The 134236-nt window shown below is 59.8% G+C and overlaps 8 protein-coding genes across 20 annotated transcripts; 5 read left to right on the top strand and 3 right to left on the bottom strand.

The window, feature by feature from the left end:
- The first annotated feature begins 1640 nt into the window (after positions 1 to 1640).
- LOC101875702 (TSC22 domain family protein 3) lies at positions 1641 to 16524 on the top strand. Of its 2 annotated transcripts, none has more exons than XM_005143601.3 (3): positions 1641 to 2029; positions 14726 to 14777; positions 15320 to 16524. In XM_005143601.3, the coding sequence occupies exons 1-3, from the start codon at positions 1707 to 1709 to the stop codon at positions 15563 to 15565; spliced, it is 621 nt and encodes a 206-aa protein (XP_005143658.2). In that variant the 5' UTR covers positions 1641 to 1706; the 3' UTR covers positions 15566 to 16524. The 2 variants fall into 2 exon arrangements, with proteins under 2 accessions (XP_005143658.2, XP_012983075.2); XM_013127621.3 differs by lacking the exon at positions 1641 to 2029 and adding an exon at positions 14383 to 14533.
- A 35844-nt stretch (positions 16525 to 52368) lies between these two features.
- Positions 52369 to 59246, top strand: FAAH2 (fatty acid amide hydrolase 2). The gene is made up of 11 exons (XM_034064219.1): positions 52369 to 52551; positions 52652 to 52734; positions 52916 to 53049; positions 53260 to 53469; positions 53877 to 53996; positions 54338 to 54473; positions 55299 to 55416; positions 55751 to 55870; positions 56787 to 56898; positions 57403 to 57597; positions 58265 to 59246. Exons 1-11 carry the CDS (start codon positions 52369 to 52371, stop codon positions 58438 to 58440), a joined length of 1587 nt encoding a protein of 528 aa, XP_033920110.1. The 3' UTR covers positions 58441 to 59246.
- A 2693-nt stretch (positions 59247 to 61939) lies between these two features.
- Positions 61940 to 66723, top strand: LOC106023328 (uncharacterized). Its single transcript, XM_034063809.1, has 7 exons — positions 61940 to 62021; positions 62156 to 62276; positions 62823 to 62998; positions 63993 to 64171; positions 64266 to 64419; positions 64799 to 64923; positions 65227 to 66723. The coding sequence occupies exons 1-7, from the start codon at positions 61940 to 61942 to the stop codon at positions 65995 to 65997; spliced, it is 1608 nt and encodes a 535-aa protein (XP_033919700.1). The 3' UTR covers positions 65998 to 66723.
- A 6507-nt stretch (positions 66724 to 73230) lies between these two features.
- On the bottom strand, positions 73231 to 80792 carry LOC101871323 (chloride intracellular channel protein 2). The gene is made up of 6 exons (XM_005143578.3): positions 80564 to 80792; positions 76376 to 76485; positions 75867 to 75992; positions 75414 to 75520; positions 74906 to 75087; positions 73231 to 74750 (listed from the first exon to the last, which is right to left on the bottom strand). The coding sequence occupies exons 1-6, from the start codon at positions 80618 to 80620 to the stop codon at positions 74589 to 74591; spliced, it is 744 nt and encodes a 247-aa protein (XP_005143635.1). The 5' UTR covers positions 80621 to 80792; the 3' UTR covers positions 73231 to 74588.
- A 1922-nt stretch (positions 80793 to 82714) lies between these two features.
- On the top strand, positions 82715 to 89639 carry LOC101871493 (protein eva-1 homolog C-like). Of its 2 annotated transcripts, XM_005143579.3 has the most exons (8): positions 82715 to 82823; positions 85174 to 85373; positions 86675 to 86798; positions 86961 to 87113; positions 87268 to 87411; positions 87536 to 87607; positions 87961 to 88050; positions 88604 to 89639. In XM_005143579.3, exons 1-8 carry the CDS (start codon positions 82742 to 82744, stop codon positions 88987 to 88989), a joined length of 1251 nt encoding a protein of 416 aa, XP_005143636.2. In that variant the 5' UTR covers positions 82715 to 82741; the 3' UTR covers positions 88990 to 89639. The 2 variants fall into 2 exon arrangements, with proteins under 2 accessions (XP_005143636.2, XP_030900052.2); XM_031044192.2 differs by lacking the exon at positions 87961 to 88050.
- Positions 89640 to 92370: 2731 nt separating this feature from the next.
- Positions 92371 to 96942, top strand: CCNB3 (cyclin B3). Of its 2 annotated transcripts, none has more exons than XM_005143603.3 (12): positions 92371 to 92396; positions 93086 to 93189; positions 93269 to 93352; positions 93509 to 93627; positions 94118 to 94199; positions 94534 to 94632; positions 94768 to 94860; positions 95111 to 95248; positions 95700 to 95855; positions 96117 to 96266; positions 96457 to 96587; positions 96725 to 96942. In XM_005143603.3, the coding sequence occupies exons 2-12, from the start codon at positions 93097 to 93099 to the stop codon at positions 96795 to 96797; spliced, it is 1218 nt and encodes a 405-aa protein (XP_005143660.2). In that variant the 5' UTR covers positions 92371 to 92396; positions 93086 to 93096; the 3' UTR covers positions 96798 to 96942. The 2 variants fall into 2 exon arrangements, with proteins under 2 accessions (XP_005143660.2, XP_030900047.2); XM_031044187.2 differs by having other exon boundaries at positions 94118 to 94223.
- Positions 96943 to 97139: 197 nt separating this feature from the next.
- Positions 97140 to 117905, bottom strand: DGKK (diacylglycerol kinase kappa). 4 transcript variants are annotated; one of them, XM_034063829.1, is made up of 30 exons: positions 117797 to 117905; positions 116602 to 116846; positions 107494 to 107604; positions 107306 to 107386; positions 107038 to 107142; positions 106724 to 106856; positions 106503 to 106609; positions 106004 to 106129; positions 105776 to 105878; positions 103753 to 103915; positions 103554 to 103662; positions 103257 to 103396; positions 103066 to 103144; positions 102502 to 102593; positions 102200 to 102299; positions 101684 to 101924; positions 101331 to 101429; positions 101121 to 101220; positions 100633 to 100740; positions 100322 to 100418; positions 100148 to 100255; positions 99853 to 99966; positions 99563 to 99697; positions 99297 to 99463; positions 99037 to 99154; positions 98865 to 98951; positions 98639 to 98755; positions 98461 to 98566; positions 97855 to 97985; positions 97140 to 97541 (listed from the first exon to the last, which is right to left on the bottom strand). In XM_034063829.1, the coding sequence occupies exons 2-30, from the start codon at positions 116797 to 116799 to the stop codon at positions 97467 to 97469; spliced, it is 3450 nt and encodes a 1149-aa protein (XP_033919720.1). In that variant the 5' UTR covers positions 116800 to 116846; positions 117797 to 117905; the 3' UTR covers positions 97140 to 97466. The 4 variants fall into 4 exon arrangements, 2 of the variants coding, with proteins under 2 accessions (XP_033919720.1, XP_033919721.1); XM_034063830.1 differs by having other exon boundaries at positions 97855 to 97982; XR_004549690.1 differs by lacking the exon at positions 97140 to 97541 and having other exon boundaries at positions 97893 to 97985; positions 98213 to 98566.
- Positions 117906 to 119822: 1917 nt separating this feature from the next.
- On the bottom strand, positions 119823 to 131977 carry SHROOM4 (shroom family member 4). 7 transcript variants are annotated; one of them, XM_034063816.1, is made up of 11 exons: positions 131773 to 131977; positions 128404 to 128555; positions 127937 to 128020; positions 127129 to 127260; positions 124631 to 126608; positions 124060 to 124121; positions 123076 to 123669; positions 122407 to 122829; positions 122148 to 122331; positions 121503 to 121775; positions 119823 to 121426 (listed from the first exon to the last, which is right to left on the bottom strand). In XM_034063816.1, exons 1-11 carry the CDS (start codon positions 131896 to 131898, stop codon positions 121157 to 121159), a joined length of 4278 nt encoding a protein of 1425 aa, XP_033919707.1. In that variant the 5' UTR covers positions 131899 to 131977; the 3' UTR covers positions 119823 to 121156. The 7 variants fall into 7 exon arrangements, with proteins under 7 accessions (XP_033919707.1, XP_033919708.1, XP_033919709.1 ...); XM_034063817.1 differs by having other exon boundaries at positions 124631 to 126605; XM_034063818.1 differs by having other exon boundaries at positions 124631 to 126563.
- Between the last annotated feature and the right edge of the window lie 2259 nt (positions 131978 to 134236).

The following is a 134236-nucleotide window of genomic DNA, read 5'->3' as shown; positions in this document are numbered from 1 at the left end:
ACACAGCCAACCCAGGAGCCGCGGGCCCGGGCACGGCGGGGGCACCGGGAAGGGGCGCGGGGCGGCGGGAGGGGACCAGTCCGTGGCGACTTGTCCTTCCCACCGTAGCCACGGGATGGCAGCAGCCTCCCGCGGCTCTCCCGGGCACCCGCCCCACATCCCGCCCCACAGGGCTCACTGTAGGGCACGGCCCAGGCGGGACCCCCGGCCCAACTGCCGGGGACGGGTTCCAGCCGGGGGAGGGGGAGGAAGAAACCCCAGTGCCCTCCTGCTCCCGTGGGCCTGGCAGCAGTGGGGATAGCCACCCCCCCCCCCCCCCCACCAGCAGCATCAGAAGGGTCACCCAGGGACCCTCCATCAGCAGCATCAGAGGGGTCACCCAGAGACCTTCCCTCCCGAGGGGCTCGGTAGAAGGGGTGAGGAAACAACTCGGAATCAGCCCTCAGCACCCAGCGGAGCCGCAGGGAGAGGGGACATCCCTGTGGGCAGCCACTCCTTCAGGAATTTGCCCCGTCCCAGCCCCATCCCAGCAATGCCAGTCACCCCCTGGACCCTGCTGGTGCCACACGCCTGGCAGGACCGGTTCCCATCCCACCCCCAGGGCTGCTTAAGGGGAAGGAGAAGCGCTGTCTAAGGTCACTTTTACAGCTGTTTATCTGTGGCAGACGCTGTCTCGTGCCTTCCTTGGTTACTAACGCACTGGAAAGTGCTTCATCTTCATGTGATGCAAATGCATCTTCCTCCTTCTTGCCAAATAGGGAACAGAAATGTTTACTGAACACTTCTGCCTTCAGCAGCTTGAGCACCCTGCTCACACCTCACGTGAGCGCCGGGTCCTGCTGTCCTGGTGCTTCTGTTGTTTTTGTCCTGCAGATTCGGAGCTGGCTTTTCTCTTCTTGGCAATTCTGTGCACTTCAGACCCACTGCTGTCCACTCATTGCACAGCTCACTGGTGGGAGGGATGTTCCCAGCGGGATGCAGGAGTGCCAGGGAGCCACATTCCCCCCCCTCTGCAGAAATTCCCTTTCTCCCTTGTGTACCCCGAGCATCATGCAGCCAAATCCAAACATCTCCCCGTGCTTGGTCACGTTCCACCTCTGCCTTTTCCAGCTCTGGGTCAGGCAGCTCCCGGCAGTGCTCCCGGGACACCCCAGGCGCTTCCACCGTCCTGGGGTGGAAAGGAGGAAGAAAGGAGGAAGAAGAGCCTTCCTCTTTTCCCTCTTTTCCACCTCTGCTCCAGAATAGCTCAGGCTCTCGATGCCCACGCAGAAGCCCCGGGGGGGATGCCGCGGATGGGCTCCAGCCCCCCCGAGTCCTTCACTATCTTCCCAAGGCTGCACGGAGCGGGGCTGGGGGTCTCTGTCACCCCCTGCACCCTCCGCCACCCCCTCCCGGGCCACCCCTCTCGGTCCCCAAGCCCGATCCCCAGCTGCCGCTCCGTGCTGCCGGGGGCACCAGGAGCACCGGGGACCCCACTCGTGGGGCAGCGGTGCTGTCGGGGCAGGACCGCTGAGTGCGGCGGGTCCTGGGGGGCGGGAACCGGGCGGGGCGGGACGGGAGGCGGGGCCGGGACGGGCGGCGGAGCCGAGCCGGGCCGGGCCGTGTGGCGCTCGGTAGCCGGGCGCGTCCTGCCGCCCCGCGCCCTCCGGGAGCAGCCCCGGCTGCGCTGCCGTGGCTCGGCTCGGCTCGGCTCGGGGGGACCCGGGATGTCCTCGTCGCCCGCGGAGGAGTGCCGGTCGCCCGTGGGGCTGGACTGCTGCAGCTGCTGCCTGGACCTGGCCAACCGCAGTGGGCTGGAGGAGGCGGCCGGCGGCGAGAACAACAACCTGGGCAGCCCCACGGTCAGCAGCTTCCGGCAGCTGCAGGAGCAGCTGGTCCGCAAGAACCTCAACACCGACAAGCTGAGCTCCATCATGCGCCAGGACTCGCTGGAGCCCGTCGTGCGGGACCCCTGCTACCTCCTCAACCAGGGCATCTGCAACAGGAACATCGACCAGACCCTCCTCTCCATCCTGCTGCTCTTCCACAGGTGAGTGTCACCGTGTCACCGATGGGCTGCCCCTGTAGCCGGACCAGGGCCGGCATCGTGAGGGGAGGAAAGCGGCTGGCAGGGTCAGGGAGACCCCTGTGACCTGACCCTGGGGCTGGAGGATGGCAGCGTTGGGGGATTCTAGGGTGGGAGGAGCATGAGTGGGCGCGTGGGGTGGGGGGGGGGGGGTGAGGGGGGCAGCCCATCTGCCGTGGGTGGTGCCAGTGTCCGGGTGTGGGTCCGGGTGATTCTGCCCCGTGACAGCAGCGGTGTCATCTCTCGGTGCCCTGCTCTGTCTCAGTCACAGCAGTGACAACAGCCTCCTGCTGCACATCTTGATTCCTGCACTCTGTGTTCATCCCCCTGGCTACATCTTGTCCGCACAGACGTTGACTGCAGGGTCATGGACAGTGTCCAGTGTCAAACAAGAGCTGTCCTCTTGGTCTTGCGAGGAGAGGGGCAGCTTGTTCCTTGGGCAGCAGCTATGCTGCCTCGAAAGCCACCTTTAGAGTTAGTGAGAAACTGGGTAGAGAGCCCGAGAGCCCTGCTGTCAGGTCCTGCTTTTTCAGCAGTTTCCCTGTCTCTGGAGTACATTGAGTGAAGACATGTCTGGCCCGGGTGCTATTACCCATCCCTGTAAAGTGACTCTGCCCTGGACGGAGCAGATCCTACTTAGGTCAGAGCAGGCTCCTGTGGGACAGGACTGTGAGTGTTCAGGCAATGGGACATACTTGAGACTGGCCTCATCCAGCCCAGGAAGCTGGGCTTTACCCTGGCAGGGCTGGGAAGGCAGGAGCACAGGGTCCCTCCCTGCTCCCCTGACCCAGCACTTCGGGTACAGGAGATTGAACGGGGGTCCCAGGGGCTGCCACCTTCCAGGGTCCCTGCCCTGAGGAGGGGACTTCAGGGGCAGGGGAACACAGAGCTGTCTCAGGTGCTGCACTGGCACCTTGGGCTCTGCAGTGGGGCTGGCCCTGGTGCTCAGCACCCTGGAGGGCTGGTTGGACAATGGGAAGCAGTGAGATGGAGGCCCAGGGCTTGACACCTCTGCCTTGGATTGCTGAGCTGGACCTGGGGGGCTGCAGGGAGCTGCAGTGTGGCAGCACCAGCACCATGGAGCTTCTTGAGGTGGGACACATTCTGTCTCTCAGGGCTGAGGAGATGTGTGGCCACCAGTGTGTATGTGCCTGGCTGAGCAGGCAGCGGCTCTGGGCCTCATTCCTCACGGTACGGCCACATGCAAGTGGGTGCATGGCAGCACCCACATGTCTGCTGACACCCACCACCCTCCCCGCGTGCACATGCACTCACAGGTGTGTTCCTGGGCTGTGCATGCGTGTGTGAGCACCCACATGGAGCAGTGATGGGCTCACATGGGGCCACCCCATGCATGCCCCCCACTGCGGCTCCTCGGAGATGCTGCTCCATTTGCATAACTCGAGCTGCAGTTCAGGTGGGAAAGGAGGAGCCGGGACACTCGCCAAGGCCCTGAACCCACCCAGCGGGGAGGGAAGTGGAGCCTGAGGTTTGCCGTTGCTGCGGGAGCCTGCGGGTGTTTGGTATCGGGGTGGGGAGGGGAAGTGAGACTCTGTCCCCAGCACGCGCTGGTCTGGGAGCCAGTGCCCAGGCTGCTTGCTGAGAAGGTGGTGGCAGTGCCACAGGGTGATGTGGCCACCGCTCATGGGTTGCTGCTTTGGAACTCGCCCCTGCTGGAGCAGGACCCCCAATGCTCCCGGCAAGCATTGGGCTGCTTGCTGAGGTCAGGAGCATGCAGAGGTGCCAGGGATCAGGGTTTCTCCCCTCAGTGCTCCTCACTGCCATGCCCAAGCCCATCCTCCATACCCCAGTGTGTGCTGTGTCCAGAGATGCTTCGGGCATTCCCTGTTACAACAGGCTGTGCAACAGCATGGTTCATAGCAATGGTGTCCCTCTGTCACACCCACGGTGCGGAGCCTGCTGGCATGACCAGTGCCCTCATTGCAGTGGCACAGCTCTGACAGGGGTGCCCACACCTCCGTGTGCTGTTGTTTTGCTCCAGCCTGAACTTTCTCCGCCTGGGGAGCGAGCCAAGACACCCAAGAGGTGATAGCATACAAACAGAGGATTGTGGGTGCCAGAGGAACACCCCGATAACAGACCTGATAAGGGTACCCTTGCTACTGGCACTGGGGAACCCAAGCAGATTTGTGCCCCTTGTTACAGCTGGTGTGCTCCAACACCGGCACAGGAGAAGGTCGTGTGGGTGCACACACTCATGCATGGCACAGGGGGACCAAGCAGCTGCATCTGGAGTCTGAGTCTGGCTCTGAGGCTGCTGAAGACAGTTCAGCCCATGCTGCACGCAGCCCTTGGCTCTGTAGCTCAGGGTCAGACCTGTGCTGAGACCTTGGATGACCTACACTGAGTATTTCCAGCCTGGCTCTGTGATTTTCCCCTGGACAGGTGGTCTCCACTGGGCTCTCCATGCTCTTTGCTCAGGGATGCTGTGAGGGATGCACAAGGTAGGGATGCTCCAGAGCAATTCCTGATGCTTCTTCAAGAAGCCCTTTTGCTCACGGAGTGCCTGGGAGGGACCCTGCTCAGAAAGGGCTTCTCCCCTCTGTGCCCTCACATGGGCATCATGAACTGCTCTCCAGGGTGACCTCAGCAGTGCAAAGGGGCCAAGCTTGTGTGGAAATACCAGGTGCAAGGAGGGCGGCTACCACTGTGGTGGGCTGGGCAATGCATCTCCTCCCTGCAAACACCAGTGTCGTGGGCAGGAAGGTCTGCCACAGGGTTACTCTGAGGTTGCTCATCTGCGACCCAGACATGAGCCCACCTGAGCATGGGATGGGGAGAGCAGCCCCATGGCACTTTCCTGTGGCCGGGGGGCTGAGGGGAGCCAGTGGCATGGGACTGGGTCGAGGGTCTGTGCTGCAGGGGGAGCAGCATCCTCCCAGTGCGTGCTGGTGTGTGATTCAGGCATGGCCCCACCTGGGTCTGGGGTGGGGACAGGAGATATGCACCAACCTGCTTGCCCACATGGTCCAGCCCGTGCCAGCTCTCCTGCCCAGCCCCTCCTGAGTAAAACGGAGCAGCAGCCTGGCTAGCCTATGCCTCTGGGCACCAAGGGGACATCGCTACCCAGCCTGACCCTCTACGGGCACTGTAGGACCTGCTGCTCCCCCAGACAGGGTGGACAATAGCCTGTCCCTTGGTCTGTGCCATCAAAGGGGCTGCAGGCCACCTTCCCCAGGTCCTGGGCAAGCCAAGGGCATCGCAGGCAGGCAGGGGAGCACTGTGCTGCATTGGGAGGCTGGGGAAGGATAAATCAGGGCAGGAGAAGCTGAGCAACATGAGGTCCCACCACAAGGTCAGGTTGGCAGTCAGAGCCACCCAGGCAGTGGTGACAGGGTGGCATTTGTGGCATGGCACCATCTGTTCCCGTTGGTGGGGTGTCACTTTGCAGCAGCGATGCAGGAGCCAGAGCCAGGCTGGAAAGGCCATGGCGGGGCAGAGGCCAGGAGCACATTCCTGCCTACCGAGTGGGCTGGAGCAACAAGGAGCCATTGACGGGAGTGGGGTTGCAGGAGCGCGTGAGCGTGAGAGAGCTGGGGGAGAGAGCCCAGGGCTGGAGGGGGCTGCGAGCGATGCCATCCCATCCGCTCAGCACCATGGCACCTGTGCTCTGCTCTGCTCTTGTGGGACTGGACTACACGAGGCCTGACCCGTTTCCCTGTGTGGTTTGCTGAGCCCTGTGAACGCCAAGATGCTGGAGCTTTGGCTCAAGCAGCAGGAATAGCTGGTGCTCCAGGGAGTAGCTGACCTTGGCATGCCCAGAGCCCCCTACAGCCTGCAGCACACGGCAGCTGCTCTGCTGTGCCCACATGGTCTCCATCAGGGGATCCTGCCACCCCAGGCCTCCTCCCTGTGGCTCAGCAGGCTGTGTGGTGATGTCCTCGCAGGGCTGCTGCTGGAAAAGCCCAGCAGCACTGGGCTGGGCTGCAGCAGCCTGTGCTCAGCAGGGCTGGCAGCAGTATGCACCGCACCATGCACTGTGCATCATGCACCATGCACCGTGCCTGACCCTGCCTGCTCCTGTGAGACCAGCTCCCTCCAGCACAGAGATTCCCCAGTGTGGCCTGGTGCGCAGGAGAGCCACGCTCAGCCCCCCCAGCTCCACAGGATGAAGTCATTTGCCCCTGGCCACACACAAGGTTATGGCCCAGGGGGCCTGGCAGAGCTGAGCTGGAGTCTACTGATGCCAACAGCAGCTGCACAGAAACCTGTCCTCAGCCTCCTGCGAGTGCTTAGGCACTGCCAGGACATGTCTGCAGCTCCAAGCAGACAGGGTGTAGGTGTCCCAAGGACAGCCAGGGGTGGGAAATGCTGGCCAGGGTTTATTTCAAGCTTTGAACTTTCGGTGTGGAAGAAGTTGGAGCTGGAGTGGGCTGCAGGGGTCCAGCATCATAGAACCATAGAACCGTCTCAGTCAGAAGGGATCTTAAAGATCATCACGTTCCAGTCCCCTGCCACAGGCAGGGACTCAGCTGACACATGGCCTGATGGTGCTGAGGCCGGTGCTGCTGAGCTCAGCTGTGAGCTGGCCCATGGGAAAGCCTTTTACAGTCTGGGTTGCATCTCAGCTCCCACTGAGCACACGGCACAAGCATGGGTGCTGTGGGCAGTGCCTCTGAGGGCACCCCATGCCTCTGGTGTGCTCCTTGCCAGGACACGAGGACACCTTCCCAGCCACCTCCCAGCACAGAGAGGGTTAAACCTGACCTGTGTTTAGGTGGAACACCATGACCAGGGTGGGACGGAGGGTTCAGGGCACACATCAACACAGCCAGGGGATGTGTGTGCATGGGTGCAGGGGCAGACCCTGCCATTGGGAAGTGACTGAGACCCCATTTGAAGCGGGCAAAGGGTGCTCTGAGGTGTTTGCTGTGGGGCAAGGGCTGGAGAAGCGTTCAAGTCTGCATCCTGTCCCAAAGCCATGCTTTACCCATGAGCTCTGAGTTATATTTATCCAGGTGCCACGCATTGCTGGCTTCAGGACAGGAGTTTGTCATCCTGTCTGTGTGCTTGGAGTTATATATATATATGTGAATATGTTTGAGGGGCTCCTGCTGCAGAACAACTCTGGGGGCAGAGCAGAAGCCCTGGGGATCTCCCTGACCCCCAACCCCAGGTGGGGTCCAGCCCTTCTGCTTGGATGGGCAGGACAGGACATTCCCACGACCTTGAGTGAAACAATCCCAGTGATTCCCCATGGTGTGGAGCAGGACTGCTCTGGCTGCTTCGGAGGCAGGGAACAGGCTCAGGTTGTCCCCAGGGGTTAGCACAAGCCAAGGGCAGCCAAGGCCAGGTACCCGAGGCACAGCAGCACCGCAGGTACCTTCCCACCAGCAGCTTGTTGTCTTTCATGTTGTTATTGTTCTGAAATGCCAGAGAGGTAACGCAGCGTCCCGGTTCCAAGTGCCCAGCATTCCTCGTAAAGGCCAGCATGGAGTTAACACCGGCTGTGAGGAGCTGTCCCTGCCTGACCTCCCTGCGGCTGTCCCCGGTGCAGCGTAGCTTCAGGCTTGCTCCTTACCCTACCGCCTTGTGTCTGCCCACAGGGGACAGTGAAGGATCTGGGGGTTCCCTTGGACATGGATTAATCTGGGCTGGAAGAGGCCCCATGTGCTGCTGTCGCAGCTCCCTGTCTCCGTCCTTTCGCTGTACAAGGAGCTGCCTTCCCATCAGCGAGCTGCAGGGCAGGAGCTGCTGGTGCCGAGGCTGCCGAACACGCACACCCATCTCCAACGTGGTCTGGGATTTATCTCAGCAGACGCCAGAGGCCCGGCCTTGGGGTTCCTCAGCCAGGCTGGGATCTTCAGAAAAGCTGGTGCTGCACCAGCGAGGGGCTTGTGGGGCAGAGCCGGGGCTGTGCACCCTGCACACCGCATGCTGCAGGGTTCTGCGGCACCGCCATGCTGCGGGGGTCCCTTCAGCATCACAGCCACCTGTGCTCTGAACCCAGTTCCCTGAAACTGGACCAGGGAAAGTCAGGACCTGTGAATGATCCCGCTGAGACTGCTCAAGATGATACAGCACAGGGCAAAACGAGGACGGGTCTGAAGTTCACAGCCTGGGCTGTCAGGATCCCTGCAGGGCAGGGCATGGCCAGCCGAGGGAGGTGATAGCATGGGGTTCATCTATGGGGCTCCACCCCACAGGGTGTGAGAGGCAGCTTTGCTGACAGATTTGTGCTGCAAGTTGTGCTGAAGTCTCAACCCACAGGTCCCCCTGCAGCCACGAGCCCCTGACTGTGCCAGCCATGGTGCGAGTGGCTGTGCCATGGGATTTGCTGGGCTGTGCCTTAGTGACACGGTGTGGCTGTGGGACCCTGCACTGGCAGCACCAGGGTGGTTTGCTTAAGCTGGGCAGGCAGCAGCCTGGGGCTGGTGTCACCAACAGGAGAGGTGGGAGGCTGGGGTGTGTGGTCCAGTGGTGGAAATAGCCAGATCAGCCCTTTTTCCTTTTCCCTCCCAACCCAGCACACCAGGGAAGCCGAGCCCTTGGTGTCTTCCTACATACAGCATCACAGGGAGGGCCATGCCAGAGTCAGAGCATGTCTGCCCTCCCCTCCCCGTGCTGCTGCTGGGGGCAGCTCACACTGACAGAGTGGGGCCACAGGAGGAAGAAGAGGGGCTGGTGACAAAGCTGTGGAGAGAGCAAAGCTGAAGTTCTCAGCGGGCCGGGGGTGCGCTTGCGCGCCAGAAAACCAGAACTGGGAGTACAGCCAAGCACCTTTATCAGAGGAAGCAGCCCAGCAGCTGGACACGGAGCGTGCCAGGGCTCTGTCCTCCCGCCCCGCGCCTCCAGCCCCGCAGGTCGGAGGAGCCCCTGTGACTCCCTGCCCTGCCCTGCTGCCCGCGGGAGCTTGTCCTGCCCCGGTGTGGTGAGGATCATCAGGGTGTCCCATCTGCCCGGCCCCCTGCAAACCCTCCCCAGGCTTCCCCAGGGTGGCAAAGGTCGTGGCTGCCTCATGCATCCCTCCCTGTTGCTTTGTTGTCCCCCAGGACAGGGTCTGGCGAGGCCGGCAGCACTGGCTCTGCAGGCAGGAGCTTGTGTGCCTGTCCGGGCACTTACAGATGCACGCAGAGGAGTTCCCCTCTGCTCTGGAGCACCATGTGCCCTGCCTTGATGGATTTATGAGCCCTCCAAGGTTCCGGTGGGCATGAACCAGGCCCCTGTGTCCCAGGGCTCCTGGTTGCATGGGAGCCCCCAGGAAGGCAGGCCGAGCACAGTTTGGGATGCTGGACAGGGGTTGCCAAGGTGACACAGCTCCCTGTTTGCCTGTGTGCAGCCCAGGCATCACCTCTCCCTGCCCAGCACCAGGATAGTGCTGCAGGGCAAGGCTGGGACTGCCAGAGCTACACAGACCTCAACCCTTCCCACTGTGGGCTCCAGGCCCCTGCCATCACCCATGTCTGCAGCCACCCCTCCTGCAGGTCCTGCAGGGCTTAGCTGGCTCTAGCACTGGCATCCCATCCTCTCGGCCCGCACAGCCACAGCTGCAGGCCTTCAGGCTGTGAAGGAAAAGTTTTCTTAGCTGAGTGTTTGCAAGCAGTGGCTTTTTCCTCTCCCCCTCTGCTGTGACCCTGTGAGCTGCAGAGCTGGCTCTGTGGAGCAGCCTGGGCAGCTTTGGCTCCACGCCTTCCCTGTACTGCTCTCCAGCATCTCTGGGGCCAGCAATAAACATTTCCCACGCCTTGGACCCTCTGAAGGGCCTTCCTCCCATTGAGCTGAGTCCTTGGGAGCCAGCAAGCCAGGAACCCTCCACGGAGCAGTGAGAATAGCCAGGAGCAGGGGGAGAGGCTGAGGGGCCAGCACAGCTCCTGCAGCCGCTGTTCCAGCTCCTACTAGCATGGAGGGAGCAAAGGCATCCTTTAGCGTGTGGCTCCGCAGTCCCTGGTGCAGGTTCAGTTCACAGCACTCAGCACCTCATCCCTGGGGCTGTGGGGATGTGCCCCTGACCCACAGCACAGGGCTGGTGTGGGGTGCCAGGGGATGAGAGATGATCCCATCATCCTGCTCCCTGTCATCCTGTGCTCTAGCCGGGCTCAGCTGTGCCCCCCAAGTCCTGTTGCAAGAGAGGCATTATTGCTAAACATCATGTGGCCATCGGGGCTCAATCACCTGGGCTGGGGAACAGCTTGTGTGTGGCTGAGGTGTTGGTACAGCAGCTTTGGGGTATGCTGCAGGGCCATTGCTGGGGTGACACTAGTTGTTCACCAGTGTCAGCACCTCTCCAGCTGCTCAATGACAGCCACAGGGTTTTGCCCCCAGAGTGCAACAATTGGTGTCAAAATTACACCCTGTCACGGCTGCTCTTATTGTTCCCAAAATAACCATAGGCATGAGACTGATGAACCTCCCATAGCTGAACGTGCGAGGCAAGAGCTGCTGTGCTGCTGGGCCAAGGCTGGAGCTCTCACCACTGGCCCCTCCGGCTAAGCCCACTTCAAGGTACCCATCACCACAGCCTCTGGTGTCGTAGGGAGCAAATCCATGCCCCCTGTGCTTTAGGAAGATTGAGGGAGGGTATTGCTTACCCTGCTCTGCTGCTGCCAGACCTGGAAGAGCAGGAGTGCGATGGTGGGAGAGGAAGTGGTTACCAGCATCCCCACTGGAGTGGGGCCAGCAGCCCAGCAGAGACGGCTGCTGTGGCCACAGGGGGCTGGGAAAGGGCCCCTCCCACCACTAAGCACCCAGCTGGAGCCGCTACAGGGCTCTGCTGCTGTGGGAGGCGTTTGGACAGCCCACAGGGCTCCAAGCACATCCCTGAGGCATGCTGAGCAACAAAGCAGCATCCAGCAGAGAGCTGAGAGCGGCTGCTGCCACTCTGGGGCTGCAGTGGGGCTGCCCCATGGCCTTGGAGTGCACAAGGGCAGAGCTGAGGTGCTCCCGCAGAGCAGCACTGAGACCACATGTGCACACACAGGTGTGCTTGGCTGTCAGTCTGACATGTGGGGGGGATATCTGCAGTGCATGTGCAGCATGCACCAGTGTGCATGCAGGAGGGGGGCTTCTAGGGTGCATGCATGCACAAGGGCATGTGAGTGCAGGCAGGGGATGCATCTGTGTGTGGGGAGCATGCCCATATGGGCTAGAGAACACACATGTGCATGGTGTGGGTGTGCCTGTGTTTGCAGGGTGTGCACGTGTATGTGCATGTGCATGCAGGACCTGCCTCTGTGTGTGTGTACTGGTTGCAAGATGTGCTCGTGCTCGTGGGCACCCAGTGGCACACCCAGGGGTGTCTGCAGCAGAAGCCATGTCCCCAGAGTGGGTGCCAGGACGAGGGGTTGCAGGGGGTGGTCCGGGATCCTGCAGAGGCTGTGCCAGCATGGAGGCAGCCCCGTGCCCAGCATGCCTGCTCCTGCCTGGGGACTCCCTGTTAATCAAGTGCTGGGAAGGGAAGGAAACGTGGAGCCCCCTGTAGAGCATCTCTACAAAGTGCCCCTCTGCTGGGATCTCATGCAGAAGGGCAGCATCCTTCCCAGCCTCAATGCCAGGGAGCCTGCAGCCCCAGCAGCGATGGCCGTGGCCAGGGCTGTGCAGGACTGGGAAACACCCCAGGAGAGCAGCGGAGAGGCAGCCACTTACTCCTGTTTATTTTTGCAATAGTCCCAGATCCCTGGGAAAAGTATTGGAGCTGGCATTGCTGAAGTGGCTTCCTCCTGGAGAGCTGAGCTCTTGCTCCAGCAGCCGTGGAAATCACCAGCTTCTCTCCAGCCCTCAGTGCTTGAGCACTGTGTCAGGCAGGGCCTGGGACCCCAGACCCATGGGACGAGAGCCACAAGCCAGGCACCAGTCTGTCCACCCTGGAGTCCCTGGTCACTGGCACTAAGAGGAGTTTTCCTTTGAGAAAAGGGCTGGACCAGGACTGGGAATGCAATAATACAGCTGCTGGGGAAACTGAGGCACAGCTGCCAGAGCTAGGGGCAAACTGGGGTCTGGCCACCTCTGTGCAAGAGGCAGAAAGTGGCGCAACTGGTGATGTGCCAAGTGTGGGAGAGAAAATGCGTCTCCTTTTACCTCCTGCCCTCTGCACAGTGAGACAGGCATCTTCCCTGAGCCCCAACAGGCAACTGAGCCACCGAACCCCCCGAGGGTGGGTGGCCTGGGCTCATCCTGGCCATGGGGACAGTGCTATGCCCCATGTCACGGGGGCTGTCACCCTGGCCACCACCCACCAGCCTGGGTTTGGCACACAGAGAGTGGCTTTATGTGCCCGTGGAGGGGGCGGCCCCTGCTCCCTGCTCGGACCCACGGCTCGGGGTGGCACGTCGAGCCCTGAAAGAGCCAATTGAGCACGGCTGAGGTCATGCACCCGTGTTTACCCCGTGCCCGTGGCCGCGGGATGCGGCCGGCACCCGTCCGTCCCTGCCACCAGCAGCACGGCCGCATCGCTGCCGGAGAGCAGAGGGGCCAGAGCCGCGTAGCAGGGCCCGGCATGGCCTTCCAGCCGCCGTACTCCCCGAGCCTCTTCAGGAGGAGGGACTGGTGAGTGTGGCCTGGTCGCGGGCAGGGGGGAACACGTGCCAGCCCTGGGACTAGGGGCAAAAACCTGCTCTCTGCCATGCATGGGCCAGGCTGGTGCTGGCACAGGGGATGTGCATCACCCCCTGCAGAGGGATGAGTGAGTCCCACGCTTCTCCTCCCTGGGGAGATACATCCATCCCACGGGCAGTGTCCTCACCAGAGAGGAGAAGATGCTTTCTCACATCCCCACATCAAACCAGTGTGTCTTGAGGCACCCACACATGCCCAGCTTGTGGTTCATGGGGAGCAGTGTCCCACCCAGGGTGCCTGTGGCCTTCAATGCTTAGGACACTGCAGTCTTCATCCTGCCATGAGAAGCTGGGGTATGATTGCTGGAGAGTGAGCTGGAGGTGATGTGCTCTAAGCAGCAGCCATGCTGTGCTGTGCCTCAGTTTCCTTCTCTGAGGCTGAAATACTGCTCAGCCTCCCTTAGCCCTTTCCCTGAGGAAGGGGCCTGGCAGCACCCTCCATGTTGGTGCTCCTCAGGCCTCTCCCTGTCCTGTACCCACCAGCCAAGTGCTGGCACCATCAGCACCCCCTGGATCAGGGGGTTTGGGGTCCTCTGCAGCATCTCTGGGGCGCATGTGCACTAGTGCTTCCCCGCATGCTGCGCTGTGGTGTGGGCTCTCTTGGAGGGTCTGGTTCAGCATCAGCCCCTGCACTGGACAAGCCCCGCAGGGTCGGGGGCAGCAAGTGACCCACCAAGTGCTGTGCAAAGTCCTGATGGGTCCGGATCTGGCTCCAGGTCCAGGTCCATAGTGCAGAGATAAGCCCCGAAGCTGGCGGCCGGCCAGGGGGGGCATCGCCCATGGTTGGCAGCACCTCCCGGGTCCCCTTTTGCTGCCGGGGGTGTTTTTGGACACCTGCTCTCTCCCTGTGTGCAGAGGCACTGGCGCGAGGCCGGCGTGATGCGGGGGGAGCACCCGCTTGTGGGCACACGCGTGTGCAACGCGCACGGCCGCCGCTCGGCTGCGCTGCCGGCCCTGGCCCCGACTCCGGCCCCCCTGCCGCGGGGGTTACGCAAGGGCGGGCGGAGTCGCGCTTGTTTTGCACCTCGGGTTTGTTTTGTACCCGGGTTGTTTTGTACCCGTTTGTTTTGCGCCATGGGCTGTGGTTCGCTCACGGGTTTCTTTTGCGCGCCCCTGTTGTTTTCCCGCTCCCGGTTTCGGTTTGCACGCCCGCTGCTGTCCGTTTCCCTCCTGTCCTACCCCCACCCCCCCCGTGCTGCGGTGTGGGATCTGCGGGCCCCGCACCCCACATTCAAAGTGTGTTTCCTTCGCATCCCAGTCCCGTCAGCAGACACCCCCCTCACGGGTGAACTGCCATCCCGTTTACTTGGGGGGTGCAGGAAGGCGGTGCTGAGGCGTGCAGGGATAGATGCCGTGGGGTGCCAGTACTCTGCTCGCAGCAAACAAGGCGAGCACGGACGGGAGAACACAGTGGGGAGGGTTGGGGGGGCAGGGGGGTTCTGCACTGAGAGGCTGCCGTGCTGCTCTGGGGTGCAACTGGGTGGCACAGAGGTGCGGTAGCGGGGTGCATGGTGCAGTACCAGGGTGTAGGGGTGCAGTACCGGGATGCGGGATGCAGTAATGAGTGTTGGGGTGCTGTACTAGGATACAGGGTGCAGTAATGGGGCTCAGGGTGCGGCACCGGGCGGAGCCGAACGCGGCGCTGTGGGGAGCTGGGCGGGCCCGGTCGCTCTGGCACCGCCCGACGGGGCGGACCCGGGGGATATAAGCTGGGCGACGGGGGAGAGCCGCAGTGCGTCTGCCGTCGACACTTCGGTTGCTACTCCTTCTCAGCCATGAGCACCGGCATGTACCAGTCCCCCATGGAGGTGGCTGTCTATCAGCTCCACAACTTCTCCATCTCCTTTTTCTCTTCCCTCCTCGGGGGAGACGTGATCTCTGTGAAGCTAGACAACAGGTAGGGGTAGCCCCGGTACCGGCCGTAGTATCGGTATCCCTCCCGCCGGAGATCGGGTGAATGGGGAGGGGAGGTGTCCACATGCATTGATTCCCCAATGAGGAAGAAGCTCCGGTGCGGTGAAGGCTGACGTGGGGGTGTCCCGGGAAGGTGGTTATTTGCTGCTAACGCTGTCCCTCTGCTCTCTTCCAGCGCCTCCGGAGCCAGCGTGGTGGCCATCGACAACAAGATCGAGCAAGCAATGGTGAGCAGCAGTGTCCATCCTCCGCGCCTCCCCCGGGCACTTTTTTCCAGGGGGACCCTCACTCCCCGGGTGGGTGCTGGGGGCTCTGTCCGAAGGCGTTCCCTGCTCTGCGGGTAGATTCTCTTTCCAGAGGAGGGTCTCTGCTCTCCAGCTGCTTGCTGGGCAGAGCAGCTCCTTTGTCTGCCCTCGCGGCTGCTCAGCTTATTGGCTCCGGTACCGCCGCAGTGCGCAGGGAGCCAGGGAGCCCTAGGCAGGACCCTCTGGACTGTGGGGGTAACTGAGCGGGGTTGCATTGGTGATAGGGAACTGCAGCCTGTCCGGCCCCTCGAGGGTGCATCCTGAGGCAGTGAGACTTGGGAGACAGGGGACCTGAGGCATGCTGTGAATGCTGGCCGGGGGGGTTACACCAGGGTGCTGAGGGGAGGGACAGCCTTTGGGAAAAGCCTTTGCGGCCCTTGGCTAGTGGCAGGATGTGCGCAAGCCCCAGGGCGTAACCATCAGGAGATCAGTGGATGATCATTCCCTCCAACGGCCGTTTGCAGGATCTGGTTAAAAATCACCTGATGTATGCAGTGCGGGAGGAAGTGGAGGTCCTGAAAGAGCAAATCAAGGAACTGCTGGAGAAGAACTCCCAGCTGGAGCGTGAAAACAGCCTCCTGAAGACCCTGGCTAGCCCCGAGCAGCTGGAGAAGTTCCAGTCCCGGCTCCCCACCGAGGTCCTGTGCCCTGAGGATCAGAGCCCCGGGGTGGCTGCCCCGGCCCAGCACTCAGGGGGCTCTGCGGTGTAAGGTGGCTCTGTCCTCGGGGTGGGCAGAGCCACAGAACTCTTTCTACTTAATCTCCTGCCAAATTGTTTCCACCTTCATCTCACACGAAGGACTGCCAGACCCCGGCGCGGAACCGTGCCCCCCGGGTGACCCTGGCCAGCCATTGGAGCCAGCAGCACAGCCCGCACCAGGATGCTCCTCTGTGGGGAGACCCAACCACCCACCGTGTGCCAGGGCACATTCATGGAAACCTGGGCATCGCAACACCCCGGCAGTGCCAGGTGGCTTCTGGCAGCTGAATGGGAATGCAGGCTTGGAAGGAGCGTGTGCCGCATCCGTGCCTCTGCACCGTGCAGTGGGTGCTTCTCTCTGGCAAAGCCCGATGTTGGAGGAAGACCTTATTTAGCGAGCAATGCAGGCGTGTCCCACCAGCCACCCCGAAGTGTGCTGGAACCCCAACCTGCCTCTGAACACTGCCAATGGTGGCAGCTGCAGTGTAGTGCATGGCTGTACACACATCAGTGTGGGGATTACAAGGAGAAAAGCTTGGTTGATTAGTTTGGGCATCTTTTGTAGCTGTATCTCTGTATAAAGACGTGCATGAGTGGTGCCCACAAGGCTGTGGGGTGCCTCGGGCCAGCCATGCACACCTCTGCAGCTGGGGCGTTCCAGGCAGGACTGGAGCCATGAGCAGCTGTAATGGGGGGGGGCATCGCTGTGGGTGGCACAAAGGAGGGGATAGATTCACCCTCCCTGGCATCCACTGTTTTGGAGCCATGCAGCAGCGCTGAGAAGATGCAGACTGTGGAGCAGAGCCACGACAGGGGCTGCACTGCAGCCCGCTGGGTTGGTGGGAGCCAGCCTCTGCTCCCCACCTTCCCTGGCCAGCTCTCTGGGAAGTGACGGGACGTCTTGACGTCAGAAGTTGTAACACAGTTGTGTAAAACTAGGTAGAAATGGCAATAAACTTTACATTTTTATACAAATGTGTGCCCTAAGCTGTGTGTCTGTGCCCAGGAACGGGATGGTGTGGGTCAGCAGGGCATAGGGCTGGGGCTTGCTGGGATGGGACTGGTGAGGACACTGCTGCAAACCTGCTGAGGGATCAGTCTCCCCTGGACAGCTCTGCTTCAGCCAAGCTGGGTTTTTGGTGATGTGAGCAGGAGCTCCCTTCAGGGGGCTAGGTATTCAGGAGGGAGGGGAGCCCTGAACCTAGAGGTCCTTGTTCTTTTGTTCATGGCTGTGAGCAGGGAGGAGGCTGCTCCCTGTGTACCTTTGCACACCCAGCTCTGCACCTCCTCTGGGTGTTTTTAGTTCTGCTGCTTTATTGATCTGTTCATGAAACACGGTGTGAGGGTCAGAGGATGTGTCAGCTGGATAGAGCAGAGCTGAATGGGGGCTGAGGGTGCTGCCCCTAGGGTACAGCCAGCCTTGGAGTCAACCCCAGGGGGCAGGTAGAAGAGGGGGGAAAAAGGGACCCCCTCCATCTCTGGGGTGGTGTGTGGGTAATGGTGTCTGGGTGAGGGCTTAAGGCTGCTGGGTGCCAGGAGGTCTGTGAGCAGAGCACTGCTCTGGCAGGATGTTTCAGGCTGCAGTATCTTGAGGTTTCATACTCCTGGATGTGATTCCTCGGGCAGCTGGAGACACCCCCAGTGCAGTGAAGGGGCTGGCAGTGCCCCAGGCCTGAGGTAGCTGATGTATATTGCTCTGCTGGCAGTGCTGCTGCCCTGTGTTACTGCTGCTGCTTCAGAGTATGTCAGTTCCCTGCCCTGATGTGGGTGGCTCAGCCCCAGCCCAGAGTGAGTCAGGGCAGCGCTGGGTGGTTGGAGCCCTGGAAACAGCATGTAAACAGCAAAATACAACCCACAATGCTCGAAACCGTTACAGTGTCTCTCCCCTCCCTGTCCTGCCTGTCCCAGTGCTGGGAGAGAGCTGTGGCCTTGCACTGGCAGCTTGTGTCTTGGGTGCAAATTCTGTGTGTGGTTGCTTTCCCTGCTGCATTCTTGTGTGTGCAATCAGGTTCAGGGACCCCCATACCATGTAGATGCGCATCCCTTGAACATGCAGGCACTGCAGCAAGCTGCAGGGCACCCCCAGTGCTGCCAGTCTCAGGGTGGGAAAGCCCATCCAGGAGGGGCTGCTCCCCAGGGCAGGGGGGTGCTAGCTGTGTTTGCACTGCCTGTTTCACTGCAGGGGATGTTTGGGGTGCTACTGGGCTCCCAGCTCTTGGGGAGTTGTTGTCTGCCCATCCTTCTGCACCTCTCCACTGGGGAAGGTCTGGGCTGCAGTGATGGGCTCTGTGCCCTATCTGGCCTTGCTGCACCTCAAACCCAGCTGCATTTGAGAGGTGCAGTGGTGGCATTTGGAGCCTGGAGCCCTGGTTGCTGTGTCTCCTCATCCTCTGTTCCCTCCCAATGGCTCTGGGGTGCCCCACAGCCCTAGCATGCCTTGTGAAGGGGGCACAAGTGATGGCACCCAGCAGACCCTGCTCATCAGACCCAACCATCCCAAACTGCTTGCCCTGGCCCAGCCTCCCTCCACAGCCTGCCCCTGGCATGGTGTGACACTGTGCCAGCCAATGACACCAGAAATGCCACCCTGCTGTGGGCAGAGCTACTGCCAAGCTGCAAGGCTGAGCCCAGCCCCAGTGCTGTGCTGGAAGTGGCTCCTGGGGCAGGACTTGAACCCCTGGGCCCAGGACCCAGCACAGATGCAGTGCAGCAGCAGTGGGAAAGGGGCTGCCCCCTATCTCTGGCATGCACAGAGCCTGCTCCCCAGCTACTGCTGCTTCTGGAGCTGCAGGAGGTCTTCTGACACCACTACAGTGCATGAAGGCACCCTGTGTCCTTCCCAGGCCCTCTGGTTATGGAAAAGGCTTGGAAACACCCTTCCCAGGCATCCCATTCCTTCTGTATGCCACTTTCCCCAGCCCCTGGAGGATGGGGTAGACATTGTGCAGCACACAAAGAGATCAGGGCCCCTCCGTGCCCTGACCCCATGCTCCCTGGCTCTCTGCCCCCAGGACCTGGGTTTGAGGGTGCTAAGGGCACCCCAGGTCCCCTGACAGCCCCCATCAGGAGGCAGAGTGCAGGCAGCACCGGAGGAGCAGCCCCAGCTCCCCATACCCTGCTTCCCAGGTCCCTGTGGCAGGACCAGGGGCCAGTGCGGAGTTAACGCTGTCCCGGTTGCTCCGGCACTCCGAGGGTGCACACTGAGGTGCCACAGCAGGGAACTTATAAGAAACCACTGGTTTGGAAAAAGGGAGAAGCTGCAGCGCAGGGCCAGGCTCTGGTATGAGGCTGCCCAGTCCAGTCCAGTCCACCGGATCCACCTCGTACCCCGGCATCCCTGACCTGCCCTGGGTGTGCAAATGTGGCACTGGGAGGAGGAAGATTGTGTACTCACACCTTCCTCTTGGACCAGGCCTCATCTGGGGTGGGAATAGGCTGGGGATGGGGGTAGGATGAGGATGAGGCTGGGGGTGAGGATGAGTGAGGGATTGCGATGAGATGGGGATGGAAGCAGAAGGGGGCTTGGATGAAAAAATTGTCCTTCTCCCACCCTGCTAGGCAGGCTGAGCTTCTGGGGCTTGCCCCAGGCAGGAAGCTGCTCAGTTCAAGGGTGTGATGGGAGAAAAGGGTTTGGGGGACTTTCTATTGGGGGGGGCTGTACATGTGTGGCTGATGCTTAATGCAGCACGCGTTGGGCAAGCAGCTGCCTAGGAGGATGTCTGGAGCAGCATGGGGAGAGCAGAAGGGTTTGGAGATCCACCCGAGGGTCAGGTATATGGGAGTGACCCACCCCAGCTCTGCATGCTCTTGCTCTCTCCTGCCAGTCTCCGCATTGCCGGGAACCCATGTGGGAAGACAGCTGCAGCCAAAGGAGTCGGTCTTATGCAAGTGTTCCCGCTGCTTCTCGAACGTCGTGTCCCAGCCCAGCCCAGCCCTGCGGAGCCTCCAGATGAACGAGCGGCTGGGATTTTCCATGCAGCCCAGGAAGCCCAGTTTGTTCCCCCATGGATCTGGATCAGCTCCGTGGTTAGCCAGGCTGCGGTTAGCCCACTTCAGGCTGGCTGGGACCCTTTGGGAAGAGAAAGCCGTGCTACAGAACAGGTTTCTGATGGAGAGCAGCACAAGTCCTGGCTGCCAGGTGTGAGCAAGTGGTGGCTTCATGCAGTGGGGATCTGTGCATCGCGGGAGCAAGACCTGGCTGGAATCTGTGCATGGTCAGCAAGGGCTGCACAGCAGCCCAGATGGTGGCCAAGGGCTGGGAAGATGCTCAGAGCTGGAGTTCTGTGTGCAGCCCAACTCCTTCCCTGCAGCTCGGCAGCTCCTGCCTTTCTGCCATGCCTCAGTTTCCCCTCTGCAGTGTTCCTTGTCCCCTGGGAAGCCGCTTTCACCACGGCACGGACAGGTGGAGTCCCCCATGCTCCTACAGATGGTTCCCAGCTGGGGATGGAGTTGTGGGACCACACAGCAGCCAGAATGAGGCCCTGGACCCCAGGTGGAGGGGAGCTATTTCAGTGCACACATGTGCCAGGACCAGGCTCTGGCACTGCTGCTGGCACACCTGCCCACTGCAGGCACACTGCAGCCGTGCCCTTCACCATTGCTGCACTGGCACTCCTGTCATCCCACAGCCCCACAAAGGTGGGATGGAGACCTGCTGGAGCAGGAGCCTGGCCCGCCGCTGAGGGCAGGGGCTACGTGCCACTGGGATGGGGCTGCTGGCAGTGTGGAGGCCTAGGGCAGGGGTGCTGAGGGGAGGACCCCACGTTCCCTGGTGGTTTGTGGTTCCCAGCGTCCTGCCCTGACACCCGGTTGCAGGTGTTTGCCAGTGTCAGGAAGTGAAACAAACAGCAACAGCAGCCTGGCACTGGGACTGCAGTGGCCCCGACGTACTGGGAGCACCATGAACTCGGCTGAGGCACCACCACTGCCAGCCCTGGGGCATGCCACCTCTCCCTGCCTGCCTCGGGGGGCCTGGCAGGGGGTTCCTGCCTGCCAGCTCCTCCTCTGCACCCTCAGATGTCCTTCCTGCATCCTCATGGACCACAGGATGAGTTTTCCCATTGGGAAAACAATTAAAATGCACTGAAAACCTACATGGTTGGTGGCCTGTGGGCAGCAGCTTAGTCAAATGCCCTGGTCCAGCTGTCCCTTAAGGTCCCTGCAAGTGGCAGAGGGGTGTCGTGTTTGGGGAGCTGCAGCACCACTGTCCTTTCACCCCCAAGCAGCAAGAGTCCAGAGAAGATCCATCTGCCTACAGCCTGCTGTGGATCAGCACATGGGAGCACAGCCTTGTCCCCACAGTGAGACGGTTTCGTGTGCTGGGACAGCCCTCTGGATAGCCACCTCCCAGGGCTGGGACCGTGATGGGAGCTGCTGCTGCACAGGCACAAAAGGCTTTCAGCTTCACAGGAACTACCAAGCCCCAGGGAGCCAAACACAGAGGAGCAGCAAGAGAGGGAAGGAGATGGCATGAGAGTTGCTTTAAACAGGAGGTGATGTCAAATGACTGCATCAATTACAAGAGGAGCCGAGGAAGGTGGAAACCAGCTGGATCACACAGGAGGGTGAAAAGCTGCACCAGGCACACAGAAAACCTGAGACTCTTCCTGCCTGTCCATGCCAAAGCTGTCGTGATTGCTCCCTTGCAATGTTAATGGGATCTATGAGAGGTGATAAGGAGACTGCTAAGCAGTAAAATGTTCCTGAGAAAGTGAACTTCCTCATTCCTGCCAAGAAAGGGAGACTCATTCAGAGCAAACAGCACCAGAGCAAATAAAACAATTAGAAACATCAAGTTCTCCAACCCAGACAAACAGTCCGGGGACCCAGAAGGCTTTTGTGTAGGAAGAGCCACGCTTGGAGTAAACACTTCCACTCAGGGGACTGCCACATAATGAATGAGCAATGGGAGTTAGGGAAGGTGCCAGGGATTAGCCAGGATTTAGGGGCCTGCGGGACTGGCCAATTTGCTTTAATTGATCATTAGGAACAGCATAATCCCCTGGAAAATCAGTGTGGGAAACCTGGGCACCAGGCTCTGGGAGGGTTTGCTGGGGCTTGCATCAAGCACAAGCCAAAGAGGGGTTGTCTCCATCTCGAAGGGGGCACAGAGTCCCCGGAGGATGGAGGGGCTCAGCCTGTCCCCCTTGCCCTGGGACTGCCCAGTGCTCTGCCCACAATGGAAAACATCAGCGCTGTGCCTGAAAGCAGCCCACAGGCAGAACAGAGGGTTCATTTGCATCCTGGGAAGGCCGAGCTCTCCATCCTGTCCCTTCACATCCCAATGCCACCCTGTACTGCCTGCAGAATGGGGCAGGCAGCTGGCCAGTGACCTCGGTGTGGGTGATGCTGGGGTCAGCTCTGTGCTGGGTTTATCTCCAGACACTGTCATGGAAAATTCCCCTGAGCTCAGCACCCAGGTTTCCAGGCTGGGGCTAGAGGTCTGTCTGTCTGTCCCACCAGCCTTCCCAGCCCTGTCAATGATTACCCAGGATGGAGGTTGCCCAAGAGCCCCCAGCACAGGAATGGACACACAACAGCCCGAACAAACACAAACAGCCCCGGCTGGGGCAGGGTGCCAGCTGTCACCGGCTCCTGCAACAGCCTTTGCTGACTCAGCTGGTAGCATGTGAGGCCACCCCACTGCCTTGTCACCCTCGGGTGACCTGCTGCAAGGGGACAGACAAGACACCCCCGAGAGGCCCAGACCTCCTCCCTGCTCCCTTTGCAGCCGTGGGTCAGTGTGAGGAGATGCTGGCTGCAGCAGGGACACGGGCAGAAAGCAGGGCTGGAGTGGGTGATGCTGCAGTGTTTGTTGTGTCTGAGCCCTCCTGCACCCGCTGACTGCAGGTGGCCAGTGAAGCATTGGCCACTGCCTGGGCTCTGCTTGGTGCTGCTGCCCGCTGTAACCCTGCCAGTGCTAAGGGCTGACTTCAAAGCAGGAGATCTCCCAGATCTGTGGGATCTCCCAGGCTGGGGGACCAGGTAACATGGTCCCTGACATGATTTTTGGGCTTTCTTTTTGCTGTGGATTCTCACTGGTGTTTGGAGAAGGGGTGCCCAGGCAAGAGGCCATGTAAGTCCCACTCTCTGCAGCAAGCACCTTGGGCACCCCACGCTCAGAGGAGGTGGCAAGAGGTAGCCTACAAGAAGCCACCAGACTCCTGGAGGATGTGTTTGGTTCTATTTGTACTTGCAGCAGTGCAAAGCAGCACATTTCCAGCCTGTCTCCTCTGCTGCTGGAGAAACTTCTCCTTGAACATGTCTGTGCTCTTCCCTCAATCATTTTGAGAATTTATTCCTACAGCAGAAGATGCACTGGCAAGGTCAGAAGTAGTCCTTGGTTACCTTTAAGCCAAACACAGATAAACCTCCTGTCCAAGAGATCACAGAGGCATGAAACAGGGCTCATGGAGCATCCTGGTGAACCACACCAGTGTTGTCCCATTTTTAAGCAGCAAACTCAAGGCTACTTAATGAGGAAGCTCAAGCCTGGTCAGGAAGGATGCTCTTGTGTGCACTGGAGTCCTCAGGTGCCTTGGCCCTCCCTGCAGCAACCCAAAGCACTCCCTGGGGCAGGACATCAGGGTGACACAGGCTGTGTGGTGATGGGGCCATCGCACCTGGGCTGGTGCCAAGGGAAGATGCTCCTGTGGGCAGGAGGGGAGGCTTTGTGGGACAGGAGCTGCCAGTGCTGGGCCAGTGGCTGCTGCTTGCAGCACCTTATTATTCATTCTCCAGGAAGAGACCTTTGGACTGTGAAAAGTTCGAGTGTCAGGGAAAGCAAAGGCAGAGTCCAGGCTGAGATCTGCCTGCCTGACCTCCCTCAGTGGGGTGACCACAGGGCTGGGGATGCCCATTTGCAGGGCTGGGGTGAATGCATTGTGCAGGGGATGGCATGCCAGCAGCAAAGCCCACCTATCAAGAGTCCCTTTCTAGCTCCTGTGTTCACTCATGCCCCCCTCAGCCTGGACTAAGCCAAGTGTGGGGTCATCCCCCTGCAACTGATGAGCAGTGTGAGCATGGGCCATGCAGAGGTCCAAGCTGTGGTGCTATCTTGTCACAGTGTGAAGGGGATCCTTGGAGCACAGCCACCACTTTGGGGAGGGACCTCTGCAGAGAGCCTGTCCCAGGAGAACAGCAGCAGGGTCTCCCCAGGCTGGCTCCATCACAGTGTAGGCCCCACAGCAGTGCTGCTGGGCAGTTCCTTCACCTTGGGCTGTGCTTGGCAACAGCCAGGGACCACCAGTCACCATGGCTGTTTGTCACCTGCCACAGCTCCAACTCGGGACCCACTTCCTCCCATGGAGCCTCCCAATTAAACCGATTTCTTGGACGGCTCCAGCGATGCAGGAGCCGGAGGCTTTGTAGTTGTACAGCCCCCTGGGCCTCCCCAGGGTTCCCCTTTCCCCCCCCCCCCCCTCCCTCCCCATCCCGGGGCAGTACCTGCTCTCCTCTACAGTACATGGCTCCAATCCCTGGGCAGTGCGGCCCCTGGCCCCACCGCTCCTCAGGAGCCTCATTGGGAACATATCCCAGCGGGGGCCAAGCACCGGGGACTGCCCCCTTGCCAGGCGAAAACAAGGCAGCGCCGTGCTGGGATGTGAGCAGGAGGCAGCTCTGAAGCTGCCGCCCGGACCGGGGCCCACCGGTGCCAGCCTGCTGTGCCCAGGAGCCGTGGCGCCGACCGGAGTCGCACATCAAAGCCCTTCTCGTCTCAGCTCCCACCACCCCCGGCCAGGCACAAAGAGAGGATTTGGCTGAACAGTGCCTGAGAAACCGGGGAAGCAGCACCAGGGCCCCGTGGGGCTGGGGCTCTGGGACCTGCCAGCCCTGGTTCAGCCAGGAAAACGGGCTCCAAGCACCCCTTCCACTTGCTGGAGATCAGTCCCAGCATGTAACATGTGCTCAGTGTTTGGGATGGGTAGGGAGCAGAGAATAAGGATGGGAGCATTCAAGTGGGAGCGCAGCGGGTGGCAAAGCAAAGCTTGCAGGCAGAGCCTTTGCTGGTGGCCAGAGGCACAAGGGACAGTGGCCGGGTGGGTTGAGCTGTTCATCCCGGGCACCGGAGCTGAATTCCCATGAGCCCAGGACAGAGAGACAGTGGAAGGGATCTGTGCTGTCCAACAGGAGGATGCTCCAAGGTCCCAGGGACACTCTGGGACACCCAGGGACAGCCCTGCACTGACATGCAGCAGCAGACACACACACACATGTTCCTCCGGGCATATGCACAGAGGGACCAAAGCCTCATTGTCCCCTGGGCAGGCTCTGGGCTGTCTTCATGCTCCAGAAGCGCAGGAAAGCCCCTGCTGAAAGGGAACAGCAGGGTGTGCGCAGCTCGGCTGCCCCTGACAGCATGGTGGGAATCCGGGTCCAGCGGCACATGCGGGGTGTGAGTCACCGGTGCCGATACCCCTGAGCCCAGGCCCCACATGCACCCAAGGGCCGCTGGTCCGGCTCCAGGCAGCAGAACAACCAGCCACTGCCTGCCCCGGGCTCCGGCAGAGGGGTAATTACTGTTATTACAATAACAACAGTAACAATCACAGCTACTGCTGGCTACGGTTGCATCACTGCTGGCACCAGCACCACCGTTGTTTCACTTAGAAACAGCTGCCCCAAGGGCAGGAAACGCCATGGGAAGGGAACAAACGTCCCCTGGGCAAGCACTGCCCCTGCGGTCTGTCTGCCCTCTCCAGGGCACCCACAGCACGGGCTCTGCTTTGTGCCTGCGGGTGCTTCAGTGTCCACATGAACAGGACAGACGGACAGTGCTGGAGATGGACTGACAGCCCCAGCGCACCCTCTGGTCCATGGGCCTTGCCTCTCCCCGGTCACCGAGCAGGGTGCCATTGGAGCACAGCCAGGGCTGTGTCACCGTCCTGAGCCCTGCCCCTGCCAGGGAGGATGCCCCTTAGGGACAGGTTCCAGCCACCCTCCCGCCCCAGCAAACGCTGTTGGTAATGGATGGATTACTCCGGATTTTTGGGGTTTGTGGTGAGCAGGTCTGGGCTTCAGGCTGCCGAGGGACAGGGATTAGGCTGGGACAGCGGCTTAGAGCCAGCACCCCTGCAGCCTGAGCTGGTGCTGCCAGAGAGCTGAGCCCGACAATCTGACCCCCAGGCAGCAGCCCAGGGCTCTGCTCTCTTCAGGAAGCCAAAGAGGCAATGCTCCCTCCATGCCACCTGCCTGTCCTGACCTCTCAGCCTGCTGCTTCCTTCGGGCTCCTGGGGAGGGGGAAGTGAAGCAGCCAGAGCCCAGGGCCAGGACACTGCTGTCCCCTGCAGGGCTGAGCCCCAGGAGCATCCTGGCAGCATTTCTGGCCAGTTCCATCTCTGCCTCACTCTTGTAACGTGGCCATGAGTGCTCATACATCTTGTGCTGAACACCAGAGGGGAGGAAGGTCCTGTTGAGCCCAGATTGCAAATCTCTGCTCTGAGCTCGGCCTGGATTAGGATAAAAGGATTGCTGCAGCTGCAAATTCTGCCAGGAGCCCTCCCCACTGCCCTGGGTGGATATGTCATGCTAATGGGGGAAGGAGCATTCATGTGGGGAAATGTGAGCATGCACAGGGACCCTTCACCTGAGCCTTGGGCTGGGCACTCCACTGGTACTCGAACCACGGAGGCTGTCACCTCTCTGCCACGGCAGAGCTGTGAAAACAATGTGTTGCTTCTCTGTTTCCCCAAAACAAAGCCTCCAGCAGTGCCAATGTTCTCCTGATACATCCCAAAGCACAAATATGCCTGCTGTGAAAAGACAAGCACTGCTGGAAAGTTTCTATCCAGCTGCATTCTGACCTCCCTGGTCCTGAATCCCAGCAGCACCAGTCCACCCCACTCACCTCTGCCAGGTCCCCTCTGCCTGCAGAGCATGGCAGCTTTGCTGGTAGGTGAGCCCTGAGCAGAGCAGAGCCTGGCTCTGGGTACAGGTTGGCTGTACCATGGGGAAGCTGTAATCCTCATTAATCCAGGAGCTGGCTGGGGCTGGGTTTGATCCTCCAGGGCTGGCAGGTTTTGGGCAGGAACAGAAAGTGCCTCTGCAGCACACAGGTGCCCAGCCAGCTGCTGATAGGCTGCCAGCATGCCTATCCACAGGCTGCATCCCTGCAGGTGCCCTGGGGAAGGAGCCAGCCCTCAAAAGTAACCAAGCACCCCAAACTCCTCATCCCATTCAGATGTCTTGGTCAGAGATTGTTTGGAAACAGGAAATGCATGTACCCACATGTACCAAGCCAGTGCCGGGTGGGCTGAGAAAGAAGCTGAAAGTACTTTCCAGCCCAAACCACTTCCAGGAGGGCTCAGCTCCCAGACACACCAAAACCAGAACATTTTCTTCCTGTTTCAGGCCTATTTTTTGCATCAGGACTCATTATTTTTAACTAAAGCCATAAACCTGGAAACAGGCGTTGTGCTGCTGCTGCTAACTTTGTTTCTTTTGGGAATCCCCCAACTTTCAGCTCTCAAAGCTCCTACAGAAGATGCTTGAGTAGCATGAAGCAAGGAGGCCTAGTGGGCAGGACCTTTGGGCTGAAAGCTGAGATGTGCTGTGCCCTGTATTTTTAGAAGCTGCAGATAGCCGGCTGGATCCCACTCTGGACCCTCCCCTACCTTGCTTTGACCCTCTGAAGTCTGGGTCTCCAGACCAAGATGCCCAGAGGCACCCAACAAGCTTCCACCCCCAGCAGTGCGGTGCTGCTGCTGAAGGAAGCCATGCAGAACAGGGCTCAGTCTGTGTTTAAAGCTGGTCTCTTCAGGCGTTTGCCATGTCGGTAATATTGGTTGTGTCTGTTGTACCCCACTCCCCTGCCCTGGAGAAGGGACATGTTTTGAAGCTGCTGCTCATATTGCAGGTGCTGACACAGAATGTGTGCCCAGTGTTGTGTGTGTGCTGCAGCATTGGCAGGATCCATCCTGCTCTGTGCCCAGGGGTACACAACAGCAGCATGATGCAGGAGTGCCAGAGGCCAGTGCATGGCTCTGGCTGGATGAGCCACGGCTCCAGCTGGATGTGCCCTGGGAAAGGCTGCTGCATCCCCCGGCACAGGCCACTGCAGACCCCGGCTCCACATGGGCACTGTGATGCTGCCACAATCGGTCCCATGGCCGGGCTCTGCTGAGGAGCTGCTCCGTGGCCTGTTACCATGTTTGGGTGTTTCTGAGCCAGCCGATGATTCAGATGTTCGTTCCCGGGACTTGTTTACACAGCCAGAGAGGGAGGGGGGGGAGCAGCCGGTGGCCATGCAGTGCTCCCAGTGTGGGGATAATCCTGTCACCCACTCTCATGGTTCTGCCATCTGCTCCCGTCGTCCTGCGCCCACTCCTGTGGTCCTGCTGGGACCAGCCAGGCATGGCTTCTCCTTCCAGAGCTGCAGCTTCCTGGACCAGTGCCGAGCATGGCAGAGCCCTGGGAAGGGATGTGCCCAGGCTCACATGGAGGCAGCAGCAGACCCAGGTGTGCTGCTATAAGCAGATCACCTCGGGTTGCATCACCTCCCACAGCCAGATCAGCAGCTGCTCCTTTCCTCACTTCCCCATGATGCCCAGCAGTCCCTTGCCCGTTGCAGTGCCATGGCTGTGTACCCATCCTGCCACCAGCGCTCTCAGCTGACACCACCCCTCGCATGCGTGCCCATGGAGCTCTGGCCATTGGGGTTTCTCAGAAACGGAGCCACTTCTCAGCCTGCCTAGAATAGCAGCTCAGCAAACAGTGAAAATCCCCAGGGCTGAGCAGCACATTGCTGCTCTCCTCCTGCCCCCGGCATGCAGCAATGCCTGCAGTCTCCATCAGCCCCTGGCACCCTGCCTGCTATGAGGGAGGGAGGTGGATGTCTCTGGGCTTTTCCAGGTGGCTGTTTGCATCCAGACACCAGACACCAAGAAGCCTGAAACAGAGCAGGAAGGGAAGCAAAGGTACAGAGGGTTGTTGTGGGCACGGGCACTGGATTTCCCCAGCCTTCATTTGCACCATCCCAGGGCTCTGCTCACAGCCTATGCACTGAGGCCGCTGCCTACAAACCCTAGAAAGATGGTTCTTGCTCTGCATTCTTGCACTACAGTCTCCATCCTAGCAGCTTGTTTGCTCTCAGGAGTTGACTTTCTGCAGAAAAGACAAACTGTTATTTAGATGACTTGGTTCTCAGCCATGCAACATCTGGCTTGATGAGGAAAATAAGGGAGAGAGTGAGAAATCTGCTGAAGCAGCCTCCTCTGCCTCTGCTTATCCCTTCCCACTCACCGCAAGTCTGCCCTGAGCAGAGCTCTGCTAGAAGCTGTGCCTGGCCAGGTGCACCCAAAGTACAAACTGCACCCTTCCTGTAGGCAGGAAGAGTGGAGCAGAGGAGGGAAGTGGCTGAGCAAAGTGGAGTATGGGGCAGCACTCAGGTGGAAGCAGCCAAGCAGCAGCAAACAGCGTCTGCGCCAAGGCAGCCCCTGCACTGGGCAGCTGCAGTGATGGGCTGCAGATGCAGATGCAGTAAGGCCCAGCAGTGCTGGGGAGTGTTTGTCAGGGAGCTCTGAAGGAGTCCCAGGTGGTGGGAAGCAGGTGCTGGGGCCAGGATGGTGCTTGCAGGGCTGTGGGAAGCTCTGCAGGCTGAGCAGCAGTGCTGACATGCCAGGGCACCATGGAAGCACACTGCTGCTGCTGCTGCTGTTGAGCTGTCCCAGCCCAGGGCTCTAAGGATGGATGTGCCACAGGGGCCACCACAGCCCCCAGAGAGAGAGAACAACCCCTCTGAGCCACTTCTGCCCCTGCTCTGCCTAATTGCCTCCAGTCTCCATCCTCATCTCCACACAGTGCATGGATGGGGATGGGATGAGCGGGTAAATTGAGGCAGGGTGAGGCTGGGGGTTATGCTGCCATGATGCCTGAAGCACAACTGCCCCTACTCTCTGGGCAGGCACCATCACTGTGTTCAGCCACATCCCCCTTTGACACTCAGGTTGCTGCAGGGGAAGGGTCTGTACAACCACCCCAAGCACTGGGCTGCTCCTGGGACCCCCTTCCAGTGATTCCTGTGGACATTCCTGGGCTTTCCTCCATCCTGCTCTGCCATGGCTGTCCCCATCCACCCTTCCTTGAGAGCAGAAAGCAGAGCCTTGCCCTTCTTGCCTGCCCACAGTGTCTCACAGCCACTGCCCAAAATAGCTCAAAAAGTCCCAAAATAACATTTCACTGCCCCCTCAGGGTATTCGGTGCCTGGGGAAGGTGTGGGAGTGCCACAGGGGGAGAGGGAGCAGTGCAGGGACCAGCAAAACAAAGCACATCCTGTGGGAGCATGTTTTCCACAGGGCCGTGCAGGACAACATCTGTTGCTGTGGTGACAGCTCAGTGCCTTCTGCTTCCTCTCACGGAATGGGGTGAGCCAGCGTCAGCAGCCCCACGTCTGCTGGTGACCGCGGCTCCAGCCTCTCCTGCGTGACTCAGCACCACCGGCACCAGCACAGGCCAGGATGAGGACGTGACTCCCCCGATCACCCTCTCCCGTGCGTGGGCAGCACCTGCTTTCCTGAAGCACCCATCAGGAGCAGGATGTGGTGCCAGGGTCATGCTCAGCATGCTCAGGCTCAGAGATGGGGTGTCCCTATCTCTCCAGCACTGCCCTGGCAAATATGGCGAATCACCTTCCATGTGTAAGGGATGAGAACTGAAGCAGAGTGCCCAGGACCACTCTATCACAGCTCCCAGCATGGGAAATTGCTGAAGGCATTTGACAAGCCAATGGTTTGTGCACAAAGGACTCGTGGGGGGGGGGGGGGGAGTGGGGGAAGGGCAGGGTCGGGGACTGTGGCCTGAGTCTTTTCAGGAGCAGTTTTCCTGAGAAGGCAGGGAAAGGACCACAAGTCACAGCTGCTCCATTGTTCCTGCTCACTGAAAGCACTCAGCCAAAGGCACTGCAGAAAAACCTTGCCCAGGCTGCAGCATCTCGGCTGGGAATGCCAGGAACTGTCCCAGGGAAACTCCACTCAGTCCATGTTGGGACACGGCAGCAGCAGCAGCTCCTGGAAGCCTCTGGTTCACTCCCCTGTGCCACAGGATGTCTTCCCCTTGGGGTTTCTCAAACATGCTCTGGACCCACACCCCACTGCTGAGCAGAGCCCAGGGCTGGGTGCTCAGAAAACCCCAGTGTTCATCACCAGCAGAGGGGCCACCAGGTCCATGAGCACTCTTCTGGCCTGGCCAGGATCCCCTTGCTGCCACTGCTGCCGCTCTGCTGTTTGTGTGCTGCTGCTGCCCTGGTTACCAGCCGCTGAGTCACCGCAAAGCTGCTGCACAGGGAAGCCCAGACTCATATTTTCCATGGGAACCCCACAGCTCATTCAATCTTTCGAGGTGGGGAGAGACGTCAACAGGGCGTGATGCCGAGCAAGGACCTCCCAGGAACCCACGCTGCCTGCACAGGGGCAGCCAAGGACATGTCCAAGCCCCACAGCAATGCTAGGGTCCTTTTGGGCAGTGCAGCTATGGGTTACTTAGGTCCACACGTGAATGTGGCTGTGGAATGATCTGCTCCATCACCCATTTGGTTGCATCTTCAGCCCCAAGTCCTTGCCTCTGCTGCCCTGTGCTTGTGCCCCCAGCCCCATGCATAGTGATGCTGCCAGTCCCTGGGGTTCGCAGGCAGACCTGGACTGGTGCAGAGCAGGGAAATGAGGGAAGTGAGCTCAAGTGCCCAACTACCCAGGGCTGATTGATGCCATAGACATGGTGGAAGCCCCTTGGGGTGACTGCACCATCAGTGAGGTCCAAGACTGTGTCCATGCTGCAAACCCCCATGTCCAGCTCTCTGGAGGGGTTCAAACTAGCTGGGACAGGATAGAGCCCACTCTACCCAGCCCCAGTGTGCCCCACAGGTGCCTCAGAGCCAGGAATGTGGATGGGAAGCATCTTCAGCACAAAGCCCAGCTGTGCAGGGTCAGGTAGGGGGGTGATTTTGCGAGGCTCCAAGTTTATGGGAGGCATCATCCATGCCAAGCTGCTTCAGGAGGCATTGGGGCTGCCCATGGGAAGAGGAGCTCAGTGCAGGCAGTTTGGAGACCAAGCCAAGGTGGGCTCTTGCCATCCTGAGGGCAATCGGAGGGCACACAGGCAACCAGGACCTTGGGCTCTGTGGGTGCAGCTCAGCCTGAGGTGCTGCTGCACTCTGGCAGTAGATACAGTCTGCTGCCTATTGGCCAGATACCTATTCCTTAGGGGCAAGGGAAGACAAACGGCTCTCAAACTGCAGCAGCTTTCATTGTCCAGAAAGCATTTCCCAGGCAGATGAGGATACAGGGATGGAGGCTGTGACACAGGGATGCAGGGTAGCTGCTGCAGGCAAAAGGGATTCCTCCATCCTTCGAGGGTGCTGCTCAGCCCTATCTGCTCTGAATACTCATCCCTTTACACTCTCCCTGTGGAGCAGAGCTGCTGGGACCAGTGATGCTGGAGCTCATCCCTCAGGCTTGGTGGCACCAGCAATGCTGGAGCTCATCCCTCAGGCTTGGTGGCACCAGCAATGCTGGAGCTTGTCCCTTGGGGCTGGTGGCACCAGTGATGCAGGAGCTCAGGGCTGAGCTCATCCAGGCCAGGCTGCAGGCCTGCAAGGAGCATCTGGAAGGGATCAGCAGCAGTAACTGCTGCAGAGACAGGGGAGGGCTATAAATAGCTACGAGTTTCCCAATCAAAGATTCAAAACAAGAGCACAGGAGGAGCCCAGGCTGGAGCACTGGCATTGCTACCAGCATGTTTATATATATATATGGTCATTTTTTATTCTGAGATTTTTATCAAGCTCCCCTCCTTGCAGAATGTGCTGGGTCTGTCCTTCCCACTGTCAGCTTCCCAGAGACACATTTCTGGCAAGGTTGCAACCTCTTTTGTAGCTTAAAGATGAATCCCATGTAGGAACACATCGGGACCCATTTTACACCACTCTAGCAAAACAGCTCCCAGGCTTGTCCCCAGTGGAAGGTGACACCAGCCCTGCCTTGGTGGCCCCAGAAGTGCGGTGGGCCCAGCTGGACCCAAGGGAATTTCCTGTCCCAGGAATAGGCAATGTGCCTTGTGGGTACTTCCCACTCTGCCTGCTGGTGCCCAGGGACTGGTGTGATCCCATGGGTCACTCTCCAGCTTCTCACAGCAAATCCTAACAATTCCTGACAATGAGTCCTTCATGGAGTGTGTGGCCTAAATGGCACATCCACAGGGACATCTCCTCTGCAGGGAGGTGTCCCCAAGCTCCCTGTGAGCACACTGCTGGCTTCCCTCTGTGAACTCAGATGCTGCAAGACACGGGAGAAATGGCACCTTTTCCCCCAGCAAATCACTGCCCGGCTCAAGATTCCCAGCCACAACCCAGAGTCCTCCAGCCCCGTACGGGTCCCGGCCACCTCCTGCTCTACCTGGGTCTCCACAAATGATTGCAGCAACAGCCAGCACAGGGCAGCACACGCGTGGCCTCAGGCATGGGCATGCTCTGGTGCCACTGCTGCTGATGTTTATCCTTGGTTTATTGCCTGCTAAAGCTGTTTTCATGGCAGGGCTGAGGCCTGGCAGGCTCCCGGCTGGCAGCAGTGCTGGGCTGCATCCAGTGCCAGGGTGGCACAACACATGCTCAGGCTTCGCTTGAGAAACTGCCCATAAGTCTCTTGAATACAGTGAATAGTTCCTGCTCCCGGTGTGCAGAGCCTCTGCTCTGGGAGGAAAACACAGGCAACAAGCACCCAAACAGCATCTCTTGAGCACCAGCAGCAGCGCTGTTAACTGCACCCTGCCAGCAGCAGGGGGCTGGGATGCTGCTTGGCGTTCAAGTGCTGGATCCCAGGGCTCTCTGGCTCATTGGTTTCATAACTGGAGCACCCGGAAGGCCTCCAGCTCCCCTTTCCCAGTTCTTCTGGGCCAAGCAGCACCGAGGGCAGCAGGCACAGGGAGCAGCTATGGTTGAAAAAGGCAGGCACAGCTTCTGCAGCCACCCATTGGGATGCTGGTTGCTGCTGGGTAAAACCAGGTGAGAGCAGGGTGAGCTACAGGGGACCTGAAGGCACCTGAGGCCATGGTGATGGCTGCAGACAGCCCATGGCTGACACCAGCAGGGAGGTGGCAGCCAAATGGGGAACAACAGGGCAGCCACTTGCAGCACCCACAAGGAAGAACACCCTGTCAGGGACATCACAGCCAGTGAGTGCTCCACCCCCGTGGACTCCCGCCAGGAATGCCACCTGCCAGCAGGACCTGGATGCTCGCTATGCATTTGCGGGGCTGCATGTGGTGTTTGGACACAGTCAACATCGGGAGCAAGGTCTTCAGGAGCTAGAGCGAGGCATTAAGTCTGGGTGAGGTAAAGCGAGGCAGGGTTGGACATTGCCCTCATTCAGCACAGATGAAAAACGCAGTCCCAAAGGATCCGTGAGGATCTGACCCTCCTCTGACACGGGAAGCAGGCTCCAGACTCCTGTATGACAGCAGATGGATGCAGAGGTTTGTAATGTCACTGAAATAGCAACGAGCTCTGCAAACCTGATGGAGTTGGTCAGGGTGGGGTGTCCTTCTTGAGGCCTTTGGCTGCAGGAGTCCCATGATTACGCAGCAATTTCAGCTTTCCTTTTAAAGACAATGACAGAGGCCAAGCACACTTCCTGCTTTCCCAAGTATGGTGGGAAACACTTGGAAATGCTTCCAAATACACGCTAAAAATGTCCACAGTGGAAATGTTACTGGAGAGGTGGTGAAAATACATGACTTGAAAGGACAGAAAATCATAATCCGATGATGTGTGGGGGTTTGGGCTCTGGGAACACACACTGCCCATAGGCACTGCTTACCCCTTGCTTAACCAGCTCACACCATCACTTGTAGCTGATGCCAGCCTGGCCGGCACCCTGATGCGCTGCCTCCAGGGGAGAGGACGTGCAGAGATGGGAGGCAAATCTAATACAGGTCATGGAGCGTTTTGCTGATGCAGCACAAAGCCAGAGTGCGGAGCTTGGCAGAGTTCAAGGTCAAGGGCTGTAAATTCCTTGTTATTTTTAGCTCCAGGAGAGTAGCTGGCTGAAAACAAGAGGAAAAACAAACAGCTGGGATCTGTGGAGGGAGGGGAGCGGCAATGAAGATGGTTGCTCCTGCCTGCTGAAATAAGGGAGAAACCTTAGGAAACAGGCAGGAGGGAAGGGAAAATGGATGCTGCAGTGGCCGGGTGCCCCAGAGAGGATTCCATGGGGATGAGTGTGTTTGTTCCCCACCAGCTGTGGGGCTGGGGTGACTTGGAGTGACCTGGGGTGATGGAGCAAGAGGTGCTGCTACAGCCTGGGGATGTGGGAATATCCCAGAGTATGGGATAAGCCAGGCCTGGGTGCAGCAGATAGGTTTTCTCTCCCCTGAAGGCTGTGTTGAAAAGCAGCATCATGTTGCTGATGTCGGGAAAGGGCCTTTTCTCCTCTTTGGTGCAACCCACCAGTGCCCTCCATCAGATGGAATTGCCAAATCAGCGACACATCGTGTCACATCGCCACAGCAACGGGAAATGCACATCGAGGGGACCATGTGCCCTCAGCTCCTCACATCCCACACAGGGCATGAGCTGAGCTGTGGAGAGAAAGCAGTGATGTTCCTGGGATGTGAGATGATTAAATGCTGGGGTTTGAGGTGGAAGAAAGGTCAAGAAACAACAGAAGAGCACCGTGTTGCTGCAGCAACTGGAGGCTGCGCTGAGCTGTGCACAGGGAGCATGCCTGCACAAACACCTCCCTCATGGATCCTGTGTGATCCAGCTCTGTTCAAAGGGCATGTGGGCACACACATGCACGCTCCCATGGAGGTGTGGATACCCTGGGATCTGGGTAGAGGCAGCATGTGCAGGTGAGCAGACCCACGTTTGGGTTCCCAGCCCCAGCCCTGCAGGGATCTGCTCTTTGGAAGGACAATGTACCACAGTTCCTTGTGCTTGAATCCAGTGAGTGCAAACCAGGCTGATTTCCTTGCTCACAGCCCTCTGCCTGCTGCCAGCATAAACCTGTCTTTTGGCCTCCTCCCAAGTCTGCCCTTCTGTCACTGTCTTATACCCCTCCCCTCCCTTGCCATCACGTCCGATTGCACCTGGTCATGCTCCCTTGCTTTTCCACACATCCCACTGAGACACAGAGATAATCCCAGCCACTGAGGTGCAGCCGGGTGGTTCTGCCAGGAAGCTCAAGTGGAGGAGGCAAAGCTCATCCTGCCCTTACTGCTGTGCTGGGGGGACACTGGATCATCACTTTCCAGCCCACACCCTGAGGCCCAAAGCCAGCATGTGCAGCCCCAGCACTGCTGTGACCCAGAGATATCTGTCCCTGCCTGGCAGTGCTGGCAGGAGGATGTGTATACATGAAAAGATGCTTCATGGTTTGGTCCAAACCAGTGAAAACAAACAGCATGATCTGAAGAGTGAGGGAAAGACCCTGTGTGGGGAGAGAACTACTTCTGTTGGCACACAAAGGCCCTCTTCACTGACCTGGAAAGACAAGCAGTGTGTGCAGCCAGTGCTAAAACTAGGACGGAGGACAATAGTGGTGCGAGTCCTCCACAAACAGCAAGGTCTTTGTGAGCCATAGAGCATCCCCAGTTCTGCAGACACCAATGTCCCCAGGCACGGCCTGGGCCATGGAGCTGGGCTTCGCTGGAGCCAGATCACCCCAGAGCTACCCCAGGCAAGGTCTGTGTATGGGCCAGCACATGAGAAAGCAGGAGGCTGCCAGGCCCCAAGTGCAGCCCTGGCCATCTCCTGCAGCAGAGATGGAGCTAACAGAGCATCATCACCACCATGATTCTTGGCTGACTCCTTCCATCAGGAGGGTGAGCATCAGGGCACAGCCATAGCCGGGCAGGACTAGTTTTGCCCACTGGTGCTGCCAGACCAGCTGGGAAGGAACCAACGCTGCAGCTTCTGGAAGAGCCCAGCACCAGTCTGGAGAGCTCTGAGCTGCACTGGAAGCAGCTCTGCTGGACCCGAGCTCCACACGGACTGGAGAGGTCCCCGTGTAGGTCCCTCCATGGCACCTCATTCATCATCCTGCAAAACTGCAGTGCACAGAGAAGAGGCATCAGAGGCACTGCAGAGCCAGGTGGGCAGAGGGGAAACCCAGGGCTTGCAGTGGGAAATGTGGTGCTGCAGGAGCCCCAGTGTCACCCCATTGCCACCCTTTACCCGAGCCTGTAGTTGGCCCTCCCCCCAGTGATCCACTGCAGGAAGGCTGTGAGCTCTTGTGGCATCAGGAATCTTCAAGCAAGGGACTGCCCCAGGAGAAGCAACCAGCGTCCAAGAGAAGGGGATAGGAGATGTATCAGTGCTGTTGGTGTCCACAGTCACACCCCAGGGCTCAGCATGGACCAGAGGCAAAGTGCTGAGCCCTGCCATGGCTTCCCTGCCCTGTCTGGACCCCTGCTGCACCCACAGGAGCATTCCCTGGTCTTCCATTCCCTGAAGAAGAGCAGCAGGTCTTGGGCACCTGGCAGAGCCAGGCCTGGGCACTGCAGCATGGACGTGCCCTTCTGCCAACAGCCAGCGCCTCACCCCTTGTTTTCAGCTTTATGCAAGCAGTGAACCCAGCCCTGCTCTGGGATGTGGTGAAATTAGATCCATACGGAAACAGTCAAAAAGGGGAGGGATAAGGAAGAAGGTTTGCTCTGCTGGCACAAGTCTCTGCCCAAAGAAGAAGAAGAAAACAGAGCCCATGAGCAAGCCCAGATGTATCTGTGCTGGGAGAAAACAACCTGTGAGCAAAGGGAAAGCCTGGGCCTGTGATGTACCCCAGGCAAACTGGGTCTGGGGGCAGCTCACTTGCACCCAGCCCCTCTGTACTAGGCTGAGATTGTGGGTGAGATGGGCAGATGCTGCTGCACCAGAATGGGGAGGCTCTTGAAGAGAAGACACGGTCCCTGCAGCCTCCTTGCATGGTCCAAGCTGGATGGGGACACTGGAAAACAATTTTCCCAGTGTCCGTGGTTTTCCCTCTTTCCCCATTTTCCCCATCACCTGACAAGCAGAGTGATGAATGGCTGAGGTCAGCACATTGTTCTGGAAGCAGGCTGCGGGGCACAGCAGGGATGCAGGGACACACGGATGAAGGGAGGCGGGATGCAGGGACGGGAAGAACCCAGCCTGCCTGCCTGATGTGCTGCCGGCTGCTCGGCAAACACCCAGCAGGCTCTGCTGCAGTTCCAGGGATGTTTTATCACTGCAGGGCTTGTTGACAGGGAACACTCAGCACTCCACCAGAGCTGCTTGAGAAGAGCACCCTATGGGCATGGTGTGCTTCAAAACTAAAGCAGTTTTACCCCTGCAGGCTGTGAGCCAGTCTGTGAAGCAGAGCCTGGGAGCCTACAGGGGGCATCTCAGGATTACACCACTGTGGAGGGAGAGTTTCACCCTCTGCTTCTGCCCGTGGAGCAGAGGCCTGTGTGGGTAGAGAGGTGTGCAGCTGGACTGGTGCTGGTGCTGCAGCATGGTGCCCCTCAGAGCCACATCAGATCCTGTACTGACTTCAGCATCCTCCCCTTCCTCTCTTGCTCACTGCCCCCCACTCCAGCTGCAGGTCCTGCATCCCAGGGCAGCCTGGATGTGGGGAAGGGGGCCCAAGAAAACCTGTCTCCAAGGTACCGTGAGTGCAGATACAGCACAGTCTCCCCAGCAGAACCAGACCATGCGGGACAAACAGGAGCTCTGCAGAGCATGGGGTCTGGCCGTGCCTCTCACCACGCTGAAACCTGGGATCCTGATGCAAGCACACAGGGAACTTGCTCCTCTGGCAACTTCCACTGTGTCTTTCGTCAGCCAAATGACTGTTTCAGGGCTGTGTCTTTCATCAGCAACGGTCTTCGGAGCAGGAGTCCCACAAGGTAAATACCTGGAATGTGCTGGGAACAGCTAATCCCGGGTTTGCCCTTCCCCGGAGCAGAGGAGGCGCAGCGCAGGTGAGACTGGGCTGCAGGCACTGGATCGCTTCCCAGCGGCTCAGCAGGAGCCTGTGCTGCCTCTGGGGCTCCAGAAGTCACCCTTGCTCTGACCCTGCTGTGGATGGTCTGCAGTGACTGTGCCTGTGCCTGCATTCATCCAGACCAGATCCTGTGTGGTGGTCTATCCCCATCTCTCTCACAAGGGGCAGGGGTCTCTCTGAACCACCTGAGCTCTCATCAAACCGGACACCACCACTTGATGTCTCTGATAAAGCACTCGGGACCTCCACTGCTGCCCCTGGCTGAAAGGCTGAAAACACTCCTGAGGTGTGAATGGCTCGAGCAAGGACCAGGGAACAGGAATCCACAGCCAGAGGCCAGAGGATCAGCTCAAGGGTGGCCAGAGCCAGCTCAAACCACCCCAGGCTACAGCATGAAGCACATCACAGTGCTGCTGTGACAGGCAGCACTGACACTGAGCCACAGCCTGACACCACACCCACAGCCTCAGCCCTGCGCTCACCAACACTGAACTCTTCAGAGGTAAGGGTCTGCTCCAAAGCACCCTGAAATACCCCAGAAAACCTCCCTGCATCTACAACCTGGCCACCAGAGACCACCTGCCCAGGCAGGCCACCAGGGCTGTTCTGTGGCCACTCCAGCTTTCAAAAGAGGCTATTTCTGGATAGGAAGGGCAGGATTCCTTCTTCACTTCCAAATCTGATTGTGTTTTCTCTTGTGTCTCTTGCTTTTGTTGGTTTGGATGTGGAAAGTTCCCAGTGTTTGTCTATGTTGGAGACCAGGCAGGGCGGCGAAAACAAACACTGCTCACTGGAGGAGGGGGACATTCTAAGATGTACAAACTCACCCCAGGTACTTTCCACATCTTACAGCCAGCCCTTGGTGGAGCCTATTGCAATGACCTGGGTGTCTTTGTGCTGTGTCTCAGCACCTCATTCCCAGTGTCTCAGCACCTCATTCCCAGCTCACTGTTTCCATTAGCTGCAGAAATCCCAGCCTGACCTAGAGCTATCTCAGCCTGGCCTGGCCTGATGTGACCCATATCATGTGGGAGCAGAAAGCCCAGTGTGCCACAGAGGGACACGGCCACCATCCATACCAGAACACACACGTCTGCCTTCCCCAGGGGACCATCTCCAAACTCATTTTGTCCTAGCCTCTGCCTATATGAGCACTTCTGCAATGCAACACAGCAATTCTTAGCCTTGCCTTGCCCCTTACCTACTTCTTCTCCTCACCTCCCACCCTCGGTGAACACATGCTGGTGCAGTCAAGGGAAGCATCTTTCTGCACCCAGAGGTGCCAGGCAACTTCATGGACATTGGTGCCGTCAGAATGCATCCTGGAGTGCCTCTCGCTCTGATCTCATAAAGACCAAAGTCTGGAGAAGAACACTTCTTTCCTCACTGGGAAGGGGGTTGGGATCTTTGGTGCTTCTCCCATTTTCCCAGCAGGTACCTGCCAGAAGCATCAGGAGCAGGGAGTAAGGGGCTTCCTTCCCTGAGAAAAGGAGCAGGATTCATAACACAGATCAAAACTGTTGCAATGCAAACAGGAAAGGCTGCAGAGGGTTCTCCTTGCACCAGCCTCTCTCTAGTGGTGGCAGTTTTGTATGGCAAACAGCGGTGGGGCAAACAGTACTGGACCAGCCTGGTGGAAACTGATGGGCCCTCCTGCCCTGAGGAGAGCCACCCGAGAGCGTTCAGGTCCCTCCACAGGGACTCTTCCTTTCACACATCCTCTCTGTCCCCTCTGGGGTCTGCACAGCCCCTGTCACTGAGGCGACAGCCAGGCATCCTACCCTGGTGCAGGTGGGAGCGCTGGGAGCTGGTGCCTCCCCACCCTGGGCGCCCACAAGCCTGCCCACCTGCCCCGGATAATTATAGCTCAGCTCTTTATATACCCCTGGCAGCGGGTACAGGAAGGAAGGCCCAGGACTCGTGCTGCGTAACACAGCTCCCACCCCTTCCCTGTTCCCCCTCCCACTTGCACCCTGTGTGCGAATTCAGCGTGTGCGACAAGGCACCAGCACACAGCCCGGTTGTTCAGAGCTGGCTACAGCCCACAGCTTCCTCTTTCTGGTCAGGCTGGAAGGGGCCACCCATGGGACCCTGCTCCTGGCTCTCTGCTGCTGCCCAGCTCTGTGCACGGCTTCCGCTTTTCTGCACTGTTTTTGGTCACCTCCTGCATCCCTCAAGCTGGCGGCATCTTGGTCCTGCACCTTGTCTAGGGACACAAAGGCTCATCCATGTCCCCATGCACGGCCAATGTATGTTGGGTCCTCCCCAGGCTGGGTCTCCAGCATCCTGCACCCATCCCCAGAGCCCTGGGGTGCACTGAAGCACTCAGGGCAGTGCATCAGTGCTCCCCTCCTTCCCTCAGGTTGGCTGAAGCATCCCTGTGCCAGTACTTCCCCCCCTGCCCTCACATCCCAGGATGTGGTATCAGCACCCCAATCCCATGCCATTTGTCAGCCCTCAAGCCATGGAGGTTGTTCCTCTGCAGAGACCGGTCACCTCCATCGATGGGGAGGGAAGCTTGTGCAGCTTCTCTGGGCCAGGCAGCATGTAGCGGTGCTGGACAGGGCAGCACAGCCCCTGGCCCGCCCCACGATGGCCCAGCTCTGTGGCAGGATGGGGACCGGCTGGTGCCCGCCCTGTGCTGTAACCAAGCCAACACTGCCTGTGTTTGTTTGGGCTGTTGGATAACTTCGAAAGCAGAAGCTGGAAGAGCTGGCAGCCGAACAGTTTGTTCTTTCCGACTTGCACACGCCACTGCCTCAAACCACAATGCCTCACAGGGGCTGGCGGCAAGATGCTTGAATCACAGCCCGGCTGTGCCTGCTCCCAGCAGCACCCTGCAGCACTGCTATGGCCCTGGCCCTCACCCCCAGTGCACTGGCCAAACCCCTGCGTCGAGTTCTGCCTTCCTCCCCCGGTGCCCTCCTTGCCGCCAGAGAAGGCACCAGAGCAGTGAGAATGGGTCTCTGCAGGGGTCTCAGCCCTGCACCCCAGGCCTGGCACCACGGTGAGGGGCTGCTGCCACCTCCTGGACGTGCTCCTGACCCTGAGCACCCGATGGGCAGGGTGGCAGAGCTGCCACTGGGCTACACCCTGCACCAATCCACCCTGCACTCAGCACCTGCTCCAGTCACCCTGGTCCCAGCCATCATCGCCCATGCTGGGGAAAGATCAAGGGTTCAGTGCTGCTGTGCTACCTGCGGCATGTCTTCCCCCTTCACAGCCCTTATCTGTCCTACACGTAGCCACTGTGAACAGGGGCAGAGGACGAGGCCATCAAGGCTGTGGTGAGCTGTGTGCCAGGGAACGTGCCGGCACAGCTCTGCCAACGGGAGGCACTGGGAAGTGGGTCAGAGTTACTTCTGGGCAGCCTCATTTCCCCAGGCAAGGAGGGGATGGGGCTGCAGTGCTCTGGTGCCACCCACTCTGGGACCAGGATGCTCCACACACACCCTCAGAAGGTGTCATTCCCTGGTACAGCGCAGTGCTGTGCCTCAGCTTCCCAGGTACCAGGAGGTCAAGACAGGAGGCACACAGAGCTCTGTGCCACGAGGGTAAATCAAGCAATGCTGAGACGTACACACCCCCCCACCCAAGGCTGCTCTGCTCTGCAGCCCAGTGAAGTGATGGAAGCAGAGCTATCTGGCCGTGCAGGATGAGCATCTGGGTCTGAACCAGGGCAGGGATCCACAGCTCCATCATCCCCTCGGGAGGCATAAAGCCCACCTCACTAAAGGGTACACCCCTACTGGATCAAAGCAAAAGGCATTTTCCACAGCTGGGTACCAGCATCCCTTACTGGGCTGCATTACATCTCCCTTCAGCTGTTGGAGCACTTCAACTAGTGATGCAGGGTCCCAGTTCCCAGCACCAACCAGGAGCTTCCAAACAACTACAGGGACAAAAATGAGGCTGGGTGAGGCTGAACAGCTGGCACAGGGTTCGCCCCATCATGGAGTCTGCCAAGACCCCTCCCCAGTGCTGGATTGCTGGGGATGAAACAGTTCCAGGCTGGGACAGAGCAGCAGATGAGGAGCAGGGTATGCTGCAGCCCCAGTTGGGAGGTGGGGTGGAGAGGTGGGGAACAAAAGAAGTGGCAGGGGAAGGAAAGCGGTGATATGGCTGTTCTGGAGGGAGAGGAAGGCCAGCAAAGCTGCACCAGAGGGAAGACAAGCAGGGATGGAGCAGAAGCCAAGTGGACACAGAGATGAGGACGCTGTGGACTTGCTCAGGCTGGGGCTTGCCCCATTGAGGACACAAGCAAGGCTGACCATGACCCACAGCTCCTCCTGCCTTGGTCACACACACTGTGCCTGGTGGCTGAGAGCCAGGGGGGGGCCAGGACATTGTGCCCCATCACTGCAGTGTGACTGGGCACCACGTTGTGACTCAGGCTGCAGCCACCACGCATAGGGCAGGGCTGCAGACAGTGGCCCAAGCAGGGGCTGCCCAAGGAAGCCTCATGAATGGCTCAGGCAATGGAGGGAATGGCAGGGTACACATCGCAGCAGGGCTTAAAGGTGAGGGCAGGCTCTGTGGCAGCCGCTGTGGTTTCCCTTCACCTCTGGCAGGGTGTCCTGGGGAACTGCACAACCTCAAGAGCTCTGCACCGAGCACACTGTGGAACAGGCAACATCGGAGGCAGCAAGAAAGCTGCAGGCTCAAGTGTTTTCATGTGGTTAGAGGGATTGTTTTCAACCTGCCTGTGGCGAGGGCAGGTTCAGGCTTCAGCTCTGGGGACAGACTCGGGCTGCAGCTCTGCTGTGCCTCCCTGTGTAGGAAGGCAGAGCTGCCCAGGTCCTGCCTGCGGGCCCGGGAATTGCTTCCCATGGGCGGGACACTAGAAACAGCAGCCCCGTTGAGGAATGCAGCTGCCGTTGTGCTGGGGACAAGCACCAGAGCAGGCTGAGTGGCTCCCTGGAGGAGCAGAGCAATGGAGAAAGATAAGGCCCCATTGTGGTAGATGGGCCAGATGGGCAGTGTGAGCCTCCTCCAGTGCAGGTGCAGTTGAGGTCAAGCAGGAGAGAGACTCCAGACATCAGCAGCACTTGGCTCCACTGCTCTCCATTGTAGGGAAGGACCCAGCAAAGCTCTTGGCCACCTTAAGCAGTCTGCTCCCGACCCAGGGACTGGCCTTTGCATGCTGCAGGACCATTGGGATGTGCTGGATCCACGTGACTGGAGCCTGTGAATGAGCTTTTCTAGAACTCTGCTCTCTGGTTGCCTCCAGCACCTTCCAAGTCAAAGTCACAGGCACCCAAAAACTGATGGGGGCCAGTTCCCCAGTTGCTATGAAAAGCTGCCCATTCATATGCTGAAACCTCGCAAGGCAGCACCAAATCCTCCAGGCTGGACTCAGGTGCTGTAGCAGTGGATGGGCTATTCCCGTTACTGCTGCACAAGGAGCCTGCAAACCGTGCGGAGCTGTGACTGTCTGGGAAGGGGACATATACAGCCTGGCTCCTCACTCTAATGGCTTCTCCCAGGCTTCCCCAGCCGCAACCCCTCTCTCCGTGCTGGCAGCTGCCCAAAGCCAGCATCCAGGCTTGTGCTCAGCAGTGCCGGGTGTTCCTGGTGCATCAGCACTAGCTGCATCCCGCTGCTCTCCACAAGGGAGCGGCTCCCCAGGGCACAGGCAGCTGTCCCTGTCCTCGCAGCAATGGCGCATCCCGCTGACACCAGGACAGGTCCTGGCGCTGCCCCGGATGGGAGCTCCGCGGGGTGCAGGATCAGACGCACTGCAGGAGCGCGGTTCCCACGAGCCCATGAGGACGGCTACCGGCAGGAGAGCTGGGAACGCGCTGGCCTGTGCTGGGAATGCATTGGCCAGGCTGGGAACGCAGTGGCCCGGGATGGCTCCCTGCAAGCACATGGTATTTTTAACTCCCCATCCCTCCCTCATTTGTGCCAGGCAGCAGCAAGTTCCTCTGTTTGCTGACGGATCAGGAGCCCTTTCTTCTCCCTCCAGTACTTCTGGGCTATTTTTAGGCATTTCTCGGTGGATCTGCCACAGACACTTCCCATGGCTGGGGCAGGTGCCTCACTTTGTGTGCCCAGAGGAAGAGGGGAGATGCACAGGGCAAGAGCTGCCAGGAGGAAGAAGGGCTTCCCAAACCGTGTGGGGAAAGCACATCCCTTGCAGCACCCCATGCTGCATGCAAGAGCGAGTTCAGCTCCTCACAGGCAGCCACGGTATGCAAATACCTGCCATGCCCAGAGGGAGCTGTGATGCCCATGTCTTCCCAACCATGCCAGCAACAGCCTCCACCTCTCCAGAGCCCAACCACTGGAGATCCTCCTCCCCAGGGCCAGATCCTGCTGCAGCCTGGGACAAGGGGGGGGATATGGAGGAAGAAGGAGGGACATCTGATCGAGGGAAGCTGATGGAGCTGTGCAGGGCTCAGGATGCCTGGAGCAGGTCAGCTGTGGCTGTGGCAGCTCAGGAAATGCCAAATGGGGTGGCAGAGCTGGAGTCAGCCAGGACCACATTCAAGCTTAGGATAAGGAGCAGCCCCTGTGGGGATCCTACATGTGAGAGTGTGAGTGACACGGTACCCACTACTGCTGTGGTGCACCAGTGCCATGGCAGAGCCTCCCTGATACCAATGAGGGTGACACTGCCCTGTCCCCAAACAGAAGGACATGGCACATAACAGCATAACCTGAACCCCTTTCCATGGCTGTGTTTGGGAGAAGGAAGCACCATATGGGCAGCAAAGACAGAAACAGCCTAAATCTTCATCAGGCAGCGTGAGTCTGGCCTGAGGCTGGGGTCCGCTGATGGAAACCCCTAGAATATGTGTGTCACCCCATGGGGCTGGGGCAGGAGGAGGTGGTGGTACCACTTGTGTCCCCACAGCCCTCTTCCCCCTGTGAAACTGCAGAGCTCTGAGCTTCACTTGCAGCTCCAAGAAGCCCAGAAAGAGCCAGAAGCTGCTGCAGGACAGACGCCTACATTGGCCCTCAGCCAGACGGAACGTTCTAGGCTGTTACGCAGCACTGGAACTGCTCGCAAGAGCACTGCAAACCCACGTCACAGACCCAAACAGTCCCAGCCAGCTGGGCTGGGAATTCTGGGTTTGTTTTCTTTGCCTTATCAGAATCGTGCCGAGCTCGGCTGTGATCCCGGCGAGTGGTTTACACAGGAATTTGTAGATGCAAATCATTAGGTAAGTGGTGGGATTGCTCCAGAGGCTCCAGCCATGCCAAGTGGTGGGCACATGCATCCCTCCACACCTGCAGAGCTCCATCCCCGTCCCGAGGGTGTGTGAGCTGCTGTGGCAGTGCTTGTGTGGGTGACAGGTGGGGTGGGGGGCTGACCATAGGGTGCTGGTGCCACAACCCTGTGCTCGCCCGCAGCGCTCCTCACACTGCATCCACCAACTGTGGTGCTGCAGGGAGCGCCTGTGCGGAGCGCCTGTGCCAGTGACCCTGCTTCCAAAGGCCACTGGCTGCAAGCCAGGTGTCCCTGGATTTGTTATTGATTGTCCTTATCATTGCTCCAAGAGAACACCATGTCCAAGGATCCAGCGGCAGGACGAAGCTTGCTGCCTCTTCTGATGCATTTTGCCCAAGTTCTGTCTCTCCCCAGTGGAGAATGGTGAAGGCACCAAGCACCCGCTGCCTGCCCTTGCATCTGCCTGCATGATGCCAGGAGCAGAAGGCAGCCTTTCCCCTGGTCTCAGCCATCTTCTGCCAGGAGAAAACCACACGTTCCCTTCTCCTCTCACTCCCAGCCCCATCCAAAGACCAGGTTCCCTGCACAGCATCAGGCCCCAGCATGTGCCCCTTCCCCATGAGTGCCCACAGCAGCACCCTCTGAGGGTGCAGTCCATCACCACACAACTGCTTGGGTCTGAATCCCACCGTGCCCCGGTTCAGCACTGCAGGGACTTGGAAAGGGATGCTGGGGCCTGTTCCGGACCAGTGTCAGGGTAAGTGGTAGTGCTGCTCCATCACAGCAGTGTGGGGGGAACAGTCGGGTGCAGATTGGTGTGAGACACCCCAGGCCATGACAGCTGTCACAGTCTGTGACATCCTGTAACCACAGCGCACACCTGACCCTGCAGCAAAACCCCAATTAATCACTTGTATTCACCCTGTGGGTGAGACACAGAGCAGGCAACAGTGAGTGCCTGCCAAGGCAGTTCTAGGTAATGGCACTTGAGCACACGGGAGCCCTGGGGGGAAACCTGTGAACTGGGAATTGTTTCTACCTGGTGGGAAAATCCGTGTTTGGGGCACCACCAGTCCTCTGTGCACAGAAGCAGTGGAAATCTTCCTTCTTCCTCCGCAACCTCCTCTCTGAGCCCACAGCAAAGACACCGCCACTATGGGTATGGCAGTGGGGAGCAGCCCCAGGGTGGCTCTGGCTGCAGGGGAGCCGATGGTCCCAAGTCAAGTCGGGGAGAAAGGGAGCACAAAGGGCTCCTCCTACCACACCTGACACCTCCAATGGAGGCCGGGTCTTCCCCATGCTGTCTCTGTTGCAGGGATTCACCACGTCCCTGCACGTGGGCCACAGGGTGCCTGTGGGCACAACACGGTAGCAGTGTGCCCAAAGCTTGACTCCTTCCCACATAAAAACAGCTCAGTATTAATAGCAATTACTCTGCATTAAAACCATGATCTGACTGTGTCCTTAAGTCAGCACAGGCCCAGTGCCTGGCGAGTGCAGTTATATATAGATGACACATGAGCACAGCATGCTCCCTGCACACCTTATCCACCCCGATGGACATGGGGTGGTGGAGCAACAGTGTCTGCCCTGGGCATGGGTCCCTTTCATGCAAATGGGCTTTGTGCAGGCCTCCCCACAGGCAGGGGGGTCACAGTGTCTGCAGTCCTGCTGCTGCCAGTCAACTGCCCAAGGGATGGGCATAGGGGCACCAGAATGGCAGCAAGGACATGTCCAGGAGGCAGCAAAAGAGAGGATGAATGAGAGGAAAGAGAAAAGAAAACAGAAACAAAGTGAAAGAAAGAATGGAAGAGAGGGAGGAGAGGAAGGAAGACAGAGAGGGAGGGAGGGAGGGAGGGAGGGAGGGAGGGAGAGAGAGACCTCCACCCGAGGACACAGGAACAGCCCCATGTTGAGATGTGGATGGTTAGGTCACCTTGGGGGTAGTGGCATCCCAACCAGCCCTGTAGAATGACCCAGGTAACCCAACCACCCCTTGCCTTGACTTGTGCAAGGCTGCCCTTGCATGGCGGGTCCATAGGGCCAGCAGGGGCAGGTGGGACAAGCAGCAGAGGCAGCTCTGGGGCAGTGCCCTGGCAGGGTGATCTGCTGCCAGAGCAATGGAAAATCCCCGCTGGCGCGGGCGCTCCCTGCGCCCGGCACTTGGCGGCTGCGGCGCTGGGCATGCCCCGGGCTGTTTGTCAACAGGTTTCGCAAGGGCCGGGCAGGGCCGGGCCGGGCCAGCGCGCTCTTGGAGCAACCGGAGCTTGGGAAACAGCCCCGCAGTGCACCCCCCCCGATGGAGGCATCAGCAGGAGCTACAGCAGGAATGTGACAATGGCACATATGGGTGAGGCTGCTGTGCAGGCATAGACTGGTGACTGCATGGGCAGCTCAAGAGATGACAGAGGGCAGCAGAGCCAGCCTGTCCCCAGATAACTGATGATGTGCAGAACTAGCACAAACAGTCCCCTCGGGCTGGGAAGGAAGTAGGCACATCCAGGGACACAGAGCTGCCATCAGGCCAGCCTGGAAACCAGTGTTATCCGTCACTGCCCTGGCTTGTGCTGGAGACAGCCCACCCTACCCATGGTGGTGTACATGGTCAGGATCAGCAGGTGTTCAGCAGGAGGGTGTTAAGGAGGCACAGTGTCAGGAATGGTGTTCTACACTACTGGAGGCACCCTGGAGCCCAGGAGATTCTTAGCTGCTCTGGAAATCTCAAGGTGCACCCCAAAGCCCTGCTCAAGTGGGAAAGGAGTGTAGCAAGGTCATGGGGTGGGTGTCACCTCCCCAGGGTAGATAAGCAAAATGTGCCCCCCCCCCCCCCCCCGCCCCTCAAAGGGGCCAGCAGCTCCCCTCGGCACCAAGGGGCTGTTGGGCAGCAGCCAAAGCCCCTCGTGGGGAGCAGGGCAGATGGAGCCCGAGGGTTCCTGGAGTGGGAACATCCAGGGAAGGCCATTGGGCTCCTAAAGTGAGCATGGCACAAGCACCGGCAGCCGGGGCTGCTTGCACAGGCTTGGTGTGTGCCAGGCAGGCCGGCTGAGCAGAGGCATGCACAAACACTGCTCAATCGCGGGGGTGAACACCGTGTACTCTAGCTCCGTGCAGCGGGAACAGCTGCGGCGCTGCGGGGCAGAGGCCGGGAACGCCGAGCGGCGGTGGAGGAGCGACCTCCCGCGGCACGGCCCGGCACGGCCCTGGAGCTCAGCCCCAACGCACCCAGTTCTGCTCCGGAGCCCCACACACACTGGGGCTATCCTGACCCTTGGGCGAGCTTTGGCTTCCGCTGAGGGCTGTAGAAATCGGCGGATGCCTCAGGGGCCTCCAAGTGCACCTCTGTGCCCAAGGAGCCGCCGAGGGCCATCCCGTGTAGTCCGGGGAGCTCCTGGGACCTCCCCGTGTGCAATCCAGGGCATGCGAGTGCTGGTGCAGAGCAGGGTAAGGCAATGGCCGAGACCTTCTCCCCAGCCCCGGGGTAAACAGGGAGGTACCCAACAGCGGCATAACCCGGCCAAGCTCAGCATAAGACAGCTGACGGGAGCACAGCGTCCCTCAGCGGTAGAGCTGGTTAAAAGCAGGCTCCAATGAACCACCTGGATCAGCTGGGAATTTAAGCACCTGAGTTGTGTTTAAATCAGAATCCTTTAAACGTCCCTTCCCTTTTCCCCCACCCGGTACTGTTCTACACAAAATTAGTTTGTTTTTTTTTTTTTTTTATTAAACGTTATTTTAAGGATAAATTCTAAGTGACTCATTTTGTAAAGGGAAGAATCGTGCTTCATTTTCCTTACTTTCACAAAAGTGTTTTTTCTGCTCAGAGGAAAAGAGCCAGCACAGCTCTGGTGGCTAGGTGAGGGCCACCAGAACACAGTACTGTTGATCAGCATCACTCTCTGCTTCTCCCAGCCCCTGAGCCTGTGTCGTGGCTCCCGGCCCAGCAGTGGTTACTGATGGAGCAGCTCCTGGTGCTTTCCTGCCAATCTCTCATGAGGTTTTAAGCCTTTGGTAACATTGCAACAACTGGGGATAATAACAGGCATAGCTCCTGGAATGCAAGACCCTGAATCATGTTTTCCTTCTAGCCAGGTGGTGCACCTCAGGATGAGGTGGTGGGACAGTTTGGATGTGGGAGTTGTGTTGCATATTCCCAACCTCCTCACTCTTGGCTGCTCAATTATTAATCAGATTGGAGCGAGCTGGTTGGTCAGTGTGTGTGTGGTGTTTGCTTGTTTGGTTGGCTCTGGTAATTGAAAAGCAGTCTTGGCCTTTTCAACCTCCAGCATCCATATCTTAGTGCTTCATTTCCAGAGCACCTTCAATCCCATTTTTTCCATTTTGCATGAAAATGAATCTCCAGTGGGCTAACATGGATTCTGGTGACTGTGCTCTGGCTTGGATCACAGGAAGCTCACCAGCTCAACCCAATGAGAATCAGCAAGAGCTGCTGCCTGGGCTGCGCCGGTTACAGTGGGATGAGCAGGGACACGGGGAGCTCCTGACAAGTACGTGGCAGCTGATCTGGCCTGAGTTTCAAAGCTCTGTTCTTGCAGGCTGAAGACAAAGATTAAGAGAGACACTTTGCACAGTAAACAAGAGGCCAAAGTGGGGCTGCTGGTGGAAGATCTCTGCTGAACCTCCTGAGCAGCAGAGGAAGCCAAGCGCCGGGACTCGAGGGGGTGAAATGGCAAACCCACCGAGAGACTGGGGACAGAAATCACTGAAGTGGAGTTGGGATTACATTTAGGAGGGATGTTCCCTTCCTGTCTTCTCCCAGTGGACACATTTCACCCTTCTGGCTCTAGAAGAAACCTGTGAGACAGCTGACACCCAGGGCACTCCTAAACCCTGAGGAAGCCTCGTCATCCCTATTGCCAGGTCTGGCAACTGTCAACGCTGCCACATTTCACAAGCTGGGTTTTAGCAGTTTCTTCTGAGCAGGTGACTTGGGGCTCTGTCAAGCATCAGATGTGCAGGTGCCAGGGAGGGTGAGGGCACACACAAACCTTTCCAACCTGTCCCTGTGTTGTAATCTGAGGGTGTTTGGTTTTGGGGGTGGGGGGAAGGCAAAGGCCACATAAGGTTCCAGATAAGGCCACAGGTATTCCAGCAGTACCAGCGAAATGGAAAAATCAGCTTTGAACCCACTTTTGCACTTGTTTCCCTTGTCCTTGTGGGGTACCGGGCTCCCCCATCTCTCACTGCTGGCAGGGTCTCCCTGAGGAGCAAAGGAGCTTGGTCACTGACCCTCGGAGCAGCCTCCTCTGTTTTCCTGGGGTAGGGGAGGAAGGGCAGGCAGGGAGAGCAGCGTCCCCTGCTGTCGGAGGAACCCAGAATCAAGAGCATGACTCAATATGAGTTACACATCTTGTTCACTTTATTGATCACGATCGCCTATATTTATACAGTTACTGATAGCCCATGCGCTACTAAACACTCTTTCATTGGTTCCATTAGTTTGTCCACCTGCCTATCTACACGTAGCTATTGGCTAAGCTAGAATTTCCATGTTAGTCTCTGCGTCTGCTTACAATGGCTCAGTGTATTATACTTTGATACATACACAATAACTGGCTGTATTAAGATTGGATACATAATCAGTAGCTTGCTGTATTAGTGGATACTCTTACAGTGTAGCACACAGCAACTGAGGTACAATTTGGTTACATTAACTGTATGAAAGCCTAGTCTCCAAAACTTGCTAACAGTTCACTACTGTGTCTTAAAACACCCCAGTTTCTTTTTATCTTGCTTGCACTGCTACTTTTGCTTCTTTACCCACAGCTTTCTTCATCCTCTATTCATGTCAAGCTCCACATAGGCACTTGCCGACTTAGGACTGTGGCCTGCACTCTCCATAAACACCATTTTCTAATACTAAGACACTGGGACTGGGCACAAGACGCCCACTGCCTTGCAGCCAGTCCACAACAGTTCACTGTCATTCACTCAGTTTCAAGCCTGGATTGTGCAAGTCAAAATCAGGGATTATTCAGCCCTTCATAATTCGCATGCCCACGCTCCATCAGCCATTGTTCCACACCCTGTGCGGCTCCGCTCTCCCCACCGGCACCAGGCCTCTCGGATACGAGTCTGTAAAATGATCGCTGTTATCAAGATGACTTCCTTTCTACTTCCAGCTGAGGCTGTATGGGGCAGAGGCCACAGCAGCCCGGGGGGCAGGCTCCTGTGAGCTGACAGCTGCCTTTGGGGTCATCGTAAAGGGCTTTCACAAACAGCCGATCCCCTCTTCCCCTCGGGTCTCACTGAGCCCTTCATTGCCAGCTCTGGAAGGCGAGGGGCACCTCAGGGCACCTCGGGCGCTGCTCTGGAAGCCATGACTTGTTTCCCCAGAAGCAGCAGCTCCTGAACTCCAGCCCGGGGGGTTGGGATCACCCCTGGAGCTCCAGGGGCCGGGATCAAGCGACAGGAAAACCGCGGTGCTTGTTTGAAACTCGCGTTACCGGCCGCGTTCACGAGGGGAAAGCTCCGGCGCGGAGCTCGGTGTTTGACACGCGAAGGGACGGTGCGCCCGGGTGGCGCTCTGCGGTGGGCCGGGCCCACGCTGGGGCAGCCCGGGGGCGCGCCCGGTGAGGCCCGTCCCGGCGGCGCGGTTGCCACAGAGACGCGAGCGGCGCGGCGCGATGTCGTCACTTCCGCGGCGGCGGGGCGTGTCCCCGGGCGGCCATGGCGCTGTCGCGCGCGGAGCGGTGCCTGGCGCTGCTGCTGCGGCTGCTGTCGCGCGCGTGCCTGGCGCTGCTCGCGCTCGTGGCCCCCGGCCCCGCGCCGTCACGTGCCGTCCCGCCACCCCGCCACCCGCTGCTGCTGCTGCCCGCGCGCCGGCTCGCGGCGCGGCTCCGCGCGCGCCAGGTGCGGCGGGAGGGGCGCTGCGTGTCCGGAGCGGGGCCGGGGCCGCTGCTCCCGCAGCCCCCCCCCGGCTCACCGCCCTGCGCTCCGTGCCCTGTTGTAGGTGACGTGCGTCGAGGTGGTCGAGGCGTACGTGGAGAGGATCAGGGAGGTCAACCCCCTCATCAACGCCGTCGTTAAGGACCGGTAAGCCCGGGGCAGCCTTCCCCCATCCCTGCCGTCCCTGCGGAGCCGGAAAGCTCCTCTCTTCTTCCGGATCTTCTTCCGGTTCCTCTCCTGTTCCCTGGTGCCTGCTGCCTGCAAAGGCACCTGCCGCTGGCCTGTCCACATGGAGGCTGGTGCATCCCCAGTGGCTGCTCCTTTCCAGGTTTGAGGAGGCCCTGCAAGAGGCCCGGCAGGTTGATCAGCTGCTTTCGGAGGGCCCTGGAGGTGACTGCCTGGAGGAGAAGTTCCCCTTGTTGGGGGTTCCCATCACCGTCAAGGAGGCCTTTTCTCTGCACGGTGGGTTTGTCTTTGCTTCTAGGGCACATACTCCCCAGGATGCCTGGAGGGAACCAGCATCCCTTTCCCTGGTCCCTTTCCATGTCCTCACCCCCTTTACCTGCACTCGCGTTTAGCCCCCATATGCTGTGGGTGCCCTCGCTGGGTACCTGCTTCCTGCAGCCTCCTGGCCCTGATGCCTCCCTCCGCCTGCTGACCCCGGCACCACAGGGATGCCCAACACGTCTGGCTTGGTCAACCGTCGGAACGTGGTCGCCACCTCGGATGCCACGGTGGTGTCGCGGCTGAAGCAGGCTGGTGCCATCCCACTGGGCGTCACCAACTGCAGCGAGCTCTGCATGTGGTATGAGTCCAGCAACAGGGTCTACGGCCGGACCAACAACCCTTACGACCTGCAGCGCATTGTGGGTGGCAGCTCTGGTGAGTCCCAGCACCGAAGCGTGGTCCCTTGGCACAATAAAATGCAGCAGAAGAGCTTAGTGCTTTGTGGGTCACTCTGGCTTGCTGCCTGGCTCCTGCACAGCTCGTGGGGCTCTTTCCTGAGCAGTGTAATGAGCCATTTGGAGGTCTGGCTGCTTTGCAGCTTGTAGCCATTACTCCCAGCATTGCTTGGGCTCGCTCTGCCTTATTCTACATGCAAACAGCAATGCTGGTGCTGTACTCTGGCAGGAAAACCCCTTTGGCACATGTTTCCCAGCTGTCCTCCAGACATGGCTAAAGCCAAGGCAGCTCCTGCCCCATCTGTGGGCAAAGGGAAGCAGCCACCATGAGATTCTCCTGCTTTGCTCTATAAGCCCATGTTTTCTGCTGTGCTTTCTCCTGTGTAGGTGGGGAGGGCTGTGTCCTGGCAGCCGCCTGCTCTGTCATAGGTGTGGGCTCCGATATCGGTGGTAGCATCCGAATGCCTGCTTTCTTCAATGGAGTCTTTGGCCACAAGCCCACAACAGGTAGAGCGGGCTCAGGGGTCTCCTCTGCTTTCCTTCACAGCAGAAATACCAGGAGGTAGGATGCAGGGTGTGGAGGAAGCTTTTCTGAGCACTCCTGTGCTTGCCATGGTAGGGTTGTTGTTGGGAACAGGCAGGTTCTTGCAAGAAGCAGCCTGGCTTGGGCAGTGGGAAGCTGTCTGGTGGCTGGATGCAGGACACCCGGGAGGTGTTTCACCTCTGGTATTGCATCCTCGGTGTGGGATGTTTTCCTAAGGCCAGGATCTGCTGCCGAGTGCCTTTCTGCCTTCCCCTGCCCCATGCTTCTTGCTGGCAGCTTCCTAGCATGTCCCTCTCTGCTGCAGGAGTGGTGCCCAATGATGGCCAGTTCCCCAACGCTCAGGGGGTTCGGACCAGCTTCCTGTGCACGGGGCCCATGTGCCGCTATGCGGAGGACCTGGAACTCATGCTGAGGGTCATGGCTGGCCCTAACGTCGACAAGTAAGTTGCTTCTTCTGCTTCAAGCTGCTCAGATGGCCTCAGCTACATTCTGGCCAGCACAGCGTGTCAGTGCAGGGGTAAGGACGGATAAGGACAGGTCTGTGACATCTAGGTTGCTCATTTGTTACATCCCCCCTGACTCCAGCAGGATCTGGGGCTGCCTTTCCCACCACTGCGTGCTCTGGGACAGGCAGCCCTGGTCAGTGGGTCCTCCTTGTAGGAGGATCTTGCCTGTGAGCTGCCCTGGCCAGTGCTGCCCAGCATGGCCCTTTACTCCTGGGATTGGCCTTTCTTTGGGCTCTTATGTGTGCTTTTCCTGTTGTTGAATGATGTGTTTTTTCATCCCACACCATGGGCCTGTTCTCCTTATAGTCCATGCATCCAAGCAGCTGTTTACATGCATGCACCAGGAAGGAGCAGAGTGGAGGAGGGGCAGAGCAGGCAGGTCCTGCATCTTGCTGCAGCCTGCATGGGGCTGCTTTCTCTGTTATCACTTTTGTTTCTCATGTCCCTTGTGCAGTCCCAGGCTTGGCTGTGGTCAGCATCTGTAATCCCAAGGTGCATTCTCAGAGAGGATTCTCTGAACAGCAGCAAATATGCAGGACTAGCTGGGGCTGATGGGGTAGTGAGCAGCAGGTGAGCTGTGCCTGTGTGACAGCTTCAGGGACTGTCCTTCCCACCCCGATGGGTAGAGTCGGGTGGCCTGAGGTTGGATCGGGTGTTGTAAGGCCATGTTAACTGCTGCATGAACAGCCCTGGCAGGCAGGAGGGAGCCAGGGCCATGTTTGTGAGCAAAGTGCCATTCTCTTCCCTTCCCTCATTCAGGCTGAGGCTGAACGAGAAGGTGTCGCTGGAAAATATAAGGTTCCTCTGCATGGATCATGACGGTGGGTCCGTTTTCGTGTCACCTGTGGACAAGGAGATCTTGCAGGCTCAAAAGAAGGTAGGAGGGAATGGAGGCTGTCTCCTGCTGGGGCACATCGCCTGATGAAGGGATGTTTGTGTGTCCATGGCTTTCTCAGGGCTGCCATCTGGGTGCTGCTCCTGCTGGAGCATCACTGGGGGTGGCAGAGAGTGTGCTTGAGGAGCACCAACATTGTTACCGGACAGAGCAGGTCTCACTTCTCAGGGCAGAGGGATCGGGCGGGAGCTGCGGGATCCCCTGTGTGGTAGTAGGGAGAAGCTGCCCCTGGGCTCCCTGCTGTCCCTCGTTCCCATGGGCTGACCGCAGCGTATCACATCCTTGCAGGAACAAACCCTTCCTCCTCTCCCCTTAGGTGGTGGAGCACCTCGAGAGTGAGCTGGGGGTCCAGGTCCAGCACGTGGCCATCCACAAGATGAAGTATTCTTTCCAGATCTGGTCAGCCATGATGTCATCCAAGGACAGTGATGGGCAGGTGTGTCAAGAGGCACAGTTTGAAGGCACCAGGGAAGAGCTGGCTGGTTGGGACTGGCTGTGGAGAGCTTGAGGCTCTCCAGCCCCGGGGCTCTCTCTGCTCTGTCCCTTCATCCTCCAATCTCTTTCCAAAGCCACACCACCCCTTCCCCGTTGCTTTCCCATGAGAGGGCAGTGTGGCTCCCCACAGAAGAGCAGCGTGCCTTAGGGAGGGAGAGGCCGTTGGGCACACTGACCTCATGCAAGGTGCTGTCCCCGAGCAGGTACCATCCTGCCTGGCTCTTGCTTCCGGGCTGTGTCTGGAAGTTAACCCCATTTCTGCTGGGGTTAAGGCCTGTCAGGAGGCAGGGACCGAGGCAGTGAATAAGCAGCTTTTCAGCAGCAGGCCTGGGGGTGAATTGCAGCCGCCACCCCACACTCTGTTCTTGCAGAAGGGTTTTGTAGCATAAACTCCCAGGAGTGTTGTACTTTGTTCCTGCCACACAGGCAGAGATGAAGTGTCAGCCAGGCCCACCTTGAGGAGGGTGCTCCTTGCCCCCTCTCTGCTTACTCTTTTCGGGCCCCACAGCCACATGTAACAGCAGTGAATGCCTCCAGGAGACATGGTTACCTGGAGCATCACCCCTTGCATCATGGCAGCAGAGGCGCACTGAAAGGGGCTGCTCTGCGGGCTCTCCCTCTACAGAGCAAGGTCCCCTTCCTGCTGTCTCTGGCATGGAGAGATGCTCCTGCTGCTTCTGCTCTGTATGAGTGCTGGAGCTATGTAACACTCCCGACGGCAGCTCCAGTGTGGAATGGGAGCAGCTCATGTCAGGATAACAGGACAGGAGGTTTTGCCATCTCCTGTCAGCCTATTCTTGCTGCAACACACTGCTTGGGCTGCTCATGGCGGGGTGTGGGGTTGTGTTGTGTTGCAGGAGGCGCAGCTCTTCACGGACCTGCTGGGGGACCACGGGAAGCCTGTCTGGCCACTGTGGGAGCTGGTGAAGTGGCTCGTGGGGATGTCTTCCCACACTCTGCCAGCTATTGGTGAGGAGCCCTGGGGAGGCCAGGGACAGTGTTGGGACAGGGGAGTTTGTTAAATGGAAGCAGAGCCCTTGCAGTGCCTCGGGAGGGAACTCTGGGGTTCACATGGAGCAGCTTCAGGCTGATGTTTGTGATGGCAAATGGGATTGAATATCCTGAGAGAAGGAGCGAGGACTCCAGAGCTGCAGGCAGGGCTGGCTCCTGCTGTGAGCCCTGCCAGAGCTGCTGCAGCCTAGAGGGAATCAGACAGGAATCTGCACTGGGCTCATAGCAGCATGTACCAGAGAACCCTGATGCGGGTTGTGCTGCTGCCTTGTGAGCACTAAGGCAAAGCTGGAGAGATGCAGAGCAGGGGCAATCTGCTCTGGAGCTGGCAAGGGGGGAACTAGGGTTGGGGGGCTCTACTGAGGGCTGCAGGGTGCTGCAAGTGGCCACACAGTGTGCTTCGTAGCCTGCTTACCCACGGTGTTCTGTCTCTCTGTTCCTGCCTATGGCCTTGCCCTACAGCCCTGGGGCTGACGGAGAAGGTGATGAAACTCAACCCTGGTGGGAATGCCAAGCTGGTGAGCATGGGGAAGAGTCTGCAGGAGGAGATGGAGGCCCTGCTGGGGGCAGACGGGGTGCTTCTCTATCCCTCGCACCCCACCATAGCTCCCAGGCACAACTCCCCCATATGCATGCCCTTCAACTTTGCCTACACAGGTGAGCAGCTCCAACCCCTCTGCTGGGTGCAGGCAGGGCTGCAGCACACATAATCCCTGCTGCAGCACAGCATGCTCTGCTGTTTTACCCAGAGTGTTTCCATCCCTGACAGAGGGTGCTGCAGCACAGAGAGGTGTTTCACTGCACCAGAACACAGCGCAAGGATTATGCTCATGCTTTACAGTTCTGTGGCATTTTACCTGCTGTTGCAGTGGGGCACATCTGATTGATGTATCTGACCTTGGGATGAGGGGATACCCTGTCCAGAAGGATGGACTCACATTGTTAGAGCTGCTGAGTTTAGCAGCTACATGAGAGCTGCTGCACGTCTTGGAGTGCAGCTTGAGGCTCTCTGTGTGGCTTTCCTGCCACTGAGCTTGATGCAATCGTGTTGCAATGCCATCTGGCTTTGCAGTGCCTGGGGCAGGACTGTCCCAAAGCGGACCTTGGCATGCCACAGCAAATGCCACATTAGTGTGTCATCACCTGTAGGTGCAGTTTGCTAACATGCTGTGTTAACGCCAGCGATGTTCCTTTGGTTTTGCAGTGCTCTGGCAAGGCCCAGCTCCTAGGAGCCCAGTGACGGGTGACAGCAGCTGGGGTGGGAGAAGCCAGGGAGAGATTGATTTCGGTTGTGCTTGCTCTGATGTGATCTTCTCTCTTCCAGCTATCTTCAACGTGCTGGGCCTGCCAGTGACGCAGTGCCCACTGGGCCTGAGCAGCGAGGGGCTGCCACTAGGCATCCAGCTGGTGGCAGCCCCCTACAATGACCACTTGACACTGGCAGTAGCCCAGTACCTGGAGGAGGCCTTTGGAGGATGGGTTTTACCTGGGAAAGTGTAGCCTGGGCACCTGGTGCTGCAGGAGGCAGGGACGGAGACAGTGGTGCGCAGTGAGGTGGCGGCGGGCATTGGTTAGGGCTCCTGGCTCCGCACCCTCTGGCAGCGGCTGGCAGTGCCTCCAGTCCCTCCCTGCCGCACCTTCTGCCAGAGGGGAAACCTTCCCTCCCCACCGCTGCTCGGGGTGATGGTGCTGGAGGCTGACAAGGTGTTCCTGGGCCTGGAAGTGCCCTTCCCTGTTCCACCTACTGCTTTGAGGATGCTGAGTTGAAGGCTGAGGAGATGAGGTGCTGCTCGCGGACAACTACCCAGTGCCACCCTTGGGGTCCCCTGGGGGCACCTGTCCTCCTTGGCCTCACCCAGTCTGCAGGGCTGGGACTGCACCCTCACACTGCAGCCTTCCTGGCCCCTGCAGCCTCCTTGAGCTGCCACAGGGTGCCCCTGCCCTCACACCAGAAAGGGAAAGGGCCTGAGGGTGCTGTGGCATCTCATGACAGCACTTTGTGGTGTGGATAGTGGCAGGCTCTGCCCAGGGTGTAGCTGACTGGAAAGGGAGAAGGAGCTTTTGCTCTTGTGGCTTTTGCCAGCACTGGAAGAGCTCTTGAAATGCTCCTCTCTGTGTTGAGAGGGCTGAAGCATTACTGCCTGTGTCGCCTTCTCCCTTGTGTCCCAGGGGATCACAGAGCCTGATCGGAGGACCCTGCCCTCCTGAGCTGCCTGGCCTCTGCCCCAGGCACAGGCAGGACAGTGGGCAGCCAGCATGTGAAAGGCATTTTCAGTGAGGGTGTTATTAAAGAGCCTGTCCTGTTTGCTGCTGTGTGTCCTTGTTCCCCATGGCTGTTGTCCGGCTGTGGGGCTACTGTCCCATGGACACTGGCCCCGACTCCACTTGCACCACGGGATGTACTGAGGCTGCCAGCACTGGGTGCAGTACAGGGGCAGCAGCAAAGGTGCTGGCATCTGCCCACGGAGTGGCACTTGGCCACTGCTGGGCTCTTGGTTTGCAATGCCTGAACTTGTGTGCCTGGTTACAGCAGAGCTGAGGGTGCCGGCTAGCTCCAGCCATGCTGCTGTTGGTGGCTCTGTTAGCCTCAGAGGAGTTGCACAGTTGTGCTCTTGCGAAGCAGAATCCCTGCTGCTTTCTCTCCCCCATGGGCTGCCAAAGGTTTGGGACTCACAGGGTGATGTCGAGCTGCGTGCGGGTTTCTTGGGGTCTCCAGGGCAGAGCAGGGTGTGGGGTGCCAGCTCTCTGTGCCTACCCTTCAGTGCCGAGTTGGCAAGGATAAAACCCGTTCCCGGTGTTGGCTTTGGGAGGGGGGGTCCCGGGTTGTGTCTGCCCTGTCCTGGTCCTGGCCAGGTTCCTGTGCTGCTGTCCCCAGGATATTCGTGGTCCCTGCAATAGGGGATGCAGGCGCTGGGCACAGGTGGGTGCTGGGCACTGGCTGTGTCTCGCCATGCGCTCGTAGAGGGCACTACTGAGCCGGCCGAGCCCTGCGCGCCGGGAGCCTGCAGCCAGATGAGACACCTACAACAAGGAAGGAAGGAAGGAAAAACCCTGATCCAGGAAAAGGGCACGAACCTCCTGGGCGGAACTGTTCGTGTGGGCCGTCTCCTGCAGCCGGTGCGGGAGGGAGCCCGGAGAGGAGCGGACCCCGATGATGCTTCAAGTGAACGCTCCGGGAGCCGGGCAGGGGGTGCCCGGCGCGGAGCTGTGAGCTGAGGGCAGCAGCGCGGTGGGCTCCGGCGGCATCACCGTGTTCGCTCGCACGGGTTCCTGTTACACAGGGGCCAGATGGGCAGCTGCGTGGCGCGAGGTAAGGGGGTACCCTGGTGCTTCGGGGTGGCCATGTGCGATGCAGGCGAAGGAAGCGATGCACGGAGCAGAGGGGGCTTAATCTCCGCCTTTTCAGCCAACAGGATGGCCGCTAAAACCACAGCTGTACAGAAAACGAGATGTAGGGAGGGTGCTGGATCCTTCCCCCTAGCCAAAGAAGATGGGTCAAGTGTGCTGGGGTCAGAGGGACCATCCTGCAGCCACCCTCACTCCCGTGAAAGTGCTGCCTTTCCTATGGCAGGAGCAGCCCTGTCCTGCTCACGTGGGCAGCCAGGTCCCTGTATTTCCCTTGAGAGCTGACTTGCTGCTGCTCTGCACCTCCACGAGTCCCAGGAACTGTCCTGGGAGCCCCTTGTCCCTCCTGTGCCTTCTGCTGGGAGCCTGCTGCACCATCAGGATGGCTTGTGCCAGCAACTGGGGCAGGGGAAGTCATGAGCCCATGCTTTGGATCTGGTGTTGCAGAGGCCTCTCCTCAGTGCTTGGAGGCAGCAGTTTGCAGTTGCCCATTCCCACTCACCTTGTTTCCAGCTCTGACTGCTCACAAGGAACAGAAAGCATGGAGCATTTTATGCACACCCACCAAGGCAGATGTGGTCACCAGGTTAATGCGGAGACAGTGTAACAGGAAAAGCAAGAGGCAGCAAGTGAGAATGAGCCAGTCCCATGGATGTTCAGTCTGGCCAGGGGGATGCTCCCACCCAGCTGCCTCTGAAGGTGGCCGCAGGCTCTGTGCTTGCACCAGGAGATGTCCCACAACCAGGGCATGGCATTGGTGGTCTCAGAGCCTTTGCACATGTCTCTCCACAGTGTGAGGTTACCTCTGTAAATGACCAGAGCAGGGAAAAACATCCCTTGGTAGCTGAGAGGTGAGGCAAGGCCCAGGTAAGGAGCGTGGCCGGGTTTTGAGAGAAGGGTGAGGAAGCAGGACAGGAGCATACTGCAGCCCTGCCACAGCAACTCCCCGGGGTCCTGTCTCCAGTGCCCAGTGGGACCGGCCTGCACTGTGCTTCATGTGAACTTAGGTCTGTTCTGGGGACTTCTCGTTGCCTTTAGGGACAGACTGAACACCATGGGGCACCAGCTGGGTGCAGCAGAAGGTCCTGCGGTACATGCAGGGTATTGTGGCAGTACATGCCACCTACTCACTGTCCCCACAGGCCACTTGCCACCGCAGCCCCTGGGTCACCCATCCCAGGGGGTGGCAGGGAATCCCCTGCCACTCTTCCCTGGCACTTGGTTCAAGTTGAGCCTGCAGCTGCTGCTTCAGGAAACAAAACATTTCCTCTGCTCCCAGGTTCCGGCTCCCTGATGTGTTTGCAGATGGCAGAACCACTCCAGCTGACCAGTCCTCTCCCCTTGGCACCCAGCCTGGCACCCTAGAGCTGGGGACAGATGGACAGTGTGCCACAGGATGAGCCGTGCGCTGAGACTGCTCCTGTCCCTGGCTGGTTGTGCCCTGCTCAGGGGTAGGTTGGGGTCTGGAGCTGCCACAGGGGTCTGGGGGTGGCCTTGGCTGCAGTGGGGAGAGAATCACAGGGACAACTCTCAGGCCTACAGAAGGCACCTGCAGGAAGGAGAGGACTGAGTGGTCTTCAAGGTGTGATGGGAAAGAAAACCCCAGGTCATCAGCAGCCATGTTGAGGTGTCAGAGCCTTCCACTGCAGGCAGGATGCTGCACGGTGTGCAGGATTTGCATGTGCGAGTGCTGAGCATTGTGCTGGTAGCCGGCACTGCCGAGGCCCAGGGAGTCGGTGTTTGCTGGTGCAGGACAGAAGCTGGGTGCCGTGGGAGGGGAAGGACCCTGATGCCTGTGTGCAGCACAGCCAGCAGTGACCATCCACGGAGTGGAGTGGGGCTGCCTGACCCTGCTGCTCCCCCTCCCCAGGAGCTCTGTTGCCTCCGCGGGATGTGAGGCTGGAGGCACAGAACTTCCACGTGCGCCTGAGGTGGGAGCTGGACCCCAGGGCTGTGTTCCAGGTCATGTTCCAGGTGGAGTGGAGGAGGAGGTAGGTGGAGGGACTCGTCCCGCTGCCCCCTGGAGTCAGTGGGTTGGGATCTTGCAGTAAACACCCCCAAGTGACCCCACAGCAGAGCTGGCAGCAAGCCCTGGCTGTGGCTCATCCAAGCCCTGCTTGGGGAGGGTCAGCTCAGGACCGTGTCCTTTGGGTTTGACCACCTTCAAGGATGGAGCCTCCACAGCCTGCCCAGGCAACCTGTTCCCTTTCCTGATCACCCACCCAGTGAAACCCAAAAGGGGCTGCCCTGGTGTTTAGGTTGGTTTGTTTGTTTGTTTTTCCCATATGCCTAAACAGAATTCCTGTTTAGTAGAATTCCTGTGCCTGCTGCATCTTGTCCTTTCATTGGGCACCACTGTGAAGCTTCCATCTTCTTTACTGCATCATGTTGATAAGCCTGTTCCTAATGCAGCTCAGGATGCTGCTGGCCGGTGTCAGTGCTCTGCCACACTTCCCCCTCAGATGGGATGGGCAGCCTTCCTTTTTGGCTAACAAGCTGCTGGAAAGGAGACATCCCTCCATTCTCTCCATGGGCAGAACCTCCCAATGGACCGATGCAGGTACCTGCTGGGGGAACGGCACCGGCCCCTCCTGGGTGTGTGAGCTGTATTTTGACAAGATCCATGACATCTACTGGGCACGGGTGAGAGCAGTAGCTGAAGGCGAACATTCAGAGTGGGCCTACTCCCGTGAGCTGCAGCTCTACAGAGACAGTAAGGACCAGTAAGGAGCTCCCACACTCATCTGGGCTCCTGCTCTTCCCAAGGGACCAATGGGGAAAGAGGGCCTTGGAGAGAGCTGATGGGACATCGTGGGAAATTAGATGAGGATACTGGTGGGAAAAGTGCCAAGAGCCCTGACTGGGCAAGGGGATGGGAGCAGCACTGCTGGAGAAGGGCTGGGTGAAGGGCAAGGGGACAGAGGACGAGGCACAATGAGGTGATGACCATGGATGGGAGGCCCCAGGCCACCGAGGCACTGTGAGAATTTGGGTCTGTGCAGGATGCAGCAAGACAGGGCAGGAAGGAGGATCCCTTCCAGGCTTTGCCTTTTAAAAGCATCCCCTGTTCATCCATGCCATGGCTCTGGGAGATGCTGGATGTTCCAGCACATGAGGCTGGCACAGGCTGGGGAGGGCAGGAGTTGTCCTTCCAGCACTGTCTGCCATGGCTGTGTGTGAGGTGCTGGCACGTGCCTCTTCTCAGTCACAGGCTGGCTGTCCTGGCCAAAAAGCCTGCCTGTGTTTTGGAGGAAGAAAAACTCGAAGACCTTCCCATAGGGGGTTCTCACAGTGAACAGAATGTATGAGCAGCTGACATGGGAGGTAGGGTGGCTGCTTTTCCATCCCTCCTGCACCCAGCTGCCATGGAAATAGCTGCACTTTGCTGGAAGAGCTGTTGCTGTACTCTACAGTGAGTCTCCATCATCTCCATCATCTGATGGCTCAAGATGAGGCACTCAGCAGCAAGGAGCAGCTCAGCCATGGCCTGTGCTGGTGTGACCAGAGACACGCTGAGCATCACAAAGATGTGGTGGTGGCTGTTTCTGGAGCTGGTTTCAGTCACAGCACAAAGTGCCATCAGGCCAGGTCTGAGGAGGTTTCTGTGTGCTGGGAGAGGGATGTCAAACAGAAAACATCATTTCTAGGGAAACAAGATGCTGCCTTCTGTTTTGGGGGTTTTAATTTTCCTCTTCCCCTCCCTACAGCCATTGTGGGACCCCCCAGGTTGTCCTGGCTGCTCCAGGGTGACATCCTCAGTGTCAATATCATCATGCCGCTCACTCCCTATCGAAGGAAAACAGGCTCCCAGAAGCCAGTTGACCGAGTGCTGCTGAAGCTGTGGTATTGGCTGCACCTGTATGAAGGGGACATGCTGGTCCAACAGGCATGTAGTGGGGTTGGGCAAGTGGGGTGCCAAGTGGAGCAGTGCCCAGACCCCGCTTCCAGCTGGCTCAGCCACACACCCCTTCTGCTTGCAGGTGCCCTGTAGACGGAGCGGGGAGGAAGCTCCATGCATCTTCAGAGACCTGAAGCCCAGCACTCAGTACTGCATCCGAACAGTGGCCGTGGACATGCCCCGGGAGCGGAGCCGTGAGGCTGAGCAGTGCATGATGACTGCCACAGGCACTGCAGGTGGGACCTCTCACCAGCTCATCTTGAGTCCTGCTTGTGGCATGGGCATGGGTGGAGCTGTGGGTCACCCACCCCCCACCCACTCCAGCTGGGTTGGTGGCCCTGGGCGGACCTTTGTTGGGAGATAGAATCATAGAATCAGAATAGTTAGAGTTGGAAAGGACCTTAAAATCATCTAGTTCCAACCAACCCCCCTGCCATGTGCAGGAAAAAGAGTTGTTCTCTTGCTGTCCCCCTTGGGCTTGCCCCTCATCTTCTCAAATAGCCTGCCACAGGAACTCTGGGGAGATGCAAGTGTAGGACAGGCTGAGGCATGCTTGCTGGGTGGGATGCAGGAAGGGGTCTTTCCACCCGTCAGCCTATTGTGACCTCCTCACAGGCTTTTCCTGGGTCCTTCTTGTTGTCCTGAGTGGCATCTTCCTGCTGCTGACTGTGTCCGGCCTCTGCTTCCTCCTGTGGCATCTCTTCTGCAGCCCCTTGGAGACACACCTCCCGAAAACACTTGTGAGTGAAGAGTGCTCCTCCCTCTGCCCCCGTGTGCTGTGGCTGAGTCAGGGTCCCCTGCACTTCGGGGGGGGGTCAGCACCTCCTTCCCTCCACCTCCTGCACCACCAAAACCGTTGTCCAGCCCTTTGCTTTCCTGTTCTCCCTGGCTTCTGTGCAGGAATTGCTTGTGTCCCTAGGCAGGTGAGAAGTCTCCCATGGTCTCTGGCAACTGAGGCATAGCTTGGGAGCAGCAGTGTGATAGGACCTGTGGCCCAGTGCAGTCCCTGCGGGCTGAGGCTGACACTGACTATTTGCCAGCAGGGTCTCCTGAATGGGGAGCTGAGCGTGACCATTAGGATGCCCACCCTTGAGCTCCAGCAGGACTCCGTCGCCCTGCTCCTGCTGCCCATTCCCTGCTCCCATGGGCCGCCTGCAGCCGAGCAGACACCCACAGCCCAGGAGCTCCTCACGGAAAGCCTTTCCCAGAACACAAGTGGCTATTGTGCCAATGGGTTTGGGCCGGACCGCTGGGAGGGAAGGAACCCATCCTGTGTCTTGCATCCTGCGCTGGGACAGGTCTTGGGCTGCCAGGTCTCTCTGCCGCTGGAGGATGGGGAGACGCGTAGTGGTGATGATGTGCTGGAACAGCCGGTGCCAGTGGGACTGGCGGGAGACGGCTACACACGTGACAGGGAATACCAGACATCCAAGACATGGCTCTCCCTGCACCTCCAGCTCTATTCTAAATGCCAGTGCCCAGCCCCTGAAGCAGGCAGCTGCCTTCCCCTGCCCACACCAGGCAGGAGCCTCAGCCAGGAGGACGAGTGGGAGAGGCTTGGCCTGGCAGGCCGCTGGGTGCCGCTCAGCTCCGTGAAGCTGCCGGCCAGCGAGGAGGAGGAGGATGAGGATGGAGAGCAGTTCGCCTCCACCCGCCAGCCCCTGCGTGTCTGTGGGGCTGCTCCGCAGGCAGGTGACGGCAGCGGGCAGGAGGGTGCCCCGGAGCAGGCAGCGCCGGGTGCGCCCAGCCTCTGCCTGCCGCGAGCCGCTGCCTGCGGCTACGAGCCGCGTCCCCCGGCTGCCCGGGAGCCGTAGCAGCTGTGTCCTTGGTCACGGCATTTGTAGACCTCGAGGTGGCTCCAGGAGCTGCTACAGTCACGATGGTGCGAGCTCAGACCTGCCCGTGCCCGTGGGGCCAGAGCCGCGGCAGCTCCCGGGGCAGGCGCAGGCTGCCATGAGCTGGTGACATCGGGATCTTCAGAGCTCCCCTCTGTGGTTTTGGTGCTCCTGAACCAAAGCGTAAGGAATACATCCCAAAGCTGAAGCTCGAGACTTTTATCTATTTGTCCATCTACATGTGTGTATGTGTGTGTATGGTATATATACTAGTGCAGATTTATGTATTTACTCACATAGAAACCTCTACTGAAAGAGTAGGTCTTTTATTTTCTTGTCTGAAAATCCTGACGGTGCACTGGAGCTGACTTTTAAATGACACTAACTTGTTATGGAAAACTGGCTCCTCTCCTTGTTCTTTGTGTGTTACAGAACCACCACTGCCCTGCCTGAGAAGCATCTGGGAGAGGCACCAGGAGTATTTTGGGGTTTCCCTGGGAGAAAACTGCACCTGCAGCTAGTCTGTATGCGGCTGTTGTGTGGGAAAAGGCTGGATCTCCAGCTATAAACTGCTGGGCTGGTTTCTGATCCCGCCTGCCAGCACTGGGACAGGTTTCTCCTGAGAAGCCCTGTCCTGCAGTTGTCTCGGGGTGAGTTGGAAGCTGTGCCTGTGGCAAGGGAATCCCTCTGCCAAGTGCCAGGCAGCGTGGTGCTTATCCCAGCCCAGGAGCCTTTCATTGTATTTTCCCTGTCCATCTGAGGAGGGGAGAGATAGAATGGCGCTGGGGGGCAATGGGTGTCCAGCCACGTGGTTGACCCACAGACATGTTGGGAGATGCAGTGTATTAAATAGTTTGGGCTGCATTTTGACAACAGGAAGGAGGTTGTCCCAGGAGCTGCTGGAAAGAGCATGGGTGCTATCACCACAGGCTGTTTGCTGCCAGCCGAATTCCTCACAGGCTCAGCTGAAACAAGGCTTTGAGTTTCTGTAATTTGTTTCACTCTCTCTCTATGATGGGCTGAAAATGGGGCCTCCAGCTCCAGCACTGCTTCTGACGGTCACTGGTTGTGGCAGGGCAGCTGCTGGATGCCAGGTTTGGGCTGGGGCACAGCCAGTGCTTTTATAGCATCCCGCCAGGGCCTTCAAGGTCAAAGCAACCAGCTCTGCTCTGAGCTGCAGTGCTTGGATCCCCACGGGTGATTCAGGCGAGTTACTCACTGACAGCAGGGACTCACCCTAGCATGGTGGGTGGCTGAAGAAGTAGACGTTCCCGTTCTGTGTGAAACAGAGATGTGCGTGCAGGGTGGAAAAAGGCAAACATGACATTTCAAGGTGGCATTTCAACAGCTGAAGTTTCCGAGTGGATGTCAGAGGGGGTTTTTGCTTCGCCTCGGAGGTGTGAGCAGCTCTGCCGAGCCACAGCAAGAAGACGCGATACTCACTGCACGGTTTGGAGCCGGGTCCTGGGGCAGGTCCCAGCCAAACCAGTGCAGCAGGACTCCTGACTGGGCCCCTCCGATGCTGCCGCAGTGCTCGAGCGTGGGCACGCATCCGGCTCCCACTCTCCCTCCGGGAGTCGGGGCTGTTCCTTGTGTTGCCTCAGGCCAGCGGCCGCCGAGCGATGCCGACTGCTGGCTGCGGAGGTTTGTGAGAGCTCTGACTCACAGCGATCAATAGGCTTCTCCCGGCCGCTCTGCTCTCAGTTTCTGCGGGTCCCATATCAAAGTGATGAGACAAATGCAGCTGTAAACAGCTCTGTATTAGGCACAGAAGGGTTAGGGCTATGCAAGGGGGTATTTCTTATTACTAATTCTCAGACAGCTGCCAGCCTATAAAACTATTGGAGAGTGGAAAATTGCTGTGTTGGGGCTAATGGGAGTTTTGCAGCTGCCACAGGGGAAATGGCACCCAACAAACCCAAGGGACGTGGCAGCTCCTGAAACGATGCGGGGAAATTGAGGTCTACTATTTTGCAGGCTGCCAGGAAAAAGGAAGGTTCCTATTTGTCTTTGAAAGCCATGGGAGGCAGAGAGCAGTGCCTCAGGCCAAGCTCTGGGGCTGGGAGGCTGCAAAACTGCTTCCACTGAACGTGCTGGTCTGGGAATGCCCGTGCCTGGTTCCTGCATGTGTCTGCATCCAGGAGGTGCCATGTGCACTCTGCTGAAGGAGCTGTATGTCACCAGGTGCCCTTGCTCCACAGGAAGAATGTTGGATGGAGGAGGCCAGCAGCTTGCCCCAGCTCTTCCCAGGCAGGTTCCATGAGATACAGCCAGTTCTTGTGCTCCCCATCCTCCTGATGCATGCATCAAGGGATCTCTGGCCTGTCGACAAGGAATGGGCTGGCGTTGCATCTCGGTGCCATCCCCATCCCCCCATGCTCCTGTGGACACACTGCTCTGCAGCTCTCTGCCCATACAGACAGCTCATGCTCCAGGTGATGCACAGCACAAGCAGAGCTGCCCTCTGGGCTGCAGGCACATCATCTTTTGTGATGCATGTGTGAATTCGGCAGGATATCCAGGCTTTCTAACTGTATTGCCCCTCTCCAGGCCATGCCTCCTGCCTGTGTCCTGAGAGCAGAAGCAATGACCCTGTCTCCATGATTTTTCATTACATGGCATGAAACTGGCATCCAGGGGATGGAAGCAGCTAGAAAATAGGCTACATATGGATTTCTGTTAGGAGAAAAGTCCCAGCTGAGCAGTCCACCCAGGCAGGATGGATGAACGCATCACCTCATCCATATCCCAGTCTGATCCGTGCCTGACAGGCAGGGGTTTGCAGACAGAAGTAATGTTCTCCTGTCAATGCGCCTTCAACCACTCCATGAAAAATGAGAGCCTGTGCCTGGGCATGCAGACCTTGCCGTGTCCCTGTTCTGTGGTCAGCAGGGCCATGGTCAGCCTCGTGTTCAACAGACAGATGCTCAGGTTCCCAAGCATCCTCTCCAGCATTCCACACGAAAGATTCCATGATGTTCCACCCCACACAAGTAGAGGACACAAGAGATGGAGGAACACAGATCTCCTACCAAGATTTCAAAGGGCCTTTCCTCATGGCACCTCTGAAGCAGGTACTGCTCAGCCTGGCCAAGTACCAGCCTTGGTGTGGATAGGAAAGAGCACCAAACAAACTGCTCTGCCAAGAATAACATCCAAGGTTGGTTTTCAGCTCCTCAGAACCTAAAAGCCTCTTGTGTCTGCCAGATTCTTCCTTGCTGGTCTCAGGAAGCATGGCACTTTATGAGCAAGGGTGCAAGCTGCTGTCCTAGCAATGGTGGCCTGGCTGAGGCCACCAAAGCGAGCAGTTTCCACTAGCTTTCTCTGAATTAAGCCTTCTGGGCGGAGATTTTGTTAGAATCTACTCCAGTTTGCTGACAATAAAGTCAGTTGAAAATAAAGCTTGTGAATAAGATGGGGTCTCAGATGGGAACTGGAGAAACCTGGACATGGGAGAGCTGGGCCATGTCCCTGATGACATGTGGAGCATGTGGGGTCTGCTCTGTACCCACATCTTTAGAGAGGATGCATTATTCTCTCAGGAAAGCCATTTTTCATGACCTCACCTCATGGCCATTGCTGTGGGACACTAGCTGCAAGGCCTCCATCCCTGACTCCCTTTTCTTTTGCAGAAATTAAAATGGGTGTTTAAGCCCAAACTACCCAGACTCCAGCACTCTCTCTGAGCTGCTGCACAGCTGCTGGCTGCAGAAGGTGAGCCTTGTCCCTTGCTGGGTCCTGTCATTAGGGGCTAGGGCACCCCCTGAGGATGCTCAGGTGGACAAAGACTTTGCCACTGCCCTCGTGTTGCCATGAGATGTGAAAGGAGCAGGAAGCATGGTAACTCTTGGGGAGGAAGATCATGTAAAACAGAAGTGTAGATCCACATGTTTTGTCCACATATAAACCCGTGTTCTCTTCTGATCCTCCTCCAGACCTGACCTGTCCATAGTTGAGACTTCCATGACACTTCGGCCCCCAGCACAGCACAGCCATGGTAAGCAGTGGAGCTTGTGAAAACCCAGTCAAGCATTTATCAAACATTCTCATTCTAGAGTGGCAGAGATCGAAGTGTGGGAAGAGCAGGGCCAGTCATCCCCCATCATCAGGATGGAGACAGTCATTGCCTGTCATCAGGATGGATGGCCAGCCCAGCAGCAAAGGCAACCTGCCTGATGAGAGCATATCGATTGCAGAGAGGTGGAGGACATAAAAGAGAACCACCTTGACTCCATCGCTTGCAGGCTCCCAGGAAACTGTGGCCTTTACTAGGCTTGAAGAAGGAGAGGAGATGCCTCCCCAGAGGATGGTTGTCACCTTGGCACTACTGTTGGGGGCTTGCTGCACCAGTGCTTACCCTGCCTACCCTGAGAGAGACAGAGCCCAAGGTAAGGACACATGAAAGCCGGGTGGGATTTGTCCCTGTGCACCATGCTGTGGCTTGCACTGAACACTGGCTCCTATCCAGTGTTTCGTGGAGGTTTGGCTTCTGCAGACATGCACAGCAGTGCAGCTTCCCCCTTCTTCCCTTGGGCAGAAAGACCTGACCTGGGGAGGCATTTATCCAGTGCTCTTAGGAGCAGTGTATGGCCAGCAGGGTTAAACCCATTCCTAGCGTGACCAGGTTGGACAGAAGACCATCAGGGATTGCTTTGGCTGTTGTGGTCTCTGGATGGCAGAGTCTGGGTGATGTGTCCAGGTACTCTGGGGTGACAGACAATGTTTCCTGGGGATCAGCCAGCCTAGGGTGTAAGAAGCATCCTTTTGGCTAGGTGTTCTTGTGACACTCTGCAGGAGATGCAGCTCATGTGCAGAGCAAGTGGAGCACACTGGGTGGCGTGGGAGGGACTGGATGAGCTTTCCTCGTGTCACAGGGCTGGTACCAGCCTCCCCACCAGCCGTGAGACCCGGTGCCATGACACTGCTTGACTGCAGCATGTTCTGGGGCTTCACTGCAGCTTGGGCAGAGCTTGAGTCCCAAAGGACAGTGTGACCTCGGCCCCGTGATCCACTTCTGAAAGTGGCCCTGGAGTGGTGCTGATGCCTGCCCAGGGACTGCTCTTGGCTGACTCAGGAGGACTTCCAGAGCTTCAGCAGCTTGACCACATCTCTGAGGCAAAGGGAATTCAAGGCCAAGCCCTTGGGATTGCTCAACTCCTGGAGCTTGGAGGAGCTCCCTGCTGGCTGTTCACAGACGGGCACTGCAGGAGGGATGGGTTGGAGAGTAAGATGCTGGAAAGCCCCGACACACAAGCTGTTTTCCAGTTAAATACACTCAGACAGCAAGGGACTTACTGCCTGAGTTGTAGCCATGTGCCTAATGCCTGGTTTTGTGGTGACCTTAGATTACCCCTCTCCTCCGAGCAGTGCAGACAGACTGCCAGGGGACAGACTCACCCAGGGGAGATTCCTGCTTGTGCCCACCCAAGGTGCTACCTGGATCCTCACCTGGATCTGGGCTCAGGCTCTGCATCTCTGCATCCCACTGCATGGGGAACAAGCCCACCCCCAATGAGCCTCTTTGTCACTGTCTCCCCCTTCAACCCAGCCCTCAAGCCAACGGATTTTAGCCTTGCTGACGGCGCAGATGGCTTCATGGCTGAGAGCAAGCCTGCAGCAGGACTCCAGCCATCCAAGAGCCTGAACCAGGCTCTGCCTGCACGGTGGGAAGGAGTGAGCCATGACCAGAGAGCAGCTCATGGCAATGGTGAGTGTCAGAGCTCACAATGAGCTGGACCCATGGATGGGGCTGGTGTGGGAGCACCAGGATGGTCTTGGATAGAGGAGGGGTTGCATCCAGGGGGAAGGAGTGCTGAAGGCTACATGCCCCAGGGGAGATGGAGAGGAGCAGGCAGTGGTGCCACGTCCTTTCTCTCCTGGCCCCTGCCATCCCCCACCACCACCACCCCCCCCCCCCCCGCATCCACAGCCCCCTGTGTTCATGGCATCGGTTTTTATTGTTTTCAGGAGAGAAAAGCGCTCTCCAGGAGGATGTCCCTGGACCCTTGGTGAGTGGAGGTGCCCCTATGGCTTGGGGGCAGCCCAGTGGAGCACTGCTACTCAGGGGACTCCCTTGGGCCAGCTCCCCACCAGGTCCCAGCAGACCCCATCACTGTTGGCCACCACTGGGGACTGAGGCCTTCCCACTCAGGGAATGATGCTGCTTCCCTCACTGGTCCAGCAGTGAGGGGACAGGGCTTCGGGGCTGGTTTTGCCACATGGGCACAGCACACGGGTGACGGGGCTGCTGTGCCACAGCAGGGTGAAGACCTTGATGCATTCCTCTGGAAGATGGTGGCCATGAGCAATCTCCAGAGCCAGGGGTTTGCTGAGACAGACCAGGTGCCTCCACAGCCCAACAAGAGAGGTGAGTTCCCAGCACCCAGCAGGTCCTGGGATCCAGCCCACCTGCACTGACCTGTGTCATAGTTTAAGCTGAACCCAGGACAACCTGCAAAGGGGCCGTGGCAAGCAGGGGCCGGGCTTGGCTTGGAGATGCTCCTGACTTGGGGTACAGGGTGCTTGTGGTGTGAACTGAGGCATTCGGCTCCCAGGCTGTGCTCCTAGAACTGACTTAAAAGCCAGAGAGCCTGGGAGAAGAGATGGACATCTTCCTTCTTTTAAACTTTCCAGCTGTAGCCAAGTGCTGCCGCATCCTCTTGCATAGGTTTCTTTTCCTTCCCTCCCAGCTTGCTTCTGGAAATACTGTGTCACCAAGTGAGGGGTTCAGGAGGAGCTCTGCCAGCTGCATCCTGCCACCGCGATCCCAGCGCCTTTCATCCACACCCGACCCTGCTGGACTGATTGCACTGAGCTATGAAAGGGCTCTGGTCCATTGTGGGGAAAGCGGAGAGGGTCTGCAGCAGAGGAGGGGTGTTGTGGGGCAGGGAAAGAGTGCCGTGAGGATCAGGGGTGCAGGACAGTGCTTCTCCCATAAAGCAGTCCTCCAGGACTCCTGGCAGGGCAGAGCTGCCACAGTGGCCTACCAGGGACATGCCAGCTGCCAGGAGGAGCTGAATAAACCCTTCACGCCAGAGCAGCATCCTGTGGTTACTCATTCCCTGCATGCTCCCAGTGCCGTGTGCAGGGTGAGGGACCATGTCCATGCATGTGCCCCACGAGGGGACATCGTTCCCATGGGACAGGGTTTCCCTGCTCAGCACCCTCCGTGCCTGGTGACTGCCACCATCGTGCTGACACTACACAAGCGAGGCGTATTAAAATAAAAGTTTATTGCTGTTTTTAGATTACAAAACCCAAACAAACCAAACCCCATTAACAACAAAACCAGTCCCCAAACCCAGTGCTATGGGAGGCAGGCTTGCAAGGACACACCTTTTAGTGCAAAGAGGGAAGTGGCAGTGAGGGCCAGAGGGGTTCTGCTGCGGCCCCACAGGACCCCCCATGCTCACTGTACAGTATTGTTTTGCCCACGGGCTGGCTGGGGGTGGGAGGGGGTTCTGACTGAGCTCACTGGAGCCCTTGGGGAGCTGAAGGTACAGGATGGGGTATCATGGCTGTGCAGAGCAGCTTTGATTCCTCTTGTATCAATGGACAGGAAGGCACAGTGCTGTGCCAGGGAGCACCAAACCTGCCCCCATGTCTCCAACAGACACAGCGCTCTGTACAGCAACTTTTGCCTCTTGGTCTGTCTGCTAGCAGGACATGGAAACCAGATGGATGCCGTACCCCGTGTTCCTCCATCTGCCAGTCAGCACCTGACATGCTGGTGAGGACTGAGGTGGACTTAGATCAGCACATGGCTCTATCTTCTGCAGCATCTTGCAAGACAGGGAGAGGTTTCTTAGCTTGCAGGAGCCACATGGGACCTTGCAGCAAGCAGCACATGGCTCTGGGTTCTGTCACACAGGGAAGGAATGCCCTGATCCTCAGCCCTTTACATGCCTCTGCACTCCCCTTCCCTCCCGCAACAGGTCCTGGCACTCTCACACCAAATGCCACCCACCTGCTCTCATGTCCTAACAGGCAGTAGGATGCATGTTACAACCCCATGAGCAGTGAGAACAATGTGTCACTGCAACGAACTACTGGGGATGGAGCCTTTTGGTTCTTCAGATGGAGCCTGGATGCTGTGGTAGAAGAGGGGGTTTGCCCAAACACAGGCTGTAGGGTGCTGTGCAGAAGGGTGACCAGGTGAGCTCCAACAACTCCAGCCCAGAAGGTGTGCTGGGATCCTGGGACACCTCTTCCTGAGCATATGGCGTGGCTGGGACTGCGCAGGACTGGCAAAGCAGCTCCAGCAGTGGATAGGGATGCAGAGCTGGCCGAGCCATGGGGGGGGGGGGGATTCTCAGCTGCTCTTCCACACAGTGCTGCGGCAGCAGGCGAGCGCTCCACTTTGCCCATGACATGTGGACACAAGCCACGAGGCCAGCTGTTGGGGAGCAGGGATGCGGTTGCACTGTGGCCACGCAGGGATGGGTCCTTGCCGGAGCAGTGGGAGGAGGAGCGGTGTGAAGCAAGGCACTATTCGGAAGGGCAGGGGGCAGCAGTGCTGTAAGCCCCATCCAGTCCCTGCCTGGAGGAGGGACGCGGGTGTCCCCTGCGGGTTAGGTCATCTTGCTGGCCACGCTGGCATAGGTGTGCTCTATCTCCTCATCCGCAGGACACGTGTGGCTGAACTCGTCGCAGGCATACGCGTTGTTGAGGTAGCGCCACACGCCTGTCATGTCCGCCGGGATCTCAAAGTTGCGGTACTTTTTGGCTGCAATCTAGAGAGGGGAAGAGAGGAGGAGGCTGAGACTTCGCAGGCCTGGGGAGGATTCATTCTCTGGGACAAATATCCAGCTCCAGTTTGCATCCCCCCACCTTGTGACCTCCCCTTGGGGTGGGTGTCCCCGCTGAAGCCCCAGGACTTTGCCATTACCTTGATGATGTGCAGTTTGGGCAGGAGGTTGCAGTCAGCCAGTGTCAGATGGTCTCCATCCAGAAACCTCCTCTTGGAGACGGTGACATCTTCCACACTGTCCTGGTCGATCTCATCAGGGAGAGGTGTGTTCAGGTAAACATCCAGGCGCTGGAACTCCCGCAGCAGGGCCTTCTCAAAGCCTGGGTACACAGGGGGACAGGAGTCAGTGCCCCGGATAAGCCCACAAGGCCATACCAGTGCTGCCCAGCACTGCACCCTGGCCAGAGCCTCTGCTCCCAGGAGACTCTACCAGCATCACCCCGTACTCCTCTCCCCAGTGCCTGCACACTGGGCCATTAGCCCCATGGAGCTCGGGGCTGCCTTCACCCTTCCTGCCCACACCTCTGCTCAGCAGGAAAGCTTTGGTGGGGATGGCAGTGGGACCCTTCACCTCCAGGTTTAACCTCACCCAGATGCAGACAAAAGCACCTCCCCACCCAGGAAGGCAGATCATGGTATTACTTACTGATATTCGCTTCCTTGCGTGGGTTCTTGACATACGCCGAGAACTTGGCAAAGATGTCACTCCCCACATCGAAGGACTCCTTGTACTTGGGACTAAGACGTGGATACCTTCAAAGAGACACTTGTGTCAGCACAGGCAAGGATGAAGGCAGGATTCAGCCTTGTGGTTCCCAGGTGAGTTATGCCCTGTGTGCCAAGGGACCCGAACCTTTTCTCCCATTGTTTTCCACTCCAGTCCATCCCAGCCCCCTCCCCTTGCAGCCCAGCCCCCCCTGGCATGGCCATCAGTGTCCCTGCAGAGCCGGGTGCCGGGTGCTGGGTGAGAGCCAGCCCCGTCCCACGCTGCCCTAGCCACCTCCCTGTGCCCTGCCTTGGTTTCCCAATCTGCCCAGCAATGCACAATGCTGCAGCGTGCCTGGCGGCCCCAGAGGGGAAGGAGGGAGCTTGAGCTTACATGGGTGGGCCCAGGGTCTGCTCCAGGAACTCCTCAATCTTGATGAAGTCTGTTTTCAGCTCCTTGTTGAAGAGCAAGAAGGGTGGGTTGGTGCCCGGTGCTAAGTCCTTCAACTCCTCAGGTTTCCTGGAGCGGAGGAAACGAGTGAGCTCAGTGCCTGTGGCCTCCCCAGTGAATGGGCCAGGTTGAGGCGTGGCTGTGGATGGGGGCTAGCACCGGCAGCATCCCCACTTTCATGTAACGCTGGGTTTGGGGGGCTGAGAAGCGCTCCCCAGCCTTTTGGTCTGCCCTGTAGTGCCTCATGCTTGTACCCACACCCAGTCCACAGGGGTCCCTGTGCCACACACAGGTTGGCACATGGCTGGAGCTCTGCAGCCCCCTGCAGCACCCCATGGTGTGGGCTGTCACCCCGTCCTTCTGGCATGCTGGCTGTGGGATAGGAGGAATGGAGCTGAGATGGGGTGTGTTGCCCCACTGCTGGCCCAGGACTGGGCCATGGAGCTGCTCACCTGGTCATATCCACTGTGGTGACGTTGAACTTGACCCCTTTCAGCCACAGCACCATGAAGAGGCGCTGGCAGAAGGGGCAGTTCCCGATGTTCTCTCCATCCAGACCAGCCTGCAGGGGAAGAAGAGAAATGGGGATTTAGTGACTGGGCTGGGCGCTGACCCCAGCTGGGATGCCTGGAGGTGGAGAGCCTCTGGAGCCAGCCTCAGGAGGAAGGTACATGGAGGACCAGACTGGCACCCCAGCATCCATGCTGCAGGATCTTGGCCCAGGACCGGGGCTTGCTCAGCTGCAGGATCCCTCCTCTGAGCCGTGACCCTGCTGCTGCTGGGAAGATGGGAGAGCATCCTCAGGATGCCTGGGGTCAGACCCTTCCCAGAAACGTGAGATAAAGCCAGCAGGAGGAGGAGGCAGGGGAAGGAGGTGGAGAGTGGCTGCCGGTGGATGGGGAGGAAGGGAGGATCCGCTTGGCGGGGAGGCCAGGCTGGAGAGGGCGGTGAGAAGGGAAATGTGCTCATGTTTGCCAGGAAAAGAACGGTTTGTTTTCATGTGCTGCTAGCGTCTGCCTCCAGTTCTGTGTGCGTTTAACAAATCCAGGCGTGATTTCCCCAGGGCTGATAATGGCCAAGAACCACCCAAACAGCCTCCTGGGCCTCCGGGCGAAAGGGCTGGGGGTTGGCAGGGTTGCACAGTGATGGATCTGTGCTGGTATCCCAAGCAGCATCAGTGGGGAACAGAGCTGTGTGTTAGCTCCTCAAGCTTCGGTCATGTGCAGACTACCCCTTTCAACCCCTCTGCATGGACACAGCTGCAGCATCTCAGTGCTTGAGGGGTGTTCTGTGACCAGGATGGGTTCAAACAGCAGTGGGGAAGCAAGGAGCTTGGACAACCTATCTTTGTCCCAGCAGGTCTCCCTCATCGGCCTCTCACCCGCAAGATGCCCATTCAGCAATCCTAAGGGAAAGCAGCAGCAGGTGGAGCAAAGCCCATTTCCTTGTTATGTAGCAGCTGAAAATACCCTTTGCAAAAAGGATTGAGACACCTCATGAGGAGTTTGGCTAAGATGGATGGGACATGTAGTGTCCCGTCCCCACCTCCACCCCCAGCCAGTGCATGAAAATGGGCACAGACGCTGCTGAGAGAGGGAAGTTGGTAAAATGGCTCACAGGAAACCAGACTTCTTGAAGAGCAGTCGGCGGTTCCTCAGCTGCACACGAAGCACCACCCTGCATGATGCACGCCTGGCATCCTGCTGGTGCAGATGGAGCAGTGTGGCCACACCAGCTCCTTCACAGGGATGCTGCTCCCACAGCACCCAGCAGAAGGCACAACCCCCAGCTCCGCAATGAGCCTCAACATCAGCCGGGGAGCTGGAGCTCAGGGGCTGAGCAGGAGGGTGATTGGAGCTGGGAGGATTTGGGGTGCAGAAGTCAAGCAGTAGCAGTAACATCCAGGGTGGGCAGCTGGGGGTGGCTCCAGAGCTTGCACCTCACTGGGACCCCCAAGACACACTGGCTGAGGATGCTTCATTAGCAAAGATGTGGAAACCTGTGCCTGGCTCTGCTGGGCTGCACTTAAGTGCCATGAGTCACTTGCAGAAACCTGTGGTCTGTGGAGTGCTCAGCTTCTCCAGGAGAGAGGCACCAGCCTCAAACTCACCCTACAGGAGATGCGAAACTGATCAAACCAACCCCCCAATGTACTCAGGGCTCCACTGGAGCTGGTGTCTGCTTTTCCACTGTGCCAACACCTTCTAGTCCTTCCAGGGGAAGGAAAATTACTTCTTAACCAGTGTTCCTTATGTTCAGGTGTCCTGAAATGATGCGCTTGAGAAAGGACATGGGAACTAAGAAGCAGATTCTGGGATATACCCAGAAGTGAAGCTGAATTCACACAGAAGGCTTTTTGCTGGCTATTAATAAGAATGCTCCTGGGAAGCTGCTGCTCATGAGTGTCCTGGGTCAGCTTCTAACCAACAGGCTCCTTTGGTAAGGGATAAGGTTGTGTATTGGATGTCCTACAAGGGAGCACAGCCACAGGGGCTCCCTGCAGGCACCAGCGCAGGGCACTCTGCTCTGGGGAGAGCGCCGGGAGCCAGGGCAGTCAGGGAGAGGGGCTGGAGACACTCTCAGCCACACGTTGTCCCTCCCCAGCAGCTCCCCCCCCCGCCATGGCAGGGAAGTCATCGCCCTTCGCTTCTGCCTCTGCAGAGCCTCTGCCCCTGCTTCCGCCCCCCCTCCCCCGTCCCCCGGAGCTGCAGCAGGGGCCGGGGTGCACAGCCGGCAGCCTCCAGCCTGACCTTCCTCACTCTTTCCCCCTCTGGATGACGGGTAAACCCAGCACGGGCTGGTGCAGCATCTGCAAGGAGGGGCAGGTTTCCAGCCCCAGCTCTCCGAGGCCTCATCAAGTTGTGTTAAAACCCAGTTACTTGGCAGTTCCTGTGGTTTCCCCCTCAGTGAAACAGCATGAAACACGGTGGGAAGTGGGAGCAGTTCTGCGTGCCTGAGGCACTGCAAAGTGCTCAGCACCCACTGGGACCTGCCACCAGTTCCTGCACCCACCCTAAAGCCCAGGGACCAGCCGTGGGACAGCTAAACGCCTTGTGGGGCTGAGGGGCAGAGGTTCCTCTGGGTGGGGAGAGCCTCACAGCCACAGGATCATGCTCTCATTGGGACCACGGCAGCATGAAAAATCACCAGCTCTCTGGGTTCCTCCTGCCCCACCCCAAAGGTGATGCAGGACCTGCTTCACATCCTCCTGTCCTCACCAAGTTAACTACAGCATTTGCCAGAGTGAAAGCCAGGCAGGGGGAGGGTGCAGGTAGGTGCCTGTAGGAGCACCAGCTCCCCCCATGATTTATGGCTGTCTCAGGACAGACCCTGGCCCTGTGAGGTGCAAGGCGTGATGGCATAGGCAGGTGACTTTGGTAAAACTGGGTGCTGAATGGGAGGAGGAGGAGGCACATTGTCACTTTGGTAGCAGACAAGCCAGAAGGGTTTTTTGCACACTAAATTAAGGCACAGGGGAAGTCCTGAGGACACTGCTTCTTTGTTTTCAGTTTCCCTTCTCTCTGAAAGCCCCTAGAACATGCTGCCGCCATTGCAGTCACCTCCTGCGTTGTCTTCCATGTCTCCCTGGCCACCCCTGGGAACAAGTGGTGCTGAGAAAGGAGTTCAAGACCCCCATTACTTTCACCAAGAAAACACACTTGTCTGGATCTGGCTCAGCTGAGCTCAGTGCCTGGCAAGCATGGCCATGGCCACAGTCTTGGCAAAGGGATGGGGACATCACTCCCACAGAGGTTCAGGTGATCCTTTCCAACATGTATTCCCAAGTGCTACCCAAGCAGAGCACCGTGCAGCACCCAGTGCTGCCGGGTGCCCATGCCGGGGAAGCCAGTGCCTCTGGCCAGGCACTGCAGTGCTTCCAGACACCAAGCTGCCCCGGAGAGGAGTGGAGCCCACCAAGACAAGTAGCTACAAGGAAACTGCCCTTGAAACCTCGATGTGGTGGCACAGGGAGGCTTCACTCCCCTTGGCCATTGCCTCTTAACAGTGTGTCCTGCGGCTCTGGTGGCATCACTGGTGGTGCATGTGGGTACCAGCATCAGTGCTGGCTCCTCTTTTCCTGCACACCACTGTGGATATTTCGAACTCAAGTGTTAAAATGTTCCTGGGGAAGTGTTCAGAAAATTGCTGAACAGGGAAAAACCCTATTTCCAGCGAGTACCCTCCTGACCTGCTCTGTGAGGCTGTCCCATCCCTCCCACTGTGGCACCTGCTGGCTCCCAGGGCTGGGTGCTCCATTTCACAACCTTGGCCCACAGGAGAAGCTGAGACGGCTGCTCAGCCCCTCACTCACTGCTCCCTAGTGGGGGCTCCTCTTATCTGGGTATGAGAGGCAAATGTGTGCCCGAACCCTCCTCACACCAGCTGCCAGCAGCACTGCTCCCAGAGTACGAGACAGGGGCATCCTGCAGGATGCTGGTGTGACACCCGCTGGTGCCTGCACCTGGTGCCCTCTCTGGGGCATCTGCTCAGCTACCTTCGTGGCCAGTGATCCCAAACATGGTTCCTGTCTCCAGCCTCCTGAGACCTGAAGACACTCCCGAGCTCCCACCAGCCGCACCCAACTGGAGCCTGGTGAGGATGAGCTTGCAGGGAACTGCCAAAGAGCAACCGGGACCCACCTTCACAAACAGCTCGATCTCAGGCTCTTCGGTGGCGCTGTGCTGCCGACTCTCCATCCCAGCTGCGTGGGGAGGGATCGCTCACTGCTGTGCTGAGTTGGTCCGTCCTCTGTGCAGAACCAGCACGGAAGGCTTTCAGAGGGTCGAGGGCTTGAGCACCTCGGCTGTGCTCACACCCGCTCACGGAGGGCCAGGGCTTGCCCTTTCCTTCCTTTTGAAGCGGGGAGGAGCAATGGGGTGTGCGCCTGCCAGGACCTGCCGCCGGGGAGGGGGAAGCTGTGAGGCCTCCCAGCTATGACTCAGCACGGGTCTATCTGGACGCTTTCACGGGTCCCCTTCCAGTCTATCACACCCACCCAGGCGTTGCTCCGGTGCCTCAGAGCCCTGGGCTGGCAGCCCTGGCACCACTACCATCGCCTCCCTGGTATGTGGGAATGGGGATTCCATAGGGGAAGCATCTCTTCTGTCCCTCCTCGTGCTGCTCTGCTCTGGTCTTGTCCCTTTGCCATTCTCCCACCCTTGTGCCCAGACATCAGAGCCCAGGTCTTGCTGCTTCTTTGTCTCTCTGGGGTGAACCAAGCTGTCACCTTCCCACTGCCTCCCAAGGCACAAGAGCACAGCTCCCCTGCCTGCCCAGCAGCACCAGGGCAGGCTCCTCCGAGCACCCCTGGCTAGAAGGAACCAGGCAAGGCCTCAGCTGTGCTGCAGAGCAGCCCAGGAGGGCGCAGCAGGAGCCCCAGAGCACTGCTGGCAGCAGCCCAGCCGGGGCGGTGCGTGGCAGGACGATGGGAGGTATCCAGGGCTGACCCCTGCCAGCCCCCCCCCCCCCCCCCCGTTCCTGGAATTTGGGCTGTGTCACAGGAAGGATGACCACTTGCTTTCCTCCCCAGGATGGGAGGGAAGTGTTCTCCGTCAGATCATCCTGGCTGCAGGCCCAGAGGAGATAGCTTCCCAGCACCCACGGACTTAACTCCTCTCTTGGGCAAGTCCCATTTCACTCCTTGGGATCCTGTAACTGGTACTGAACTTCGCACAAAATGGAGATCCCAATTCAGCCCCCTCCCTCACCCCCCAGGCTGGGTAAGCTCAGGCTTTCCTAAAAGTCACCAAGCCCTGATAAGAAAGAGTCCACCCAAAGTAATCGTGCTGGAAAAGATTGTGCAGGCTCCCAAGGGAGTCTCCCAAAGGGAGATGTTTCTCCTTGGTCCTGCTGTGCAGCCCAGAGCGGTGCTTACATCATGGGCTGGGCGGGGAGTGGGGAGCTGCGAGGCATTTTCCTCTCTGCCGCATCAAAGCATTTGGGGGACTTGACACTGCGCTTGATGGGTCAGGAAACTGTCCAGTAAGCGAGAGTGGTGAATTAACGGCACTGTGAGTGCCAAGTGCGGCCATGGCAGCACCCCCAGGGCCCATCCTACTGCCTGCACCCCTCTTTGGACCCCTGGGTGATGTGTGCCGGTCCCTGCTGCTGCCCCAGCCCGAGGGGTGCTGAGCCTGCGGGAGCCGCGCCGGCTCCTGGCACTGCCGGCTGCTGCTTGCGGCTGACCTCAGCAGGACGCATCCCCCAGAGCCACCAGCTGAGGCAGCGGGTAGCGCTTTAACTGAACTGCTGTGCCGCGGGGACTGCACCGTGCCCTCCTCTTGGATGTCGGAGTGCCCGATATCCGGCCCTGCGGAGGCTGCAGGGGCAGAAGGGCAGCAGCAAAGAGGCCCCTGCCAGCAGCGGGTTTTGCAGGGAGGGTGGTTGCCCTTTCCGCAAAGGAGGCACTCTGACAGCCCTTCCCTTCCTCCTCAGAAGGCCAAAATGGAGATTAAAGCACACATGCATCCAGACTCCTGCCTTACCGTGCCGGTGCAAAAGCAGGAGGCACGTTGGAAATCTCACCAAGCCCCTGTGGTGAACAAAGGAGGGTGGGAAGGGGCTGCCGGCTGCCAGCGACAGTGGTGCCAAGGCACAGAACCGTTTGTGCCTCTGGGAACACGTCCCTCTGTGCCTCCCCGCGGGGGGGGGGGGGTCCCTGTGCTGAGCGTGCCCCAGCTGACCAGAGCAGCCGCTTGCACTGGCAGCAGACACAGGGCGGGCTCAGAAGTGCCCGCCCGGCCGCAGCACTCGGGCAGGGCACAGAAGCGACCCATTGTCCCCACGCTGCCTGCCTGGTGCCAGCCGCCACTGTGACCATGGCTGGGCTCGTGGGGCCAGCAGCAGCCCTGGTTCTCCTCTGCCTGGCCGCGGGGCTGGAAGCCAGCCCGGAGCTCTCCGGTGAGTCGGGGCACAGGCAGGGTTGTGAGGGATGCTGGGGACGTGCACGGGGTGGGTGAGGCAACAGCAGGTTGGTGGGGTCAGGACAAGAAGCGAGGCACCAATCAGTGAAGGCCAGAGGGTGTTTGCCAAAAAGAAATTGGGGTTTCGCATCTCACCACAGCAGGGCTGGGTCTAAACCCGCTCTGTACATGCCCCACAGCCCTGGTGTGAGTGGGGGCTCCACTTCCCACTCTGTTGCTGCACTCCAATGGACAGTTTGGAGGCAGAAATGCAAAACACCAAATCTTAAGGCAGTCCCCCGTTTTTCTGAGCCCCCCATACACAGATGTGTTGCTCATGGTCTTGGGTAGTGTGTGAAGCTGAAGACTCCTGGAGTACCCAGGGCTTCCCTGCAAGCCTTTGCTGCTCTGAAAAATCGAGGGCAGAGATGGGCTGAAGCTCTACCCAGTTCCTGGCTGGAACTGGTGGCTGTGGTCCCCATCCAGAGGAGGGGGCTGCAAGGTGCACTGCCACACGGCACAGCCAGATCCTCTCCCCAAGTGCAGCACTGGTAGCCAAGGTGGAATTTTGGGATCTCTTGTGCCACAGCACTTGGAATAGTGAGGAGGGTGCAGGCAGGAACCAGCCCCGCAGCACTTCACCCCCAATAATCCAGCATGGAGCCTCTGAGCAGCAGCACGGGCACTGAGAAGAAGGAGGAGGAGGAGGATGTGATTTCATCTGGGCAGAGCACAGCCGCACTGGCAGGGACTGAGTCAGCCATGCTGGATCACTCACATTCTGCCTGCAGCCTCCTCACCATGGCTTCACCCATTAAAAAACATCTCCACAAGTGCTCACTGCCCCGAAGTGTTGTGATGGAGCAGCAGAGGAGGCTGCTGCAGGGCAGGGTAGACTTGGGGAAACCCATTTCTCTCCCTGTTCCTCACCCATGTCCCTCAGCCCACCGTGCCCCAACTACCCGGACACCAGCTGCCTCAGTGGTGGGCAGGTGGGGCTGGAGATGGTGCCAGGCAGAAGCCAAGTGGCTCTGGAGTCTGCACAAGAGCCTGGATGCTGCAGCGAGAGTGGACCTGCTGCTTCCACGGGTGCAGGGGACGGAGATGGGGCCGGCAGGGTCCTGGGCAGGGACCCCTGTGCCTCGAGGTCCACAGCACCCTGTGATGTGGAGTGACCAGAGGAGAGATGCGGGACAGGGTTTGTCCTGCCCCCTCCATCTGGGCACTGCACCCCAAGGAGCTGATCCAGCTTTGATGTGCCCTCCATGGAACACCTTTGCATCTCACTGGAGCTCTGATATGGCTAAGAGAGTCTGTCTACCCCCATCCACCCTCCTCTGCCTCTCTCTCTTCTCTCCTCCAGCACTCAGAGGAACAGGCAAGGGCTCACCTGCTCAGGGCTGCAGCCGTTCCCCTTGCTCATCCCACACTTGCAAGGAGAAAGATTAACCCCGATTAACTCCCAGCAGCTTCCAGGCGCATCCCTGGCTGCCTCTGGGGTGAGATGCCAGCAGTGGGGGACAGAGGGTTCATGGCAGCAAGGGAGGTGAAAGGGGCTCTTTGTGCAGCTGGGCCTGGCACCAGTTTGCAGAAGGACAGCAAGAGAAACATGGGGCTGGATGCTGGAGCTCCCACCTCCTTATGTTTGTCTGGGGGAGTTTGACACAGTGCAGGATGGGGTTGGGGTGTATGTTCTGCCCTGAAGCCTGGCACAGGGCTGGGATGCGAGTCCCTCCAAGGACTCTACAGCTGAGGACTGGGGTCTGTGACACAACATAGATAGGATTAGAAAGGAGAATTTAGGGAGAGAAGGGGCCAGTTCCTATTGGAAAAGCTTGAACCAATGCACTGGGCTTCTCTGGCAGAGACCCGGGGTCAGCTGGGCTCAGAGAACGACTTGGTGGCTCACACCCATTCACACCAATAGAAACAACTGCAGGAGCTCACAGAAAGCATCCTCCTCTCCCTGCTCTGGCAATAATCTCTGGGTGATCATCTCTGGCTCATCCTTGCTCAGTCTTCCCCATGTCTCCACTAACCTGATTTTCTCTAAACCTTTGACTAAACCTTCACAAGATTCTTCTGTCCTCATTTTTTCCTTACCTGTCATTCAGCCTCCCGCTTTCACTTCCCTTTGCTAACCAGCTCAGCTGCTCCATGCTGCTTCCCAGCCCCTTGGCTGCAATGCTGGATGTGAGATCTGCTGTGAGTCCACCCTGCTCCTGTTTGCCCTGTAAGTGCCCAGCCCAGGGTGTCCCCACTGCCACCAGCTGCCAGGAGCTCAGCACCACCACTGCTGTGCTCCAGCATCCCCCTGGCCAATGGCACCGTGCTCTCTCCCCACGCAGGGTACCTGCGCAAGGTACTGAGGAACCACACCACGCACACATGTGATGGGGAGCAGCTCCTCATCGTCTGCCCTCACAGGACAACCATCAGCATCCTCGGAGCTTTCTACGGGCGTCGCGTGCCCAGCCCCAACCTCTGCCCCAGCCCTGGCAATGACTCCCTGGAGAGCACTGAATGTGTGTCCAGCACAGCCCACCTGGTAAGGGCAGGGTCTTGGAGACCGGGACCCACCCGGCTCCTTCCCTGGGTCACCAGGCTGCCTGCTTTGGTTGTGCGGCTGTGCCACAAGGGAGGCTGCCACCATCGGCATGGGGATTCACCAGTGTGATCCTTTCCTGGGAGGGTTTTTGGGAGGTGAGGGTGGATAAGACCTTCTGCAGTGGGTCACTGAGCAGACAGGAGTTGCTGCTCTGTCCTGAGATGTGTTCTCGAGCAATCCCGCAGGATGCAGCCCTGGCAGCTGGGCTGGGTCCTGGCAGTTGCGTGGCAGGCTGGGGACCCGAGACAGGCCCAGGAGCAGTCAGCACAGAGCCCATCTTCCTGGGCCAGGAGAAACACTTGTTCTTCTGGTAGCCCCCCTGGAAGCAGGTTCATAAAGGAGGCCCAAAGGAGAGCCTGTGGGTGGCAGTAGCTAGCACAGGAAGGAAAGGCAGGCAGGACACAGGGAGGGGGCAGCAGGACAGTCCCTCGGTGGGGACATGGTGTCACCCGCCGCTTTTCTATTGGGGTTCCAGCTCCTTGCTAGAGCTGGGACCTGCAAAACTGCAGCTGCATGCAGGTGCCTGTGGGGAAGGGGAACACGGAGTTTGAGAAGAGGAACAAGAGCTGAGGGGCCAGTTCCCTGCTCTAGGAGCTCAAGAGGCTTTGCTGCCCTGTCTCCTGCTCCAAGCTGCAGATCCCCTCCTGGCATCCTGCATGTCTCAGGACCTCTGCAAGGGCTGAGCTGGACCATGCTGGCCCCACGTATCATGCTGCAGGGTCTCCCAAGCTTATGTGTCAAGCACAGGATGGGGGATGTGACCCAGCAGAGATGTTTGGAGACCAAAGAGACAGAGAGGGGCGCCACGACCATGGGTGGTGGTATCCCAGCTGTAGGGCAGTCCACTTCTCAGGGGGATGCTGGGGGCCAGGACAATGGCTCTGCGGGCTGCCCGACCCCACAGCCATGGGGTGGGCAGCAGCAAAGGACACCCAGTGCCTGAGACATCTGTTGGCTGCACGTGTGCTTTCCACAGAGCTGCATCTGGGTGCAGGGGTGTTGCACAGGGCTGTGTTACAGTGCACACTGACTGTGCTGGCACACAGCTCTGTGTGGGTGCAGGGGGCTGGTGCAGGAGCCAACACAAGGAGCTGGGGGGTGCAGCTTGGGGTGGGAGCAGCTGTGGGACACCTCTGCAGGGAGAGAAACCTTTTGTCTGAGCCTGGTGGTGGCACCGAGGCAGTGAGCACAGCCTCAGGACTCCTCACCCACCTCTTTGTCTGTTCCACTTTGCTGTCCAGAAGCTGCTGGCTGAGTGTCAGGACCAGCAGTGGTGCCAGTTCTCGGTGCACAGCCAAGTCTTTGGGCCAGACCCGTGCCCGGGCACACACAAGTACCTCATCGTTTCCTACAAATGCCGGCCAGGTAAGGTGGAAAAGGATCTGGGCAATGCTGTCAGGGCCTCTCCCCAGCCTCAGCTGCTTGGAAAGTGCAGAGAGGGGAGCTGAGATGCTCCTACGCCTTGCAGCCCTCCTGCAGCACTGCGGCTTGGGATGTGATGGGGCACTCCACGGTGTCACCCCCCAGGGAACCATCGGGTCAAAACTGTGTGTGAAAATGACAAGCTGAGGCTGCAGTGCCGGCCAAAATCTGTGCTGGCTATTTATTCTGCCAGTTATGGACGATTCCTGCAGGGGAAACCGGAGTGCAATGCCCTGAACACTGCAGGACCCCATATAGGTATGCCAGAATGGGTCAAGCCAGAGAAAGAGGGACAGAAGCTGGGCAGAGAGCATGGCACAAGTATGGCATCGGGCTGCCCCTGTGCCCCTCAGTGCCCCACAGGCAGGGGCAGGCAGGTCTGCCCACAGGTCCATGCCCCATGTCTTTGCAGAGTGCTTGGCTCCGGATGCCCTGCGGAGGGTCTCCAGGAAGTGCCACCGCAGGGAGAACTGCACAGTGGCTGCTGACCAGGCCACTTTCGGGGATCCGTGCCTCCCTGGCACAAAGAAACAGCTACGAGTGTCATACACCTGTGGTGAGAGCCACCGCGAGGCCTGGGCCCCTGTCATGCAACCCTGTGCCATGCAGGCAGGGCATGGGGCTTCTGGGCACGCAGGGGGCTGCTGGGTGGTGATGCTCCATGTGTGCTCTCCTTACAGTGCCCAAGCAGCTGCTGGAGGAGGTGGGCCCTGACACCTCGGACCCCTTCCTGCTCTCGGACTACATGCACGGTATCGTGAAGGGGAGGCTATGTCAAAACCCACGTGTCTGTGCCTGGGTGAACCAGGCCTTTCTTTGCTTGTCTGTGCCCATGGTGCCCACCACTGGCACACATCCCACAGCTCCACCCCAGCATCACAGGCCCGTGGCTAATGCCACCCATCAGTCAGTGCCCACATTTGAGCAGCTGGAGGGATGTGGTCACTGGGACCTGAGAAGAGGGGGACCCAGCAGGAGCATCGTGCAGACAGAGAAGCACTTGTGCAGGAAGGAAGGAGAGTGGCATGGGGATGGGGGCAGGCAGCCAGCAGCAGGGGCTGGGGAGCACCCTGTGCCTCAGCTTGCGTCCCCTTGTCCACTGCAGGTGGCTGGTACAAAGGGCCCAGGTTCTCCAGGCTCCGGGAAGACCGGATGGTTTTTACTAGCACTCTGGCAGCTTTTGCCCACCTTTGGGGTACGTGCACTCCCCGGTTCTCACACAGCACCTGGGGGAGCAGAACAGGCTTGGGAGGGTGGCTCAGGTCCCATGGTGGCCCCTGCTCGGCCCTGGCTTGAGCACCCTTGCTGGTCTGGGGGCACAAGGACAGCTCAGAAGAGGAATGACTGCCATCAGCTGGGTCTCCTTCCTTCCTGCCCTGTCTGTGGGGGCACTGATGGAGAACACTGCTCTGCTGGCAAAAGTTTCCCTTGCCAGGGGAAATGGCTCATTTAAGTCCCTGGCAAAACGATTCCTCCGCCTGTTCTTCCTACCCTGCATCCCAATAGGGGTTTCCTATGGCGAAAGGGGCATTTCAGGACACTGGTGGGTGCTGATGTTGGGTGATGCTCCCATTGTCACTGGGGTAGTCAGCCCTTGGTGCTGAGGGAAATCCTGCTCCCTCAGCACCTCATCCTGGGTGTATCCTTCTCCACATACACCCAGCAGTGGGGGGGTTCCAGGCACTCTCACCTGCAGGCCTTAGAGGCAGTTTGTACCCTGGTGTCTCTCTTTGCTCTTCACTCCACAGGCGTCCCAGAGAAAGTTGGTCTTTACTTTCTTTGTGGGGTCTCTGGAGGCCTCATGCTCCTGCTGTGCATTGTCAGCCCCAAAACCACCTTCCTCCAGGAGGTGGGGGAGGCTCTCAGAGACCCAGAGCTGGGAAGCAGCTCAGAGCTGGGCAGGGCCAAGCTTCAGGATGAGCAGGATGAAGACCTTCCTGACGACAGCTCTTCGGACTCCTCCTTCCGCCACCTCACCCGCACCTACCGTGCCACCAGCAGCATCTTCAGCCCTGAGCTGACAGCAGCCATGGAAGGAGCGGTGGAGCACCAGGGCCGTGGCGGAGAGGAGATCTGGATGCCCAAGGAGTCGAGCCCATATGCCATCCACAAGATCAAATCTGCCACCAAATGAGAACTGGAAGAAAATGAAGGGAGAGCAATGGGGGGGTTGGAGGCTGAGTGGGATCCAGCATGGGAGAGATGGAGTTTGTCCTCCTCAGGGTGAGTGGACATCCCAAGTGGCAGCAGGGCCACAGCGGCCCCAGCGTGGCCATCAACCCACTGCTCCACCAGCCTGGAAACCTCTAACCCGGCGATGGTAAGAGGTAGTCCCTGGGTGTGCTGAGGGGCTGCAGGGTGGCCCTGGGGACAGCCGGCTGCTTTGCTGCAAGCACAGCACTAACCCTAAGATAACCTCCCTGTTCCTTGCTCATGCTGGCTGGCTTTAGTACTTACCCATGCTCAGCCAAGGCTGCCCTGAGCCTTCCCAGGCTGCTTACTCCTGTTTCTTCTTGGATGTTGCTGCTTCCACACCTGGTGCCGCCAACACCCCACAGTGCCTGGGCTGCATGCTGACAGCAGGGATGCAGGGAGGGCACAGGCAGAGCTGGTGGGAAAGCATCACCCAGCACAGCCCTCCCATGCTACAGGCCTTTCGTCTGGGTTCCCCCAGGGAGCTCAGCACAGGGCTGGTGTTCTGCCCCATGCATTGCTCCAGGCTTTCCTTTGTGCTTCCTCCACTGGCAAGGGAGCCCTGGAGGTAACTTGCTGGTGCTTTTTCCAGTAAATAAACACAAGGGCTTGTACAGCAATGTCCCTCCCTGACCCCTGCCATTAGTGGTGTGTATGGAGAGAAAAGGAAGTGGCAAAGCTCAGCTTTTCCTGTGCAGAAGAGCTTCTTGCCTCCTGCCTGTTTCTGGCACTGGGCCATAAGGAGCAACAAGTTGAACCTGCTTTAGCATGGGAAAGGATAAGGTTTTAGCCTGAGGAAGGGAAAGGGGGTGAAAACGGTTCATGTGGATCCCATGAATGATGATTCCCTGCCCTCACTCCTCATCTTGAGCCTAAGCTTCTCTGTCTGGTGAGCAATCATGGAGCAAGATCCCCAGATGCTGTGCATAGGGGCTTTTCAGTCCCACAGTGCAGAGAGCCAGGCTGGTCCTGGGGGCTGCTCCAGCTCCAACAGGCAGCACAGGCTCTGTGGTGCTGCAGGAAGGGGATGCATGGAAGCAGCGACCCAGATGCCACCCAGCAGGGAGGCTCTAGGCACCAATGGTCTTGAGCTGGTGCACTGCGGGGTCTGTTTCTCCATCCATCACTGCACATGAAGTGCTTGGGCTGGGCACAGCAAGAGAGGGCTGGGGGAGATGTCAGTGCACCCCTTAATCCAGCTGGTGCTGGTGGTCTCTGGGAGCTGGGGGGCACTGGAGCTGCACTGTGCTCAGCAGTGGATGCTCTCCTGGTGCAGAGCTGAGCACTGTGGCTATGCAGCAGCCTTGTGCTCCTGCTCCAGGGAGGGGGGGCAAGGACTTCTATCCTGCCTGATGTGGGGGTTTGCTGAGTGATGCAAGAGCCCAAGGGGAGTCTTGGTGGCTCTGGCCTCAAACTGGCCTCCAGCATCCTTAGATGATGGACAGGACTGAGATCACAGACTTGCCTCTGTGCTTGGAGGGTTTGCCCAGGGGTTTGCCTTGCAGGGTCCAGGTTTTGCTCCCCTATCTTTCCTCCAGTACCCCTGTGGCACGTGCAGTGTGAGCTGCAGCTCCCACAAGTGGGAGCCTCCTGAGGAGCTGCAGCACTGTGGGGACTGGAAAATCCGGCTTCCCACATCAAGCCTGGACAGGATGGGCAGACGTGGACCTGCCCCAAAGCAGGCAGCTTGCCCAAGCCCCCACAGAGCCGCAAGCAAACTTGGATGGAGGTTTTCTGGCTGAAGATCTTATCCCACAGGCTGATGCACTGTGTTTCCATCAGCAGTGGGATGTGTCTCAGCTCTGCCTGGCAAGTATGAACCCGATGCATGTTTTTGGCTGGAGGATGTACTGCTCCAACATGAGCAAGGAGAGGCAGACACCTGGATGGCACAAGGATTCCAGGCCAGCAGTGAGCAAACCTCAGGGAGCTCCCAGATCAGGGACAGCAGTGGCAGCACCACTGTAGCTGGGGCTTGAGAGGACAAGTGGATGAGGGGGAAATGGGATGGGCTGCAGCTACAGCAGCCCTGACCCTTTCTGGGGACTGATGGCACCCGAGATCTGTGGACTAAACCAGGTTTAACCCCCCCCCCCCCCAGCCCTCTGAGCACCCGAAAACCATTCTGCTGCTCTTGGCCATCAGCAGCTCCAGGTCCTTCTGCTAGAGATGTGGCAGAGCTGCCTGCATATGGCCCAAGAGGCGCTGCCTGTCTGCAGGCAGAAAGGACAGATCCTGCTTGCATGGCCCCTGGGCAGCAAGTTTAAGTCCCTTTGGATTCTTGCACTGGGATGTTTCCCTAGCAACGTCCACCAGAAACAGCAGCGTGTGAGTGTGGGATTATCCCAAAGGATTTCCTTGGGTTAAATTTAGGGATCTGGAAGATTTTGCTGGGAATCTGCCAAGGGTTCGGGGGGGCAAGGAGCACTCTCCCTGGCCAGCGTATTAAACAGCACCCCCTCACGCGCCGTTTCAGGCTGCATCCACAGCAGCGTGTGGCAGCCCTCAGAGCTCAACCAGGGGCAATGAACTGGTGACTGCTGCTGACATCCCTGCCTGGCTGCGGGTGATGGTAATGGATCTAGCCTCGGGCTGGGACACCCTCATGGCCCCTCCTCCTTTCACCAGCAGCAGGTCTTTGGTAAGCGGCGGGTGCGCTGTGTAACCTCGTAGTGAGGCAGCTCTGGTTCGTACCTCGGTAGGTTTGAAACGGTGTTGAAGTGATCCTGCAGTGCAGTAACAGTGAACCTTGCACCCAACAAACCACCTTCTCACGGCATCGTGTTAAAACGGTTTTGCCGATGCCTTTGACCGTGTTCTTTAAGCGAACCGAATCGCGTATTCCCAACACCGGCTCGCAGGAGCTGCACGGCCAGCCCAGGGTGCCCCATTCCCCCAGCCAGAGAGCCCAGCCCCGCGCAAGAGAGCGGACCGGGCTGCGGGCAGGGGTCGAACCCGCTACAGGAGCACTGGGCCCGGGTGCCTGCGGAGGTAGTTCCACCAGAGCCGGGTCACACAGGGGGTGATGGAACAGCGGCAGCCCCACGGGCCAACCCTCAGCCCGAGAGCCGCCGTACCCCGTGCCTAGCGGCACCCACTTAAACAGCCAGGCATCCACCAATCACCGCCCGCCTGCCAGCTCGCGCTTCTATTGGTTTCCGAGGCTGAGTTTTAAACGCTGCCGTCCCGCCCCTTAGCAACCGCATCCCTTCCTGCTCGCCGATTGGTAGCCCCGTGGCCCCGCCCCGCGCTCTGATTGGAGGACGCTCGGCCAGTGCTGGCCGGCCGCTGCCGAACTGCTACTTTCAAAAGAGCCGGGGCCGGCAGCAGCGTGGCGCTGGGCTGCGGGTGAGTGCGGCTGGGCCAAGGGGCTCCGGGCTCCTCGGCTGCCGGGGGGGCGGCTGCTGGCATCCCTGCTCCTTCGGGAGCTGCAGGGGAGGCGTCTCCGGCTCTGGGAGGGATCCTGGGCTGCAGGGGTGTGCGACCTACTCTTGGGGGTGGATGCTGAGCCCCTTCTTCCTTGGACGGTGCCGGGCTGCTGCTCGCCATGGGCTCGGTAGCCCCATGTAGGCCCGTTAGCCAGTCCTTTGGGAGAGGGCAGCGGTGGGGTCCCGTGTTCTAGGGGCTTCTGTTCCCCTGGAGTGTGAAGGTTGTCCTAAGCTCACTTACCCATCCTGTGCTTGGGGTGGGGGGTAAAGCAGTGGGAGCTCTTGTATCCCTCTGGGATGTAAGGAGCTGTGCACTGTCTCTCACACATCAGCCCTGCTCCCAGCCGGGTGCTGTTGGGGGGGGGTTATGGGGCTCTACGTCCATCGTGTCCTGTTTTCCCCTGGGAGGAGCACACCAGCCCTTCTCTGCACCCCCAGAACACCTCCCTGGGGTTGCCCCAGGTAGCCCTCCTCCTGCCGTGCTCGGGGAGGGTGTTGGTGCTTGTCCCTGCTGCACTATCCCAAGGAGGGACAAGAGCTGTGGCCTGTGAAGGTGTCTCTGGGCAGCTGCCTGCATCAAGCCCTGCTCCACTCCCGGCTTCTTTGTAGAGACTGAGAGGATGCCGTTGACACGCAATGCCAAGATGGTGACCACGAAGCAGCCCCGAGCAGGCAAGATGGGCCCTGCTGCAGAGAATGCCAACCCTGAAAAGGTGAGTCCTGAGCCATGTGAGGGATGTGGGGGTCTCTTATGGGGCAGCAGGCCACCATTTCAAACAGCTTCTGTGGCAGGAGGAGAGCTGTCAGGCCAAGAGGTCTCCATCCTCACCCCAGGGTGCACCCAAGAAGAGGTCGGCATTCGGGGACATCACCAATGTAAGTGTTTCTGCTTTGTTACCTCCTTTGAGCCCCCCAAGAGAGCGGGACTGGGTATCCCCTCCAGCACAAATTGGGGATGTCCCATGTCCTGTCTGTGGGAGGAGAGGTCTCTGAAAGGCACCCCTCTGTATGCCCCCATTCTCACCCAAACAGTCTCACAAGAACCAGGTGGTGGCAAGTAAGAAGGAACCTGTGAAAGTGGCACCAAACAAGGCACAGAGAACCCATGCTGCTCTGGGGGTGGCCAAGAACAATGAAATTAACCTGAAAAAGTGAGTAGCTGGAGGAGATGGGGACTCAGACCAGGGGATCTCTTCCACAAGGAAGAACAAGCTGTGATGGGGACTTCCTTTGGGCAGGGGAGATCGTGAAACATATGGGGAGGGAAGGCAATAGGTAAACCCACCTCAAGTTATGCCAGAGGAGGTTTAGGTTGGATACTAGGAAATATTTCCTTACCAAAAGCCTGGTCAAACAGTGGGACAGGCTGCCCAGGGAAGCAGTTGATTGACCATTCCTGGAGATGTTTAAAAGTCACATGGATGTGGCACTTAAGGGTATGGTTTAGCTGTGGACTTTGCAGCATTAGGTTTGCAGTTGGACTGGATTACATTAAGTCTTTTCCAACCTAAATGATTCTAAGAGTCAATATGGGGATATTCTAAGGGTGGTTTAAACCCTTCCTCAGGCAGCAAGGGTCTCTGGAGAATAGGGCAGATCTGGCCTCATCCCAGCAATGATTCATGTTCTTGTCCTGTCCAGGTCAATGAAGAAAAGTCCCCCGGTAGAAGCTCCTGCAGAACCCAAGGAGGATCCTGTGCCAGAGGAGCTAGTGCTTGCTCAGGTACTGGATCCCTCCAAGGAGAGGGTATGAACGCTGGGCTGCAGCATGGCCCCAATCCCATCCTGATGGTGCTGGTCTAAGGCTACCGCTGGTGATGTCAGGGCACTGTGCAGTGCTTTGTACCTTGAAGATACTTGGGCACTGTGATGTGAAGCTGGGGAGGGTTTGGGGTAACCCCCCAAACCTTCTGTCTTCTTTTCTATGGGAAAGAGTGGGGTGGGGCTGCAGGGTGATGGGGGCAGATGGGAAATGAAGGCCGGAGGTACTGCAGCCTTGCCCTGAAGCACACACAGGGCTCAGGGTTGTCCCCCGACCACTGGCTCTGTCACACCAGGTGCCTGCTGTGGAGGACATCGACAAGGAGCAGCTGGGTGACCCCTATGCCAATGCCGAATACGCCAAAGACATCTTTGAGTACATGCGGGGAAGAGAGGTGGGTGATGCCTGTTTGGGGACTGCAGGGCTGCCTGCTGCCTGGAGGCTCTGCTGGGGGTCTGCATGGGGCAGGAGGGGGCTTGCTTGAGGGTGCTGGTGCCTGGTGAGTCCCTGACAACCAGTACCTTGGCAGGAGAAGTTTATACTCCCTGACTACATGGAGAAGCAGCCAGACATCAGCGGGGACATGCGTGCCATCCTGGTGGACTGGATGGTGGAGGTGCAGGTACGCACCAAGGCGTGGGGAGGGGGCATGGTCTTCTGCAGGTCTATCCCAACCTCGTTTTGGTCTGGGGGTGGATCCGTGTGGTGACAGAGGCTCTTGTGGGTGTCCCCAGTTCAGAGCTGACCTTGCCCTTCCCCAGGCTGGGGGTGAGCCTGGCCCCATGGGCACCTCTGGCCCCTGCAATGGAACCAGGGGGGGCAGGTGGGTCTGGCTTCTGACTGACACCTTTCTCCTGCCTCCATCTCTGCAGGAGAACTTTGAGCTGAACCACGAGACACTGTATCTGGCTGTGAAGCTGGTGGACCACTACCTGGTGGAGGTGGTGAGCATGAGGGACAAGCTGCAGCTGATTGGCTCCACTTCCATCCTCATTGCCTCCAAATTTGAGGTGACTCCTCGTGTGCTGTGCTGGGGTGGAGTGGGTGCTGTGCTCCCCTGATCCCCACAGGTCATTGAAGAAGGCCAGGTCCCTGTGGTGCCAGGCCACTGCACTGGGAGCAGCTTGGGGTGGCATGCCTGTCCTTGTGTTGACTCTTCCTATGCCAAAGGGGCTGTGAATGCAGTCCTCATGGGGGGGATCCTCTCTCCTGGTGTCACTGGAGACCTGGCTTCTCTCTGTTCTGGAGAGACTACCAGGACACCCAAGCTCCCCTCAGGCAAGCAAGGCTTTGAGTCACTGCCACAGGCTGGGGCATTGCAGGTGACACACAAGCCCCACTGGGCTGGGCATTCGGGGTCTTGCAGGGCATGAGCCCTTACAGGGCCTGCAGGCTGGTAGGTTTTCCTGGGTAGTGCCAGTGTGAGCCTTGTCAGAGTTCTGAGTGGTTGTGCCCCACCAGGAGCGGTGCCCACCATGCGTGGATGACTTCCTCTACATCTGTGACGATGCCTACAAGCGGGAAGAGCTCATTGCTATGGAGATGAGCATCCTCAGCACCCTCAAGTTTGACATCAACATCCCCATCCCCTACCGCTTCCTGCGGCGCTTTGCCAAGGTGGGTGAAGCAGGAGTGTGGGCTGGTTTCACAGTGCCTCCAGACACTCCATGTGCTGGCTTCCCAGGGCGTGACATGCATCCCTGAGGCCCAGGGCTCACAACAAGGAAGGGTTGGGCCAGGTGTGAGGATGCTGGTGGGATGTGGGATCTGTGTCCTGTACCCCAGAGGCAACACTAGATCCTGAAAAGGGTGAGAAGGGGGAGGAAGCATCATTGCTATAGATGCTGAACCTTTCCCTCCATGCCTATCTGGCTGCAGTGTGCCCGTGCCACCATGGAGACGCTGACACTGGCCCGCTTCCTCTGCGAGATGACCCTGCAGGAGTACGACTATGCCCGTGAGAGCCCTTCAAAGCTGGCTGCCAGCTGCCTGCTGCTGGCGCTCACCATGAAGAATCTCGGTGGCTGGGTAAGTGCTCACCTAGCCCCATGCTCTGCCAAGGTGCCTGGGGAGGCACCATGGGGTGCGGGAGTGGATGTGGATCAGTGTGCACAGGTAATGCTCCAGGACTATGCTCAGGTTTGGGGGGCTGGAGAGGGAAGATGATGCCTATGCTCCCACTGAGAGCACCCAGCCCAGCCCTGTTGTCACTTTGCAGACCCCCACGCTGGAGTACTACAGTGGGTACCGCTCCCAGGACCTGCACCCTCTGGTCAAGAGGCTGAATTTCCTGCTCACATACCAGCCCCGGGACAAGCTGAAGGCCGTGCGCACCAAGTACTCACACAGGTGAGCATTGCAGGGCTCTGCCCTCTCTGTGCAGGGTGGCACCGCCACAACCCCGTGCCCTTGTGTGCTGCAGAGAGCTGTGGGGCCCTGATAGATGGGGCTGTAGTTGAGGTCTCAGCCAACATCCTTCCTTCCAGGGTCTTCTTCGAGGTTGCCAAGGTCACCCCCATGGACATGCTCAAGCTGGAGGAGATACTGAAGAACTGCTAGCCCTGTCTCTGTACATAGCCTGTAAATAGCTGGGCGCTCTCTGGCAAAGGAGCGCCATGTACATAAAGAACAGTTTTAACTAAAGGGGAGGGAGTGGGATTAAAAAAGGAAAGTCATGTAGCTGTGAATAAAATACTATGTTTTATGGGCTGGCTGGTGTTGGTGTTGGGATATGGGCAGGGATGATGATGACTACGCTGCAGTTACCCTTGCTGTGCTGGGGCAGGGGCTGGTGGCTTGTTGCATAATGGGAAGCAGGAAGCTGAGGGGTGAAGGCTGGAAGGGTCCCCCTCACCCCCACCCCACCCCCTGCCTTCCCTTCAGTAATGACACTACATGAGCTGCAGCAATGAGTGTCTCTTCTCCAGATATTTACACAGCTTAAATACCCACATGGGGAAGGGGAATCTCTGCTTTGGCCCCAGCTTGGACACAGACATGGCAGCTCCAGCTCCTCTAGTGACGCTGTCAGGGCCTGGATGGGGTGTTAGACCTCAGTTTCAGTGTTTCCAGCCCCACAGGCTTGTGGAGAAGCAGCGGCTCCAGGGACACTGGGGGATGAACAGGCAAAGCAAGGCAAGCAGGGGTGCTCCAAACGTACAGGGCACGGCAGGGACCTTGCACCTCCCTGCCTGACCCCTGGTCCCTAGGGGCAATACACGGCATGGTCTAGGGCGGGTTGCTGAGCTCCTTAATGGCCTGGAGGATTCTCTTCATGTGGCCCACTTTGGTGATGCCCAGGTCCTGCAGGGAGGAGAGAGGGCTGCTGATGTGCTCATAGGAGACCAGCCCCTTGCCGTGGGCAAGCTGCAGTGTGGAGGACAAGGTTGCAAAGCCCAGCTCTCCCCATGCTCCCTGGCAGAGCATGGTCCTTGCTAGGAGCCTTCTGTCCTCTTACAGGCATGTCCCCATGCCTGGGTGCAGCAGCAGGCATGGTGCTGTTGATCCTGGTATGGGCATTCAGAGCCTTGCAAGCTGGATGTCCAGGGCCAGCCTGCTTCCCTCCTCCCACCCCCTGCATGCCAGCCAAGCAAGCAGTGCACGAGAAGGGTTGTACCTTCAGGTCTCTCCTATCCAGCAGGATCAACTCAGAGCCCTGGATGTCATGCCGGACAAAAATGTCTCTGTACTCCCCTAAACCAAGCGCTTCCAGCCAAGCTGCCACCTCCTCGGAGCCCCACTTGTCTGCTAGCAGGAAGGAAAACCACAGAGGTGGATGGATCCTGGTGAGGCAGCAGGGCATGCACCGAGGGCAGCGGTGGGGCAGGCTGCAGCCAGCATCCTCCTCCACCCCTGGCAGAGCTGCAGCCATAGCACGCTCAAGCTGGTGAGGTTCCTCCTCTCCTTAGCTTACCTGCAGAGCATCTCAGCATCTCCCTCTCGACAAGCCTCCCAGCCCTGGGGCACAGACTTACCCAAAGGGCTGAGCTGTACCACAGTCCCTTCTCCCCCTTGCAGTGATGGTGGAGTTACAGGGCCAGGGGGCTCCGTATGTCCGATAGCAGAAAAACTAAGGTCTATGGGGCTGTTGGTGACAAAGGACATCCCCAGCCAGCCAGGACATTCCCTGTCCCCCTCCCAGAGAGCATCTCCACAGCATGCCCGGAACAGGAAGGCAATTGCATGTAGGGGTCCCTACCAGCACGTGCTGCACGTGCTTTACCTGGGAGCACACTGTTGGTCTTCTGCTTTTGCGCCTTGTCCTTCCTGGGCTTGGGGATGTTGAGGCGAAGCTTGAAGCTGCCCTTGTTGGTGCTGCCGGCAGCCTCCTGCGAGAGGCCAGGCTGAGCGGGGCACTGCAGCCCCCGGGGCCGCCCTGCTCCCGGCCCCCGTGCACCCACCTCCTCAGCAGGGTGGGCAATGGGCCCGAGCCAGTGGATGTCCAGCAGCCGCTGCAGCTCCTGGCCCAGCACACCCAGGGGCCCATGCAGAGCCTCCTCCTCCTGCGGCGAGTCCAGCTGTGGGCAACAGGGACAGTGCCCAGCTCTGCTGCCGTTCCAGAGGCACCAGTGCAGGGCACAAGCTCCTGCACTGGGGGCTCAGGGCACTCACCGGCCCCCCACTCACCGCCTTCCCTTCCAGGAATGCCCTGGTCTCAGTGTACAGCTCCTTGATGCTCAGCACCACCTCCACAGCCACGTTCCTGCTGAGAAACTGGGGGCCAGGAGGGGTGAGCCCATGAGCGGCAGGGCCCGGGCTGGCAGAGCAGAGGTTGTCCTGCACCCCCAGCCCAGCTCACCTCCGAAGTGCCTGCAGTTTTGTTGGAGAGGGCCTCACTCAGTGCCAGGGAACTGATGTTGACAGCATGTGCCAGCTCCTGCTCCACAGCTTTGTGAGCCTTGGCTGCCTCATGGATCCTGTGGGAGACAGGGGCGGGAGCTGCTGGGGCTCTGCGGGCAGCATGGCACGAGGACACAGACCCCTGGAGCTCTGGGTGGCCGTGCCACAGCAAATCTCCCCTGCCCCATGGCCACCATGTCACCTGTCCCCCAGCCAGACCTGGCAATGAGGGTCTCGGCCACCCGCGAGACCTGCTGCAAGAGGCTGCTCTCCTCCTCTGTCAGGTACTCCATGGACTGCTGGGAGCTGAGCCGTGGCCGCGCAGCCGCACGGTAGCTCTCCCCCTTCTGCTTGTCCTCCCAGGACTTGAGAGTGCTTTCAAATGCCTGTGAAGGGTGGACATGGTTCCTCACTCAGCCTGTTGCACCTCCCTGTGCCCCAGCACAGCCCCCTCCATGGGCTGTGCAACTCCGAGCTGCACTCACCCGGTCCCGTGTCAGCATCTGGGCTCGGTTCTTGTGCTGGATCTTGATGATGCCGGGTGGTTGGATCCAGGCTTCTCCATCCACCTGCACAGGGACACCCTCATCCCCCCGGATGGTGATCTTCACCACACGGCACTGCAGGGCAGAGAGCCTGGGGTTGGCAGTGCAGCCAGCACCACCCCACTGGCTTCAACTGCTGCACAGCCTTCTGGTGCAGTGCCAGTGCCAGTGCCAGCCAGGAGCTCACGTGTCCTTCACCATGCAGGGCCCTGCAGGACCCTTGCCCCTACCTGCGCAATGCGATGGTGCTGGAGGTTGATGACCCGTGACACGGCCATCTGGATGCTGCCAAAGACAGCCACCACCTCCAGCTTCTTGTCATCAAAGGATGGAGCCCCAAAGTTCTGCAGAGGACCAGTACAAGTGAGACTCACAGACTGGGCTTGTCTTGGGACCCAGATTTTCCCCCTGTGTGTGTGCCTGAGGCAGGGACATCCTAGGCTCCTGCCTGAGGGCTCTGAGGTTCCCTGGGTCCATGGCAAGGACATCATGCCCCTCTCCCAGCTCCACAGCCCTAGCACTCACATTGTCCTCCTTAGTGCCTCCCCAGAAGTTGATGCCCCCTGCGTAGCTGGGAATGTTGAGCACCGCGATGCCCTGCAGGCTTGGCAGCGAGATGGGCACCCCGTCGCACTGCAAGAGAGGGCTGAGCTAGGGGGGCACTGCCCCCCACCCACTCCCTGTGCCCCAGACCCATACCTCCAGCTGCACCCGCTGCTCCAGGTTCTTGTAGGTGCGTTGCAGAAGCTCTTTCGTGCCCAACACCCCATACCACATCATGTTCTTGGTGCGGCTACTGCAGGGTGAAGCAGGGCAGTGGGAGGGGCTGTGGGCTCCCTCCTGCTGGCTGCAGGCAGGAAACCTGCTGCAGGAAGGGGTCCCTAGCCAGGCAACATCAGCCCTGAGCCAGCCCTGAGCCAGCCCCATGGCTCCTGGCACCCTAATAGCCCCTCTGGCTGTGGGCACCTGGGAACCAGAGGCATATGTTTTTCGAGGGGTGGTCCACCAACCTGCACTTCTTGGGGTGCTCATCCCGTTTGTTGTTGAACTCCAGGGAGATCTTGGCATCCAGGCCAATGCCAAAGTAGTTATTCATGACGCATTTCTCTGAGAAGTGGCTGAAAGCAGCAGATGGGGTAAGCAGGTTGGGTGGCAGCTGCACATCACAGACACCCATGGGGCTGGCACCAGGGGACAGGGTATGAACCCCCTGGAGCTGGGGTGTGAGCTCCTGGAGGAGCTGGCACTGGGAAGCCTGACCGAAGCCAGCACCCACAGCTCAGAGCTCCCAGCATGAGCATGGTGCTGGCCATAGGGCAGGCAGCAGGAGATCCTGCACCAGGCAGGGAGGCCTGGGCACCAGGGGTGCCACATCTGTGGGCAGAGGATGTCCCAGTGGCCACATCCAAGGGGCAACATGGTCCCAGCTCTGCTCCTGCCCCACAATGGGGAGCAAGGGTGGGCAAGGGTCCCCAGTGGGACATGGCCCCAGACTCACAGGACACTGGGGTCTTCAGGGAACTGCAAGCTGCCAAAGTTGTCCGGCTGGTCCAGGATGACAGAGGAAGATGCAGAGGTCACCGTCTCCCGCCGGGAGCCTGGCCAAGGTGGAGAGAAGACAGCTGCTGAACCAGCTCTTAATCTGAGCCCATCCCACAGTGCACCCCCATTCCACCCCAAAAAACCATGTGTCCCATTGGCATCTTACTCAGCCTCTCCTCCACCTTGTTGAGCTCCTCTGAACTGTTCTTGGTGGGGCCCATGCTGCCCTGGTAGGCCTGGGTCTGCTTGTTCTGCTCATCCACAGCTGGATGTGAAAAGACAGTGAGTCTGGGCAGCCCTGTGTGCCCTCCCCATGCACCCTCCCTGGGTCAGCCCTGTGGGGTCTGCCCTGTGCTGAAGACTTCCATCAGCCAGGCCAAGCACTGCAGAAGGGCTGATGCCCTTGGACTGCACAGCACTGCTGCCACCTCAAGTGTTTGGATGAGGAAACCAAAGCAGGGTCTGGCACTAGCCTGGGGTGGCTCTGCAGCCTCATGCATGCCACCGGCCGCCTCTCACCTTTCTCTGCCTGCTCGATGATCTGCCGCAGGGCTTTCTTCAGGCTGTTTGCCCGCAGCATGAGCTGCTCCTTGGATTTGAAGATGCGAGGCATGGGGCTGGGGTTGAAGCTGCCACCCTTCTCCTGGTCCTTGGTGTCGGCAGGGGTGGCCTGCGCAATTCCCTCGGGGACCACAACAGCCTGAGCCTCCTCGCTGAGCTCCCGCACCAGTGAGTCCAGCTTCTCGCTCAGCATGGCACACTGCAGGATGCCACCAGCTCAGCACCTGGCACAAGCCACATCTTCCCACAGGGCTGGGTGCTTCCTGGGCACCCTGAGTGCTGGCATCCCATCCTTGCCCAGGTGTTCCGTGCCTGACTGGGACTCTGAGTGCCTGTGTACCCCAGGTACAGCACACACTGCTGCATGCACAGCAAGGGCACCGGCCACCAGAACAGATCCCCCCAGCCCTTCCACTGCATGGGCCGTGCCCCCCAGCATCACCTTGTCCTTCAGCCACCTCCCCTGCAACCCACCTTCCGCGCCATCAGCTCTGCCTCCTGCTTGTTCTCTGTTGCTCTCTTGTAAGCGCGCCCAACCTCGGCCACGAAGTCATTGACAGTGCCACAGAGGAACCTACCGGGGGAAGCAGCCAGAAGGTGGGAAGGAGCATGGCACAGCCAGGGGGGCTGCCCCAGGGTAATGCCCCCCTGCACCAGTGGGGCAGTGCTACCATGATCTGCCTGGCACCGGTGCTACCAGTAGCCACTGGTGGGGGTCAGCAGCACTGGGACACAGTGGGGGTCTCCAGCACCCCAGTCTCCAGCCCCCTCCTTACTTTGCAGAGGAGATCACCACTGAGTGCTTGTCTGACTCCAGGATCTTGGCCAGGTGGAAGGCAACAGAGTCAGCGTAGTGTGAGATCTGAGCCTGGGGTGCGACAGGACAGGCAGTTGGAGCCATGACACCCAGCCTGGTGTTGTGTTCCAGGACAGAGCCTGGCCCAGCCAGCCGTGGAGCAGGGATGAACAGCCCTGCTCTGCCATGCCCACACTGCCAGGCAGAAGTGATGCTCAGCCTCAGCAGGAATGAAACTGAGGCAAGGGGTGGAGATGGAGCACGGGGACGAGTCCAGAACAACCTGCCGGTGTCAGGCCAGCTCTGCCTCAGCCTGCTACCCTCCCCCAAGCACAACTGCCAGGATGACACCTGCCAGACTCATGTCATCACCACACTCAGCCAGCTGCCAGCTCCCTCTGCCCTGGTCCCCAAGGACCCCTGGCATCAGCTCTCCCTGTGCAATCCCACCCTGTGTGCTCCCCTATTGGCTGATGGGGTGAATGGGAACCTGCCCCCAGCCTACCCTCCCTATCTCAAGCCCCCGCTCCCTGATGGTGCCCACCTGGATATTGGAGTCCCCATTCTCCTCCTTTAGGGCCAGAGGGGACTGCTTGGGCGCCTCATAGGTCAGCACACTCCACCTGCCAAGCAGAGACCACAGCTGCCTGCCACCTCCAGGTGCCAAGCATAGGGACACGTGAAGTGCCAAGGCTGGGCAGGAGCAGTGCAGTGCGTGCCACGTGCCATGCTCACCGGTCCAGCATCTTGGTGGTGGCTCTCTCCAGCTTCTCGAGGATCTGCAGCAGCTGGGTGTCATCATCACACAGGCTGCCCCAGCCCAGCACCCGTGCCAAGTCGTTGCCGGTGCCCAGAGGCAGGACGCCCAGCTGGCACTGCAGACAGGGATGGGACAGAGCGTTCAGAGCAGCTCCTGTGACACACAAAGTGCCGCCGTGCCCATTGCTCTCAGTGCACCAGGGCATGGGGGTGTCCTGGCCACAGCAAGGCTGGGGCTGGCTCGTGCCAGCCATGCCAGGCACTCCCACTCACTTGCTGGTGGAGGCCCAGGGCATCGATCTCGGAGAGCACCCAGCCCACACTGCCATCCCCCCCGCACACCAGGATCCGGAAGGTGGAGAACTTCTGGAAGAGGCGCAGCCTGGTGCAGGGAGAGGAGACAGGGCTGCGGCTGAGCCAGGTGCCTGCAGCACCTCACCAGCCACCCAGCGCCACCCAGCCCAGAGCCTACCCCAGGTGTGGGCCCCCATTCATGAGGTCGAAGACTTGGGCTGGGTTGAGGAACTGCTTGAATTTGCGTAGGAACTTGACGCCCTGGTTGTCCCCACTCTTGGAGTTGACGAAGGCCAGGAGCGGGCTGGAGCAGCTCGAGGGGCATGTGGCCTTCCAGAAACCTGCAGCGAGCCCGAGAGCACATGAGCCCCAGCCCCGGCTAACAGAGGTGCCTCCAGAGAGCAGAGGCCACATGGACACCCTGACTGTGCTGCACCCCCCTGCAGGGTGCTGGGGCCGGGCAAGAGGGACAGCGACTGGGGTTGCCCAGGGGATGACAACGTGTGAAAGATTAAGAGGCAGAACTGTGATTGGGAACAGGGATGGATCTACAGATGGGCAAGGCTAGTGCTGAGGCAGACACAAAGTAGGTTCCTGCTCCATCACTGTCCCTGCAGGCACAAATGTGTCACCAAGCTGACTCATGTCCCTGGGTTGCCACTCCATAAAGGGCAGCAGCAGTGGGAGCACAGGAAAGTCAGTTCCACATAGTGCCAACAGCCTGTCTGCGACCAGCCCAGCAAACCCAGGTGTGAGCAGGACATGCTCCCACCAGGAGTGGTGCTCCCAGAGGTGGCACCAGCAGCTGGCATGACCACAGGGGACCAGCCGCAGCCTGGGGGACTGCTGACACCCCCAGCTCTGCCACCTGCTCAGCCAGGGCTCTGGTGGGGTGGGTGTGATGCAGAAGCCTCAGGAAGCTTGGCAGCCAGCATCATGCTTTTAAAGAAATGAGATGGGGAATGAAATGTGCCTGATGCAGAGGAGGCTCAGCGCTGGCTCGCAGCCATGCTCTGCTCCAGCCCATCTTGGCCATACTGGGGCATGGGCCAGTGCCTGCTGGCTTGTGCCCTTGGCACACTGGGTGATCCTGCGACAGGGATCCTGCATCAGCCCTCACTGCCGGCAGCACCAGCCCCACAGGAGCCCCTTAACTGGGCGCCCCGGGTGCCTCCACCACCTGGGAGCAGCATCCCTCAGCGCAGTGCTGGCTGGTCCAGCACAGCCTGGCATGGCGTGATCTCTGCTCCCAGCCTGGCTGAACAGAGCCGATTGGCAAGGGGAAACACCGGGGGCTGCTGGGTCAGAGCGTGGCTGCCACAGAGGAGCCTGCACCAGCGGCACCCTTGCTGAGGGACACCACTGCAAGATGACTGTGATGGCATGGCTCTGCAACAAAGCTGGGGTCATGGCAGCTGCACCAGCCTCAGGAGAGGCACCAGGCAGAGATGCTACTGCAATGAGCTACAAGCAACACTGGGAGCCAGAGGAGAAGCTGCGTGATGGTTACCCTGACAGAACCCGATGAGTAAGAAGCAGCAGATGAGCCACCAGCTGAGGCGAGCAGTGAAAACCATTAAAGAATGAGGAAAGAAATATCCGGAGCAGAATAACAGATTTTGCTGGCAGAGACTACTGGGCCCCTCTAGAGATGGTGTGGGAATGGCATGGGGGAACCCCAGGGCTGTGCATTGATTCTCCCCCAGCACCCTGCACCAGCCACAGTGGGGGAAGAAGCTGTGATTTGCACTACCAATAACCCAACGAGGTTCAGACACGAAGAAATGACCCAAGCAAGGATTTCATCCTGCCCTGTGAGGTGCTGAACCACTTGGGTGCAACGTGGGGCACCCCACATCAGTGCCCCACGGCTGGTGCCACTGATCATGGAGGGACCATGGCCAGGGCCACCATGAAAGTCAGCCTGGCAGAAGGAACTGAAGCCACACACCAGAGACAGGTTCCAGCCCCACAGCCCCAGGACAGAGCAGAGGGCAACAAGCAACCCTTAAACCAAAGGTGTGGCAGGATGGACACTGACTCTGGAGCCTACTGATGGCAGTATTCCTGGTGCCCCACAGGAAAGCAGGCTTAGTGCCACAGATCAAAGCCTGTAGAGAGGCTCAGAGAGCTCACAGCCCTGTCCCATACAGGCTGTCCCCCTCCACTCACAGCCCAGCCCTATCCTCTCCATGACTCACCGTCTGAATCAATGCTGTTCAAGGCTGTCGGCGGGATTATGGACACTTTGTACTGCCCCAGAGGGCATCTCTTGCCAAAGAGCTCCTTGCAGGCACTGTGAACCTGGGGATGTAGAGACAAGTGCATCAGCAAAGCTACAGGATGTGGCACCAAAGCCCCCAGCCTCAGTTTCCCCAGTGATGCACCCAGGAGGGGCAGGGTGGGCACTGGGATCGACACATCCTTACAATGGCTTTGCACCAGAGACACCGCCAGTCCTGCAGCCTCCGGACACTGCCGCAGGTTCTGTCACAGACAGCACAGCGCGCACTGACAGGCAGGTTCCCCTCCAGCCACTGGTGGGGCATGGCCACCTGCAGAAAAGGGGGGTCACCAGCAGCACAGCACCGGCCACCCCTATGCCCAAGGCACAGTGGCACCCAGGGGACAGTCCCCACAGCCGGGCCAGGCAGCTCCAGGTCCCCCATATTCCCGCTCATCCCTGCCCTGCAGCTGCCAATGCATGGGGCAGGGCAGGTGCATCCTCAGCAGAAGTCTGTGGGTGGCAAACATGGAGAGCAATTTATCCTTTAGGATGTTGGGTGGTGGAGGAGGTGTCCCTGGGCCATGTCCCCACCAGCCAAGCCCAGAGGCCACAGAGTGCAGGGGACAGCTGGTGACAGGGTACCCTGGCTCTGCTGGTGGCTCTGTCTTACCAGAGTCCCCTGCAGGGACTCTCCAGCTTACCCCATCCTCATCCTCGATGATTTCAGTGCCGATGGAGGCCAAGGTTGTCCACTTGCAGTTGTTGGTGGCTCTGACAGCGCAGCGCTTGTGTGCCTTGAACTTGCAGACTGCGTGGGGGGGAGCAGTGATGGTCCCCATGGGATGCCAGTGATGGCGGCCAGTGGGCATCACCCCGTATCCCTCCTGCCCCAGCCCAACCCCAGCAGGACCCTGGCACTGACCTTCACAGGAGAGGCCATGGGAGGTGACCCCTGGCAGAGCTTCACGGCACACATTGCAGAAGGTGGGGCGAGCATGGGAGCAGGCGTACCAGTTGTGCATGCCCGAGAAGTGCTCCATGTTGAACTGTGTAGCCTGCATGGGGCATGGCCCTGCCCCTCAGTCCCATGGGCCCCCCCAGCACTCCCTCCTTCCCTCCCAGCTCAGGTGCTTCCCGCAGCTGCACCAAGGACAGCAGCTCCTGTCCAGCAGCCAAAGGCTCCTGACAGGTACCCGCTCACAGACAAGCACCAGTGCAGCCCCTTGCCAACATCACCTCATGGATCTCCCACTTCTGGACAGACTTCAAGGCGCTGATCCAGTCCTCCATCTCCTTCCTGTTCTCCGCACATAGGATAAGCTTCCGGAATGGTGTGATCACCTGCAGCAGCCACTGTCTCCATGTCCCCTTGCGAGGCCACCATGCAGCCAGCCACCCCATGCAGCATGCTGCCTCCAGAGCCACCTCCAGCAGCACGAGGCTATGCTGTGGGGTGCCCCATGGCTCTGCCAGGCTTCGAGCAGCAGCCCTGTGCCTGCCTCACCGTGAAACTGTTGTTGATGTTCTTGGTGCTGGTCTCAGCCACACTGGCATCGGAGAGGTCCACCTCATCGAAGATCAGCGACTGCAGGGGAGAAACCAGAACCCCAGTCCACCAGGCAGGACTTCGGGCTCCTCAGGGGCTCACAGCCTCAGACCCACTGCCTGGGCAAGCCGGAAGCCCCATCCCACCTTGGCATCCTTTGCGTAATAGAGCGTCCTGCCCCGCAGTTTGAAGTATCTCCTCTTCCACCTCTGGAAGGAGCTTGTCTGCTTCAGCAACAGTCCCTCCTTCACGCTCTTCTGCAGAGACCACAGGGTCATGAGTTCCTGCAGTCTCCAGGGCACCCGAAGCCACCCCCACACAACCCAGTGCCACCAGTCCCTGGGTCCCCAGGAGCTAAGCAGTGCCTAGAACACCAATAGGACATTCTGGGGATGCGAGGACACTAGCATTCCAGACACTATGCCGGATGTAGCAGAGTAAATGATGTATCCACCACTTGCCATACCCTGGGCACTGAGCACTTGTGAAATGGGGGGATGCTGCTGGGCACGACAGTGCTGCCAGTTGGAGGTCTCCAGCAGCACAGAGCCACTGCTACTGGTTGCTTCCTCCCCATCCCCAGAGCAGCATCTGAGGGACTCTCTACCTGCTGCAGTTCCCCAGAAGCCAAGTGCAGAGGTGCAGCTGAGAGAGCTGCAGACAGGACTGCACCTTTCTTGGAGGTCTGTTCCCCGAGCACTGTGGCCCCAGCCCCTGCTGGGCAGGGGAGCAGTCAGCCGGGATGCAGCCAGCCCACCCCAGCCCTGCAGGGGACAAGGCAGGGATGAGGGCAGCCCCGGTGAGCCACCGGCCTCTGCCCTTCCCCATCCACGGCACCAGCCGGTGTTTCCTCTCCCCTCAGAGTGTGTACGAGGCTCAGCTAAGGAGTGTGCGGCTAGCGGGTGGCAGAGATGCTCTGAGAGTGCCTTGTCTTTATATCTCCTCTGAACACCCCCGGCAGTTCCATCCCGCTGCTCCTCTGCAATTAGCCATACAGCGGCTGTGCTGGAGCCCAGAGCACGGTGACAAGGCACATCAAAGGGAAAACCAGCACAGGGCACCGAGGGCATCGTGAGAGAACAGTGGTCCTGGGCCTCTACAATCCTGTGCCCAGCTACATGCTGTGAGAGGCAGCACCCAGGCACCCACCAGCCTGCAAACACACCTTGGCCTCAGCACCGACACACTAACCCACAGCTCCTAATGTGATGGCCAAAGCATCAGGAGTAGCAGGAACCTCCAAGGTCACAAAAGAGCCAAAACCCCACCGGGGGTGCTCCCCGAGCCTTGACTCCCCCAGATGCCCAGCTCCCCTCTGAGCCCCCCATGGTATGCACCAGGATGTGCTCAGCTCCCTTCCAGCCTGCAGCCTCAGTTTCCGAGAGGGACATTTTAATCCTTTATCACTCGCTATTAACACTTTGTCCCCTGAGACTGGTGCAGGGTTTGACTGTGGCTGGTGCCCATGCTGCCTGCCAGTGCCAGTACAGCACTGCTGTGCACAGGTACAGGTTCAAACAGCCCTGGTGTTCCCTGTGCCATCATAACCCAGGGACCCACCGCATCACCTCCCCAGACCCTTGGCTGTGAGAGCATATGGAGGTATGAGCACAGGGTGCAACACAGTCAGCAAGGGGAGCACAGCCTTGCAGGGGATCCACCTGTGACCCCCAAATCCACATACAACCCATGCACCCTGGCATTCCCTGCCACATGTTCAGAGGAGACAGGGCAGGATCCTGCCTCAGCCAGCTGGAATCCAGCTACAAATGCCACTTCTACCGCTGCTGTTTGCCATGCAGTGGATACAGGCACAGGCTCTGGGTTTGCTGCAAGCATTGCTTTTGCTGCTGCAAAGGACAGGCAGCATGTGACAGCAAGGAGAGGCACTAGAGCACTAGGGAGCCCACGATGATGAGAAGCAGCAGGGCAAGGGAACTCAGCTTTGGCTGGGGCCAAGGCCACAAGGGTGGCAGGATGCAGGCAGGAATGCTGCCTGGGGACACAGCATCACCTCCTGTGAAGGGCCAGAGCTGAAATGCTCCCAGCAGTACTGCTACTGCAATTCCTTCTGGCAGCCAGCACAGCAAAAACCTCTCCCAGACCCAGGAAGTCACAGTCCTGGCCGTTACCAGGACAGGGGTATGGCTGCCAGCACTGCAGCAGCCCCAGGATAGCGCAGAGCCTGAAAGGCAGACCCACCACCTCCACCAGGACACCTTTTATTTATTGACACCTGCAGTGTTGTGGCTATGGGGGGATGTGCCTCAGTTTCCCTCAGTGCAGACTAACTAACAACCAGCATCCTGGTATGGGGTGGCAAACCTGTGCAGAGAAGCTTGGATGGCACCTCTCCCCACATCCACCCTTGAGTGTTTCCCAACACATGCCTGGGGTGCCCCAGGCATGGCGGCAAAGCCTGAGCCCTCTTGCTCTACCATGCACAGCATTGTGCTGCACAGCCCCTTACACTCATTGCTGGCTGTCCACCCAGGCTCTGTCCCCCACAGTGCTGGTTGTATCGGCACCAGTGTGGGGCCAGCCAGCCTCCCTGAGGGAACGAGGCAGGTCCCCTCTCCACAACGAGCCACACAGCCTGGCCGTGCTGTGGTGCTGGTACCCCAGAGTCACAAGCGTCACGTTGCCTGAGGCGCCGTTTTGGGGTCTCATTGCACCCGCCCGCCTGCGAGTCTCAGCCAGGAGCACCTGTCCTGTGCCAAGAGCAGCTCCTCAGTGGATCAGCACCGTTGGATCCCTTCTTTTGGCACTAGCGCCGGGGAGAGGAGCCGGCAGGCAGCCGATGGCCAAGGCCACCAGCAGACCTGTCCCGCTGTGGAGGCAGCACTGAGCGGGCCTGGCTGTTCCCTTCCTCAAACCAGAAAAGGGAGGGGAAGGCAAAGGCCAGCGCCCTGGGGAGCAACGGGTGAGACTTGACGGGGTGGCATTGCCCTGCTGTGCCAGGGCTCCAGGGTCACCACAGTAATACAATTCCCTATAGGAAGTGGCTATCAGGTACCCTATAGCTCCTAGGAGTGGGAGCCCTTGCACCCGTAGCACAGGGCAGAGGCTGCCTCTTCCTCCTGGAGAGCTATGGGGCACACGACAGCCCCCGGGCACTGTGGTGGGAGCTCTGCGCTGGGCACCACATGGCCCCGTGTTCCCCACACCCCAGACACAGCTTTCATAGCCAGTGAGCCCCAGCCAGCACTGCAGGGAGCCACAGCAGAGCCAGCGCTGGCTCCATCCCAGAGACACCACAGTGGTGCCCAGAACTATGGGCAACCTGCCTGGCACCAGCTCGAGGGCAGCTCTCACTGTGGGGCTCTTCCCCAGCCCTCCCCTGCCCCATCTCAGGGACTCTCCCTGCTGTGCCCCGCCTGGGAGGCTCAGCCCTGCCTGGGATGTAGCCAGCAACAGTGGGGCTCAGAGACTTAGGGTGGGGTGGCAGAGGAAGGGATGGAAATGCCATCTCCTGCTCTACCAAGGCTGCTGGAGAGCAATTGGCACAGGGGCCTCGGCAGGTATGCAGCTGAGAGCACCCCAGGAGGGCATCAGGTCCCCAGCACTGTGCCTCCAGGCCTGGGCTGCTCCTCAGGGGCCAACACATCATGGGCTGGTTGCATGCTTGCACCGCACCCCAGCAGGGTTTCTTCCAGGCCACAGTTCATCCCTAAGAGCTGGCTCTTCCCTCAGCCCTGGGATGCTGCTTTGAATCCCAACCCCACTGTCCCAGCTCTACAACCACTGTTGCTGGGAAGAGCCTGTAGTGCATCCAGGTTTGGCCACAGCTGGGCCAAGAGGGTTTTCCCACTGGGATCAGCTTGGACAGCAAAGGAGCTGCTGGAGCAGAGCCAGAAAGGCTGTTACTCCAGAATGCTGGCACATATGGCTGGTGGGTACCACACTGGCTCCCTACCTGGATTGCAGCCCTACATCACTTCTGATGGGATCTGCTTGGCCACATGGCAACATGCTGCCTCACCCAGGGAGGAGGAGGAGGGGGACCCAACACCCACCAATGCACTAACCTGCATCACACCAGCATCACCCCAGGCAGACGCCCTGCTTCAAGTGCAGCAGCCTGCCACGCACAAGCTCATCCCTCAGCCTGCACCAGGGCCAGGGCAGCAGGGCAGTCATGGGGTCACAAGTGTCTGCTGGGCACCCTGTGTGCTGGAGTCAGTTGGAAACCTTATCAGGCTTTGCAGATATGGCAGACCTCTTCCGGGGGTTCAGTGCCTGGGGGGTGCAATGGCTCTGCAGGCTCAACAGCATCTGCACTTCTCAAGGATGTAACCTGCTGCCATTGCAGGACCCCAAATCCCCCTTCCCAGTGCTGGGGGGGATCCTTGAAAGTAAATTTCAGTACCAGTCCTGACTTGCCATTCTGTGGTGCCACAAGACACTGCTCAGGCCATCAGAAAGGGATGGAGAATTAACCAGGAGGAGAGGAGCAAGGGAAGGATTCCCCAGAAGAAGGGCAACCCCCCCCTTGCATCTCATCCTCCAGCAGTCACACCCTTCAGCTGCTCTTTAGAAACGAGCTTGTGTTTCCCTGTCTACAGCCACACTGGTCACCGAGCATCCTGCCGGTGGCAACCTGTGCCTGCCTCAGCTTTACCATCCTGCCCAGCACCAGCGGGCAAGGGCAGTGCTCACACAATGAGAAGTGTGAGCCAGGAGAGGGCAGAGCTCCTGGGGAACCTCACAAGCAGCTGACAGGCAGCACTGGGGATATCTTTTCACCCCAGACACTGGCTTGGCAAGCTCTGATCAGGGAGAGCAAGCCTGGCCTCCCCCGCAACCTTCCCTGGAGCCTTGGCCCCAGGAAACCTCACTGTGCCCTGTGGTATGGTCCCACTGTGTGGTCCCAACCAGCCCCTGGTAGGACACATGCCACCAGCCAGGGAGCAATGCAGGGCATGGCTGGGGTGGAGATGGGCTCTGATGCCAGCTGGCCATGGAGCAGGGAGCTCTGGAGTTGGAGCTGGTGGTGGGCACCAGGAGTTGCCCAGCATTCTGGAGATGCTCAACCCATGGGTTCTGAATGTCTCTATGGATGGAGACTGCAGCCTCTGCGCAGTCTGTGCCAGCATTTGACTAGTCTCACAGTAGAAAGAGTGTTCCCTTGTGTTCACATGCAATTTCCTATGTTTTCATCATTGAGTACCACTGAAAACAGCCTGTTCCCTCTTTGCTGCACCCTCCCCTCCAAACATCTACCCACAGCGCTGGAGACCACTCAGCCCCAGCCCCCCTCCAGTCTGAACAGTCCCAGCCTCCCAGCCTCTCCCCATATGAGAGGTGCTTCAGTCCCTCACCAGTGTTGAGCCAGGATACACTGCCCAGGAACCATGTGCCACCCTCCCACTCCAGGAAGGTTTTCAGGCCTCGCCCCAAAAGTCCTGCTTTGCTTTCCTTGTCTTTTGGCCAGGATCTGGCCATTGGCGGGCAGCCCTCCCCACAGCCAGGCTCTGCAGCATGGCCTTACCAGGCCCCCTACTCTATCAGGCCCCAACACTCTGACATCCACAGGCACTGCTCACCCCATCCTTGAACACCCTGAGCATGCAGGGTGTCCAGTGCCTGCAGCAGGGACCAGGAGCACTCGTGCCTCAGGGTACCAACAGCCCCACTGACCTGCCCCAGCCTCCTGGGAGGATGCTGGTGGCTCCCCCAGCCCCACCAAGTGCTGCAATGTATGCCAGCACCAGGCATACAGGAACACGTGCCCCCTTTGCCCCACTTGGTGCGGGCACCCTGTGAACAGACACTTAAGGCAGCTCCCCGCAGCTGGAGCGGAGCAGAGCTGCCGGGTTGCTCCCTCCTCCGCTCAGCCTGTGCCGAGGAAGCGCTGGGAGCCTCGCCTGGCCCACGCGAGCAGGATGTACCCCCCACCCATGTGCTGTAACCGGAGTACTGCCTCCTCCTTTCTATTGCCCCTTCCCTGCATGCCCAGCCCCAGGAGGACCAGCACCAGGCCATGGCACAGCCCCTGTTCTGCCCTGTGCTCCCAAAACCTGTCGCAGGGAACTGGCAGCCCCCGGCCACGGTGAGGAGGAGGAAGAGGGGGAGACAGCAGGACCCCATCCATCCTGGGGCCATTCAGGCTGGTGGGGGCACCTGTGCCTGGCAGCTGTCATTGTCACTGAGCACAATGGCCTCCCGCCTCCGCCGAGCCAGCACAAAGAGCCCTGTGGGGTGCCCGAAAATTGCAGCCCAGAGAAAGCCAAGCTGGGGGTGTGGAGCGGGGAGACATGATTGATGGGGAAGTTTGAGGAGGGGATGGGCGAACAGGCATCTGTGGGAAGGGAAATGAGGGATTCAGCAGGTACCAAAATGATCCTCACCCACTCCTGTCCCCATGGGGCTGGGCAGCACTCAAGCATGGGGGAAGCTGCTCGCTCCCATCACCAGGGACTGAGGTCCTTTCAGTCAGTGCGGGTGGGCAGTGGGATGAGGATCCCTACCCTTCCCACTTCCCTTTCATGGCAGGCTCCTATAGACCCCCCCAGCACCCCAACCACCACCACTGGTTAAAAACCAGGCCAGTCTGCCACTCCCCACTCTTTCCCCCCACCTGGTACCTTGTTATCTCTCAGGAGCTGCAGCCGTGGCACTAGACTCTCCCTCATTAGCTGTGTGCTAATTAGGTACCTGCCCCAGTCTCTGGGGTGCAAGCAATGGTGTGTGCCCCCCACTCCCAGCCCTGTGTGAGTGCACAGGGGTATTGAAGCAGCTCAGAACGGTGCCTGCCACAGTATGCGTGCTGCCCATTGCTCCAGCAGCAGCAGTGGCCACACACAGAGGGACATGCAGCATGTGTGCCATGGCACAGCACGAGCCAGGGACATTCCAATCCAGGTGGCAGCAGCAATTGCATTCCAAGATCCTCATGTCCATGGGGAAAGAAGGAGCCCAGCCAGCAAGGAGCCAGGCTGGCAAGCCTGCCCATCCAGACCAAGGCAAATGGATCTGCAGGGAAATCCCTGACATTGAAAACACTTAGATGGGGGGAGGGGGGGGGGGGAACATGTGTGTAGGGGGAAAGCATTCAGATCTGGAGGGGGGGGGTACATGCATAGCTTGCTTTCAGCCCTGCCCAGTTCCCACCCCTCTCTCTTCTCTCCCAGCTCTGTGGCCATTAACCCAGATGCATCCTTCCAGCCTGCCCATCTATCACGCTGCCGGCCTCCCTAGCACGCTGGTGGCATCACCTCCTGCATGGTTAATTGCCAGCAGCAGGCAGGATTCGGGCAGCAGTGGGCAGGGGGCCACCCGCTCAGCCTGTCTCCACACACACCCTGCCAGCCAGTGAGGCTGGACCTACCAGTGACATAGAGGGGCTGTGAACCCTGGGCTGGGAGCTCAGGACATGCTTGTGTCCCTGTCCTGCTGCTTCACAGCCTGGCCATCCACCCTTTTCTCTTGTGTTTCCTGGCATCAATGGCTCCCTGCAATATCCCTTGTGCTCCGCAGCATGGCAAATCCCTCTGGCATGGCAAATGCTGTGTGGCAAACTCCAGAGGCTGCTGCTACCCATCCAGGAGCATGCTGAGAGCTCACAAGCAGCACTGAGCATTCCCAGGACCCTGCCCACCGGCCCCACTTCCTACTGTATCCCCCACACAACACGGCCCATGGCACCCACCTGGCAGCCAGGGCAGAGCAGACAGAGGGGGTGCCAGCCTGATCCAACAGAAGGGGAAACTGAGGCATGTCCCTTGAGGAGCTGGAGGGATTCATCAAGAGACCCCCCAGCACTGCCTGCTCCGGAAATGTCTTCTGCCAAGTGGGAAAACCCCACGGTGCAGGGTTGGGAGCGTGTGACTTCCGCACTCCTGGGCAATCGCCCTTTGTCCCCCTGGTGCCCGTGTGCCAGACTGGGCACAGTAGCCAGGCCTGGGGCAGCCAGAGGGGGAGCTCGCCCCAGCTCTGAGCAGCCCCAACCTGCCACTAGACCCAGTGCATCCCCTATCCCCCCAGCCCTGCTCCCCCTCTATGCCTGCAGCATCCAGAGCTCAGGGCTGCTTCCAGCTCCGCAGCTACATCCCCCGTGGAGCACTCCTGGCTGCCCCCCAGCCCTAGGGCGGTGCAGCCACCAAGACCCCACTGAGGGGTGGCTGGAGACGACAACCAGGTGTGGGGGCTCTGCCATGGTCCCAGGGCAAGAGTCTGCTGTTGCAGTGCAGGAGCCCCCTTGTACTGCAGGCACCACCGTGACTCACTCCACAGCCTCCTTGCCAGGGGGTGGATGCAGAGGGACCACTTGTCTAGAGCATTCTCCTATGCTGTACCTACATTCCCCCTCCACAAAAAGCCCCCCCGCAAACCTCCTCTGCATGGTTCCCACCCTGTCGTTCAGCCCAGGTTATCTCCCCCGGCACTGCAGGTAGTAGGTGCCTATCCATTTCACTGTCCCCACTGTGGACACCTACAGCCACACACTCCCATTTGTCCACCAGGCGCTGCACCCCGTATTTTTGGAGGGCCTAAGAAAATAGGTTCATCTGAGCAACCTACATACACACACCACAAGCTGCCCTCATGCCAACAGCCAGGAGGCAAAAGAGTGTTATGTCTGACCTCGGAGGTGTCCCCATACACCCAGCAAACCACCACAGTGGACCAGATCTAGGGAAGGCTGCACGAACAGGGCCCACAGGGGAGCTGGCACAACCGAATTAATCTGGGGCACTGGGGAAGATGCTGGCTTCATTCTGCCACCCACCAGGCCCTGCACACGTGGTGCCTGCAGCGGGGTGTAGGATCCCAGGAGCCTACGGCATCGTGACAGACTTAAGTCTCACCCCCAGGTATCCATGGGCCAGAACCTTCCTGAGAAAGTCCTTTGCCCACGGGCAGGTGGGGGGAAACCAGAGAATGTAAACATCTGATGAAAGCAACCTTGCAGGGGGGGTGGGGGGGGAGGATGAGGGGCAGTCCAGGTATGGGAGACTCTGTCCCCAGACAATGGTGTAAAATCCGTGCTCCACAGCCCCACGGGACCAATGTTGACCTTGCCACCCTGGGGTTTGCACCTTTCCCATTTGCCCTTCCCTGGGTACAGGGAGCCAGACCCCTCCTGGCACTGCCCTGGGCACTGGCTGGGGTGGGTCTGCAAGCAGCAAGTGCCTGGAAATGATTTACACCCCAGGGCAGGCAAAACACACACAGACACACAGAGACACCCCCGATCTCAGCAGGGACCCCAGGTGCCAGCCAGCCCCTTGCCTAAGCCCCTGTGCCCTGACCTTGCTCCTCATCTGCCCCGAGGTGGACACCTTCCGGATGAGCTTGTGGGAACTGTCTTCCTGCTCGCCCTCGCTGTCAGACGACTCCTCACCACCTGCTTCAGGTGAGATGGGTGCCAGCTTGTCCGAGTCCAGGGATGACACCGATTCCCGGGTCTTCCTCAGGAACAGGTCCCCAGGCACCAGCTTCTCAGCCATCTTCCCACCCAGCTTGGCTCTTGGCTCCACTGGCTCCTTACACAGCCCTGGGAAGACAAGGACACATGGGAATGGAGGAAAGCCCTGAAAGGGGGCGCACGGCACCTCATCCTCTATGGCTTGGCCAAATGGGAGATACAATCCTCAAAATCATGGTAGAAGGCACCTTCCAGCACAGGAATGCCACTCAGTGGCTTCTTTGCAGGCAAAGTTTTCCTTTGTTGCTTTTTTTCAGTGTCCCAAGTCTCCCTTACCTGCCTGGCACGCCAGCACGGCTCCTTGCTCCATCTTGGGAGACTGTGGCCACCCTATGCCCTGGCATTGGGGTGCACCACCGTTGCTGCAGCCCGCGCCAGCACCCCATCTGGTGCCCTTCCCCAGGACGCTGCGCTGCCCTCAGTGGCCAGGGGAGATCGGGAGAGGTGGGGTGGGGAGGGCCATGAGAAGCGCAGCTGCCTCCTGCCATCCACTCCAGCAGCCGGGAAGGGCTGGGAGCATCTCCCGGCTCCACACCGATGGGTCGCCAGTCCCAGGCAGGTGGCTCCGGGTGCGGTGGGGTAGAGGGTGGGGCCGCGGGGCTCCCCGCATGCAGGGGAACCCATTACCCCATTACCTTCCGCCACGGGGGCTGCGGCTGGGCTGGGGGGGCACCTACTTGCGCGAGCAAGCCCGGCCAGCGCAGTGCTGACCGGGGGACACCCCACGGCGCCGTGCCCGGCCCCTCGCGGCTCCCGCACCGCACCCCCTCCCCCCCCGCGGCTGCCGGCAAACGTGTTGCCGTGTCCCCGCGCAGCAACAAGCGTTTGGGGGTGGGAGGAGAGGGCACCGCAGCGCTGCCGCCACCCCGACCCCGGGCATCCCCTCCTCGGTGCGGGCCCCGATCCCCCCCCCCCCGCCAACCTCGGGGCTGCCAGGTGCCGGGTGTCCGCCGAGCATCCCGCAGCAAGCCCGGGAGGGGGGAGGCGGAGCGCACCCCGCGCCCCTCCCGCGCACACACCTTGCGCACCCCGCGCCGCCGCCGCCGCTCGTGCAGGGTCTCTGCTGCTCCGGCTCCCGCCCGCAGCCCCCCTGGCCCCGCGGGATGCGCCTCTGCGGGCGGCCCCGGCCCTGCCCCTGCGCCACAAGCCCCGGCCTGCACCGGTGCGCGCGGCGGCGCGGGCGGCCCACGCACGGCCCCGAGAACGCGGGCGGGCACCCGCACCGCCGCGCGCACATCCGTGTGCAGCGCCCACGCGGGCGCGGGGATGGCAGAGCACACGCACCGCCGCGTGCACATACGTGTGCGCACCCCCGCGCACATGCGGGACTGAGCGGCGTGGGTAAGCCCAGGCACATACATGTGCGCAGGCAGGCGTGAGCACACACTCAAGTGCGGCACTCACACGGGCACAGGCAGGCACATGCATGATCACTGCACACCCAGGCAAGCATGGGTAGGCATAGTCATGGGCATGGGTGAGCACACACATGGCTGCTGTGCCCACAAGTGCGAATATGGCACACGGGCATCAGCATGCACACCCCTGCCATGGAAAAGCACATGCATCCACACTGGCAAGGGCAAGCACATGGGTGGCACACACGATGTGGCTGTGCACATATATGTGTACACACCCCTGTGTGCATTGGCACGTACAGCTCAGGCATGATCAAGGAAATATGCTGCTGCTGTGCACATACATGTGCCAACACGCATGCAGACACACACTTGCACGTGTACAGGCATGAGTGAGTGCACACACTGTTGCCATGCACACATATGTGCTCATGCCCACACATGCACAGGCACGCACACCCCAGTCAAAGGGGTACTACCTCTGTGCAATTATACATGCATATGATCACACATGCACAGGCATGCACAGGCATGAGTGAGCACACACACTGGCACCTCCACGCACTTGTACGTGAAATATATGAGCCCAGAATCCTCTCCATGTGCTGGGCTGCATTCCCAGGGCATGAGCTCTGGGAGGGGATCCTGACCCTCTGCTGCAATCTGGGGAGACCCTGCCTGGAGTCCTGATCCAGCTCTGGGGCAACAGCACAAGAGGGATGTGAAGCTGCTGGAGTGAGACTGGAGGAGGTCACAGAGATGCTGCAAGGGCTGGAGCAGCTCTGCTCTGGAGCCAGGCTGAGAGAGCTGGGCTGGGTCAGAGCCTGGAGAAGAGAAGGCTCCTTAAGGACCTCAGAGCAGCTCCAGTGCTTAAAGGGACTACAGGAAACCTGGAGAGGGGCTTTGGACAAGGGTCTGTAGGGACAGGACAAGGGGAATGTCTTTAACCTGCCAGAGGGGGGACTGAGATGAGCTCTTAGAAGCTCTTCCCTGTGAAGGTGCTGAGGCGCTGGCACAGGGTGCCCAGAGAAGCTGTGGCTGCCCCATCCCTGGCAGTGTTCAAGGCCGGGTTGGACACGGGCTTGGAGCAACTTGCTCTAGTGGGAGGTGGGGTTGGGACGAGATGGTCTCAAAGGCGCTGACCTGCCTGCGCATTTGCTCACCTGTGCACACACGCGCACACGCGCGGGCACATGCACATGCGGTCACCCTGGGAGCGGGCTCCCGCGCCAACACCTGTTCACGCGCACTCCGACGCGCGCGCGCGCGCCCATACGCACCTGCACTCACACGTGTGTGCCCGCGCACTCGCGCGCTGCTGCCACCCAGTGGCCAGCGCTGACTTTGCACCGCTTGCCCCCCTGGCCCTTATCCCCCCCTCAAGGCCCCTCCATCCCTCCTCGGGCCACCTCCAAGCTCCAGCGCTGGGTGCCGCAGCCAACGCTGCAGCCACCACCCGAGCATCGTGAGCTCTCCATGTGCCGCTGGGGGCTGCAGCACTGCGCCCTACCCTGATACCCTGCTAGCACGCACCGGGGGCACAGGACCCGTCTGCCCAGGCACCTGCGGTGCCACTGGGACGCCCGTGTTCCAAGTGCTCGATGGGGCTCGGCTCACCCTGCACGGCGGCACCCGCCAGCTATGGTGCCATTGGGGACAGAGCGACAAACCACGCGGGACACACGGCTGTTGTGCAGCTGCAGCTGCTCCTTTACTCTGAGGCACGGCGGAACGCAGCAAGGAACTGACAGCGGCACCGCCCCGGTGCACTGACCTACGGAGGGCTCCTGGTCCCCCCGACGGCAGCACAGCCCCAGCGCGTGCTCTTTGGTCCTAGCAGTGTCCCTGGGCAGGCACGGGGGCGGTGGGCGCAGCGATGGGGACCCCCCACCTGCATGCAGGGTGCAGTGTTCGACGGGCAGGGGTGACATAGAGGGTGACATAGAGGACTGCTGCAGCACAGGGCACTGCCTGCACCCTGGGGCTGGGCTGCCCAGTTGCGGCCACCCCGAAAGGTGTTCGGGGCCACCCTGCATCCTTCCCCCTCCCCGCCCCAAGCTGCTGCTGGTCGCGTGAAACCCCTGTGCAAAATGAGCGTCAAGGCACCTGCCCATCCCATGGGGACATTCAGGCAGTAGCAGGGAAGGGGGTGACCCAGGGTGAGGTCCAAATGCTCCTTGTGGTTGCTGCAGCACAGAGTAGGGGGACAGGCCCCTCCTTCATCATTAGTGTGTTTTTTCCTCTATTAATTCCTGCTGGTGTAGGGCAGAGGCTAAAGGCAAGGGCTAGGTGAGGCCGGGTAGTCACTGTACACACAGCACTGGTTGCAGCAGGTACCTGCAGCACCTGGCATCCCATCCCCTGGCAGGACACCATTCCAGGGGCACCCACCACACTGTCCCGTGTCAGGTGTGCACTGCACCCACCAGCACCAGCCTTGGCCACCCGCAGTGCCTCAGGCCGGTGGGGATCGGGTTAAGGACCTGCTGGCCAGGGCCATTGTTTTGGACACAATGGGGAGGAAGAAGGATGCTGGGGGGGCCAAAATTCCTCCATCTCCCACCGGACAGATGGACAGAGCTGGACAAACAGACGTGATGGAGGAAGAGCGAGAATGGTTTAACCCTTCCAGGCACTGCATGAGTATGCCCAGGGGCACCCTGGGGGGACATTTAAGGCATGTGGTGCAGCACCAGCCACGGGACAGGCACTGGTGTCCAGGACAAGGTGGAGGGAGCCCTGTGAACACACAGAAGGGGGGGGAAGAGGAAGGATCTGTCCATTTGGTCCTGCTGTGACACAGGGTGGCGGATGGCCACAGAGCCCAGAGCAGCTCAGTGGCACACACACACCCCCTGCCAGTGCCTGAACTGGCACCAGCACCCCTGCTTTGTAAACTGGAAAAATAAATAAAAGACAGGGGCTGGACAGACGGACAGGTGCAGGGAGAGCCCCCGAGGGGCCAGATCCACTTTGGCAGCAAGCTGGGGCCAGTGCCTGGGGTGGAGGCTGGACAGGGAGCTAGCAGCCCTTGGGGCCCTGGTTGAGGCTCTCACGCAGGCACCGGAGCTGCTCCTGACCCAACTTGATCTTCTCCTCCAGCTCCCGCTGCTCAGCAATGAGGGCTGACTTCATCTTGACGAAGTGCTGGTAGTCCTGGAGGTGCTCAGCGGGCAGGTACCGTGCCACCATGGCACCCACCACCTCCTCCCGACGCCCCACGTGCTCCTTCAGCTCCTTGGCATCCTCCAGCTGCGCCACCAGCAGCTGCTGCTTCTCCCGCAAGGCCACCTGTGGGCAAGACAGGTACCGTTGGTAGGGTCCCTTGGGCTGGTGCCCCACAAGCACCCCCCTGCCCTGTGCCCACCTTGTCCTCAGCAGGCGCATGCGGCCCCAGGCTGCCTAGGGCACTCTCCACCCGGGCCAGGCGCCCTGAGAGGGACAGCAGGAGGTTGACCACCTTGTCCAGGTCGCCCACAAAGAGGCGGTACTTGTCAAACTCCCCCGGGGTGCAGAGAGCCTGCAGGCGCGCAGCCACGTCCTCGCCCAGCGCCCCATTGGCGCTGATGTCCTCCTGCAGCCCCCGCTGTGCCTCCCGCAGCACTGCCAGCTTGCGACTCAGGCTCTCAATCAACTGCAGCTGCCAGAGGGAAGGAAGGAGTCAGGGGTGATGGGGGACACCCACGTTGAGACTGGGGGACTGGCACAAGGGTGCAGGGCTGCCATCTGCACTGGGCACCACAGACCACAAGCATCTGGTGATGCCCCTGGTTCCCATGAGCATCTGATGACACTCCCAGGCCCCACAAGCACCCAATGCCACCACAGGTCCTTGCAAACTTCTGTCAATGTCCCAGCCCCTGTGAGCACACAGCAACGGCCCAAATACCCACAAGCACCCAGCAATGCCCACGGCTCCGACAAGCAACCAATGATGCCCTGGTCCCTGCAAGTATCTGGCAACAACAGTGGAGAATCCTGAGGGAATGGTCCCCAGCAGCACCCGCTTTACCTTCTTTTCCACCAGCTCATGGTCTGCCTCCTCTTCCTCCTCAGAGCTCCCCTCCACAACATCTGGCAGCTCCTTCACCTTGCCAAGTGGCTCGGCTTTACTTACTCCTGCACCGTAATACGCCGAGTAGCAGGTGGAGCTGGCAGTGCTCACAGGGGGTGGTGAGATGGGCTCGAAGCCCTGCCTGTGGGGACAGGGGCTCAGCGCTGGGGATGGTGGGGTGCAGTCCATCCTCAGCACAATGCCACGCCATCCCTACCTGTCCTGCACCAGGGTCTTCACGTGCCAGTCCTGCTGAAAACGCTCCTGCCAGGCCTGCCGCTGCCCCGTCACCAGCAGATCACCCACCACCATGGTGGTTGTGCCAGGAGGGGCCGAGGGAGCCGGGATGCTAGCCAGAGAGTGGTCCCTGCCTGCCACATCCCACAGCAGCTCCTCCGAGTCCACGCGGCGGGGCTGGGGCTGGTTCCCCTGGCAGCCCACCCCCTCTGCCGCTCCAGGGCTGGGCTTAGGGGCCTCGAGGGCGGTAGGGCTGGTGCCATCATGCAGGGGCAGGGAGCACTCACCCACCCTGTGGGAACTCACCCAGTCCCGCTCCTGATTCCGGCCGAGCCTTTGGGGCTGCTCCTCCATCTCCCAGGGGTGCTTTGCCTTCAGCCGCTCCTCCCTGGCCTCTGCCACCCTGACAACATCCCGCATGGGAGCACCCACATCAGCTCCACTGCCCACCCATGGGTAAGGGGATGCACAGGACTGTTCCCACTCCAGGAAAAGAGGTCAGGACACCCCCCACCCCAAGAAAATCCCACAGCCTGACCCAAGGGGTAGATTAGGATGGTTTGACACAGGATTCAAATGGCCCCATGGCCCCAGAAGCATCCCCAAGCCTGCAGCCTCACTCCCACTGCTGCACCATGGTGGCACTTGCCTGCAAATCTCAGCATCAGGCCCAGGAATCCTCTGGAGTGATCCGGGAGGCTCAGGCCGGGACCAGGCGCTTGGCAGGGCAGGGGGACGGGCAGCGAGACCACGGGATCGGCCCCCCTGCTCCCCGGTGAGGCTCTGTGAACGCTCCCGTGCAGCTGCAGTGATGCTGTGGGGTGGCGCTGGGGCTGCGGTGAAGGCAGAACTGTGCCCAGAACCATCCGGCAGACGCTTTGATGTCCGGCGCTGCCTGTACTTCTCCCAGTTGGGGGGCGGTGGGCGGGGAGGTGGGGGACCCTTCTTTTTGGGAATGCCGGCAGGGTCCGGCTTGGCCTGGAGCAGGTCCCTCTGGCTGCGGCTCCGGGGGCTGGCAGGCTCCAGGTTGAGGTGGCTCTCGGAGAAGGCTCTGCCTCGCAGTGGGCGGTGCAGGGGGTCTGGAGGGCTCTCAGGGGAGCGGGTCAGGCGGTCACCATCCCATGACAGATCATGTGTAGAAGTGGCCCGGTAGCAGGGCAACCACTCTGGCTCAGCGCTGCTCTCAAAGCAGGGGTGGAAGGGGCCAAGCCTTGGGAAGCCCAGTTGGTAGCGGGAGAGCTCACTGGGGAGAAAAGAGGGCACTGATCTCCCAAGTCAGTCACTCCCCCCCACGAAGCTAATGCCCTGCCTTGGCTACCAGCCACTGGCTGGCAGGAGAAGCCCAGGCTCTCCTGTGAACCCATGCTGGGCATAGCCCCCCAGAAACACCTCCAGACCCCTGAGAATGGACTCCTTCCCTGCCTCAGGCACCTCCTTACAGCCCTTGGACCTGCTTGCTCAAGGCAGCAAGTGTCCTAGCTCTGCAGGGCACAGCATGACTATGGCTGGGGTGTTAATAGAAGGACCTTGCACATCACTGACCAAAACCACAGCAGTCCCAACACCTCACTGGCAGAGATCATCACTGAGTGGCATGCACATCCCGTCACAGCAGCACCCAGCATGTGCTCACCTGATGGACTGACTGGCTTTCCTGGTAATTGCTGGTGGTTCCCACTCATCCAGAGGAAATTCCTGTGTGGGAGAAGTAGAATCAGAGAGCGGTTTGGGTCAGAAAAGACCTCAAGATTATCCCATTCCAACCCCTTGCCACAGCCAGGGATGCCTCACCCAAGACCACATCTTTTCAATGTACTGTCTGACCTGGCTTTGAACGATGCCAGGGATGAAGCATTCACCACCTCTTTGAGCAACCAGAACCAGCGCCTCACCACACTCACAATCAAGAACTTCTTTGTTTTATCTAATTTGCACTTCCCCCATTTCAGTTAGAACCCATCACCCCATGTCCTATCCCTGCAGTCCCTGATGAAGTCCTTCTCTGGCACACAGGAGTAGAGGGAGCTTGAAAGTGAGGTCAGCATCCCCCTCTGCAGCACCACCTGGCCCATCCCTACCCAGGCACAGCAGGCATACCGGGGACCCCGTGGGCACAGCAGCCCCCATCCCAACCCAGGGTCATGCTGCAGGGGTGCAGGGTGGTGCCAGCACTGCTCGTGGCACAGCCCCAGGGTCTCACTCACCGGGGCAAAGGCTCTCCTGCGGGGCCAGGCATCGCCCTCCTCCCGTCCGGGGCGCAGCGCTGGGCAGCAGCAGTCGGGGCAGCGTGCCCAGGGCTGGGGGTGGCAGCGGCAGGTGTGGCCACGGGGCAGCGGCCGGGGACACGGGTCCCCACCGCAGTAGCGGCAGGGCTCAGGGTGCAGCGGGACCCCGTAGGGATAGGAGAAGCCCCGCACGTACTCCAGCTCCGCCGGCCTCCCCACCGACTTGTAGCAGGGAGGTTGCTCGCGGCAGCACTCGGCGTAGGGGCTGGCAGAGCCAGGGCGGCCGGGCGAGGGAGCGCTGTAGGACTGGTCCACGGAGAGGCGGCGAGGGTCGCGGCGCTCGAGCCCGGCAGGCTGGAAGGCACCGGGTTCACCCGCCGCAGGTTTGCCGTGCCGGGGGGGCGCCGGCCTGCTGCTCTCCTCGAAGAACCGGCGGCGGTCAGCGAAGGGCAGGAGGTCAGCCTCATCCCCGCCCCGCGGCGGGGAGCCGGGGGCTGCCGGGCCCTGCCCGTAGCCCTCCAGTTCGCCTGCGCTGGGCGAACGCCTCAGCGGCAACTTTCGCTCGGGGGACCAGCGCCAGAGGCACCGGCCTGTCGGCACCGGCCGCTCGGGAGAGGGGAGCCCTTTGGGGACCGGGTCAGGGGTGGAGATGCTCCGGTCCCCCGAGCGGGCCGGGCTCCTGCCGCCCTCGCTCGGCGCGGGGCTGAGTCGCTCAGGCGCTGCGCGGGGTTCCTCCGCCGGCACGCTGCCCTCGGGGGGCTCCTCCGCCTCCTCCACCGGCTCCTCAGCGGGCGGGGGGGCGCCGGGACCGCGGCTCTTCTGCAACTGGGCCTTGCGCCGCTGGATCTCGTTGCGCAGGCTGGTGGCGAAGCGGTCGCTGCGGCGGCGCATCTGAGAGGAGCGGCGCGGAAGGCCCCCGGCCCGCCGGCCCCCCTCCCGGCTCTCCTCTTCCCCCGGCCCCTCCGTGCTGCGCGCTGGGCTGGCTCCCGGCCCGTCCTGCCCGCAGGCTCGCTGCAGCTCCGGGCAGCAGCGGCACGGCGGGGGGCAGCAGCACAACTCTGGGCAGAGCTGCGGGTCCTGGGTAGTCCCTGGCCGGCTGCCCTCGGGGTGCAGAGGGGAGAGGGTCCAGCGGTGCCCCTCAGAGGCCGGCGAGGCTCTCCCGCTGCCAGTGCCCACCTGAAGTGAGTGGAGCTGGGAGGCCAGGAGCTGCTCGGGAGCACTGTGCCGGTGCAGCATGTGGCCTTTGAGTGAGGACAGCAGAGGGTTGTCACCTGCTACCACAGTATCTGGTACTCGGTGCGTGTTGCCATCCGGGTACAGCCGATCACCAGGCTCCACACTCTCCCCCATGAGCAGCTCCGTTGCACATTGGTCTGGGTGGGAGCTCAACATGTAATACTGGTCGGCAGAGAGACGGTCCTTTGTGGGGTATGGCACCGGTGTCCTTCTGCCTGCCGCCTCTGCCTCCCCATCGCGCTGGCAGAGGAAGGTGTCGGAGATCCACCGGCCCTTGACATGCAGCATGTCTGCTGACACTGCAGCCCGGTGCCGGTCGCCTCCACCAGCTGGGTCTGCCCGCAGGCTGTCCCTCCTCACAGGGGGCCGCGGGGGTACAGGCACCCGCCAGGACTCTGGGTGCCGGCTGCTGGGCGGCTCAGACCCCGTGGTCAGGTAGCGCCCGTCGGGGGCCTTGCAGGGGGCTTGGAGGCTGGAGTCAACAGAAGTGGCCTCCTCGGGGCGGAGCGAGAGGGCGCAGTCCGATGCGATGGAGCTGGCGGAAAAGGAGCTGTAGGCCGAGTCCCTCTTGCTGTGGTACATGCCCTGGTCAACGGGTGAGGGGTCCCCTTCATAGTAGGCCTGGCCAGGCTGGTCCAGGCTGTCCATGCTCCCGATGGAGCTGCTCCGGTCGGTGCTGCAGTGCCGGGACAGCGGGTTCCACTGCAGGGACAGCTCACTGCTGCCCGGCCCCATGCCGGAGTTAGGGGTGCCTGCTGCCCCCCTCCCAGCACCCCACTAGCCCCTCCCCTCTGATGGGTATGAGATCCCAGGGAGCCAACATCCCACCACCACATACCCTCATCCTTCAGGATGGGGGGGTACAGGCCAGCACAGCCTCAGCTTGCCCTCCACTCTGGGCTGGGGGCAGTGCTAGGGCTGCCTTGGCTCTGGCAGGGGAAGTGGGCATGGGGACACGACATGCATGGCTCCGGCCACTTGGGACCTGTCTGCTCTGGCAGGGGTGTGGGGCACCGGGACTCAGCTCCTGGCCAGCCCCAGCAGAGCCACCGCCCCTTCCTGCCGGGAACGGAGGAGTAAACATGCAGGGAAAGGGCAGGACAGTGGCAGGACATAGGGGATGGATGCCTGACAGCAGTGTGGGGGTGAGTAAGTGGGCTCATGTCCCACACCCCCCACCACCACAGCCCAAGCAGTGCCCTGTCCACCCCCTCCCTTGCGTGGGAGCCCCAGAGTCTCACCTGACATCACACCCCGAGGGCCAGGAGAGGCTGAAGGCATCTGCAGGGCAGTGCATGGCAGAGGCATCGGGGCGGCTCTCGGCGAGCTTGGCCACGTGCCAGGAGTGGGGCCGGAGGATGGGCACACTCCTCCTGCCAAGAGCAACAGTAGGAGAGGACAAGAATGGGGAGGAAGCTGGGCCGAGGAACCGGGGCTGAAGTCACTTCCTACGGGGCTTCCTGTCCCCCCAGGCCAGCGCCCGCCCAAGGGGGGATGGCGGTGAGGAGGGTCCAGCCCTGCCAGCACCCAGCACTGGGCAGGGGGATCCCACGGTTTCCCTGTGGCTCCTGGGGCTCCCCTGCCTGCAGCATCCCCGCTGCCAGCACCAATGGGGCACTGAGGACATGGCCCCAGTGCATCCCATGGGCAATGCCCTTGCAGGGTGAGGGTCCCCGACATGTCCGTGGGCAGGCTAAGGGCCCCTGAGGCCACATATGCACCCCCACTGCGAGCCTGACCTTCCCCCCTCATTCCTCTGTCCCTCAGCATCCGCAGCAAGCGCCAGCCACATCCCGTCCCCGGGAAGGGATCCTGTGCCAGGCCCCTCCCACTCCCTCTGCCAGGCAGTCATGGGGGTCTCCAGTCCCCCAACACATGCAGGCAGCGATGTCTGGTGCCACCACCCAGATGTGCAGGCAGACACCACCTCCTGTACCCTCCCAAGTGCCCGGTGCTGTTCCAGCATCTGCTGGATGCTTGGGGAGGGTGGCAGGGATGAGCTGTGGGGTCAGCACAGGAGTCCCTCCTTCCTAGAGCCCCCAGACTCACCATGGATGATGCTGAGCCCCGGTACAGCCCCGTGGGCAGTGCCCTGCACTGCCCCAGCCCCTGGGTTCTGCTGGAGCTGGAGCCCTGTCGGGATGCAGCCAGGGAGTGGATGTGGGATGCAGGGGGGAGCGGGGGTGGGGGGGGCTACAGGGCCTTGGCCCTGCCTCTCCTTCCTTTCCCAGGCAGGCAGCAGGCAGGCAGCAGGCAGGAAGGGAGAGGAGCGGCCAAGCTCGAGGATACCGCCCAGCCAGAGGCTGGCAAGCCTACTGCATTGCCTTGGCTCTGCAGGCAGCACACGGGCCTGGGGAACCCCAACCCCACCACGGGGTGCTGGCAGCCACGGTGGGGCTGCCCTATGCCCCAGCTCAGTGCTGGATGCCGCCAGGCTCCCACCAGTTCCCCAGGCAGGAGATGCCCCTTCCCAGCTCTGCCACCCTTCCGTCCCTCACACCCGAAGCACCACCAACCTGCGGACGATCATCTTCAGGGTGCGGTAAGAGCCTTTGATGAGGATCAGAGCCTCCTGGCGAGACCCGTAGAGTGGTGTTCCGCTGATGTTCACCAGTTCATCACCCGGCTGCAGTCTGCGGGACAACGCAGCCTTGCCCCCCTCCTCTACCTGGGCAACAGAGAGGGGTGTCAGGCAGGGCAGAACCCTCAGAACAGGCTGGGGAGCGTGGTGCTGTTGCTGGGTGCCAGGTGAGAAAGAGGCTTCAGAGAGGGGGTGCCTGTGCCCCAGGCACTGCAGAGGGATCTGCAGCACTGGGCTCCCCCCCCCCCCCCCCCCCCCAGTCACATGAATTTCTGAGCAAGGAAAGGGCACTGGAGAAGGGGGAGAAGAAAAATGTCCTGTACCAGCAGATTGCCCCGCAGGCACAGGCAGCACAAGGGCCCTTTGTAAGATGTGGATGCCAGCCCCTCTCTGCTGCTCTCAGTCCTGTGTCAACCCTGCCCCAGCACCCACAATTAATTCAATGCCCAAAGGATGCCAGCACACTGCATACACCCAAGGGAGCCAGCGACAGGGGAAGCAGGTAGGTGCAGCACAGGCAGCCCTGGGAAGAGCCGTGCTCCCCAGGTCAGGCAGAGTACCCAGTGCTGGCACTGACTGCTGCCCATCCTGCCACTCCTGATGGCCAGGGATTGCCATGCCCAGCCCCTCAAACCAGAAGGCTGGCAAGCAAGCCCAGCTGCTGGGCTGCATGGTGGCAGTGGCAGAGGGTATGCAGGTGCATGGTCAGGACCTGAGGTGCCCTATGTCCCCCAGGGGCCTAGAGTGGATGTGGAGCCTGACCTGGACAGATGCTACAGCCACCCATAGTGTGACAAGAGGAGCTGGCCTGGCCACGTGCAGGCACGTGCAGACTCCTGCGCCCACCCTGCCCACAGGCTCCTCACCCTGCCCTGCCATCCCAAGAAACAGGAGAGAAACAAGCTCTGCCGACAGTGCCTGCAGCACCATCTCTGCAGCCCAGCCTGGGAGTCAGCCAGGCCCCATGCCTGGAGGCACCCACAGCTCCCCAGCAGGCCCTCATCACGCATGTGCCCTCAGGCACTCCTTCCCTGCCTTTGCACAGAGCAGGGCTCAGGGGGCATCCCACTGTCCGTGGGCAACATGGCATCAGGGGAGAAAGGCAGGGGCAGCCTGATCTTCTGCTCCTCCTGGCACTACCCCATGGCTCTGCCTGGTAAGGCTGTGCCCAGCACCCCATAGTTCTCCCATGTTTTCAGGGACCTGGGACTGCAAATATGATGCCCAGGCTGGGCAGAGCCCAATGTGCCTGCTCTGCAGGCTGCTCTCCCACCCAGAAGTCAGCCTTGGGGTTGCCTTCCTAGCACAGGCCCCAGATGCCTGCAAGGGCTCCTGGTCCCACCATGAACTTGCTGGAGCACACGGGTTTAACTCCTGCCATGCTGCTGCCCACCAACTGGCAGAGCAGCTGGGCAGGGCAGGCTGCACATTCATCCCAGTCCCTGTTCCCTGCCCACTCACATGCCCACCCCGTCCCTCCTGCCACAGCCACGGGGCTGAGCCAGCTGTGAGGAGTGTCCGCCCAGTGCAGGACACTGCCAGGGCTGCACCCATGTCTGGATCACCACATGTCCCAGGACAAACACAGTTCAGCCCTGGCACCACTCTCCAGGGGCTTAATCTGACACAAACAGACCCTTGTTCTGCCTTTGCCACCAGTGAAATCAGTGCAAGCAGCCAAACTGTGCCGCCAGCTGCCCTGCCCGGCTGAGCCAGACCTGAGCACTTCCCTAACACCAACCCCCCGTGTTCATTCTGGGCCCTAATGGTGGGCACCAGCTGGCTCAGAGGAGTATCTGCCCGCCCCTAAAGAGACTTGTCTTAGATGGAGTCACAGCCACGGCAGCGCTTGAACTGCACCCATCCTGCCCCCCCCCCCCCCGACCTGTATCCATGCTCCCAGTGTGCCTGGCTGGGGAACCCTGTGCTGGGGGGTAGGTGCTCATTGCCCCGCGGAGGGCCCGCAGCCCACACCAGCCCTGTCGTGGGAATCTGCCACAGGAAGGGACCTGCGTGACGTGGGCTCAGAGGCCCAACTGTCCCGGCGAGGACCGGGAGCCCCTTCCCCTTTCTGGCGGAGGCCCCGGCTCCCCGCGCCGCTGGCGGGGGCTGCCCCCTCCTCGCACGGGCCTCGCGGCAGAGCGGGTTCCCCGGGGGATCTTCCCCTGAATGCACAGAGCGCTGAAACAAACCCCCTTTGTCTGCAGAGCACACGCGGCGCTGCCGTCCGGCCGGGGAGCGCGGGGGGAGCACCCCCCGGCCAGCAAGGACGCCCCCATGTTCTCAGCGGCGGTGGGAGCATCCCCGTCCCACCCCTTCCTCCAGCAGCCACGGCACCCAACGGGACCCACTGCCCCGAGACCCGGCAGCCAGGCGAGGGGCGGCAGCGGCCCTCCCCCGCCGGGCCCCCGCAGGGCCCCAGCTCCCGCCCACCGGCAGTGCCACCCCGGGCGCAGGGCAGGGACCGGAGCCACTTTTCCAGCTTCCCCAGCCAGACCACGCTGCTCGCGTCCCGGCGCAGGGTGTGGAGAGCCCCAGGGGGCAGCCAGCCCGGCTCGCGGCAGGCGGGCAGCCCCGGGGCCGCGGCACAGCCCGGCCCGCCAGCACCGGCCCCGGCTGGACGGTGGCATCGGCGGACGGGCAGCTAGATCACTCGTTTGCAGGGGCTTGTCCGGGTACCGGGTGCTGCCTGGCTCCTAGCGGGTTTCCAGGGAGGGCGATGTCCCGGCGGGGCCACGGGAGTCACTGACCCCTGCGTGGCAGGACGTCGCGGCCGTGGGGCCCCACCCTCGCTCTCCGCGCTCCCGACTGCAGAAGGGACCCGGCCGGCCGGGCCCGGCGCCGCCCGCTCGGCGCCGCACCCCGATGCCAGCACCCCTCGTCCTGGCACGGCCCTGCCCAAGCGTTTCGCGGCTGCCCGAAAGGGACGGGCACAAGAGGGGGCGCCTGCCCCGCCCCGGCTGAGCCCTGCGGGACGGGACCGGGAAGGGGGGGCTGCGGGAGCAGCCGCCAGCCCAACGGATGTGCCGGAGGAATTTCTTCCTGCCGCCGGGCCTGGGCTGTCCCTCCGCCCCCTCGACCCCCGCGGCCCCGCTCCCGCTCTCTCCCAAGGCTTGCGGGTGGGACGTGGGTGAGGGTGATCGCCACGGCCCGGCCCCGTCGCGACGGGACACGCGACCCCTCGGCCGGGGCTCCCCGTGTCCCCAGCGTCCCCTCGCACCTGGTGCTGCCTTTCCCCTCGCCCCCCGCGCCCCGCCACGGGTCAGAGGCCGCTGGCGGGGAATGCTGCTGAGCCCCCGCATACCTTGGACACGATGAGGGGCTCGCCGTGCTCCAGCCCGCCGCGCAGGGTGAAGCCCCAGGGCGCGCCCCCCTGCAGCTGCACATGCACGTACTGGGGGGCGCCGGGCCGGCCCTCGGCCCGCTCCATGGCCACTACTGCCCCATCCCTGCCCGGCACCGCACGGCAGAGGAAATAACACCCGAGCCCGCCCGGGCTGAGCGGCGCGGATCTGAGCTGCGGGGCGGAGCCGGCCCGGCACCGGGGCTGCCCCGCTGCCGCCAATGGGGCGCGGGGGGACGGCACGGCTCGGTGAAGCACGGTACAGCACCGCTAGGTACAGCTCTATTTGGCTGGCCTCTGCTGGGCTCAACTCAGCCCAGTTCAGCCCAGCTACGGCACAGATCAGCTTTGGCACGACTCAGCTCAGCATTGCACAGCTCAACTTCAACACACAATGGCACGGCACAGCACAGTGCTGCTCAGCTTGGCTTGGCACGGAATAGCTCTGTCCGGGCACCTGTACTGAGCTGCTTGGCTCAGCTCGGCACAGCCTAGCCAGCAGGCTTTGACTCAGTCCAGCTCAGCTGAGCATGGCACAGTTCAATGCAGGGCAATATGGCACGGCACAGCTCAGCCTGGCACAATTTGGCTCATTTTAGCATGGGATGGCAAAAGGGACAGCATGGATTGGCTGGCCCAGCATGGCTCAGCCTGGCATGGTTCAGTGCAGCTCAGCTCAGCTGGAACATTCTGTCATGGCTCAGCTCAGGATGGCACAACATGGGCTGGCATGGTTCAGTTTGGTAGAGCATGGCACAACCAGTACCCTGACCTGCTTTGGCTCTACTTAGCCTGCTCAGGTTTCACTCAGTGCAGTTCAGCTTGGGTTGACATGGACAAGCAGGGCTGGCACACTTCAGGTGAACACAGCATGGTGTGGCCTGGCTTAGCTTGGCCTGACATGGTTCAGCATAGCATGACCTGGTCTGGCTCAGCACAATATGGTACCACCAGGGACCAGCACCACTGGGGCCAGCTCGGCACAGCTCATTTGGGCACAGCATGGCTTGCCTTGGCACAGCTCAGCCAAGCATGGTGGTGTGGTGTGGCCAAAAGTTTAGGTACGAGGGGTGCCTGCACAGGTGATGGTTGGGTTATGCAGCACCTGGCAGCTCCCTGCTGGTACTGGCACATCCGTTGACCCCCAGAGCCCTGCTGCCTGCAGGCAAGCTCACACTGCCAGCTCCTGTCTGGCCTGCCAGGCTCTGGGGACTGTGCATGACAGTGTGGCCATGCTTCACCTCTGCCTCCGCCACGAGGCCCAGGTCCAGGAGGGGAAACTGAGGCAGGGGAAGGAGCCGGCCAGTGGCAGCTGGGGCAGTGGGAGTGAATCAGCACCAATTCCCTAGGGAGCCCAGCGTCCTGCTCCTCCCCTTCCCGCCTGGGGCCATGGCTCTTACTCATCTCCTTCCCAGACAGAGCAGCCAGCCCGGAAAGCTCTGTGCTGCCAGCAACGCCCGTGGCCCCGGCTGCCTGCAGGCTGGGTGGGCGCCCGGGATGGTGGGTTTGTGGTGCCAGGCTGGTGAGCTCCTCCCAGGCTGCCTGGATCCAGCATGGGAAGGGTCCCTCGGAGTTTTCTTGGCAGCCCTAGTTCACCAGTGCTGGCCTCGAGCCCTGCCTGCACCCTGGTCAGCCCAGCTGCAAGTAACTCAGTGCATGTGTCCTGTCCTTGTGCCACAGGGTCCCAGGGCAGGGGGTCAGGGTGGTCCCCAGGGTTTTGGGGTGCTGGAGCCCCTCCAGCAGGGATGTACGGCCCGTCTCGCACTGTCTGGACATGTCCACCTCTGCCCTGACTCTCCTGCACTGCCCATGCCTCTCACTTAGCCTTTCCGCTCCCCCTTGCCATGCCCCTCACACATGGCCGCTTCCTGCCATGCCTGGATTTTCCCATCCTCAGGCTCTGCTGCCCCCATGCCCTTTCCCAGATGAGTAACTGGTGCTGCCCATTCAAGCGTGAGGCTCTGCAGGTGCTGCGCCCTGGCTTCTCACGTGGCCTCACACCCCATTAAGCACTTCTGCTCTCTCCCCATCCCCACAATTGTGCCAGCCCTTGCCTGTGCCTGCCTGGTACCAGAAAGGGGGGAAAGCACCAACACCCCTTTTCCCACTCCCCCCCCATGTCCATTTGCCTGCACCAGTGGTTCCCAAACAGTGTGTCCACCCTGTCTGGCTCCCTCCATCCTAGCAGTAGAGCTGCAGTGTCCTAAGGAGCAGGGCACCATGCCCAGTGTTCTGAAGGGGCACCACTTTGTGCCCCCAGACCCTGCCTCAGGCAAGCACCACCAGGTCACTGCGGCACCAGAGCTGGGGTGGCCACTTCTCCTGTACGGGTAATGCTTCAAATAGTCTGTACCAGTGAGAGCTGGGACAGCCAAGCCCAGCATAGCTGCACAGTGATGCCCACAGTGTGAGTACCACTGATAGC

Source organism: Melopsittacus undulatus, chromosome 6 (genome assembly GCF_012275295.1).
Source record: "Melopsittacus undulatus isolate bMelUnd1 chromosome 6, bMelUnd1.mat.Z, whole genome shotgun sequence".
NCBI classification, from domain to species: domain Eukaryota; kingdom Metazoa; phylum Chordata; class Aves; order Psittaciformes; family Psittaculidae; genus Melopsittacus; species Melopsittacus undulatus.
The sequence above is the reverse complement of the archived record's forward strand: the minus strand, read 5'-3'. Positions and strand labels throughout refer to the sequence as shown.

Excerpts from the sequence above, each read along its gene's own strand:
- LOC101871493 (XM_005143579.3), top strand. The coding sequence starts at position 82,742 with ATGGCTGGGCTCGTGGGGCCAGCAGCAGCCCTGGTTCTCCTCTGCCTG. Across the intron at positions 85,374-86,674 it reads TGTCCAGCACAGCCCACCTG|AAGCTGCTGGCTGAGTGTCA; the intron begins GTAAGGGCAGGG and ends TTTGCTGTCCAG. Across the intron at positions 88,051-88,603 it reads AGCTTTTGCCCACCTTTGGG|GCGTCCCAGAGAAAGTTGGT; the intron begins GTACGTGCACTC and ends TTCACTCCACAG.
- LOC101871323 (XM_005143578.3), bottom strand. The coding sequence starts at position 80,620 with ATGGAGAGTCGGCAGCACAGCGCCACCGAAGAGCCTGAGATCGAGCTG. Across the intron at positions 75,993-76,375 it reads ACCACAGTGGATATGACCAG|GAAACCTGAGGAGTTGAAGG; the intron begins GTGAGCAGCTCC and ends CCTCCGCTCCAG. Across the intron at positions 75,521-75,866 it reads CAGACCCTGGGCCCACCCAT|GTATCCACGTCTTAGTCCCA; the intron begins GTAAGCTCAAGC and ends GTCTCTTTGAAG.
- CCNB3 (XM_031044187.2), top strand. The coding sequence starts at position 93,097 with ATGCCGTTGACACGCAATGCCAAGATGGTGACCACGAAGCAGCCCCGA. Across the intron at positions 93,190-93,268 it reads AGAATGCCAACCCTGAAAAG|GAGGAGAGCTGTCAGGCCAA; the intron begins GTGAGTCCTGAG and ends CTTCTGTGGCAG. Across the intron at positions 94,633-94,767 it reads AGTACATGCGGGGAAGAGAG|GAGAAGTTTATACTCCCTGA; the intron begins GTGGGTGATGCC and ends GTACCTTGGCAG.
- SHROOM4 (XM_034063816.1), bottom strand. The coding sequence starts at position 131,898 with ATGGAGCGGGCCGAGGGCCGGCCCGGCGCCCCCCAGTACGTGCATGTG. Across the intron at positions 123,670-124,059 it reads AAAGCCAGTCAGTCCATCAG|TGAGCTCTCCCGCTACCAAC; the intron begins GTGAGCACATGC and ends TTTTCTCCCCAG. Across the intron at positions 122,830-123,075 it reads CCTGATGCTGAGATTTGCAG|GGTGGCAGAGGCCAGGGAGG; the intron begins GCAAGTGCCACC and ends GGATGTTGTCAG.
- FAAH2 (XM_034064219.1), top strand. The coding sequence starts at position 52,369 with ATGGCGCTGTCGCGCGCGGAGCGGTGCCTGGCGCTGCTGCTGCGGCTG. Across the intron at positions 52,735-52,915 it reads AACGCCGTCGTTAAGGACCG|GTTTGAGGAGGCCCTGCAAG; the intron begins GTAAGCCCGGGG and ends GCTCCTTTCCAG. Across the intron at positions 55,871-56,786 it reads CCAAGGACAGTGATGGGCAG|GAGGCGCAGCTCTTCACGGA; the intron begins GTGTGTCAAGAG and ends GTTGTGTTGCAG.
- LOC101875702 (XM_005143601.3), top strand. The coding sequence starts at position 1,707 with ATGTCCTCGTCGCCCGCGGAGGAGTGCCGGTCGCCCGTGGGGCTGGAC. Across the intron at positions 2,030-14,725 it reads ATCCTGCTGCTCTTCCACAG|CGCCTCCGGAGCCAGCGTGG; the intron begins GTGAGTGTCACC and ends GCTCTCTTCCAG. Across the intron at positions 14,778-15,319 it reads ACAAGATCGAGCAAGCAATG|GATCTGGTTAAAAATCACCT; the intron begins GTGAGCAGCAGT and ends GGCCGTTTGCAG.
- DGKK (XM_034063829.1), bottom strand. The coding sequence starts at position 116,799 with ATGGCTGAGAAGCTGGTGCCTGGGGACCTGTTCCTGAGGAAGACCCGG. Across the intron at positions 103,397-103,553 it reads CCCTGGGCCTCCACCAGCAA|TGCCAGCTGGGCGTCCTGCC; the intron begins GTGAGTGGGAGT and ends CCCTGTCTGCAG. Across the intron at positions 98,952-99,036 it reads AAACTGCAGGCACTTCGGAG|TTTCTCAGCAGGAACGTGGC; the intron begins GTGAGCTGGGCT and ends CCTGGCCCCCAG.
- LOC106023328 (XM_034063809.1), top strand. The coding sequence starts at position 61,940 with ATGCTGCACGGTGTGCAGGATTTGCATGTGCGAGTGCTGAGCATTGTG. Across the intron at positions 62,999-63,992 it reads GCTGCAGCTCTACAGAGACA|CCATTGTGGGACCCCCCAGG; the intron begins GTAAGGACCAGT and ends CCCTCCCTACAG. Across the intron at positions 64,924-65,226 it reads CACACCTCCCGAAAACACTT|GGTCTCCTGAATGGGGAGCT; the intron begins GTGAGTGAAGAG and ends ATTTGCCAGCAG.